The sequence below is a fragment of the Podarcis tiliguerta genome, assembly GCF_965153285.1.
Source record: "Podarcis tiliguerta genome assembly, chromosome: 1".
NCBI classification, from domain to species: domain Eukaryota; kingdom Metazoa; phylum Chordata; class Lepidosauria; order Squamata; family Lacertidae; genus Podarcis; species Podarcis tiliguerta.
The window spans coordinates 31,072,040-31,193,935 of record NC_139534.1 but is presented as its reverse complement, the minus strand read 5'-3'; the positions used below and the strand labels follow the sequence as shown (position 1 = coordinate 31,193,935).

General features: G+C 42.4%; 2 long non-coding RNA genes across 4 annotated transcripts; one reads left to right on the top strand and one right to left on the bottom strand.

Moving 5' to 3' along the window:
* Window positions 1-8,328: 8,328 nt before the first annotated feature.
* On the top strand, window positions 8,329-58,005 carry LOC310664955. 3 transcript variants are annotated; one of them, XR_014505125.1, is made up of 5 exons: window positions 8,329-8,427; window positions 17,564-17,649; window positions 44,330-44,439; window positions 47,823-47,881; window positions 57,747-58,005. It is a non-coding gene; the product is annotated as an uncharacterized lncRNA (long non-coding RNA). The 3 variants fall into 3 exon arrangements; XR_014505126.1 differs by lacking the exon at window positions 57,747-58,005 and adding an exon at window positions 53,095-53,425; XR_014505127.1 differs by lacking the exon at window positions 57,747-58,005 and adding an exon at window positions 50,792-51,512.
* A 44,962-nt stretch (window positions 58,006-102,967) lies between these two features.
* LOC310672130 lies at window positions 102,968-115,989 on the bottom strand. Its single transcript, XR_014508421.1, has 4 exons — window positions 115,931-115,989; window positions 112,116-112,279; window positions 105,392-105,457; window positions 102,968-103,023 (listed from the first exon to the last, which is right to left on the bottom strand). It is a non-coding gene; the product is annotated as an uncharacterized lncRNA (long non-coding RNA).
* Between the last annotated feature and the right edge of the window lie 5,907 nt (window positions 115,990-121,896).

Here is a 121,896-nt window from a genome sequence, read left to right as displayed (position 1 = left end):
TCTAGCAAAAAGCCAAGCTAGACTGCTATGATCACCCTCCCTTTCGTCTATACTCTTATTTCCTAGCTGAAATGTCAGGTGGTCCCTATGTTCTTGGCTTGTTTCTCTTGTCACAGAGCACATAGCTAGATAGAAGTCATCCATATTCCGCAGGGATCCTAATCCAAACTCCCAGGGATGTCCTCACACTCGTTTCCCAACACAAGGTGATGAAACCCAAGTCATATCGGAGCAGGGCAATATTTCTCCCTTATTTTTTATTAAGATTGGGATGCACGTATCATCTGTCTGTTAAAGATGGAAGTGTGGATGATAAATATGCTAGAGTGAGGGGGCAGGGAGAGAGAAAGAAGCTCTGAGTCACTTCGTGAAACAGATGCAATTGCCCCAAATGTTTTCCTTCCTGCATTTCCATGCAACAAATAAACCACACATAGTTCCAGAACATGCAGGCTGCTGAATACATCAGTGCAGTGCTTAGCCATTTCAAGGTGGTGATGGGGTTTGGTCCATACTATGCCACTAGATCATAGTATCATAGTAACTAAAAGCTAAAGCCTGCCTTCAGGGTCATACTGTGAAATGAATGTAAGTAAACCTTATCATTACTTTTAAAAGAAGACTGTTGTGTCATTATTGTTTTTAAGAGGGAACAAAAGGGGATTTACCAGGATTTACTATGCCACCACTAGAACAATCCAATCTGGAGAAGCCAGACTGGATTGCTCAACTCAAATGGTTCTAACGAATCTATCAACTAACTTCCTGCTATGTACAGGGGAATGTGGTCTGCTACAAGCTCACTAGCGTGAGTGAGGAAGGATAATATTTAGTCAATATATCCTCTCCTGCTATCCTCAACATTCCCACAAGACTGAATGTCTACACAAGCCTTCACAAACCTTCCCCACCCCTGAAATCTTGGTCACGGGGAGAGTGGGCATCCCTGCCCCAACCACTGTATGGAATGTGCAGCATGCAAACTGCGGTATGGAAACGTTTCATGCAACCAGCTGGTGAGTAGCTACTTCAAACATAGTTTCAGTTCAGTGGGTCCCCACTCATCCAACAGAATTCAATGAACCGAAAAGCTGTCTTCTGACTGATCTTGTGAACAAACTTATATGCATGTCAGCTGAAGGACTAGAGCTACTAACTACCCGAGAAGAAAGCAGAAATATGTTCTAGTTGCTCATGGATAGAGTTGTGCAAAAATGGGACAAGGAAACAAGGAGGCTATCAGCTCTCACAGAGAAAAACAGATCCTCTGTGTTCCCAGGCAGGTTGACAGGTGCGGGAGACAAACAACAGAGGAAAGCTATTACAATCATTACCTTGCTTTTGATCTTCCAGGGCATCTGATTGGCCACCTTAGGAGTGCTGAATGGCAACTCTAATGCTCCATCATTCTTTGACTATAATGAAACAATTGTCTGTCTGTTTTTTTAAAAGGAAGAATGGTGGCAAGCAACTCACCCTGTTCAACTTCTGAACGCATTGGTGGGCTAAACAGTTACCAGGGCTGGAAACTATCCCAGTTGCAGTTAATATCAATGGATACCTTCCACTGTTAAAGTGAATATGTCCCTGGAAAAAAATGTTACCAAAGGCCACTTGACCATCAAGCGACAGCGATGGGTCCAGAAGTACCCCCGGGCTATATACCTGCTCCATCTTGGTAGGGTACTTTAAAGGTATCGTATGACAGCTACGCTAGCAGAATGTCCCATCTGAAGACATTTTAAATTAGCTATGCCCAAGTCCTTCCTGTGGGTAACTCAAGTTGTTGAATGGCATGATGCAGTAACCATTGTAGAAGCTTAACCCACAGTGCCTGTGTTGAATGAAAGACAACCCTAGGTTATTATTCTATTGCTATATGTTGGCTGGTTCATAGTGCAAATAGGCTACTTTCAGACATTTTAAACAAAATAAAAAATTCTTCCAGTGGCACCTTAGAGACCAACTAAGTTTGTATTGGTATGAGCTTTCGTGTGCATGCACACTTCTGCAGATACACACGAAAGCTCATACCAATAACAAACTTAGTTGGTCTCTAAGGTGCTACTGGAAGGAATTTTGGTTTCGACTACGGCAGACCAACATGGCTACCTACCTGTATTCAGATATTTTGTGATTGTGCTGGCTGAGATTGTTACAATGATAGATTTATTGCATTTTTATTGTATCTTTTGTTGTATTAATACGTTGTTCACAATTCTGGGGCACAGTGACGTTAAACACAGTGTATAAAGTACATGGGGGAACAATCATATAGCCTCCTGCCATGTACACAACTAATCCCAGCACTACCATTCCTCTGTTTCATTAGATTTCTCACTGGTCACAGCAGGACAGTAGTACAATGCTGAACCACATAGCCAGAGACAATGGACAACTTCTTCCTGACTTTGCAGGAGTTTCATGGTAAGCCAGCATGGAAAACCTCCAATAGGGGTTTGAAACAACCACAAGAATCCTGATTCTGGAAAACTGAAGTTTCACATTGCCTCTGCACTCACTGTGATGGGGGAAATTATCTATTTACCATCTATCTATCTTTTTTTTTTTTGGACAGGATTTGATGAAATGTGTAGGCACAGTAGACTACTCCGGAGTGATATAATGCTTGCCTGAGAATACTTCTGAAGGCTGTAGATTTGTCCACAAGGATGTGGGAGTATATCATATCCTAGAAGTATATCCTTTGACAGTTGATTAACTGATATCTATAAAGTCCTGTAATAGTTTTGTATATGTGTGTATTTTTGTTGTTGCTGCAATGAACCGCATTTTAAATTCCCACAGTGTACAATTTGAGAGAGTAAAATATGCACCCATACCTATTAAATGCTGGCAGTTCCACATTTATAGCAATGTCGTGGAATTTATTTACAATAATTGTTCTCATTAGTAGGCTAGGAGCAAAAAATTCTCAGTCTTTTGGGTCCCGAGGGAAATTCAGGTGTCTTAGCTCATCAGACTTGTGTCAGGAGGTGAGACTGATCCTGCGCTGCCAATTTGGAGCAAAGCCTCTCCCTTGTTCAGTAGCGAGCAGTGCAGAGGCTGTGTGTTGTTGGATTGGGAGCCAGGGTCATTTTTAGAAATGTCCTCCTCCTTGACACATCCCTCAGCTACAGGCATGGAGGACAAGACTGTCAGGGGCTAGTAGCCATGATGGCTAGGCTCTAACTCCACTGTCAGAGGCCATAGGCCTCTGAATACCAGTCGCTGGGAATCGCAGGTGGGCAGAGTGCTGTTGCATTCATGTCCTGCTTGCGTGCTTCCCACAAGCATCTGCTTGGCTATTGTGAGAACAGGATACTGCACTACATAGACCACTGGCCTGATCCACCACGGCTCTTCTTATGTGGGTGTATAAGGAAGGTGGAAGTGGGCAACATCAGGCCTCTCTGTCTCTTGGAAGTCTCTCCAGAACACACCTCTCACCGTTCCTGCTCCGCACTCTCCTGGAATGCTTCTGCTTGGCTGTAATGTGTGCTTGAGCTGTAATAATGCCTCTTGCTTGCTTGGTCAGAGGATGGAGTGTTAAGTGTGGGGCTGTCTGTACAGAAACCTATTAGTGTGTGTGGCTAGAATGTAGTCTACTGTACAAAAGTTGGTGTCGCATCCGTTGCTCTGGCCATGTTTGACTCTGGCCCTGCCCACCACTGACATGTGGCCCCCAATAAGTTGCCCACTGCTGAATGCAGCCCTTGGGTTCTCTGATTTGTTAACAAATCACACACATGTGGGTCCCTGCCCCTGGTATAAGACATTCAGCCAATATGTGAAACTAATCTTCAAATGAGACACATTTGCACGTCTGGTATAGTCTTCTCCAACCCGAAGCCCTCCAGACATTATGGACTACATCCATACCCCAGCTGGCACAGCTGCAGTGCAAAATCACCTGGAGTCTAAAACATCTAGAGGACAGTAGGTTGGAGAAGGATATCCTAATACATCATCCAATGTGGTATGAAGTATGGTGGAGAAATAGCTAACAACACCCTTCTTTTAAGTATGGACCGCAGGATATTTTTGTTATCACTTATGGCAATATAAGTGTCCAAGGATGAAGTGCTCTTGACACAGAAGGCTGCAGTCCTACCCACATTTATCTGGGGGAGTTGAAACATGTTGGGACTTAATGCCGAGTAGACACATACAGGATCGTGCTCTAAATTGCTGCCCATCATAATTTACAGTCAGCATCTCCACTGAGACGTGTTAGTACCTCGGTTTACGAACTTAATCCGTTCCAAAAGTCCGTTCTTAAACCAAAATTGTTCTTAAACCGAGGCACACTTTCCCTAATGAGGCCTCCCACCGCCTGTGCCCTTCCACCATTCGGATTCCATTCTTAGACCAAGGTAAAGTTCTCAAACCAAGACACTATTTCTGGTTTTGCAGAGTTTGTAAACCAAATCGTTCTTAAAACGGACTGTTCTTAAACCAAGGTACCACTGTACTAAAATTGCCTTGCATGGCATTGCACTCCTACAACAGTAACCCTGTGAGATTATAAATTGAAGAAAGACACTCACTTTTTTCTAGCCTAAAGAAAGACAATTCCTTCACCTGCCTGCTGAACCAGCTAGCCTAAGTTTCCCAGCTGAAGGAAACACCTGGCAATCAACGGATTCATACTTCTGATTTAGTACAATGCAGAAAACTTTCTTGCTCCAGAACTTTTAATGGAGCTGTGCCTTCAACTCTAAATCAGGTTCTATCAAATGAGTAGGAGAGACAAAGAGACACACACACAGAGAGAATAAGGCTGGAAGGAAATCCAGTCTTTCGCTTCATTATGTCTAAACAGAGTCTCTGCTGTCTTGAGCTGATGGGAATGATAGAATCATAGAATTATAGAGTTGGAAGGGACCCCAAGGGTCATCCAGACCTGCCCCCTGCAAGGCAGTAATCACAGCTGAGCCATCTGTGACAGACGGCCATCTAACCTCTGCTTAACAACCTCCAAGAAAGGAAAGTCCACAACCTCCCAAGGGAAACCATTCCACTGTCTAACACAGGGGTCAGCAAACTTTTTCAGCAGGGGGCCGGTCCACTGTCCCTCAGACCTTGTGGGGGGCCCAGACTATATGGGGGGGGGGAGAATGAACGAATTCCTATGCCCCACAAATAACCCAGAGATGCATCTTAAATAAAAGGACACATTCTACTCATGTAAAAACATGCTGATTCCTGGACCGTCCGTGGGCTGGATTTAGAAGGCGATTGGGCTGGATCCGGCCCCCGGGCCTTAGCTTGCCTACCCATGATCTAACAGCTCTTACTGTCAGAAAGTTCTTCCTGATGCTTTTTCCCTCTTCTATATGACAGTCCTTCAGATTCTGGAAGATCACTATCATATCTCCTCTGTCCCAATGTTGTAGTCCAAAACATCTGGTGGGGGGCACCAGGTTGGCAAATGCTGCACTAAACGATTATCTGTACAGTCAGTTAAGCTGACTTTCAGCCTGGAAGATGGTCTCCGCAAACAAATTCACCTCCCTGCTTTGAGTGTTGTTCTTTAAACATCCAGCCATAAAACCTCTCAGCTATTAGGCTGTCCTGTGCCCTGCTCATCAAGAAGAGAGGCCCTGATTCAGCTAACTTGAAGCATTGTGAGGTTAGGTATTTCTGATCAAGTCCCTCTGTGTTCCATGCGGAAGTCTCAGGGAATTATGCATAGAATTCCAGCCTTGGTCATGACTAATTTGAGTTGGATGGGGGCCAGGGGCGTTACAATAAATCTGTTTGACCCACGGGAACAGGACCCTATTAGTTTAATTAATATGCCCTTGATTTCATTTAATCCAAGTTATCATTAATTATCGCTGAAGGCTTATATAAGCCTACAGGTCATAAATATACCCCGCAGCTCCCAAACCTCATGTTTAGAAGCAGGCAACTTCTGATTAATAGATGCTGGGGCACACGGCAGGCAAGGCTTGTTGATTTCATGCCTTGTTTACATGCATCCTGCACAGAGCCGGTCCTGCCATTAGGTAGAGTGAAGCAGCCACTTCAGCTAATTTTGGGTGTCGTGAAAGGGCAGCAAATTGCTCAGTTATTTATTCTGACTGTATCTTTGCTCCAAGGGAGGAGGAGGAGGAGGAGCGGCTGTGGGATTTCCTGCCTCAAGTGCCAAATAACTTGGAACACAGAACAGAGACATCAAAATATGTTGCATCCACACCTCTATTTGACTCACTGCTTTCCCCCTGGGCAGGGGTGCCAACATGAATAAAATGTTGTGGGGACCCAGGTAAGCCCCGCCCCGCAGAATCGATCACATGATTCAGTGTATGCAGTGTATATCGAGGGTTTCAGGCAGTGGCAGTCCCAGCTCTACCTGTTGAGTCTGGAGACTAAAAGGCCACTGCTTTGCCACTGAGCCACCACCGTTGGCCAATCTTCATCTCTGTGCACCCTGATGTCATTCAGCACCATTTGCTGTTCTGCTTCAAGTGACAGGATGTCTTGTGCTGGCTCTGCTACTGTGGCCTCTACACCAGTGTTTTTCAACCACTGTTCCACGGCACACTAGTGTTGCCTGGTGTGCCGTGGGAAAAATTGAAAAATTCGAAAGATTAAAAAAAAAAATTCAAATTTTCGCCCACTAGGCGGGCGCCGGACTGTGTCCTGGGTATGGGGTGGGGGCGGGGTTTTTGACCCCACCCTCGGACAGCAGGGGCGCCGATTGGAGGGACACCCTCCACTTTTCTGATGTCCGGGCTGTGATTGGTCCAGACTCCAGCCTGGACCTATCACAGTAGGACATCATCTTCCGACTTCCTTCCCGCTCGAGCACAGTGTGCGCAGCAGCGGAGAGAAGAAGACGTCGTGACTCGAGTCACCAGGAGGACCGGAGAAGTTGTCATTTTATTTCTCTTCAGTCTCCACTGAATGCCTTGACTGGGTTAGGGACCCTTATAGCTCAGCATCAGTTGGTGGAAAGGACATGACTTTACAGGAGCAGGAGGAACTAACTGAACTGAGACAAAATCATGGTTTCAAGCTAAGATTTGCTGATCTACCTTTGGACAGTTTTTGGTTGGATACTGCCAAGGAGTTCCCCCTTCTGGCAAACAAAGCTATTTTGACATTGCTCCCATTTTCCACTACATATCTGTGTGAGTTGAGCTTTTCAAGCATGATTGCTATAAAAACTAAATACAGAGAGAGACTGAGAGCTGTTGACGAAGAGCTATGTGTGTGTCTTTCTTCGATTCCAGCCAGAATATCAGCTTTGTGTTCAGCCAAACAGCACTGAATAAAGTATTTTATAATTTTTCATATTTCTGTTTACTTACTATTTCATAATAAAGTAATTATAAAATACTTTCTTTGTGTTTATTTGATTCCTATTCAAGAGAATTACTTTATATATAGTCAATATAGGCACAGAGTTAATTTTTTTAACATTTTCTAATGGTGGTGTGCCTCGTGATTTTTTTCATGAAACAAGTGTGCCTTTGCCCAAAAAAGGTTGAAAAACACTGCTCTACACTAGAGGAATATTGTACAATTGAGGCACCCTCCTTATGAAACTCTTTTGAATACAAAGTGAGGAAAAACTGTCTAAATTAAACTAATTAGATAAAAAAAAAAGAAAAGTGGTGATGGGCCACAGTTTTTTCACTCACAAATGTACCAGGGAAGGGAATATTAAAAAATGCTTTTGTAACAAGTAAAATAATGTATTTTTGAAACCAATGATTCCTCTCAGATTACTTTAGTAGCTATTTGCTAGGGAATATAATCTTACTTTCATGACAGAGATGATACAAAAATCAGACAAAAACATATTTAACTTACTGTAATTTAAGGAGGATAGAAACCAGAAATAAAGATTGCATACTAAAATTCATAAATGTGAGAATCATTAAAGTGCTTTTAAGTGAATGAAAGAATTAAGCATAAGCTTAAATCTTTTCCCCATCCCTTGAAAATGGTGCCATTTGAAAGTGCTTAACTTTGGCAGAATCGTGCCTCATCATTATAAAACACTCTCGCGATTAAAGTAAGTGTATACTAAGAGACATTTAAGGGTGCTTTAAAAAAATTACTCGTGCTTTTATTTGGTTCTTCTTTGTTATTACTATGCAAACCTTCTGCTGAGCATTTAATTAAACAAGTTGTCTTAGTCAGGAGACTGGAAAGCTGGGGCTCTTTCAGAATATATTAGGCAGCTCAAATATGAAATGAAAAGAAAACAGAGTTTTGGCCAACAGAAACAAGTGATTCATTTCCTTGTGAAAACACACAAGGTTTCTGTTACTCTGGCAACAATGTTCACCATTCCAGAATAAAGTCTCCTTCTGCTGCCTTTGGAGCTGTTATGTATTCCACTTACAGTCTGTGTTCCACAATGACCTCACATTGAACCAGGTTCTTTTTAGCTATTCACAAGGGACGGTAAGTTATGCTCTAAATCCGATAACATTTTGGCATGTATTTTGTTCTCATTTCTTCTGTTGTATATCACAGACATCAAAGATACAATGGATTTTCTGATTGTCGGCTTGATTAAAAAAACACAAAAAAACCCCACCCCAAACCTGCACCGAATAACCCTGTTAAATGTTCATGTCACGTTTCAAACAGGTCAGGTTGGCAAACAGCAGTCCTCCATATGCTTACCTCCCTCATTTTAACAAGAGATGTTTACTCGCTTGCGTAGAATACAATTACTTCATAACGATGGATTGCTGCATAGCATCCAGATGTGTTTTGAGATTATCAGTTTACATACCCTCCAACATTTCTCTGATGAAAATAGGGACGTCCCATTCCATAATGATAATGTTACACCACCCATCTGATTGGGTTGCCCCCCCCCCAGCCATTCTGGGCAACTTCCAACACATATAAAAACATTAAACATTAAGATGGGGCACGTCACGTTCAAAGGTTTTTGGCTCTTTACTTGTGACCCCATTTTGAGTATCAATTATTCAGTTTGCGTGGGGGTGGGCACAAAATGTGGGGTTTGCAGCACGAAACAGCACAAATGTAGCATAAAACTTTTACATCGGTTTTTTTTGGGGGGGGGGGAATCTGGAATTTTGGGATCACACATTAATGAAGCTTATTTTGGGTTCCTATAGCTGCACCAAGAAATCCGCACAAGCAAACCACATTAAAAATTGTGTGCTGGGAATTTCCAGTTGCCAGACCATACGCTTTTGTTTTCTAGAGTGGGATTTATTTATTTTTAACCAAGGGGCATATGCAGCTATCTCTGTATTCTGGTCTCATCTGAATGGGGAAAACGTGGGTGGACAACTAAATCGTGCCCAAATGTGGAAGATTCTGGTAGCACTCATTATAAGTACCTGTTAGTGATAAAAATAATTGATCCTAAAACCATATTGTGCGCCTCTGTGTTTTCTATTGCTCCCTAAAGAGCTACATCGTACTTGGACTAAGGCTTCCTGGGCTCTGCAGGAAACATGTCTCCTGGACCATCTCAGTTGTCTCCATCTGGCCCAGGAGTGCCTTCCTTCCTTGCCATTCCCAAGCTCCAGAAGCATATGGATCTAGGGGTCAGGCAAATCTCTTGGACCTGCTGGTACAGCAGCAAAAGTATCACCCTACAATTGTCAAGGGTCTTCGGGCATTTGCTCAAGCGAGCAAGAGATCATCAGAACTAATTGAGACAGAGCCAGCACAAAGTAGCTGGGGAATGTGCTTGTTGGGGGAGAGGCAGAATTGATGACATATTTTGCTAACGAGAGGAGCGGCTGCACTTTGTACTAGCTGGAAGCTTTTCATGGCATGTGGCTTTTTGTCAGATAAAATGAGTTGTAATAATCAAGCCAGAAGGTCAAGAATGCATGGATTGTGAATGTCTTGCTTCTGTGACTTTTTTAATATTTTCTAAGCATTTGCTTTTTGTATAAGCTACCAAAATGGGGAAAAACAACGTCATACATAACTGCAGATTTGCTTCCATTTTTAAAACAACAACAACAACCATTTCCTAGTCATTAAAGCCATTTTTATTTACTTTTAAGTTTGTTAAACAGCAGAACCTTGCTTTATTTTGCTGCTCAGGAAAGCATAGTATTCTTTTCTGTCTTGAGTTCCTTGCAAAGTTCAGTTGTCAAAAGATTTTTTTTTAAAAAAGAAACAATAACCCCCACACAAGGAAAATGTGACCTGCTCTGGGCTGTGTCATAGGTTGAAAATTTCCCCTCCCTTTCAAGAGAGAGAACATGTCTCCAAGGCCCTGGGTATATATGAAGCACCAAGAGAGATTGTATTCCAAGATGAAAACCAGAGTTGTTAGTGAAGCCTATATTTCAGCACTTGCCCCTTATATTCCTTTCAGGCCCAACCCAAAAGGTTTTGCAGCCTAAAGCAAAGGACAAGATTGCAACTCCCTCTGTTTCATGTACAAAAGCCAACAAGACCGGGACTTTTTTCCAGCTGGAACTTGCCGGAACTCAGTTCCAGCACCTCTCAGGTGGGCGCCATTGTAAGAGAACAAGGGAGGAATTCATGGTGAGTTCCGGCACCTCTTTTTCTAGAAAAATAGCAGTGAAGAAGACTGGTACTTCCATCTTACTTCCACATCCTCCATTTTACTCAAGGCTAGGGTCACACCCACTCCATCCATTTAAAGCACATGAGGGCTGTAAGGGCTACTAGGCACTGTAGTTCTCTGAGGGTCAAACTAGTTCCCACGATACTTTGGGGAAAGACATTTGCTTTAAACCATGTGAGGTGGATTAGGCTGAAATACATTGACTGATTCACTGGATTCATGGCTGATTGGGGTTTGAACCTGGCCTCAAAGGTCCTAGTCCATCTCTCTAACCACTAAACCATAATATTGGGAGAGTTCCAAAGCAATATATTTACAGTGCATTTTCATAGCATTTACTATCCATTTCTTGGGGTTTCAGATCACATACCTCCACATTTGGGTGTATACATGTAGATGTAAAACTAGGGTTGTCATAAATCCAAAATTTCCTGGACTTAGCCAGAATACTGCAGTTGGAAGTGTCTAGGCAGATATTGCTAAAAATTTCTGGGGAAACCCAGAAGTATGGCAACCCATGTTGGCAGTGACTTTTCTGGCGATTTACCTTAAAAATATCTCAAAAACATCCTCTTCTTTTGCCAAAAAAAGCTCAAGAATGTGCAGGAATTGGTAGGCAGACCAGTGGGCATGACCCTAATCACCCCCTCCTTGTGTTCATTTGTATCCAAACCCCTAAGTGAATAGGGGTGCTGTAGGTAGGTCTTCAACATGCGTTATGCACATTTCCTTGCAACAGGGTGCCTGGGGCTGACCTCTGAAGCTGGTGTCTTGGGAAACTGACCATAACAACTCACTATGAATGTTTAATAGAGTGTTTAATCTTGCAGTGGATCTGGAATAGCTGCAATGAGCACATTCAGCCACATTTATCTGGATAAGATGTTTTGGAGGGAAGCTCAGGCTAGCCTTACTCTAGTTTACATCTGCACACATTTCTAAAAGGGAACCCAAACAACAACAACAACAACACACCTCTACCAAATGCAAAATAGGGACAGTAGTTTACCCGGGAGAGACCACCAGTAGGGACTGTCCCTCCCTAGTAAATAGAAAGCATTAGAGTGTGTATGCTTCCTACATCATTTAAAAAAACTTTCACTAAAAGAAAATGAAAGAAATTGAAAATAAATCGTAGGGAAGGGCGGGGACTTTGACCTGCATGGATAGTGCTAATTCCAAGGCAGAATCAACAGACTTTTGCTTTGGCTTCTCTAGAATTAACAGAGCCCATATAGAATCACTTTTTTCACCCAGGCTGCAGAAATTCTAGGAAGATGGATAGCTGAACATGAAGAAACTGGCTGTGCAGTTGTCATTTATTCAACAGAAATTGCTCCCCTTATCAGCAATTGCCATTCTGAATGCCTAGAGTTTCATAGGGTGGAAATGGGAGCACATGTGCTAGTTATGCATTCCTAGCTTAAGCACTGAGCTCTTTATTCTCCTGTCATTTGCTAAGACTAAGTTTCTGATAGACAGGAAAGCTTTTGGGGATTCCACATCTTGCTTCCACTCCTTGCCCCCTTCTCTCTCCCTGGTATTTTGGACACCCCATGCTGACTTTATAACAGTAAATTTGTTATAGGCCAATAACAACCTAATTCCGATGCCCCATCCCTTTCTCATGCCATTGGGCCTTCTCATCAGCTTCCGACCTCCAACTTGTGTCACACATACAACTTGTGACCTCGTGTCACACAGCTATAGTTAAACACAGGGCTGGTGTCAGGAATTGGCATTGACGGTGGCAGATGAAGTTGATGGACTATATGGAATTGGCGGAAATGACTGGCAGAATCCGAGATCAGGGAGAAGAGTCGATGGAAGAAGATTGGAAAAAATTTAAAGTATATTTACAGAAACACTGTAAAATTAATGACTGTTAGAAGAACGCTGGAATGAAGCTATATGGTTTTAGCAGAAATGTTGTAAAGAATTAAGTAAAAACTGATTGTTAATGGGCTAAAGTGGAAAATTTAAAGTTAGATTGAGTTAAGATAATTTATAGAACAAAAATTGAGAAAGAGGGAAAGGATTTGCTGAACTAGCATTTGAACTAGAATACAAAAAGGGAGGTGTGAGGAAGTCGAGGAAACAAGTAAATGAAAGATAATGATATGGAATCTGGATGTGTTTATCCCCCCCCTTTTTACTATGTATTGTTCTTTTCCCCCCCTTTTTTTGATGTATTGTTTGTTAAATTTTTTATTGTTTCTTTTTTCTGTTACACTTTTTTCTGTAATTATAAAACCTTTAATAAATATCTTATATATATAAAAAAGGAATTGGCATTGACGGGAACCTGCCAAGGCCACCCGTCACCAAGCATGCACTGCCAATCCCTGGATCCTTCTGACCCCGCTGCTTATCCTTCTTTCTGTTGCACTTGTGGAGCAAACAAGAAAGTCACTTGCCCTATCAGAGGGAACCAATAGTAGATGGAGGAGGAGGAGTAACCTCCATATGTTGTGTCCTGTTGCCATGGAAGGTGGGCCTAGTGGATGGGGCAAAAACATGAACAGTGGCAAGGAGGATGAGGATGGTGCCTATTAGTCCTACCTGCACTGTCGAGGCACAATGTCTCTGTGTGCCAGTTATTGGGGAACACGAGGAGGAAGAGTGCTGTTGTGACCAGGTCCTGGTTGGTCATTGTGAGAACAGGATTCTGGACTAAATAGATGTACAGAGGACTTTTTGTGTTTGATTTCTTATCTGCATTTCACCATTGCATTCAGTGAGCCATACAACACTTCCCTATTTCTTAGGTTGCTTTTAAAAAAATAAAGAATAAAAAAAAATAGTTTACTTTTGTAGACACGAATAAGATTCTTTGTGCTATATCACATTTTACCTAAGTACAAATGCATACTTTGTCAACAGTTCATATATGGGGCTATTTTATATTCCACACTTTTGAGTACACACCTAAAATGTTCTAAGTGCACATTTCTAATGAGAAATATGAATGTTTCCACACAGGTGTATCCTACAGGTAAAGACCAAAAAGCTGTAACTGACATCATGTACCTGCTTAGATAACATCTTCTGGCAAACCTAAATTTACTACTTCATGCACAATTTTCCTGCATGGAGACCGGTTCTATATGCACCATTGTATTTGGTGAGTTCATGCATGTCTGCATGTAGAGCCACTTAGAGCTGTCACACGTCCAAGTTTTCCATTCAGGAATCGGACTGTCAAAATGGTGTCTGGGCAGATTTTCACCATATCAGCGAAACCCAAAGACTTGGCCCTCCCCCAAAAAGCTCAACAACTTCACCCTCCACCCTCCATTGGTACTGGGAGCCAATGTAGGTCTTTCAAGACCGGTGTTATGTGGTCTTGACAGCCGCCCCCAGTCACCAGTCTAGCTGCCACATTCTGGATTAGTTGTAGTTTCCGAGTCACCTTCAAAGGTAGCCGCACATAGATCGCATAGCAGTAGTTCAAGCGGGAGATAACCAGAGCATGCACCACTCTGGCGAGACAGTCCGCGGGCAGGTAAGGTCTCAGCCTGCGTACCAGATGGAGTTGGTAGACAGCTGCCCTGGATACAGAATTGACCTGCGCCTCCATGGACAGCTGTGAGTCCAAAATGACTCCCAAATACCAAAATGGTATTGCAGGGGTTTTTTTTGGGGGGGGGCATGTAGTGTGCCAAGTGGCAAACCTTTCTGCCACATAAAGTGTGGGACTGGACCTGAATACACAGATGGGGAGGGAGAGAGCTCTTATGCATCAGCCTATGCATCATCTCTATACCTGCTATATTACTCAGCTTAGAGAAGCAGACAGGAGCCCTCCATGAATACTTGCCTCTGTGTTCTATGCAGAAGCCTGCCTGCATAAATATTTTATTTAGTTTAAATAGAAAATCCTTAAAATAACCTTTTCCCCTACTGTTCTTTTCAAATGATATTTAATCCATAAAAATGCTGACTGTAAATTCACCTTCAGCTAAAGTAAACATTTCTCTCTGGATACTTAAAACGTGTGCGCACAGACACACACACACACATATGCCCTGGGTACTGCCATGCTGATATTTCGAGACATATTTGGCCTTTTAAATCTCTTTCTTAATATCAGCATAGAATTAAACTTTAAACATTGGCTCTCTTTCCTACCTTATATATTCTGGGTTTGTGATAGAAAGTCCAGCGTGCCATTTAACTAGAGATATTGCAAGGTTGTTGTTTCTACCTTGATGACAAGCATTCATTCATTCAAAAACAAATGAATAAATGTTGGGATCAGAAGGCAGTAGTTTGAAGGAAAGAAAACAATGGCAGGAAAGAAAATAGGAAAGAATTAAAGATGCCCCCGCAAAGCAGTATTTTGGCCTGATGAGTTTCGAATTCAAGCCTGTTCCTGGTGGGTGGTGGGTGGAGTGGTTGTAACTCAAATCACTTCCAAGAAGGGTACTGTAGAGCTGGAAAAGGTGCTAAAAAGGACAACTAAAGAAAGTGATACTTCTCTCATAATACTAGGACTTGGGGTCACCCAATGAAGCTGAATATTGGAAGATTCAGGAATGATTAAAGTGCTGCATTTTTCGCTCTATAAGATGCACCAGACCACAAGACGCACCTAGTTTTTGGAGGAGGAAAACAAGAAAAAAAAAAATCTGAATCTCAGAAGCCAGAACAGCAAGAGGGATCGCTGCACAGTGAAAGCAGCAATCCCTCTTGCTGTTCTCGATTCTGGGATAGCGGCGCAGCCTGCATTCGCTCCATAAGACGCACACACATTTCCCCTTACTTTTTAGGAGGGAAAAGTGAGTCTTATAGAGCAAAAAATACAGTACTTCTCCGTGTAGTGCATACTTAAATTACTGAATTCACAACGGTAAGATGTAGTGATGGTGATCAATTTGGGGCAACTTAAAAAATAGGCTAGACAAATTCATGAAGAATAAGGCTATCAATGGCTGCTAGTCATGACTGGCTCCATCACCTCTAGTATCAAACACACTTTGTCTCTGAATTCCAGTGACTGGGGAACCAGAGTGGGAAAGGGTTATGTTCTTAGAATCATAGAATTGCAGAGCTGGAATGGACCACGAGGGTCATATGGTCCAACCCCCTGCAATGCAGGAGTCTTTTTGAACCCACAACCTTGAGATTGAGAGTCTCATGCTCTGCTGACTGAGCTGTTCCATAGGCTTCCTTGTGGACTTCCAAAAGATATCTGGCTAGCCACTGTAAGAACAGAATGCTGGACTAGATAGGTCTTTAGTCTGATCCAGCAGAGCTCTTCTGACATTTCCATAACCCCTTGAAATGGTCATAGAACATATTCATTGCCCTCAGTGAAAGACAAGCTTCTTTAGGTTTCTCTTCTCCTTTGAGAGTTCTTCTGGACTTGTGTTCCTCTGCTCCATGTTGGGTTTTAGTCTAGAAAAATGTCCACAAACGTTACATTGCTTGCCTGAACAAGTTAATGATGGTTTGGGGATCCATTTAGGGGATCAATATACTTTGAAACGAACAGCACGGGGAAAGATTATCTGAAGGATTTGCTATGCCTACGCAACAGTAACTTTCTGATCCAATAAAACCAAAATATGGAACACTCATTAGAATGCTAAAATATTGTATTGATTTAAGATTAGCTTATACATGCCGAGCAACCTCACCATGAAAAGCAATCTCAAAGAATAAAGCCTTAAGGTGCGGTTCAAAAATGTCCAGGCAGGCTTAGACTTTTGGTGAGGTCTTGAGGGAAGGGCATTCCATGATTGCTAAGAACATTTATTTGCCTACAGACCCTTAAGGCATGGAATTGGTGTATAGATGGTATATTTAAGGAAGGGCAAGTGGCTGGTCATAAAGACTGTGAGAGAACATAAAACAGGAAGGCATTTCCAAGGGTCCATCTACACAGTGCTATTTTTCTGGAAAAAGAGGTGCCAGAACTCACCATGAACATCTCCATTGTTCTCTTACAATGGGAATGGTGCCCACCTGAAAGGTGCCAGAACTGAGTTCCGATGAGTTCTGGCTGAAATAAAGTCCTGCATCTACAGATCATGAGGGGCACGAGACAGTCTCCAACACTCTAGTGGAGAAGAACTCTTCTCTCCTCTGCATGCCCTCAAAATCAGCTCTGGAAGTTTGGGAGACCCTACAGAGAAGAGGAGGAGGAGGAGAGAGAAAGCAGCAGTGCACTGTTCTCTGCTGACTTTATTTCTTGACTAGAGAAATAAGCCCCCAAATACTATTCACAGAGGCTTGTTCACATGTCACACTGAAAAAAGGTACAAGCTGTCTCTACACATGTGCATGCACTTGTGTGAAAGCAGGTATGCTTGTTTATTTGTGCAGCTCAGTTACCGTGTACACCCACTGAATGTTACATGTGAAGATCAATCACTAAAGGGTGACAGATTTCTGAGGGTAGGAGATGTTTTTTATTTAAACTATTCTGGGCCAAGATTGTTTTAAAATATGCCTTCAAAAAGTCTACCTGCTAGTTTGTTTTCTTCACATTCTGGATTATCTCTGTGAAAACTTGAAGTTTTGCTTTAATTATAGGAAGCTGTGTGGAATTCAAAAGGCTGTCATCTTCTGAGTCTTTCCAGAAGGTTGGAGTTTCTAGTTCAGAGGAGGGGGTGGAAACTCTTCTTTCCTTCCCCCCACCCCGGTAATAATATGGTCCAGTGATTATTTAAAGCATTTTCTAATTTAACTCCATGCAGCAAGAATAAAGTTAAAGGAGAGACAAGTAATTACCTACAGCTGAGTATGAGCTATTGGACAGTCACAGAACTTGGCCAATGGTCATTTTGTATCTCAGGCTACTATGGCTGAAATAGTTTTGATGTGGGAAAGCTTCAGTTAAAAAAACAACAAAGAACTAAGGAATAAGACACAATAGTTTGAAAGAAAATATTGGGTGTTGTTTCAAGAATCTGTCACTTTTATCATGCATGGCATGTCCTATGTCCTTCTGACTGAACTGTGTTCCACAATAGTTTCTCATTTTTTTGTTTTCAGATGGAAATAAGAAAGAAAAACCAGGAAGTAAATACTTAAAAAGAAACTATGAGGAAGATAAGAGAGTACTTCAGAGCCACAGCAAAGTATGTATACTTAAAGCTGCCTTTCTGAAATGTACTAATTGTATGCACACTCACCAAATTTCACATTGTTCCAGACAACTCATTACTGAGAAAAGTTGGAAATTATTCTTCCTGGGACCTTTTAATTAATGGTGTTTTACCTAAGAGGACATTGGTGAAGAGTCCTCTTCCATCTTCCCTCCCTAACACTGAATTTTTAAAAAACAAGTATGGAACAATCTGACCAAATGTCCTGGGACAGAAATAACTGCTTTCGGTGAAATGCTGCAAAAGCTTAATTAGACTGGTAATTGGGCTCCACAGCATTGACTTTTTGCTCCGTGTCTCTGGGAAAGCAGACACAGGCAGGCTGGTGTAACAGCTACTAGCAGAAGAGAGAAAGGGACTGATGGAAGAGACATGATTAATCTGCTCTGAGGAACATGAATGGGACTCCTTGTCAACACAATCAGTTTGCAAACCTTTAGAAAATATTGCCTAATTATAAAAAAAAAAAAAATGGAAGCAAGTTCAATTTTCTTGAAGACCAAGTGAATGACATACCATCAGTGGGCTGACACATCGGCAGGCTGGAGCTCATGTGATGCTAAACTGTGGTTTTCCATACAGTTTTGAAGAGCCTCAGTTTAGCATTATGTGCAAATCTCAATTCAGCATTAGGTATAAACTAGAAATTCTGCTTTAAAACAAGCAGTAGTTAAACAAACCAGTCTCATCATAACCTAAGGTTTAAAATGCACTTGTTTAGCATTGGTTCATTGGTTGCACTTGTTTAGCATTGGTTCATTGATTGGTTCATACCAGGATTCTTGGTTGCATATGATTCTTTGAAACCAAACATATAGTTGACTGAAACCCACTCCTAGCCACATTGGAACTGGTTGAGAGAGCGCATGTGGCCAGGGCCGGATTTATATGAAGAGAGGCCCTAGGCTACTCCACTTGTGAGGCCCCTCCCCATCCCCCACCCACATGACTAGAAGAAAATGGAAGCGTGTTATATTTAAAATTCTGCAATTCACAATTTCTCCTCTAAAGGACATAATATGTTATTGTTAAATACCATGGTGATTTTAAAAAATGCATAAAATTAACACTGAAAAACTTTTGCAATAGCTGAACTTTGTAAACATTTTGTGGAATAAGCATTATTTCTTAGGAAAATGAAGTTGTAATGTTATTCTTAAAATAACATTATTTTAAGGCTTGGGCAGGCCAGGTCTTCCTGTTATATGTTATATACCTGCTGGGATTGACAAGGCATCTGACCCTACCTGAATCTCATAGCTCTCCTGACAGGTGATTTGGTCTAGAGCCACAGTGTAGAAATAAAGGAGCAGATTGCCCACCAGATACCAGGCACTCTATTATTCAAATTAGGCCCCATTGTTTTTCCTACAATCCCCTTCTCAATGAATTAATCAGTTTTAATCTTGCATGCAAATTCTCAAAACTTTCTTATTTGTTAATTCAAGCAACTACTGCTCTCAGTTCATTACAGACAGTATTTCTACCTGCAACACACTTGAGCAAACCTGCTCTTCTTCCTTTCATAGATATTTTGTTTCCATTTGCAACTCTAGCTGCCTCTGATGAGTTATCATTTAACTCTTGGGGGGGGGGGTTAGCATCATAGGTCATGTTCATGGAAGTTGCCAAATCAATTAACAAACTAGAAGGGTTACTGTTAATAGCACCAGTTTTCCTATAACTTGATATTGCTGGATAGTTCTGATGAACTCCAAGAGCATTTTTAGTTTGCTTTCTGTTGGCACCCTGGAATTTTTCTTTATTAGTGCCACTTTATTTTGTACGATTCCTTGCAAATGAAGGAAAACAACCTTTCTGCTTGTATATGTTGATAATATAATTTTGGTTGCTGAAGACAAACAAGATTGTACAAAAACAAGATTGGGTGCAGGCCTGGCCAGGTGACGTGTGTGCTTGCTTCCTTGATTAAAAGCTGTTGGGAACTTCAAAGTCCCTGCTCCCCCTTCTTATTGTCTTTATATTAGACCTGGAGACTCCAATAGAGGGCATTCCATGTCAAGAAGGAGGGCAAGTGGGCACCCTATCAAATGACAGGGCAGGAGCTACACGGAGCAGGGCCTTTTCACTGGTGGTGCCCATTGTATGCCTCACTCTTCCCAGACCTGCTCTCTTTTGGCCTGTATTTTGGAGCTTTATAATTTAAGAAGATTTTGGAAGAACTGGTTGACAAGTCTTATCAGTCACTGATGTATGACCAGATTTTATTTGCAGCTATTCTGGGCTCCTGGTGCACCAGGGTTTACAGCAGCATAATAGAGTTGGCCAGGATTCCAGAAGTGATACAATTTATGAGTTTTCTCCATTATCTGAACAGCAGGGGGTGTTCGGTCAACAGTGCAAAGGCTGAGCTGAAGCGTTTCCTGCTGGTTACCTGCTTTCAGCAATAGGGGTCACTGTTTGGTAGTACCCAATTGGTTAGCTGTCAGATTCTAGAGCTCCCTATTGGTGGCTCTTAGGTAATTCACAAAATGCAGAGTCCATTCATAAAACACAGTGTTCATTCATAAAGCAATAACATAAATCTCCATTGCTGCATATTGGGTGTATATGTCAGCGGTTGAACGTACAAGTTTATGGCCATGCTGTAGTGCAGTGCTTATGCGACTGTGAATAAAAGGTGGCTGGGCTCATTGTCTCAGGGTTTGGGAGGTGGGAAAGAGGTGAGAAAACTGATTTCCTTTATTTCCATAACAAGTTATTGAGTCTGTACTCTAAATGGTGACACCAGGGACCTAGAAGGTGCAGGGCTTGTCAGTCCAATCCCTGCACAGTCTCATCAGGGCTGACCTTTAGGCAATTGGAGCAATTGGGCCAAACTGGGCCCTGTGGGCCCCTAAGGGGGGCCCTGCACCAGGGCAATCTACATGGATTTTATTTATATCTATAAGATTTTGCAGACTTTGGCTGTCAACTAGGGCCCTACAAAAAAAAAAAAAAAAAATCAAGTTGCACCCCACTGCTTCAAATAGGGCCCCATTGGCTAGCCCTGAGTCTCATAGTTGCTGGGCCTGAGTTGCCCTGCCCTTGCGTGAAGTCTTGGGTTTGCAATTTTGGGAGAGGGGAGAATGTGGAACTGAGGAGTGAGCAAGCTGGCAAGGCCCCCTAGATTTTAGAAGTAGCCCTACCCTCGCATGAAGTCTTGGTTTGCAATTTTGGGAGAGGGGAGGTTGCCTACTGGGGAGTGGGCAGGCTAGCAAGGCCCCATAGATTTAGAGGCCCTAGGCTTCAGCCTACTTAGCCTATACATAAATCCAGCACTGCATGAGGCTCATCCTACATGCTAAGCACCTCACTGTTGTGAGGGGCACACCCAGAACATCTGTTGCAGCCAACTACTTTGCCACACATTTTACCAACCATCTGTATCAGATATTTTGGTAAGATTCTCCGTGCAACTTGGCAGCATAAGGATGACCAAGCTACCTCAGGGCAAGAGAACTCATTTTATGGTAGCTGAGTCATCTGCATGTGTCGCTGTTATTCAGATCAGAGCACTAGATATTTTTCCTCTGTTCTTTTTATTCCCTCATGCGGCAGCTCAGAGTTAAGCAAGATTTGCTTGATTTCATAGTCCCCCTCCATGTGGTATTTAAAACCTAATAATCTTATGCCTTTGCTTTCAACACAATGGAGGGCTTTTTGGTTTTGTTCTGGAATAGTTTGCAATGCTTCCCTCACACTTCTTCAAAATACTAAAGGTTTTATTGTGGCATAAGTTGTTTGTGGACTTCACTGAATTTTATCGGATGCATGAAGCCTTATCCATTAAGTCTCTATAATGTATAATATGAAGGGTAGGGTACAAATTTTACATATAAGAATGAAGGAACAAATGTCATAAGCAAAGTGACCTGACCATTCGCCACCGCCATAAATGACAATCCACATTAATGGGACAGGAAATCGTTGTCCCTATTCAAATGAAATTGGACAAACTGAAGTGAAAGTCAGTCAAGATGGAGGTACCATGCGTTGGGAGATTCCTGGCTTTGGTATGAGGTTTACAGCTGGTACTGGATGAGGTAACATTTCCCCTGAAAGACACAGTCTGGCAATGCTCCTGAATTTGCCACTGTCAGGGGAAGACTGGTAGCCTGGCAGGCAGGAGTGCAGCCCTATCTGGAGAAGCCAATTCAGCCTGCACCTTTAGGCACCTGCAATCTCCTGGATTCTGTGACTACTCAGCCTCCAGTGTCTTAGGGAGGAGGTTGGGGCACTCTGGTGGCCATATTCCAAACCAGCTGAAGTTTCCAAGCTGTCTTTAAAGGCAGTGGGGGCTGCAAGGAAGAGGAGAGGACGGGAGTTTAGTTCTGCTAGCGTATATCCCTTGCACTAGTAGAATGGGAGCACTGGATGCTGCTCCAGGCTCTTAGAAAGGTCTTCCTCTTTCATGTGCTATCCCAATCTTTACAAAGGTCAGCAGCACCTGGAGGGCCACCCCTGCTCTCAGTGGTTTGGAACCAAGCTATTTATTGAATTACCTGCACCTATATCATCTCCCCTGCACACTGAGATCTGCAGCAGCGGTTTTCTTGGTGTGTCCACCCACTAGATCAGAGGGGTTGGTGGCCACAAGGGAGAGGGCCTTTTCCATGGTGGCTCCACAGCTTTGGAACCCATTCCCAGGGATTTGATCTTCTGGGACTAATGTTTGTGGATGGAATCAGGCTCATTTTTATTATCTTTTACTGGTGTGTGTTCTCCCCCTCCCCCCCAAAAGTCAGGTTTTTAGTTGGCTTTTGCTGTGTTTTATGTAGTTGTATAATGCTTTGGATGAGTATTGCCTGGAAAAGTGGCTTAGGAATACTTAAAATAAATAAAAATAATTCTTTCTTAGTTTAACAGTTTCATGCTGGAGCATCCCTTTGAGATTGCTTTATTGGAGAATAGCAGTTTTCAGGTCAGTACAGTAGTACTTTCCAGAGAAACTGGGTTACAGTCTACTATGTGCTGTATTTCTATTTGAATTATAGTAAATATTTCTAAATTGGCATATATACATGCAAATCAGAATATGCAAATGATTTGAAAATCTGCACCCTCCTTTTTGTGATGATGCATTTCATCTCTCTCTCTCTGCATGATGAATAAATGAGCATCTTAGTGACTTATGTTGCTGCCGCCTGCTGAACCTCTCAATGAGAATATAGTGTATTGCTAAGGCATTACTACAGAGCACTGCAGGGTTTTCATTTTTCTTTCTTGCAGTTAATAAATTTTAGGCAAAACGTTTGACCTTGGAAGTTTACAGACAAAACATTAAAAGAAAAAAAGAAAAAACAGACATACACACACGAGGTACAAGGTTCTGTATGCATGACACTATGTCTTAGACGTCAGAGTTGTCTCCTAAACAGTATTTGGAGCGAAAGTAACAGTGTTGCTAAACTTCTCTATTTTCCATTACCGCAAGCCCACGTGGTTTTCCTCAATACAATTTAGTTAGCTTCTCGCACTCAGCATACACACTCCAGAAGTTATTGAAGATGCATTTCCATTTGTCTTAAAATCCCTTTCTTGGCTAGTCTTTAAAATATAAGGTCAAGCTTTCCTTAAAGTAAGGAAACATATTTAAGTAGAAGAGTCCTGATTATCACTAGAGTAGTGAAAAGAAAGAAAGGACTGCATAACATTTTGCCTGCAGCTGAAGATAGGCTAAATTTACTACTTGTTTATTTAGCCAGTTCATTCCTGTTTCTCGGGTCACAGTAAAATGATACGGAGAGCTTTAGAAGCGCTTTCCAAGGGGGTTCCCATTCAGCATTCAGGAGAGTGTCATCTGACTGCTCCTTCATCAGAAAAGACCTACAGCAGTCTGTTTACGTTACCAACACCCAGAGCCTAACAAAGGCTCATGAGAAAGCCAAGGGTTCGCTGGCATGTGCAATGAGGCTTTGTACTTTCTCCAACACAATCAGAATTAAAAATCATTTTGTTTAAATCACTGAAAGAGGGGGGGGGGGAGAACTGACAGCCACCAGCCCACCATTGTTTTTAAATTCCAAATAATTGTTCCTGCAGATGCAAATGCCGTATGCAAAACCAGCTCTTTGAAATAAGAGCCCGATGTTAAACCAAACAGCTTTGTTCTGAAGCTTGCCTTTCTTAAAATGGTGTTGATTTGGCAGGAAATTCCACAGCCGCAGCCACTAGAAGCCTGCAGCACTCTTTTGCCAATTTTTTTTTTAAGGAGAGAAGCTAAGCTGGGATAACTTTAGTGTATGTACATGCAGGCATACCTTAAACATCTGCAGTCCCAGACAAAAATGACATCAGTGCGAGATAACCTCCACTTATCGGAAAGCCTACTTGGGGCCAGGAGGAAGGTTTACTGGGCCAGCAATTAAAAAAAGAGTTAAAGTTACCTTATTCCGAAAGAAAGAAAGAAAGAAAGAAAGAAAGAAAGAAAGAAAGAAAGAAAGAAAGAAAGAAGAAAAATATGATACAAAGTATTCTAGTGATTCCACACATGCATTGGATGATTGTGGGTGACAGAGAACAGATAGGAAGAAATGCATGATCTCCAAGATTGAAATTCCGTTTACAGTAGTACCTCTGGATACGAACGGGATCCATTCTGGAGCCCTGTTCGCATCCTGAAGTAAATGCAACCCGTGTCTGTGCGTGCGCGGGTTGTGATTCGCCGCTTCTGCGCATGCGCATGATGTCATTTTGAGTGTCTGCACATGCGCGAGCAGCGAAACCCAAAAGTAATGCATTCCGTTACTTCCGGGTCGCTGCGGAGCACAACCTGAAAGCGCTCAACCTGAAGCAACTTCAACCCATGGTATGACTGTACTAGGGCTAGCCAGATACATTTTGCTGCCTGGGAGGAAAGAATGCCCCTGCCATTCCATTCCAGGATGGGCTGGCCACTGAATTGTAATCTAATACTCACAATGGGATATGGTGACTTACTGAGGGGAGCAGGCTAGTTGTGGGGAAGCAGGACTTGCCACATAGCGCACACACACTATGTCCTCCAATAGAAGAGTCAGCCCTTGGACTGCTGCCCCGCAGCTTCTACCACCTGAGGCAGTCATCTCACTCTGCCTAACGATAGGGCCAGCCCTACTGTGCACATGACAGCTTTGATCCTGATAAAGAGGTAAGTTTGCAGAAGCAGGAGCCTTCCTGGAACAGGAATGAGGGGCATTCAAGTGTAGGACGAGCTCCTGACAATGCTCATACATGGAAGTGAACATCCCACTTGTAACAGAAGGCAAGCTCACACTATTCCAGCCATTGCAGGTCTCACAGTTGTGCTGATTGTGTTCCTTGCACTGCTATATCTCAGTGTAATGGCTGCTACTGGCACATGACAGTTGATGGAGGAAGGAGCCTGGCTTCTCAGCCAGGTGTGACCCTGCATATAAAAGCATCTGTGCCAAATTCTCCCCTTTAGTTCAGGACCTCTGGGCTTCTGAATATTGCTGGACTCCAACGTCCATCATCCCTGTCTGGGATTGATGGGAATCCCAACAACATCTGGAAGGTCATAAGCTCCCATCTTTGTTTTAGTCGAAGCATCAATGGCATGCCTGCAGCTGACCCAGCCTTGCAGGTGCTGTCAAAAAGATCTACAAAACCTTCTTCCTCTTCTCTCTCTCTCTCTCTCTCTCTCTCTCTCTGTCATATTACAAAGAGGCAGCAGTCAAAACAGAAGCCACACAAAAAGTAGGTTATGAGCTCCCCATTTAACTTCAAATCAACATTTTCAGAGAATGAGTACAGGTGTGTAGGAAATGTACACAAAAAAGTTCCAGCTGAAGAAGCTACAGTGCCTTTAATTGAAAAAGGAAGACAAACGTAATTTATTGTTTTCACCAGAAAACTTGGAAGCTGTCGAAAGTCGTCTGGGAAAATTCTCAGAAAGAAACAAAAAGACCTGCATTGTTACTTCCTAAAATGTAGCTACTGTACTCGAAGGATGAGACACTTTCAAGAAAGCAGCCACTGGGATGACAAGCACTCCTTGACTTTAATAAGCTTTGTGCATACTAATAGGTAAAATGTTTAGCCATAAGGCTAGACTCTTTACAGTCACACAGTGTCTCTTTTATCTGGGACTGGTTGCCATTACAGATCTGTGGTGGAAGAACCACAATATATTAAGGGGTCTAAAAGAAATCACATGTTTCATACAGAAAACATAATTGTGGAAAAATTGGCTATGGGCAACGTTTCCTTTATTCAAAATTTTATCAAAATGAGGCATTGACTTATTTTGATAGTGTTTTTTGTGTTTTTGTTAAGGAAAAGGACAGATTTGATTCAAAAGATTTTGGTGTTTGGCAAGGGAGGGGGAAGAGATTTAGGTGTTGGGCTTCAAGAGAAGCTTTGCAGCCTGTTTTTGGCTCTATTCAAGAATAAATTGTATTGATATGCGCACCCCAACCTCAGAGTAGCGAGAGATTTTAGGAGTCCCAGCACATACCTTGGATTTAGTTTCCTTGGAATGAAGGTCACCAGAGAGTGGTGCAGTTCCTGTGCTATATAGTTTTGTTTACAGTTGTAGACATGCTGAGCATAAGATGGACGGTTCACAGCATCAACACGCCAACAGATTCTGTTCCCCCATTAGTTTCCTATAAAGCTCCCGACACCATGGTTTGGGTTTCTTCCAGAGAGTGCTTGGGTGCTCTTCTGCCAGTCCATTCTGCTTCCTCAGGCAAAAAACAGGGAGATGTCAGGGGATAAGTCTCTCTCGTGTAGTTCTCCTTACTGTTATCCCTGTTATTCCTTCCCCAAGCTAAGACTTTTGGTTGTTTGAGGAAAGTGGAGAATGGGTAGATGATGGGTAAGAGGGGAGACACCCTTCTTCCATTTCCCAGACATTCCTATAAAACACTCCTTCCTTGAAGTTCTTTGAGCATTTGACAGAAACCCCTGAAAACTCCATGTGAGGTGAGCACCAATTATGAGGCAATCCTGTGACTTATTTTAGTGAAACCTCGCAAACGAGGTTTATGTTTAGAAGTGGTTACAAGAGCCTATATTTTCCTCTTCGGGGTAATTCACAAAGCTACAGATCACCTCAGCATTAAAATTCAAAAGCAAGTTCTGTCACAGAGATGGCAATTTCCTTTCTGCTGACCCATAATTATGACATGAAATCCTCTCAAAGAACTAAAATACAAAGACATAATACACCAGCGGTTTTCTCATTAGCCTCTACTTAGCATTAACTGCCTTTTCCAAATGCTGAATTCTTGTCTCCCAAAATTAAGTAACGTGACCTTGTCGCCAGACAATATTTCACCAATTTCAGACCATTATGAGGAGACATGCTTTTTGATTTAATGACTGGCTGGATAGAGTTCATCACAGCTTGGATACTACAACAAAATAAATAGCAGGAGGACCATAATTACTGACATTAATATGAGTGCAGATTTCCAGAAGATAAAGAACTTTGAACAAATGAAAAACAGAATCCAGTTCCTGAATGGGGTTGGGCCAGGACCTAATTTCAATGGCGTTTCACGCCAAACTCTCTCAGTGTGACTGTGCTTGTCTAAATCTCTACACGCAAGCAATGACATAGAAGTAGATTCTGAACCAGAGGCACTCTTCGTGGCAGCCCCAAATCCATACTCCTTCTAAGAGTGTATAGTAAAATGAAACTTATCAATTCAAAGCAAAGCCAGCTATTTTCATGCACTCCACCCCTCAACATTTTATTCATTTATTTAATTCTTAGACCCCCCCACCCCTTGACTTCACACTTTGTTTAATATCTGATCTTGTGACCTTGTGGACCCCAAAGCTTGCTCACTGTTTTATGGCATTTTGGTTGGTTATACTAAAAGGTTTTAGAGTTTATTTCCCCCAAATTGAAGTGGCAGTTTAATCCTTGGCCATGCATCTTCGTGTAACCTATGCTTTCCTCTGCTTAGCATATTTGGTGCAGTTTCTGATAAAATCCTATTTATGGGGTGTGACAAGGACTGGCAAATGTGGCCCCAGGAGATGACAATGACATCACCACCACCATCATCATCAATGCTGTGAAATAAGTAGTAGTACTTTGCCTCACTGATTGTTGCACTACTATACCCTTTCACACAATCCTCCACTCACCACTGTTGTAGACATGGCTGCTTTGTCAGCTAAACATTTTTATTTGTGTTAATTCCCATGCTACTTCCATTTTATTTATATATTTATTTTAGAACCATCTGGTGACCAAGAATGAGTCACCAAGAATGAGTGATTTTTTTTAAAGGCAGAATATCAGGCAGAATTCAACTTTGAACAGTGGCAGCCAGAAACTCCTGAATTCACATTGTTCTTCATGGTTTTCTTCACATATGCAAGAAACATTTTGATTCTACTCTAAGGGAGCTTCTAGACAACCTCTTTATTGAACATTCGTCCCAATGTGTTTGCATGGAGATTAGATGACATTGGCTGTTTAATAACCGTTCATTCTGATTTGTTTCTGGAAAGGCTACATGACATTGCATCAAACCAGGAGTTATCCCATACTTTCCAGTGCATTTCCTCATCATTTTACCTACCACAAATAGCCCAGACTTTTGGAAAAGGGGGCCTGTCGCACAATATTTCCCAATCAAACGTAATTGCGCAACCTGAATTTGCCTGTACATGATTGAATCCTACCCCAAAATAGCAACTGCTCTAACTCACCCCCTAATAACCCCTGAGATATTAGTGATTTTCTTCCTGTTTGAAAGATTGTATACTAGAACTGAAATACTGATGCAAGATCCACACAATCAGAGGGATTTTATATACTTTACAAGATGTATGGAAGGTGATGTCTGACCACTTTCCCAACATTTCTTCAGTGTGATATAAAAAGCTGAGTAAGTTAAATTGCATGTTCTATGCAACCCTTCCAGGAGCCAACTCAGAATCATGGTCTGAGGGTGCATGATGTAGCCACCTTGTGGAAGCTAAGCAGGTCTGGGATTGGTTATTGCCTGGATGGGAAACTGCCCAGGAGCTTCATCTACAGTCTCTTGAGTTCTGTGATGGAAAACAGATGGAAATAGAAATATATTTAACAATCATGATAAATACACAAGTAATTCTGACTTGCCCAGTAAGTAGGTTTCCTGATATTAGCTGATGCTTTACCCAACACCTTTTTTTTCTATTCCAGGACTGACAAAGTATTTTCCAGGCATAAAGTTAAAAGCATCAAGTTGCAACGTTAGAAGAGGAGGGCCAGCAAGATGATCAAGGGTCTGGAAACTAAGCCTTATGAGGAACGGTTGAGGGAATTGGGTATGTTTAAACTGGGAAAGATGAGACTGAGAGGAGATGTGATAACCATCTTCAGATATCTAAAGGGCTGTCACAATGGAGGATCGAGCACATTTGTTTCTCCTGCTCTGGAGGATAGGATCTGAACCAAGGGATTCAATTACAAGAAAGGAGACTCTGACTTAACAACAGGAAGAACTTTCTGACAGTAAGAGCTGTTCAACAGTGGAATGGACTCCCTAGGGAGGTTGGGGACTCTCCTTCCTTGGAGGTTTTCAAGCAGAGGTTGGATGGTCATCTGTCATGTATGATCTAGTTGAGATTGCTGCATTGCAGAGCTTGGACTAGTTGATTCTCTATGATTTTATGGCTCTGGCACCGGGCAACCGTAACGTATCTTGATTTCTTATTAGGGACCCAAGCCTCTGCAGCCATGATATTCCTTCTTAGGCACTTCCAGACTGCCACTTTTTTTTTGGATGGGATTCAATCACATTCTGGCAAATTCAAGTTGTGCAATTAAACTGATCCCACCCTCCTGCAAACAGGACATTTTTGTGATAAGGAAAGTGGCAGGGAAAGGCACTCAAAAGTTTGAAATAACAATTGCTTGATGCAATAACATATAATGTCCTTGCAAACAATTGAGAATAAATGTTCAGTAAGTAGCCCATGTTGAATGGAATGAATTTGGATGGATTGACTGTTCAATGTAATAATCAGTAAGGCTTGTTTTGCTTCCACTGGTTTTGGGGTTTTTTTTTAAGCAATCCTTTCTAAGCTAATGGGTTTCTCCAAAGAAAGTGACTATAAACAATAGGGGTAACAGAGTTAGAGTCAGGTTGTGATCGTGTTTCATGAATGTCACTAGGCCAAGTGATTTGATGTATATAAATTACTAAAAAAAGGGGGGGGGAGAGTATGTTCCTGGGTATCACATTACTTTTAAAGATTGCATGGGTTGTCAGGAATCTTGGAGAACAATTGCAACTTACAAGACTTAAGCAGAGGGCGATGAATGTCCTATAAGTGCAGTGCTGTAGACTAACCGTCTCCATCCTAGTCCCCTTTAGATGTTTTGAGTACCAATTCTATCACCCCATGCTGGTTTGGCCTGATGGGAGTTGGAATCCAACAATGATACCCTATTACAGGAGTAGCCACTGTGGCACCCTCCAGATGTTGGACTACAACTCCCATCAGCCCCTGCCAGCATGGCCAATGGGCAAGTGTGATGGGAGTCCAACACTTCTGAAGGGTGACACACTGCCTACTCCTATTACACAGAAAGATAGTCACCCAATTAGGCTTAAACATCTGCTCCCCCATTGCCAAAGAATTAGCTTCCAGTCGACTGCTAGATCTCCTCCGATTCCCTTGAGCAACTGAGTTATGGTGAACCTTAAGCTATTTACCAATGTGCTGATCTGTACCTTGTTTCAATACATTATGATGGGAGCTTAAGGGCTTTGGTTATTTATTTGTTAATGGAAGATTATGGTCCTTAGTTATTTGTTGCTTATTCATCTCTGTGCTTACAATTGCCCTTGTAGGCACTGCCGAGGAACAGTAATAGGATAATCTTCCAAATACATCCAGACATTTCTTAGTTCAGCTTCAGTGAAGAAACAACTTGCAACACCATCGGCTGAAGCATAGTGTGTCAGCAAGATGGAAGATGACTTTCTCTTGCATGCTGGAGTATGCATTATAACTGGAATCACTGTTTGACGACTACACAGAGGCAGTGTTTAGTGCTCAGGCATGAAACAAGTGTCTTGAGTGTCTTCTGTGGCTGAAAATACCTAGCCACTTGGACCTTCTCATATAGCTATTTTACAGGCAGTATTTCAGCTGTTCACTGGAAATACGTGAGAAACCTGCTTTGTTAACCAAGATGTGCCTGAAGAACATTGGGGGGGGGGACCTGACATTTTGTATTTAAGAAGCTCCAGAACGTAGCACTTTGGCTGTGATCCACAGTTCCTCTAAGCTGCAGAGTTCCATCAGCCTCAAGGGCAGTAAGCTGTCAGATGCAATTAGAGAAGCTGATGCAGTTTGTGGGTTTCCCTAGCCATTGTTCTTTATAGTAAGCATTGCTTTGGATTGGCCTGAGAAATTCTCCATTAAGACTATGACCCCCCAAAATTCAATGTAGTGAAGAGTTAAGGTGGAGCTGACAGTGTAATAACTGCATGGGGCGAGGGAGAGACTGGAGAGATCTGAAATGTTCCTAGGATTTTATAACACCTAATATTTCATTGTAGCTTTATATGGGAAGTGTGTCTTATTAATAATGATGGTGGTGGTGGTGATTACAGCTATTACTACTTTTACTATTAGTGTGTCATGACTTACACAGCACATTTGAAGTGTTGACACCATAGCAATAGCAATAGCAATAGCAATAGCAATAGCAATAAAGAGACCATGTTTTACAAAACAAGTATAAGATGGCAGTCTATCTCACAGTGCAGAAAGGCATTTGGCAAAATGATTTTTTCCCCATTTAGGATTCAGAACCATCAAAAACAGATGAATGCATGTTTAAAATATTACTCCCAAAACTCCCAATCATTTGCCAGGCAGTGGCGCTGTGGGTTAAACCACAGAGCCTAGGACTTGCCGATCAGAAGGACAGCGGTTCGAATCCCCACAACTGGGTGAACTCCCAATCCTCGGTCCCTGCTCCTGCCAACCTAGCAGTTCTAAAGCATGTCAAAGTGCAAGTAGATAAATAGGTACCGCTCCGGTGGGAAGGTAAACGGCATTTCTGTACACTGCTCTGGTTCACCAGAAGCGGCTTAGTCATGCTGGCCACATGACCCGGAAGCTGTACGCCAGCTCCCTCGGCCAATAAAGCGATATGAGTGCTGCAACCCCAGAGTCGGTCACGTCTGGACCTAATGGTCAGGGGTCCCTTTACCTTACTTTACCTTATAAGTCCTATATAACTCAAGAGGACTTACTTCTGAGTAGACAAAGATAGGATTGCACAGTTAGTTGTACAAGAAAAAAGATAAAAGATTTAAAAAGAAGAGTGGTATGAAAAGAAACTCTAAGATTGAGAAATACAAAAGATAGGTGAATGAGACATCATCAACAGAGAGAAACAGGCAGTTGGGACAATGACAGACAGAATTACCAGAAATCTGTCTTGGCCATATTGAGATTAATATGGTGAAAAATAAATATCAGATAATCAGGAAGAAACATTAGTGAGAACAGAAGAATATCAGCAGGTCTACAGCCTTCCCTTCCCTATGGTAGAAGAACAAGACAGATCCTCCAACAGAAACATGAAAGAAATGGTGGGGCCATATTTCAAAACTGAATATTGATGGTTGGCAAGGTGAAGCACACTGGGAAGTTTGAGGAGGACAGCAACATTAGCCTGTTGCAATGAAAATAATAAAGGGTCTTGTAGCTCCTTGAAGATGAAGAGTGGCATCCAATTTTGCCCATCCAATAGCAGTTGTTCTTGTAAGGGCTTGCACCCAATGTTGCACTAAGGATGTTAATGTTGCGTTAACACAAACTCTTATGCTTGCACAACAGAACTATCGTCCTTCCTTGCCTTTGGCACCTTTTAACTTCCACTGAGCAAGAACTAAGGGAACAAGTGCATTTGAGAGCCAGTGTGGTGTAATGGTTAAGAGCGATAGACTCATAATCTGGTGAACCGGGTTCGTGTCTCCGCTCCTCCACATGCAGCTGCTGGGTGACCTTGGGCCAGTCACACTTCTTTGAAGTCTCTCAGCCCCACTCATCTCACAGAGTGTTTGTTGTGAGGGAGGAAGGGAAAGGAGATTGTTAGCCGCTTTGAGACTCCCTAGGGTTGTGATAAAGCGGGATATCAAATCCAAACTCTTCTTCTTCTTCTTCTTGATACCACCCGCTGTTTTTAAAACTAATTTTAGTTGTTTCACCTTAGTGAATTACCTTGAGACACATGTGAAAGGTTGTTGATAGAGAAATAAATAAATAACACCGCCTCATGCTACCCAAAGATCTGGGCAAAGAGTTGCAACTTCACCTGATGTTCGAAGGACAATAGTTGATAGCAACTGTAGCAAGTGAAATAGTCAAGAGTCCCACCCGCCCCCAACGATAGTGAGATAGCAGCATTCTTAAATTAGGAAGACAATGCGCCAGATGACACAGAGGTTGATGATAACTAAAATAGATGGAAGAATTAAGGGGGAAAAGAGCATTAACAACAACATCAAAAACGAGGAGCGAAGGGATCAAAGGGGTTTTGTATGGGAAAGAATGGTATAATCTTCCTGAAGACAAAACAAAAAGATGGAAAGGAGCAGAAACAAGGCGGGGAGACTAGAAGAAGAGACAGGATAGTGCTAACTGTTCAAACAGGGAAACAGGAAGGTTTTGCAAGAGGAGAGCATACATGAATATATTGGGGTGGGGGAAATCAAAATAAAGCCATGATCATTCAGGGCTGAAATCACAAGAAGCATTTTAGACCTCCTGCAGGCTTCCATTCTGCATGTATTGTCTGCATCCTGTTCAAAAGGTCATGAATGGAAGCATGAAAGTTTTTTCAACCCAGAAAACTTGCTATTGAAACACATTGGTTCAAGTCCCCTTCTTATAAGTACAGCTCATTTTCCAGTTGTTCCAGTGGGTAACTCCTTTTAGGGGAACAAGAAAAAGTCTGCATTCCTTGTTCAATGAACCTACAAAGAATCTTATCAAGCAATAGAATTAAAAGATTAAGCCACAAGTCACTTGACCTAAGTCTTTAAATGGTTTCTAAAAGACAGAAACTTTACATAGGCTTTAGTCCACAAACCACTCACTCAGGAATAATCCCAACGAGAAAGTGATTTGTGGACTGCAACCATAGTAACTGGAGCTGAAGTTTCTGCTGCTTGTGGGGGATTCTGAAGACCAATCACCTTGTGCTTTGCTTACTTTTTGTTGTCGCATGACTTGTATAGCCAATGGGGGTCTTCATTTCAGATGAAAAGTTTTTAAGGGATGACTTTCCCCCCAACATCCTTTCTGTAATTAGGGCAGTGAACCTCTTTCATCTCAAATCCATGAAATGAAATCATTAGCTGCAATTTATAATCACGTGAAGGCTTGGTAGAGGACCAATTTCCCTTTTGAATGCTAATAAGAACAAAGGAAGAATTGGGCCACATTAGATTGACAGAGCTGTCTAGTCCAGAATCCTGTTTCCAATGAAGACAACAGGCCCTGCTGTTAAAAGGCGTTTGAACATAGAGGTTCCATCTTGCCATGGCCAATGGTCACTGGTAGATCCATCATTCAGGAATTTTTTGGATAGACCTCTAGTCTTTCACGAACCTAAGAAAAAGAAAGAAAGCAGATGATGGTTAATTCTGAATGGAAACAAAATGACCACCCCATTCCTGAGTTCAAGCATTTATATTAAGGCTTGCATATCTTATCAGAATTTGAGAGGACAAACGGGGATATAAAAGCTTTATTATTATTATTATTATTATTATTAGTCTATTTGTGTTATGTTTTTGAACTCATAAGGTCAAGGATGAGGCCTAACCTTAAAAGCTACTCAGAACTATGTGAAATAACTTAGAAGCACAGCATTGTGAAATACATCAAGACTGTATACTGAAATAAGTGCAATGTTAGGCTTATAATTTGAAGAAACAGAATCATTATAATTTAAAGCAACACAGTTTAAGTTAGTAACCAGTCACTACATGTCGTGGTAGTGGACCCCATAAGTTAACCTGGCACTATTTAAAAAGGATTGTGATATTTTATGTAGAAATGCAGTCTATAAATATTTAAGTAAAATAAATAAATTTGCTTCCAATTTACTGCCAGTCAGTTTCACTCGCTAACCCCCTGCAAGCTCTGATATTACAATAAAGGGAGAATATTATACATCTTCCAAACCTTTCATAACTTATAAATAACCGTCATTTCCACCTCCTCACATTTAAAGATGCTCAGTGGCAGAGCACATGCTATGAATGCAGAAGTTCCAGTTTTAGAGGATAATTTTTACTCTGCCTAGCAGTTTCCTTATTACACTTAGGTGAAATGACTTGGATTTAGATATTTGAAAAGCTGGTATCTTTAGACCAGTGGAAGTTCCAAAATGCCTAGATTTGTCTTTATGATATTTTCTGACTGATGTCCGCCTGAAAAGCTCCCTTGAAAAGGCTTTTGTTGCTGTGGGTTTCAAAACAGAAATAGACAATAGAAGATCCTTTTGAAGGTGAAAGAAAACTTTTCATGCTGGGGGAAACTATTTCAAGAACTGTTTTTTATGAGATGATATCGTACTATACATTTGTGGAGGCTAAACATAAGAAATGTAGTTTATATATTGCTATTTATATGGGAGTGGGTGGGTCTGAATGCTCATCAGTCTCCAGGACATGTCTTAGTCTTCTTCATGATCCTGGGCAACTTGGTTGCTTAGAAACCAGAGCAGTGCCATTGTTTCATCTTTCTGCAATTCTTAGTGGAAATGTACTTGGAGGAGGAGGAGGAAATATATTGATCATGTTAAGATTCGATATGGGAAACCGTGTGTGTGTTTGTGTGTACTGAAAAAGGTATTGGTAACTTGAGAATAAGATATGTGTTTTTTAAAAGAAAGGATTCTAATTGGTGCAACTCACACACACACAAAAATATCGGTTGGATCCTCTGTGCCTAGAATCAAATGTCACTGCATTGCCTCAAGCACTCCTAGAAGTATAGCTGGGGATCACACGAGTGTGTCCTTACAATAGGCTTTATTGATAGGAGATTGGTGGATTTACACAGCACAGGTAAATCCTATTAGCACTAATTGGAATGGAGGTAGTGACTTACCTAAATCCTGGCATTCCATTGTGGAAAAATAAGATGACAAAAGGAGTTGGGATCCAGGTTCATCACAGTAAGGATGAGAAATATGTGCTCAACTAAGCCTTTAATAGTGTCCCCTATTTTAGGTTTAAAAACATCTATATTCATTTGTATTTTTGTGGATGTTATTACCCTTCACAGGTGTGCTTCAAAAAGAATTATCCTTGGGTACGTAAGTAAGGGCAATACCTTTATTAGAACCAGCCAAAATGGCAAAAAGGTATTTTGGTTGGTCATAATAAAGGTATTAGCCAGGCTGTGATTTTTGATATCTTCAAATGTGTAACTTTTCCTCAGCCTGGCGCCCTCCAGATGTTTTGGGCTACAACTTCCATCACTGATTGATGCAAATTAGGGAAACGCTGGCTAGGCTGAATTGGAAGATATATTTCTTCCAATCTTCTGTAAATCTTTGGTCCCGCAGGTTTTGAATCTTTCCTGTCATTTTATCCAGTTCTGCGTGGTCCATTAATTTTATCTGCCATTCTTCTTTCGTCGGAATTCCTTCTTGCTTCCATTTCTGGGCTAACAATACTCTTGCCGCTGTTGTTGCATAAAAAAACAATTTAACATTTTGTCTATTGATGACCTCACCTATAATACCAAGTAAAAATGCTTCTGGTTTTTTAAAAAAATGTATATTTCAACATCTTTTTCATCTCATTATATATCATTTCCTAGAAGTTTTTTACTTTCTTACATTCCCACCACATATGATAAAATGTTCCTTCTTTTTCTTTACATTTCCAACATTTATTATTTGTCTTATACATTTTAGCTAATTTCACAGGTGTAATGTACCATCTATACATCATTTTCAGGCTAGCCCTGAGTCTCATAGTTGCTGGGCCTGCATTGCCTTGCCCTTGCATGAAGTCTTGGGTTTGCAATTTTGGGAGAGGGGAGACTGCAGCACTAGGGAGCGGGCAGGCTAGCGAGGCCCCCTAGATTTAGAGGCCCAAGGCTACAGCCTACTTAGTCTATACATAAATCCAGCACTGCGTACAGGCCAGCATTTCCAGCTTTACAAGTTGAACAGTTTTCTATGTATTTTAGCTGTTGAGTGGATTGTTGAGTCACCCATGCTCAGCCTGCTGCCAAGCCTGCTGCCAAGCCCATCATCTCAAGCAGTCAGCTGTGTCACCTGTCTCCAGCCCTAGCCCCATGCACTGAAACCCAGGATGCATTGGCCATAAATGTATGGTCTGTGTCCTGGAGGGGAAGAAAAATCTAGATTGCAGCATTCAGAGCATGCATGCATTGGGGCACACAGGTAGGTTGATCAGCACTGGAGGCCAGGGGTAGGGCTATCAAGTGCAGTTTCCTTTCCTCTCTCCAGATGTTCATTTCTACAAGACTCGAGGGCAGTCAGGGAGTGGCCATCTGGTTCCTGAACTTGTGGTTAATGAATGCACCAGACTGCAGGCTGTTGGAAGACTTCCTGAATATTCAATACATGCCAGTGTGGAATGCAAAGTACACAAAATCTGGCACCAACCATTTAAAACCAAGGCCCTGAGTCATCTAGAGAGTGAAATATAATTCAAAAGAGATTTCTGCAACCACATCTTAGGGGAAAGAAACAGCATAGGAAATGATGGGCTGGTTTTCCATCCACCCACTTGCCATTCATTTATTGCAAGTTCTTTCGATTTAAAAACACACAGATAAAGCCAGCCTGGTTGTCTGTTCACATCCAAATAAAAGAGGAGTCATAGGGCATCCAAGAAATACCGTAAATGTTTCATTACTCTAGTCACAAATACATCCCTTTTTCCTCCTTGAAAAAATTGTATCACTGTGCTGCGTGTTTTGATCTTTATTAGCTAATGGTGCTCAGTCACCATAGAGTGATTTTTCTACACAGTATGATAATTCAGGTTTGGGGGATTTAAAGACTTTTCATTTACGTTGAATTATTGGCTTTTGCAGCAAATATGCTGTGATTACTGTACCCACCTGCCACCACATTTCTCATGCTTATTTTCATGACTATTAATGGCTATTCACTGCTTTCCTTAAGCTGATAACACAGAGCAAATTGGACTGCAGTTTGCATCATCACTGGCCCCTGGGGCTGGTGGGAATTGGAGCTTCCTGTGACCAACAGTGACCAACCCAGAGGCAATAGTGCAGCTATTGCAATATGTAGCAGCTAAAGTGCTGAGTGAAGAATCCTGCCATGCTCATTATACACATCCCAAAATGAGTAGCACTAACTGTCACTATACTATTGAGCTAGGTTTAAGGTTTGGGATTTGGCACATGCAATTCTAAACAGCATGAAATTGGCTTACAGAGAGGATAGTCTTTCTGCATACAAACCTGATCAGTCATAAGTTAAGGTAATTTGATGAGACCTTCCTGATTATGTCTCAACCTGCAGAGGTTTGGTTACAGCCTTTTCAGTAGTGGCCCCCTTTCTGTATTACCACTTCCCCACTGAAGTAAGCCAAGCATCTATGCTAGTGCAATGTTGGTGTTAATGCAATTTTGTTGTATGCTAAAAGCACATTTTGTTTTTCAAGGACTTCGTTTGCCATTAATGCCAGCTGGTTTCTACTACTGTGGTACCTTGGTTTTCGGACATAATCTGTTCCAGAAGTCCATTTGAGTTCCAAAACGTTCCAAAACTGAAAATTGAAAGCGGAAGCCTTAAAACGGAAGCCTCAATATGGAAAATTCAAAATGGAAGCTGTGTTTCCTGTTCAGCTTCTGAGGCATGTTTGAAAACCAAGGCATTTACTTCTGGGTTTTCAACATTCAGGTTCCGAAAAGTTTGACTATGGAGGCGTTTGAAAACCGAGGTACCACTGTATCCATCTGAAGTCAACCTAGCATCGACCAAGGTATATGGTTTATGGACATGAAGGTTTCATTCAGTTATCACAACCACTAGTCATCAGTCATCAGTCATGAATCCTGTTTAAAAGCCATCTAAGTTAGTTGTAAAAATAATGTATGTCATTAGATTATGGCCCCACCTCAGGCCCACACTACACCTCAGGCCCACACAACATCAACCCATCAAGCTCAATGAAGCCCAGCAGGTATGAACCGTGGTTTGTCAGATGTATAATACACATCCACCCTGGGTTGTATCCAACTAAGTCACCAAGCAAGTGGGACTTCTGTCTGCACCTTGAACCTACCTTTCAAATCTGCTCTGGGTTTTCCCCAACCTCCTTGAGCAAATTTTGAGGTAGCATGGGGTGGTGGTGGTGAAGGGAGGGGAGGGGAGGGAGGAAAGTTCTGACTTAGTGGGATACAGCTCACATGCATTGTGTTCCAGAGCAAGACCAGGAAATGTCCCACCTGGTGAGCAAGCCTAGCAAGCTGCATTCAGTTTGGCAGACCACAAATTATGCAGGCTTGCCTTAGTTTATGAATCATTTTTCTATCATAATAGTGATGAGTTTTTATGTGCCTCACCCCACTCATCTTCTTACTATTCCCTGCTCTTTTGTAAGCACCTGTATTGAACATTATGATGGGCTCTTTAGATGGAGAAAGGAGGCATTGATGAAATGCAAGTTAATATATTTTACATGCACCCACATTTGAAATTGCTGGTATACATTGAGCTTTATTTTGTTTGCTTTGTTTATTTGGAACATTTGTAATCAGCCCTTCATACAGCCTTCCTTTCACAACATCCCTTGATTTGGTTGATTGCATAGGACTTAATACAATTCTCTGTGTGTGCACAACTAAACCACTAAACGTGCATTCCATAAATGTCTCCCTTTGCCTTGCAAAAGGTAACTCCTTATTTTCATTCTGATTGATTGTTTACAGTGCGCACAGACCTAGTGTTGAGACCAAGAGCTTATCCACATATCCTCTTGTCCTGCTGCTTCCCCCCAGGAAGACTGCTCTTTAGTGCTCAATCTGAGCAAAGGGCAATTCAGGTATTCTCCTGATTGACATTTGCTCTGATTTAGCACTAAAGAGTAAATTTTCCCTGGGAAAGGAGCAGGGCAAGGGGGAAACCGCTTGGATCCATGCCCAGAGGGTCAAGCAGAAAACCACTTTGACCCGTGCTTTCTAGGTGAAAGACAAACGAAAGTGCGGATTAGCCCTAAAGGTTTGTGAGGTATCTCTTTATTTAAGAAGAATGGTTTCACATGATATTTGGTTTCTTGTACAGACTTGCCCCAATTATCTCACTGTGAAGATTCATGTGGAACTTGGTCCTGTGAATGAGGTTGAAATACACATGCCCAGTTGCTCAGTGTCTTGAGTTTTGCAGAGCACATGATAGGCTAATATTACAATCACACGGATTTTATCATGAATTCTAACTGGAAAATCAGTTCTCCAAATACCAGTCCTAATGTAGCTGAAATGTCTCCACTCATGCACAAGAGGGAAGCATCAGCAAGGTTGAGGGAGCCCCAAGCACTGTAGAAGCACCTCCCCCAAAAAGGAAAAGATGGAAGACTGAATTGTGGAGGGGAACTCCAAAACAATCAAATGAAAAACCATGTATGCCCACTGGGCTGGAAAGATGGTCAGCTTCCTGACATGGGGAACAGAACAAAGAGGGGAATTGAGTAATTGGAACCCCCAGCAGTAGAACCCCACATGGCGACATTCTGTTGCAAGTCCTGCTTGTTGTTATCTTTAACATCACCAGTATGTGTGGGGCACTTGCAGAGTATAAGAGAACAGGCCTCTGCCCTGAGGGATTACAGTGTAAAATATATTTAGATTATTGTATTTCAACTGGATCTCCAATTAGGACACTGCCAAAAGTCACCTTGCAGGAAGTCATACACATACAAAGTATAACCATTGTTTTGTATCTGAAGGAACGTCTTCACCCCCATCATTCTACCTGGACACTGAGGTCCAGCGCCGAGGGCCTTCTGGCAGTTCCCATACTGCGGGAAGCCAAGTTACAGGGAACCAGGCAGAGGGCCTTCTCAGTAGTGGCACCCGCCCTGTGGAACGCCCTCCCATCAGATGTCAAAGAGAACAACAACTACCAGACTTTTAGAAGACATCTGAAGGCTGCCCTGTTTAGGGAAGCTTTTAATGTTTGATGCATTACTGTATTTTAATATTTTGTTGGAAGCCGCCCAGAGTGGCTGGGGAACCCCAACCAGATGGGCGGGGTATAAATAATAAATTATTATTATTATTTGTATACAGAGATATGTTGAACATGAATTCACTGTACAAGTGGAATTGTCGCTGTGTTCTGTGTAAGTGACTAGGAAGATGGATTATGAAGAGTAAATTAAAGGATTAATTCCACCCAGAGATATTTTTTAAAAAACAATGTTCTCACAAACAAGAAATTAAGAAGCATTATGCAGCTAAAAAAATGTGGAATGCTCTATCATGTTTTCCCACAACCATTTGTAAACCACACTGGAATCATGACTGCAGAGGTGAATATAATATTTCTGAATTCTGAGAGAAAACCAATGCATCAATATTATCTTTTCTTGCGACATCTGATTTCCCACCCTCCTCCTCCTACAAATCAATCACCACCCTCAACTTTCTTCAGGCTTTCCTCATATCAAAAATATGTATGGTTGCCCTTGACAACCCTGGGAGGCCCAGCATTCTGGTTCTCCACATTAAACTTTAGCCGAATTAGCTACTAAATGCTTCAGTCTGTAAATTACTTTTATGGAAACCCCCATTTATTCCACATGCACTTTGAAGAGCTGGGTGTTAAAACCATGAGCGTAAACCTGTGTCCTTTAATGGAAAATATGCTTTTCACACGCACACACACAAAAATCCACAATACGCTGAGTCCCCTCACATCACAAATCCTGCTTCTTGAACAGGCGTGCACTGTCCTAGGAGATTACGTCCAACGTTTCCCTAAAGTTTTCTTCTCAGTTATTTGTGTGACAGTCTTGAGACACTGGCAAGTTCCAGAGTAGCCAAGAGCGGCAAGAAATAGACTTGCTAGTACAGAAGGTCACTCAGCAGTACAAGCTCTTGAGGCATTCGAATGAGATCCTGCCAAGATGACAAGTGATGACAGAATCTGGGGTCGCTGGGGTCTCTGAGACTATTTGGGAAACAGGCTAAAAGAAAGATGGGCACAGCCTTAACATTTTAATGGGGCATGCACATTCATCATATCCTATCCTAACTCCATCATATCCTATGCAGAACTGCCCAGTAGGGCAGCCTTCACAAACTGGGTGCCTTCTGGATGTCTTGGACTACAACTCCCATCAGCCAGCACAACAGGAGGTATAGTCTGAAACATCTGGAGGGCACCAGGTTGGTGAAGGCTGTGGTAGAGTATGGATCTGAGTTTCTTAGCTGGGCAAATCTCCTACCATTAAACTATTATGTTCTATATGGAATTTGGCCCTAAGACACTGGCTGATCACTTCAGAGAGCTGTATCTAACGTTAGTGTGATGGCCTGGGAATCAGAGGCTGAACCTGAGGAATCCCAGCCTGTACAGGAGTCCCTGCCTCCAGGACCAGCTGAGCCGGGGCTGGGGCTTGAACTTGAAGGGCCCTCACGTGTGCCGGATCCTCAGGAGCAGACACCAGCTGAGTCTGCTCTGGCTCCAGAGGTGATCAAGGACCCATTGCCTGCAGGTGCTCCTCTCCCAGCCCCGTCAGGGGAAGGTGAGGTTGCCTCTGGGTCCGGTAACCCTCCAGGCACTCCTGAGCTGCAGAGGCTCAGGGCAGAGAGGCGGAGGGAACTAAGTTCTCGTAGGAGGAGCGCTCGCCTCCAGGCCGGGAGAGGTGAGTCACCTGTAGACCGGGACTGCCCTATGCTTAGGGGCAGAAAAAAGCCAGCCAGCCCAGTCCCAGGTTGCAGGAGCAACATTGTTGGTATCCTGTTCCTGCTGGCACCCAGTCCTGCTCTTCTTCCAGAGTTCCTGACCACCCGACTCCTTGCCTTCAGCCTTGACGGACAGCATCCATACCACACCCTCTACCTCAGACTGGAGTCGGACCACGCCACATGGTAACCCCCTGGGACCAGCACATTTAGATGCACTGAAAATTGTGGACCTGACTAACTTAGGTTCATTAATTTCCACTGCTGTCACCTTGGGCCAGTCAAGTTTGTTATGTGGATAAACGAGGAGAAGGAGAACCACACACATCACCTTATGCTCCTTGGAGGAAAAAGTAGAAAAGAAATGTAGTAGAATGAATGAATGAATGAATGAATGAATGTTGCTCCCCAAGGTTTTCAGAAAAGAAGCGTGTATGAGTGGGTGGGGGGAATTCTAGAGCACTAGACTTCATGGTCTTATGGGGGTGTTTTGTGGATGGCAATATGCATGCCCTCACTTACTTCCAAGATACAAAGCTAGCCCTGCTGTGTTTTGGGAGCTCTCCTGCTCATTCTGCTAAGTGGGGTCCTGGACATCTTCCCCCAAGCCCTGTCCTGGTGTCACCACTCAAGATCACCAATGGTCAATGGTGGTCCTGCTGAGTAAAAAGCATAGAGAGGTAGAGGCAAGGGTTGCACTCCAGTCTGTAGCTCATTTAAAGGAAAGTCAAACTGCTCATCAGGCAACTGGGACCCTCTTTCTCTGCTAACATCTCTAAAGACTGTCCAGCCTATGCTGTTGGCTTCAACATGACTGGGGAGAGACTCACTTGGAAATCTAAGAAGGTGCTCACCCTTGTGTTCCAAAGGTGATCTCCAAATTCCTTGATATAGAAGAGTATAGGACATCCAAAGTGTTGCTAGTGGGAACCACTACAGCCTGCCAGTTATGGCACCCCTCCACTTCCTCTAAACCTCTCCCTCATACAAGACATGCTACAAACTTTTGCATGCTTCAACTCCTTAGATGCTATTCTGAGTCAGAATTTTAGGCTCAATGAGTGTCCCACTAACCTCATTTGCTGTTATTCACTCTACTGCATACAGCAGGTGGCTTCTTATTAACCTGCACATACAAATTCATTAGACTCGTGTGGTTAGAAGTGTGTGCATATCCTGAAGTGAGCAATTTCTACATATAATAAATACAATTGCTCCTTTCAAATGGCATATTCGTGAGCCTCTGTGCACAATTGTCAGCTCCTCTCCCTTACAAATTTCAACCATGAAAGTGTAATGATTAAATGTTTCCACCTTGCTTCGTATCATTGGACCAATCTTTTTCTTGAATTGTAACTCATTCTTTCCAAATTGCACTGACTGTCTTCTTCTTCTTCCCCAAATTGTTACAGTGGCTTGCTTGCTTGCTTGCTTGCTTGCTTGCTTGCTTGCTTGCTTATTTATTTATTTATTTATTTATTTATTTATTTATTTATTTATTTGAACTCAGGGCGGTTCACAGAATAAAATACAGGATAAAAACAAGTAAATAAGTAAAATAAAACAGCAAAACAATAACCTCCCCCTTAGGGGACTAAGCATGAATGAAAGGTGTTTATATTCTTTGAATACTGCCATAGGCAAACATTTTTTAAAGCTTTAGAGTGGGAAGTGTCTTCACCCAACAATATCCTTGCTCACACACTAATATTTTTTTGTCATTCTCCTTCTGATTCAGAATACAGGATTTAATGAAAGCCTCTTAATTTAGAATGCTGACATCCATCATAGCTATCTGAATAATTCACCTGGATCACGTCCCACTGGACCATCATTTGAGAACTTTTGGCAAGTTCCATTTATCATACTAAAAATACAGTTCATCTGTTTAAGATTAACTGTGAACATCCGTGTTTTGACCTGAAGGAAAGGAAGGAGATGGATCGATGCAGCAATGAGAAATCAGTGGCACTCCAGATGTTGCTGGACTCAGCTCCCTTCATCCCTGATCATTGACCATGTGGGCTAGAACTGATGGGAATTGGAATTTAACACCAATTTCAATTTCAATTCAATTTACTGTATATAGCCAAAGGACTTAACAATGAACAGCAGAGGGGAAAACCAAGGCATTCCTCTAAAATCACACAGCATTAGTCTATAAAGTTCTACAGCATAAAAGTCTACAACATAAAAATTTACAGCATAACAATTTAAAGTTGCAATGCATTAACCTAACTGCAGCAAACTTTCTTAGCTGCCAGAGCAAATTTGGCTACCAGATGTTTAATTTTATTGGGTATGAGTTCAACTATCACTTCCTGGGGGGAATTGATCTGAGAAGGCCAATAAAAGATAGGAGATATATTTTTTTTCTGGACATGGTATATAAAGGGCAAATCAACAAATACTGCATGATGTTCTCAACCTGATGACATCCATAAATACATTTTTGTGCCATATGAACTGTTCCAAGGCATCTCTCCTATAAGTATGCTGAGGGCATCTATGTAATTGTGGAAAACTTAGTGTCTCAAGGTAAAGGTAAAGGTACCCCTGCCCATACGGGCCAGTCATGTCCGACTCTAGGGTTGTGCGCCCATCTCACTTAAGAGGCCGGGGGCCAGCGCTGTCCGGAGACCCTTCCGGGTCACGTGGCCAGCGTGACGAAGCTGCTCTGGCGAGCCGGCACCAGCGCAGAACACGGAAACGCCGTTTACCTTCCCGCTATAAAGCGGTACCTATTTATCTACTTGCACTTAGGGGTGCTTTCGAACTGCTAGGTGGGCAGGAGCTGGGACCGAGAGACGGGAGCTCACCCCGCCACGGGGATTCGAACCGCCGACCATGCGATCGGCAAGCCCTAGGCGCTGAGGTTTTACCCACAGCGCCACCCGCGTCCCGTGTCTCAAGGTAGTGAGGCCTTAAATGGTGTCCTTAATTTGAGGGTACCAAATAGAATAATGGGCAGTGATAATGGATGCTCTGTCTTGGTTGACCTCATAGTTGAAGATCCAGTTTCTAAATTCATGTGAACTAAGGGATAAATATTTCTCCATTTGGAGATTATAAAATCTAAATTTGACACTTTTGTGCTCGACTTCCTGTCCTTAGTTTCTCTATCCAGCATTGCTTGGAGAGAATATGGTCCTCAAAGACATTTAGTCTACATCAATATCTGAGATATCAATTCTGGCTGCAATCAATGGGAAATCTAACACCATCTGGAGGACCACAGCTGTTAATCCCTGTTCCTGGATTAATGGAAAAGAGCACTGACCAGAATTCAAGGAACACTTAGCATTAGACTAAGATTTTTCAAGCTGTTTTGCTTTCAGTTCACCTCCAAACTAAACTATGTGAATGCCGAGTCATCAGTAAGCACTGAGTAATCAATCCTAAGCACATTTATTTGGAAGATAGCTCCATTGATTTAAATGGAAGCTCTGTCACAATAAACCTGCCTAGTTTTGCATGTTGTCTAATGGCTGATTTTTAGAAATTCTGGCTCTAATTGCGGTAGCTAAGTAATCTGTAAACATTAATTTGTACTGGTAAACATTTGTACTTCCAGCATTCAGAAGTACAATTCAAGGAGTATGCAGATACTGTTGGGTTTTTCAGGAAGAACACTAATGCTGCTTTGCTTTAGGTTTGCACTAGAATATAGCAAAAATTCTCCCTCTCCCAATCTATATCATAATAATTTTGATATCTGCATTTTTGTACACATTGCTTAGCTGGATGACGGTCTTTCAAAATTCAGAAAAGTGCAAATTTTGAAGGATGGATATGTTTTGATTTGTATATTGTTTTGGAAAGTACAAATTTGGCAAGCTCAGCTGTAAATGCAAATTGAATCACATTTCTCTCTCATCCCTATCCCTGACCATTACTGTAGTCATGCTGGTTGGGGCTGATGGGAGTTGTGGATGAAGGAAATGGATGAAGGAATTGAGGGGTAGCTCATCAAATTTGCAGGTGACAGCAAACCTGCTGCGAATGCTGCAGAAGACAGAATCAGGATTCAAAATGACCTTAACAGCTTGGAGAACTGGGCCCAAACTAATAAAATGAATTTCATTGGGGACAAATGTAAGGTTCTGCACTTAGGCAGGAAGAACCAGCTGCACAAATATAAATTGGGGGACACCTGACTTGCCAATAGTACATGTGAAAAGTTCTTGGGGCTTAGTAGAACAGAAGCTTAACATGAGTCAACATGTGATGCTGCAGCATACAAATGCTGCATCAACAGAAGTATAGTGTCACGGTCAAGGGAAGTAATAATACCACACTCTTTTGCCTTGGTCAGATCGCACCTGGAATACTGTGTCCAGTTCAGAGCACCATAATTTAAGAAGGATGTTGACAAGCTGAAATGTGTGCAAAGGAGGGCAACTAAGATGATCAAGTGTCTGGAAACTAAGCTTTATGAGGAACGGTTGAAGGAGCTGGGTATGTTGAGCCTGGAGACTGAGAGGATATGATAGCCATCTTCAAATATATTAAAGGCTGTCACATGGAAGAGGGAACACGTTGTTTTTTTCCTGCTCTGGACGGTAGGACTCAAAATGATGGTTTCAAGTTACAGGAAAGGAAATTCTGACTAAACATCAGAAAGAACTTTCTGACAGTAAGAGCTGTTTGACTGTGGAATGGTCTCCCTTGGGAAGCTGTGGATTCTCATTCACTGGAAGTTTTTAAGCAGAGGTTGGATGCCCATCTGCCATCTTTAGTTGAGATTCCTGCCTTGCAGAGGGTTGGACTAGATGGCACTTGGTGTCCCTTTATGATTCTATGAGCCCAACATCATCTGTGGGGCAGCACACTGGGTACCCCTGGACTAGCATATAATAAGAATTTATGACTGTAAAAGTGAATAGTGCCTTTAAAAAGAAGTAAAAACAAAACAAAACCTTCTCTCAAATATAACAAACATTTATTTCCCTACAAATATAAAAGTTGAGAGACCAAGGTTCATTTGTTTGTTTTGCTTTGTTTTTGTATTGATGGGTTTAATATTGCTTCTTGTTAGACACTACTCCCACCCCCCCTTTAGTGTGCATTTTTTAAAGAAAGGAAAAAGGAAACAACTTTACCTCACGACTTTGTTTCCAGCCTTCCCCCCGCACCTCCCTTTCAATCAGAATTTTGTTTCTGCTACCCAAAAGCCTTTTTAATTATCTGCATTTTGCAGTGTGGTTATATTTCCCTCCCTGTCTCTGCAGGTTTGAAGCGTAACATTATGGGTGGATTCAATGAACTAAAGAATGCAGTCGGAGGGGAGGTAAGAAGAGCTGTAAAACTAATTGGTGTCCAACATGTCTTGGGCTGTGTTTAATTTTCTTGAGGGGAAAAGAGGTCAAGAATGGAATGAAGTCAATGAAAACGAGTATAAGACTCACAGGAAAAGTGGAAAGTGGAAATGGCCAGCATTAGAGGGTCAATAAATATCCTAGGGACAGGAAATGAACTTTAAACAAAGTATAAAAAGTAGTATTTCTACCCACATTTGGGAGCTGTTAAAATTAGTATTAGAGGGGGGTAACTTAAATCACCAGATGTTCTTTGTATGAAAGCTTTTAGCATGCTTTCCCTTTATTGGAAAACACGAGTAGCCCTCAGATTTCATGCGCTACACAATTAGGAAATGAATATTTCAATGCAGTGGTCAAATTGATTTAAATATTCGAGATGGCCTAAATCTTCTAGACAAGAGTAACTTGCTTCCTGTTGTACACTAATAATCTTGTTCTTAGAAGAAACCGCTGTGCTGCAAAGGAAATGTTAATTTCCCATAAGCTTTCTTTAGTGGGGGAAATTTGTTCCTATCACCCAACAATCCAATTTATAATTGCAGGCAGACAACACACACTGCACTGGTATTTGTGCTTCCTAAGTTCAAATTCATAGTAAAGGTCTATAAAATATGACTCAGAATGGCCTAGTTTTGAGGCTCTCTTGCTCCCAAAGGCCATTTATCATTAGGAATTTCAATGCAGGGATTTTTTTGGCCAAAGCAGAACAGTAAATTGTGCGGGTGCCATCTGGTGTATGTATCTTCTTCAACAGAAAGGACCGATTTTGTGATATGTTTCAGATTCTATTGACCTCTAAAGACAAAACAAAAGAAAAATAGAGAGTTGATTTCCATGATCCTTGGTGCATTGCAGGAAACTTTGTCCTAGCTGACAGCATATAAGATTCAAGAGAGGGAGGAAATTCTTCCAAACCCAGTTACAGTGGTACCTCGGGTTATATACGCTTCAGGTTACAGACTCCGCTAACCCAGAAATAGTGCTTCAAGTTAAGAAGTTTACTTCAGGATGAGAACAGAAATCGTGCTCCGGCGGCGTGACAGCAGCAGGAGGCCCCGTTAGCCAAAGTGGTTCTTCAGGTTAAGAACAGTTTCAGGTTAAGAACGGACCTCCAGAACAAATTAAGTACATAACCCGAGGTACCACTGTATAGCAATCTGACCACATAGGTGAGCAAAACCAATGTATTGAGGACTTTCCCAAAATGAGAGGCTCTGTCTCCTAAAACATTTGAGCAAAACACTCTTCTTCCTGCCTTATTTGCATTGTCTGTGCCATTGCTATCATCCTCCTGCTCCCCACAACAAGGCAAGTTGGCAGTATCTTTCTGAAATATGCTCCAGAGACCCTTTTCAGTTCAGCAAGACCTGGTGCAATGCACTTGTAAGCCTGTTGGAAGTAAATAGCTCTGAACTCCATTGCAAGTGTGTGCAGAATTGCAGAAATAGACTAACTGGTCAAAGTTGATGTAGTTATGTAGGTCCAGGCCCCCTCCCTACTGCATACTCTTCTACATTATGTGTAATAGGTTTTATTTTTGGTGACTCGTTCTCTTTCACAGGCTCAATAAATGTTGCTGGCTGAGGCCAGTGACAAGATGGTGGTCCTCTTCAGTCCATGTATAAAAGCTGACTGAACTGGCTGCTGAATCATATTTCAGCTGGCAATGGGTTAATATCTCCCATCACACCTGAGGGAATCAAGTGAGCTATGGGTGTTTAGGGTATTCCAGGCAGCACAAAAGAGTGTTGTCACCCAGCATCTCCCTGCCACTCACTCACCCCCCCCATCTGATCATCTGATGCCTCACTCTACCTAATAGTAGGGTCAGCCTGCTCTTCCAACATGTTATTAGAAGAACCCAGATGAATTCATTTTGGACATGTCTTTGAAAATATAAAGCTAAGCATTCCAAGAACAAAGGGCAGCAAACTTCCTGGAAGGCTAAGCATTTGACTTGGTCAGGCTTTTAATGTAGAATGGCTATTCTCACAGTTAGTGCAGTTTAAAGAACAGAAATATTTCAATATGTTCCAGAAAACAGTTATGGGCAGGGCTTTTTGTGTGTGATAGTAATTTACTGGTATGGAGTACCATACTCTCCAAGTGTCCTGATTTTCCAGGGACAGTCCCAAAATTACAAAGTACGTCCCGGCTTCTGATTTCATCCCAAAATATGCTGCTTTCCCCAATAGTGCTGCTTTCTCTATTTTCACTGGAGAAATGTTGGAGGGGATGGAATAGGATGTCCCTATTTTCATCAGAGAAATGTTGAAAGGGGTGAAGTACTGGCACCTCTTGTTTTGTTGCCCATGGCAGCCATTTTTGTTCTGGCACTATTGGGTTATGGGTCTGAGAAACTGGGTTAATGGGATTTTCTCCAGAGCTTGTGCCTCTGGACACCCCTTCTCTCCCATGTGTCTCTGTAGGTCTAGGAATTTCTCTTGTGCTTCCCAGTCTGGGTTTTTGGTTTTTTTGTTTACAGCTGATGGCATGTCTGACAAGTTTGATGCATCATTAGATATCCCAGGCAACAACATCATAGCGCATTCCTCTCTCATGCTGGCAAAGTCAGCAGCGTGACACACTTTTTATAAAGATTAACCAGTCTGCTGGCAGTAAAAACCCAGGAAACTGTTAAAAAGCACCGAGCACCCACAGAACCTAGTGACTCAAATTTCTAGCAGAAATTGAAACTGAAACCCACATTTCTGGCTTTGTCTATGGGAAAGAACATTGTGGAGTGTTGTTGATTTTCCATTGGTTTATGAGTGCTCCCACAGCTGTAGGTCTGAATTAGGATACTAACTTTATCAGAGGTGGGGAAGCTGTGACACTCCACTTGTTAATGGACTATTAAAACCTCTCACATTCCACAGGACTGCAAGATACTTATTCCTAGAGGTGACAGCAAGCCACTTTTTGTCTTCAAAAGCTCTGTGATGTTTCCCTTATACAGAACTCTTTCATTCCACCACAGGGTTCCCCCCCCCCAGCATCAAACATCCAAATGTCATGCAAAGCTACAGATGTCATTCACACAACCCAGTCCTTAAATGGCTAGGTGGGACAGGAGTCTACTTTCATTCTGACATTTCTTTTACTTGTAATTTAAAATTCTGGACGCATTTGATCCCTTTCAATGCGATACATCATAAAATGGACTTTAAAAATAGCTCTGCAGCCCTGCTAATATAGCAGAGAGGGGGTGGGTTGCATTGAAGTACCTGGTCTTCTAAACGTATCCATAAAGGAACAGTCAGAAACCTCAAGAAAATCTCATTAAAACTGGAGTATTCATATAACACCTGCCAAAGCTAAAAATCAGAAACTAGCAACTTGGCAAAGCGTTCCCAGCTTGTCCCTAGGAAAAAACAAAGGAGGAAATACAGAACCATTGGAGAAGTGTGCGTGTGTGTGTGTGTGTTTAAAAACCAGGTTCTCCCATGAAAACATGAAAACTTGAGCTGTAAAAATAAAAAAGCATGCATGTTCTTCTAAACTGTACTTTTCACACATTTTTCTTAAACACATGGAATGTTGATTGAAAGGGCTTATCTCAAAAGTCAGCAGGGTAGCTGGAATGCAGATTTACAGAACCTGGCCATCTTTCAGCCAGAGTGGGTGGATTTTCAGCCCGGCACATGTTTATGTATTATAAAGTATTTGCCATGGTGACAAAGCCTTGGTGAAACATCCCATTAGCCACAGACCGGAAGCCCTTGCAGATTGTTCAGATTATTCATGGCCACAGCTTTGACTGGATGTGTGTGTGTGTGTGTGTGTGTGTGTGTTTCTGTATATTATTTCCAGAATAATTTTGTTCTCACAAATTCCAATTAAACAGGTTGTGACTATGGATGCAATGCCTTTCCGTGGACTGTCCCTGGCCCAGTGCGACACGTGTTTTACATCTGAAGATGTGCTGAGAGCATGCGGTTTTTCAGAGCAAGGGCTTGTTCCTTCATTTCTTCCCTAAGACACCTTCCAAGAGACACAAAAAGATGGTTTGCATAAGCAAATAGTGTGGTCTTAATCTATACAGATTATTACTGCAGGTGACACTTTTTAAAATCACAATGGACTCTAAAATTCAGAACATATACCACTGCATTTGTTTGTAGTAAAAAAAAAAAAGTTTGTAGTAAAAAAAAAAGTGGTCCCAAATGACTACCTATAGACCAAATTCAGTATAGTCGTACCTTTTTCCGAACAGTTTAGCTCTCGAAAGTTTTGGCTCTCGAACGCAGCAAACTCAGAAGTGACTGTTCCGGTTTGCGAACTATTTTTGGAAGCTGAACATCCAGTTTTAATACATATATTAAAAACAGCATTAAAAGAACAATCTAAAAGACAAAAAAACTAGATCAAAACATCCCACCTATGCAAAAAGGGTAGACAATGAAAAGCCAAAGTCCGGATTAAAAAAGAATGTTTTTTCCCTGGTGTTTAAAGATGAGGCCAGGCAAGTCTCCCTGGGGAGAGCATTCCCCAAGGAGGGAAGCCACAACTGCAAAGGACTGTTCTCATTTTGCCATCCTCTGGACTGCCCAGGTAAAACATTTGTTCTCTCTCACCAGCTTTTTGTTCAACATTAAGCCACCTGTGGCTGTTTTGTATTTTAAAAAAACCAAAACACTGTGTGAAACAACCACACATCTTCACCCATAGCATATCTTTGGTCTGAAACTATGAGTAGGATGTTATAATTATAATTAAAGCCCACTTAATTTTAACAACCTGCAGTCATCTGTTTTATAAAAGAGCATCTAAAAACATGATAGCACTTCTGGCATCTCTCTTGCCCAGGAAAAAAGAAAGTTATTATTTTTAAAATAAAACATCTTCATAGGGCTTCATGGCCTTCTGGCTTTATTCCCAGATGCTCAGTTGCAGCTCTGCCCAGGAATGCTTTCAATGCTTTTAATCAGTCACACCTGAGAAACTGAATACACTCTTCTGTCTCTGAGAGGGATCTGGTCATAGTTATTCATGTACGGTAACCTCTTGCATAGACCAGTGTAATATATGCAATGCAAGACTGCCCTTGAAAACAGGAAGCTTCAGCTAGCTTTTGATGGGAGTCTGACACAAACAGAATATTGAGCCAACTCTTGCTCACCTGCACGATTTTGCAGTTTGCTTTTGGTTCAGTACAAGTTGCTAATTGTTACTTTTCAAGCTTTTAGATGCTTGGGCTCGATGTGGATGAGCCTGTTTTCTCCCATGCAAAGCTGCCCAGTACCTAAGATCTGCAGGAGGGAGTCACCTTCAAGAAGAAATAATCTGACTTTTCGGGGGTAGCACTGCAATTAAGGCACATTCTCCTTGGCTCTCCAGCACATCTGCCCTACAGCACTAAGACAATCTATCTATCCGTGTAATTTTTAATATTTTACAACTTTTTGCTTGCAAATATCACATGATACCTCCTCAGCTAGTGCTTTATTATATCATTCTTACTGTGATTTATATAATTATTTTTAAACCCATGCCTATTTTCCGGCTCATTTGTAATATTGTTTAGTGCCTTGGCAGGGCAGTTCGGAGTTTTATTTATTAAAAAGAGACAAACGAGCATTCATTAGCACTTGGTAATTAAACTATTGACATGCAGAGGCTGCAATCAAAACTGACCCGTGAAGAGATCCAGTTGAGCACAGCGAACTGGATCTTCTAAGTAAACTGTTTAGGGTAAGGCAATTCCTTTAGCCGCTCTTTTGAACTTCTAATTGGGGTGATTAAACAATGTCACAAGTAGATTACAGACATCCACACCCCAAGCCTGAGGGTGAAGTTTGATTCTAAATGGCACTAGAGTGTAACCAGAAGTGCTAATTTGTTACCTCAGGGAGAATCGTCCCAGATTAATTATTTGAGCTTTAAAGAATGCAAGCCTGAGGTGGGCCTCAGATCACTTTCTCAGACCTTATTTAAAAGCAAAGCCTTGTTCCTAGCAGTGGAAGAAGATGAAGCTTTTAGCCTTTCCTGCTCAGGACTGCATGTTAGATACTGCTTTAGTTTTAAGCAGTAGATAAGTATATGAAACAACGAGAGGAAATTGTATCTAATGCTGCATGAGCAGTGTTCTGCTTGCACAATCTAACCTCCCTCTCTGCTCTTCTCCTCATGCACCCCTCAAATCTACTCCAGAGGGTCCTCTAATTCTCTGGAGCAGATATTGTGGGTACACAGGAGACTGTAGCAGAGAGAAGACGAGGGAGAAATTTCATTGCATGGGCAGATGTCTGTTACATGAGCAAAAAGAGAAGTGTTGGATACAAATTATCTATATCTATCTATCATCTATCTATCATCTATCTATCTATCTATCTATCTATCTATCTATCATCTATCATCTATTATCTATCTAATTATCTATTTATTATGAAAGCACATCAAAGTGCAAGTAGATAAATAGGTACCACTCCGGCGGGAAGGTAAATAGCGTTTCCGTGCGCTGCTCTGGTTTGCCAGAAGCGGCTTAGTCATGCTGGCCACATGACCCAGAAGCTGTATGCTGGCTCCCTCAGCCAGTAAAGCGAGATGAGCGCCGCAACCCCAGAGTCATTCACAACTGGACCTAACGGTCAGGGGTCCCTTTACCTTTTACCATTGATAAACTGGGTTTAGGGTTTTCATACGTTTATTAGCCTCTTGTAAGCAAGTTGCTGAGTCTACTGTCCTACTGCCAGAATGCATTATTACTGTACACATCTCTCTATGTTTGTTACTTTCCTGCCCCATAGTTGGGCTCCTTGAGGAGTGGCACTGAAGAAGGAAGTCAAATTTGGCGGGAATGGAAAGTAATGAAGGGTGACTAAGTGGGTGTGAATTAGGTGATGCCAAACTAATAAGACAGACCCATTTTAACAGGAGTCAAAAGGGAATCAAAACAGGGCTCTCTTTCGCAGACAGAATATCCTTTTAAGCAAAGGTGTGCTAATAGGAAAGTTCTGTTCTTTCACAGAGAAGTTTAGCAGTGTGGAACAAATTCTTATCAGGTGCTCTGCTATTTGGGCACTGCTGCATCTGTTTGTTTAGATAAGATGGAATAATGAACATGGGGCAGGTGAGGTGGCCAAAGGAACATGGAAAATACATTTCCCCTCATGAAAGGTAGGTACTGTGAGAATGAGAGAGATCTATATATATGTACATGTGAACATATCAAAGACTTGATAAACCGAAAGCAAAACTTAACATACCTTACATCCAGACTTATCCTCTTGGGTTTTGTGAACTGGAGACTAGGGTTGTGTCGCAGAATCAGTCAAAGCCCAGATCCTAGGCCAACATGAGCCTATTAGGAGGGATCTGGGTTTCTTCCAGTCCGGTGGAGATAGCCTCAGATTACTATAGGTCAGGTTAAACAGCCCAGAGCCATCCTGGGCTGTCAGAAGGTGAAGCATCAGGCAGGAAGGAGAGGCAAGCAACAGCAAGAAGGCTGAATAACTGTGAAAATGAGACACCTGGCAGGCCGCAGCATCTTTGCAGGAGAAGGTAGGGGACACCTTTCTTGCCAAGTCTCTTTCTTCCCACCAGTGCCAGGCCTCTCCTCCTTCCTTGTCCTACCCCCTGAATTTGCTTCACACAGGCTCAGATCCTGGGTGTGAGAGTTGCTGCTCCTTTGCTTCAAAGGAGCAGCATTGTGCAGGGACCTCTGGTTTTATTATTATTGATATGCTGTATATGTAATAACAGCATGAGCCCTGGAGAATCCTAGGATCCTGGCCAGAATAGCCAATTGTATTGCACATACCTTATGCAATATGTTTTGCACATCCTTTGAAGCATAATATTGGCTCTCTTTTGAGGGGCAAAGTTTCGTAGGAACCAAAGGCTTGTGTCATAAAATTAAGTATAATGGAGAGCTTTGCTTTGAAATTATTCTTGGCCTCATTGCATGGATGACCAAGAGTGTAAGAGAAGGGGATGGAGAAGCTTAGAGGTCAGATGAAGGTTAAAAACAAATAGGTCACAGCAAATTAATCCTTATCATCTGACCAGTGTGGTCAAAACATAGGCATGGCTAAAGCTGAAGGGAAATAAAACTCTGTAACAATGTAGTGGAAGGTATAAAACAATTCATTAGTTCTTTTATGCCTGTCTTGTCTTCCCTTTCATCTTGTGTGTGCCCTTTGTAACTGAGGGAAATGGGGTGTCTCGTCCTACATACATACACTAAAAGGCGAAGCTTTTTGGTGAGGTTTTCAGCACCTGATCTTTCACAAAATTTGTTCACTTATTTATTGATTTATTTCTATGCTGCCCTTCAGCAGATTTTCCAGGGCAGTTTACCAAAAGAAAGAAAGAAAGAAAGAAAGAAAGAAAGAAAGAAAGAAAGAAAGAACACCTGTATGAGGCTAGCTATGATACCATTCAAGGTACCATGCTGGTTACTGAGGGCAGGATGCAAACAAATTTTGTGACTTTCGTTGTGGTGTGTACATTTTCCGAACCTTAATGCATCAATGCAACCAAACTTTTGTTTTGTCATCAGATTTTTGTCCTGAACTGAAGGGTAGCCCTTTGAAAGGAAGTATAAAATCATTAACAGGAAAAGGTAGTTGTTACTGTTATGACAAAGTTTATAAAAGATACTCATGCCTATGAGTGTCTCTATGACTGAAATCCTAAACATGCTTACTAGGAAGCAAGTCCCAAAGGAACTTACCCATTATCTCCTCCCCCTTGAAATCTCCCCCAAAATGTGTTTTGCTTGTATGCCCTAACCCTCTGGAGCATACCTGGGGTACACATAATAGCTGCAAGCAGAACGGGGAAATCCATTTCACCAATTACGTCTGTTCTGCTAGTAGACTGGTATCATCGGATTTCCCCCAGTGGAACTTGTCACTGAGTAAATATGTATAGAACTGCACTGGAAAACTTAAAACTAGAGGCTGAGAATGGGTGACTGGAAATTGTCTAAAGTTTTGTGTTGATACAATCTTCACACAAACAATGCCCATTCAACACTGCACATTTGAAGCAGTATTTGAAGCACTTCAAACAGCCTTGGCTTCCCTCAAAGTATCCTGGTAACTGCAGTCTGTTAAGTGTGCTGAGGGTTGTTAGGAGACTGCCTATTCTTCTCAAAGAGAAAATTCCTCTTACCAGAGAATTATGGGAATTGTCATTTTGTGAAGGAAATGAGGCCTCCAAACAACTCTCAGCACCCTTAACAAACTGCAGTTGCCAGGATTCTTTGAGGGAAGCCATGGGTGTTTGAAGTGGTATGATACTGCATTAAATGTATAGTGCAGATGGACCACAAATGTAGAGATACCTGTCAGGACAGAAGGTTGTATCAACCCTCAGTTTAGCTCAGTAAGAATTATTCTATTTTTCCTCAATGAATATGGCAGCAAAGTTCTGCCTTTAAACTCTAAACAAATTTATGCAAGGTTTATTATAAGAGGGGTTCACAAGAGCTCAGTTACAGTGCCAGGGCTCAGCTTCATGTATGATTGAATAATGAACACTTTACCTAATAATTCTGCTAACCTATATCTGCTATTGTCATTGAAGACCCTGTTTTATTCCTTTTTCTTTGAAAAAGAATGATAATTCATGCATGTTACAGCATTAATTAACATGACCCCCCTTGTGCAAACAACAAATGCTTTTCATTTTAATGTTTTAATTAGTATAAATAATGTGTGTGGTGAAATGGAGAAAGATTCTGTTGGAATACATTTGGCTTTTTAAAAGAAAAGGAAAAGAATTATGCTTGAATCTGATCATACAGGGCTGATTGTGTATCTGCTCAGGTATCTCCGAGGTGTTTATTTAATGTTCCTTCTCTTTTTTACATGCAAATGAATAAAGAAAATTCAGCATCCGAGAGTGTTGAGTTGCATTTCAGTGCATTCCTGGACCTTGAATCTGATCGTACATGGCTGCAATTGAACCATGCAAATATTTAATCAGTCCCAGAACTGTCAGAGAAAAGAATTTACAGGCGAGGTTCTTATTTTATTGCCTACATTGATTTAATAGCAGTCAGGAAACCAAGAGCAATACAATAATCCAGTGTCCTTTAGACTGGTGCAATTTTGAATTCTCGTTGCATCAATAAAATACTGGTCTGCAGGTGAGGAAATCATCTATGAGTAGCATGTGTTTTTTGTTTTGTTTTGTAACTGGTCGTCTAGTGTGTAATGAAGCATCTATACTAAAGGACAGTGTTTTTCAATCTTCTCTACCAAGCCAAACACGGTTTCAAGGAGGTGAAATACGAGCTATAGCAACAAGCCAGGGCCCATATCCATGACCACATTTCCCAAGCCAATCTCTCTTTTTGCCAGAATTATATTGTGATGTGGGATGTAAAAAGAAAAAAGAAAAGAAAAAGGCTGGCTCTAAACTCTTACAAACCTTTCATAAACCTTTGACTTGAGCATCCATTCTGCATCGCTCAGGGGCATGTGTATAATACAGGGAAAGAATGTACCCTGCCACAATGAAGGCCAAGAGTTCTGGAGCCAGGGCAAGCTGCACTTCCAAGCTGCCATGGCTGAATGATGAGCAGTAGGGAGGAGCCAAGTGGCTGGGAAGTGAGAAACAGGATGAGCAGGTCAGGTGATGCAGTGGTCACCAGGAAGAAATGGTGCTTGATGCTCTCATCAGTTTATAGGTAATAGGTATAGGTAAAGGACCCCTGGATGGTTAAGTCCAGTCAAAGGTGACTATGGGGTTGCGGCGCTCATCTCGCTTCAGGATGAGGAAGCCAGCGTTTGTCCACAGAAAGCTTTCCAGGTCATGTGGCCAGCATGACTAAACTGCTTCTGGTGCAGTGGAACACCATGATGGAAACCAGAGCACATGGAGACGTTGTTTACCTTCCCGCTGCAGTGGTACCTGTTTATCTACTCACACTGGTGTGCTTTCAAACTGCTTGGTTGGCAAGAGCTGGGACAGAGCAACAGGAGCTCATCCTGTCGTGCGGATTCAAACTGCCAACCTTCCAATCGTCAAGCCCAAGAGGCTCAGTTGTTTAGGCCACAGTGCCACCCACGTCCCTTTTATCAGTTTATGGATACACATTTGCCTCAAACTAATTTTCTTAACCCACTGTCTTTTGGGACATCTTTGGGAGAAGAAAAGGCTAAGGAGTAAACCCTATGGCCTACACAAATCCAGAGTGGAGTCCTAAGACATTTAGATGACTAATAACTGAGGACTAGAGATGTATTCATGCTGCGCAAGAGATGTGAGGGAACAAAGCAATTTTAAGTGGAGTGTTGGATTCCTCTTAATGGAATATCATCCTGCAAAAGGATCCTGCATCTGGACAACAACATCAACAACAGGCCTTGCCACTCTAGTCAGTAGTAACAAGGAAAAGAGAAAACAAGGAAAAAACTAGTGGTATAAAACACATGCAAATATGGGTCCCATTAGGGCAGGCATGGCCGAACTTGGCCCTCCAGATGTTTTGGGACTACAATTCCCATCATCCCTGACCACTGGTCCTGTTAGCTAGGGATGATGGGAGTTGTAGTCCCAAAACATCTGGAGGGCCAAGTTTAGCCATGCCTGCATTAGGGGAAGGTTATGACAGTGACATTGGCAGGAGTGACATTAGGTGCGGCAAAATGGGTGGAGAATGGATAAGGAACCACAACTATGAGAGATACCTCTGAAGGGTGAGCCCAGTATTGGCAGAGTAGTTTCATAATATATTATGACTGCGACCATTGTTACATCCATAGGTAACAACATTTTTTTTTTCATGTTGGAGGAAATGACACAAGAAAAAGGGAGCACAGAACAAGGAAGGAGTTTAAATAAACACAGAAGAATGGTCTCAGGAACATTCTTTCAGTCCCCAATAAGAATCATATAAGCTTCATTTGCGAAAGGCAGAAAACAGCAAGGCATGACCCACACCATTAGATAACCAATACTGAGGGGTGGGGACAGCGTCAGGAAAAGAAATAAAATTCCCAGGAGACACTCGGGTGGCAAGTCATTACTATAAAAGATAAACTTCAATTAGCCTTTAATTGTTTCCAGAAATAAATGTCTCTCAATCTTTCTTGAAACTAACCACAACTATTTTTTACATACGATTATAACAGTTCTTTATTGCCTTCTAGTTGGAAACATATTGTCTTGTCAAAGTTAAAGGTTGCCACAATATGGTCCCACTCAGGAATTTTTTTCTGGTTAAAAGATTCATTCTGTGGGAAGACCCATTGCTATCAAAAGGAGCATTAGGTGTATTTGTAAGCTAGATGGCAATTGATTGGAAAATCACATTATATCCCCTGCCTGAGCAAAGACCACCATCCCTTTTGTCCACTTCTCAGGTTTGGGGTCTCAAGTCTGTTCACTTAGCTGGCAGATCCCTTTCTAAGCATAGGTGAAACAATGACTCAGCTGCTAAACAGGATCCACGAAGAACTGGATACTGAAGACAGGAATATTAATGGACATCTAACCTCTCACCGAGAATGTTATCTAAATACAGAGAAGCATTGAAAATGGCCAGTATGTAAGATATCAGCTGCTGCTACACCAGATCTGTGCTATTTAGCCTGACCTTATAAGGTTGTTGTTTCATTTTTCAACTGCTGTCTTCCGGCTAATGCTCCAGAGGAGCAATTCTGAAGTCAATGGAATGATGGTACTGCCCATAAACCGTTGAGGATTACAGTTTAACAATTGTTACTATCATAGAACCAGCTATAGAGAAAATATTTTGTTAAAAAAATCCCACACATAGTTTTTATTTATGCATTTTTATGGTGCTTTGAGGTATCCTGTTCATTTCATGCAGTTGTCGAGAGTGTTCACCCATTACTTTGGTCATACTTTATTTGAAGACATCAAGGGATGGGTGAATTTCCATTTATTCTAGTTTCTCATTTTTGTACTCTTAAGTCCACATTTTCTACATCAGTTTGAAATGTGTGTTTTTTAAATGTCTTCATAAAAATAATCAGCATTTTAGTGTAAATTTATGCTAATATCCACATTTCTATATGCATTTTTTTTCCTAAGCAATTTTCCCATTAAAATATGCAGTTTTATGCTACTTTTGCAAATATATATACTTTTGTACACTTTCACCTAGCATAGGCAATTTTGTACACATTGCTTGGCTTGGCAACTGTATTTCAGCATTAAAAGAAGTGTAAATTTTGAAGGTTGTGTTTCAGTTCTCATATTTGTTTTAGCAAGTGCAAATTAGGTGTTTTCACCTTTAAATGTGAACAGAATTGAATTTCTTCCCTGCCCCTGAAGAGAATATATCAACAGGTAGATAAAAGGCCTCTATCTGTTAGAATAACAGGGCCTACAAAGCCATCTTTTCCACCCACCGATAACAAAGCAAGAGTTTCCACTCCGAGCAGCGAGTTCAGATAACAAAATCATGCCAGAATATAGTTTAAAAAGGACAGGAGTGAACAAGGTTTGTCACACCTTATCACCTGCTAGATAAGGGCTATGTTTTGTACATAACTACCAGGCAGCTCAAGCAAATGAGCCAGTCCTCCAGAGAATCACAGGGAAGTGAACAGATTTGCCAGAATTATGTGGCTTGCTTCTCTCTCTTCCATATGATCCCACAGGAATCTGGCTTGCACTGAAGGAATTTCTGTGTGGGTGTAACATCCTTTGTGGTGAACCACTATAGCATAATATCACCAACAGATTAAAAGAACATTTAAAGACATACCATGAATAAACGCAAGGCGTCAATGGATCGAAATGCGATTTTTTCACAGATGAGTTAATGCACAAGAAATGTGGCATCTGAACGTACCTTTCAGTTAGACCAGCCAGGAGATGGGCTGCTGATTTGTCAAAGGAACTCTATTTGGGTAATATGATTAAATTTTATATATTTTCCCAATCATGCGAGCTGCAGCCTCACTTTTCTTTGGAACTGTCACAAGCTGTGCAACAAGAAGAAACTTGATTTCATTGCACGTAGCCCGTCATGGCTAGTTAAATGGTCAGTGAAAAGCCAACATTTCTAGTAGAACATCGCAAGTTACAGATTTAAGGAATAATCCATTACGGAATGTCCAGAAACTTTAATTATGTATATACATGTAAAAATGAGGCGATTTGTCTTGCCAAGACCCATGACGTACAGTGGTATCTCGGATTACATATGCTTCAGGTTACACACTCCACTAACCCAGAAATAGTGCTTCAGGTTAAGAACTTTGCTTCAGGATAAGAACAGAAATCGGGTTCCGGCGGTGTGGCAGCAGCAGGAGGCCCCATTAGCTAAAGTGGTGCTTCAGGTTAAGAACAGTTTCAGGTTAAGAACGGACCTCCAGAATGAATTAAGTACTTAACCTGAGGTACCACTGTATTGCAACACCCATTTAAAGCAGTCTTGCCAAGATCCACCTGCTGGAAATGGCTGGGCATGTTAGGGTCCCTTGGGCATGGCCAACTTGGAGCTGCTGCCATATGCAGGCTTAAAAAACCCGTAATGTGATGGTGTACACAGTTTGCTCTTGATCCTGGAGGTGGCTGGCTGCCAGAGGCGCCAACTTACAGAGAAGATTGAAGGAGCCAAAAGAGCTGGGCCCCTAGGAGTTGGTGCCTATGCTGGCTGCACACAAATGGCTGCCCATTGACAGGAATCACATATGGCTACCCCAAGGCCAATGGTTTTCTGAATTATCTGGAATTCAAGACAGCCCCAGAAGTTTACACCAACTGAGCATCGTTTTCCTCCCCACCTTTGTCTCTAATGCTGAGAAGCTGCTTTTGTTTTTATATGAAGAGCATAAATTAGCATGCACAGTAGGAGCCGAGATGCAAGCTTCAGAGAACATTGACAGCGGCAGCCTATTAAACTTTATGTCCTGAAAGGTCCCATTTCTCTTCTGGCTCCAAAAATCCCAAACTCTTTCTTCCCCAGACAAAATAACATGGGGCTTCTTGTCTGCAATCTCAGTTCGGGCTGAGTGCACTTCAAAGCTGCATTGGGGCCCAAGTCTGGATGGGATGCTTATTAGTCACAGTCAGTCATGTGAGCTGTCCTGCTAGTTGAACAAGTAGCCTTCGGGTGCAAGAAGACTGGGAAACTTCTCAATGTTACAAGACGCATTTGAAGCAATCTGGACCACAAATCTGTATGCAGTAAATCCGTCAATCTAGATGCTTTCGCACATGTATCTCTCTTTTTTGAAAAAACAAAGACAAAACCGCATTCTACAATGGGGGTTAACCACACAGTTCGAACTATTCCATTTTTTGTTACCTCTCCAACAGAGTTCACTCGTTTTGGGAGAGGAGAGGAATTGTGGTAAAGGTCATTGGCACAAAAAGAAACTCCTAGATCTTAAAGCAAAAATACTCTTTTCAACAGTATTAGTAAAAAAATAATAATAGACGGCTAAAGCACAACTACATGTTTAACATCAACCACACAGGTTTCCTCTGAATCCCCTCCTGAGACACCTTAAATCGTTCACTTTTAGATTAATAGGCCAACCAACCTGCAATGCAATAGCCTCTTCTTCCTACACCACCTTACTTATGCCAATTAAAACAACCAATCAATCCAACCAATCAAAGCCAACCAATCACATCTATAGCCTTTCAACAAGTCATAATTTCCAGGCAAGGAGGTCTTTTTCTCCTTCCTTCTAAGCCAAGAATGATATAGAGACCATGAGCAAACTGCTGCTCTTGTTTATGAATCAAGACATAGACTTCTAGCTCCACGAGACAGAGTATAAGAAAACACAAAAGACATCCCCATGGTTTAGGGAAAGACTGGCAACACCCAGAATTACACTGAGATCTAAGTATTATTCATTCAGATACCACTTAATGCCAAAGCAGGCTTCTAAGCAGTAGAAAACCAGTTAAACACCAGCATCAAAATATAAGCATCCATAATTAAAGTACACAATATAAAATATTCCCATTAGAACAGCACAACAATTAAAACAGGAGACTCGGATTCTCCTTTTCATTTTTCTCTGCAATGTTAGCCAGCAAGTGCAGGCAATCGAGGACAGGGTCTGTTGGCAAGACTAGTCACCACCTTTTGTTGACATGGAGAAGAGAGGGTCGTTACTTACCTAGGGCTAAAGAGCTCTTGGCCATGCAAAAGCCTGAAGTCCCTCCAGATCTGAATACAAACAAGACAGCAACCTACCACTGAGAGACCCACCCACCTGGAGCCAAGAACTCCTCTGTTTAGAAAAGTTCAGTTCCTTTGGAAATATTCCTCTAAATTGTCGCCCTAGTGGTTGGGGTTTTTGTTTTGTTTTTTGTCATTATTACCGTTTCTAACATTGTTTATTTATTTATTATATTAATTTACGAATCTCCTTTCATGAAAGTCTCGATGCGATTTACAATTGTAGGTTGAAAAACAATGCAAAAAAACCCCCAATAAATTTTAAGATAGATTTTAAAACAATACAAATGAAATGCTCAAGGAAGAGGCACACAAACACACACATATCTAAAGTTGGTCTTGGAGCCCCATACTTATTTGTCTTTTTTTAAAAAAAATATTTTTTATTAGTTTTCAATTACAGTCTAATAATAGCTTCGTTATAACAATACCAATTTATAATACAATTATTAATAGCATTCATTCAAATACCGAATTATATAATTTAGATAAAGTGGCCCCCATGTGCTAGATTTGATGGTTTGATGGTTTTCTTTATTTCCGCATTCCAAAATCTTATTAGTTTCAATTACGTTTCGGTCATAATAAAGCAGGTGTGTCTTGGCATGGCAAGTTGCACCTTCTGAAATTCACTTGTCTCTACAACTCTTAAAGGCAGTGGTGAAGGAAGGGGGGTGCAGAGGGTGCGGTCCGCCCTGGGTGTCATCACTGAGGCGGGGGGGACAAAATGAGGTTTTCGGGGGGGAATGGGAGTGACGGCAGCATGGGACTTGCGTCTGCCTACTGCCTCTCCCTTGGCCTCCCTACAGCTGAGGGAGAGGTTTGCCCCGCCCCCATGGGTGGATCACCCCACCCCATGGGCACAGATCGCCCCACCCCGGCTGCAGGACATGACCCTGTACCAGGCACCCAAGCAGCTAGCTATGCAGAAGCCCTTTCCTTGTTTGCATCTGCTGACCTTAGCCAAAGAGTAAAGCTTTTATTGGCAGATTCAAAGAATTAGTTCTAGAAGTAAAATGCCAGTAGAGATTTTGTTGTTGTTTAGTCATTTAGTCGTGTCCGACTCTTCATGACCCCATGGACCAGAGGACACCAGGCACTCCTGTCTTCCACTGCCTCCCGCAGTTTGGTCAAACTCATGCTGGTAGCTTCAAGAACACTGTCCTGCCATCTCATTTTTGACCACATCCAACTTACCAAGGTTCATGGTTCTTACATTCCAGGATTCTATGCAATATTTTTCTTTACAGCATTGGACTTTCCTTTCGCTTCCAGGCATATCTGCAACTGAGCGACCTTTCGGCTTTTGCCCAGCTGCTTCATCAGCTCTGAATCTACTTGTACTTGTCCTCCACTCTTCCTCAGTAGCATGTTGGATGCCTTCCGACCTGAGGGGCTCATATTCCAGCGTCATAACTTTTATATGCCTGTTGTCTTTGTCCATGGCGTTTTCTTGGCAGGGATACTGGAGTGGCTTGCCGGTTCCTGCTCCAGGTGGATCACGTTTGGTCAAAACTCTCCACTATGACCTGTCCAATACTTTGGCCACCTCATGAGAAGAGAAGACTCCCTGGAAAAGACCCTGATGTTGGGAAAGATTGAGGGCACAAGAAGAAGGGGACGACAGAGGACGAGATGGTTGGACAGTGTTCTCAAAGCTACAAACATGAATCTGACCAAACTGCGGGAGGCAGTGGAAGACAGGACTGCCTGGCGTGCTCTGGTCCATGGGGTCACGAAGAGTCGGACACGACTAAACGACTAAACAACATGACCTGTCCATCTTGGGTGGCCCTGCACGGCATAGCTCATAGCTTCTCTGAGTTATTCAAGCCCCTTTGCCACGGAAGGCAGTGATCCATGAAGGGGCCAGTAGAAATAGTTGTGTATTATTATTTGATTCTGCTCTTACAGAACAATTCAAGGTGTGTCTACTTAGTATTTCCTGTTTTCAGTGGAGCTTGCAGCCTTTCACAGGTCAATAGGAATAATAATAATAGTAATAGTAATAGTAATAGTAATAGTAATAATACCCTGCCCATCTGGCTGGGTTCCCCAATCACTCTGGGCAGCTTACAGCATATTTAAATATCATAGTAAAACATCAAGCATTAAAAACTTCCTGATACAGGGCTGCCTTCAGATGTCTTCTAAAAATTGTGTAGTTCTTTATCTCCTTGACATCTGAAGGAAGGGTGTTCCACAGAGCGGGTGCCACTAACGAGAAGGCCCTCTCTGCCTGGTTCCCTGTAACTTTCCCTCCCCCCCAGTGAGAAGCACAGCAGAAGACCCTCAGAGGAGAGGAGGATCTCAGTGTCCAGGCTGAGCGATGAGGGTGGAGGTGCTCCTTCAGGTATACTGGGCTGAGGCCGTTTGGGGTTTTAAAAGCCAGCCACAACACTTTCAATTGTGCTCAGAAACATACTGGGAGCTAGTGAAAATTCTCTAGGACTTTTAGGTATAAGGATTTCGGTTAGATTTGGAAGGCTTCAGGACTGAGCATTTGCGAGCAGGATGCATGCTGAATGGCTTATATTCTTTTTTAGGTTTTAAAAACAAAGTATTTTAACTATCTCTATTTCTGCTGGACCTCCCACACACATTACGGGGTGGTGCCCTCCTCTCCTCCCCCAAGATGGAAACAAGCCATTTGCTAAATGCTGGTAGAAAAATCTAGCAAATAAACAAACAGGATTTCAAGTTTCGGCATGGGAGAAGCAGAAATCACAGCAAGGTTCAAACGAAATGCAAAACTGGATTCGGTGGGGAAGGGTGCGTGAGTAGGAAGCCGAGTATTTAAAGAGCATTTTTACAGTTGCTTTTTCATCAAGGTCCAAAGAAAATAAATAAGAGGCACAAACTGTATAGTTTATTGGCCGGTGTGTGTCAAGCTAAAATACACTCCCCATCTGGGGCCAGTTAGTTTCCCTGTGTGAAAGGCCGGCCTGCGTGTACCCCTTGCCATCAGCACATTCTAGCTTAAAATATGCTGATTTTGTCAATCAGCTCTTTTGCACCTATTATCTTCTTTGGTTACTTGTTTTAGGCAACAGAACTGTTCTCAAAGAACTATCATATATGTGCAAAATGGACCTTTCTGTGCTTCTAGTTGGTACCCTGAACATGTAATGAAAACAGTAATGTCTGCTGGTGCATCCCGGATTGGAGATAAATGTTGAGGGCACTCCAGGATCAGCATCATATACAACAGGGGTGGGGAACTGGATTCAGACACACTCACGGGCTACATTTTACAGGTTGGCTGTACTGCCCACCTGTCAATCAACTGACGTCACAATGACATCATACGAACCTCTTTTTTTGCCTATGTGGTTTGAAGTCAAACTGGGCAAAACAGCTTCCCAAGTGCCCAACAACCAGCTGATGGTTGGTGGTGAGGAAAGCTCTATGTGCAGGCTACCTCTCTCTCTTAATAAAGGGCAGAAAGATGGAACACCCGAAATGTAAAAAAAAAGTAACCTGCAGCTGGTATGGAAAATGGCAGGAAACCAAAGCAAAGAGAAGGAGAGTCAATTCCAGGAAAGCATGAAAAGGGATTTGAACTGATGATTCAGGAAGGAGAGTATATGCTATAGCAGACCCAAATATATTGAAAATTCACACATGAGGAGTGGATCAGGGACAGAAGAGAAGAGTTATGGATGGGGGTGTGAGGAGACATGAAAAGGCAAGTGGTGAAGGCTCCAACCCAGGCATGTCCAAAGTCTGTTTCGGGGGCCTAATCTGGCCTGCTGGTCAATTTAAACTGGCCCCTGTGGCAGTCCATCTCCTGGGGTAAAATCCTAAAAAAAGGTAAACAACCTTGGTCAGCCCTCACGCATGTTCACGTCATCAAATCTGGCCCTCTTTGAAAAAAGTTTGGACACCCCTGATCCAACCTATACAGTCACTTATGCTGTGGTGAAGCTAAGATGTACACATTTGAGACATCCATTGCACACGTGCAGAAGACAGTGGGTGTAGATGATGGCTTTATTGAATAGGTGTTGCTGGGTTGCAGGCATGGGAAAACAAATAAAATAATGCACGGGGAAATAAATTGCATCCCTTCCAACATTCTGCGTGAAAATAGGGACATTCTATCGCTTTAGAATAGGGCAGTCAGGTAAAGGTAAAGGTAAAGGTGTGCATAGCAATGTAAAATGTGTCTTGAAATACAGGGGGCGGGAAACATTTTTGCTGTGTTTGAAGCCACTAATGTGTACTGCACTGAATGTCAGGGGATGCAAGTGATATTCTTTTCTTAGTCAAGACTAGGTTACAAAAGACTGGAGAGCCTGAAGGAGGAGTCAAGAGGCCCTGACTTATCCCTTTTAATGATTCTAACCTACATTATGTTTATCCACTTCAGCTCACCCGGTCATTCCTCTGGCAGGCAGGAGTGGTTGGCTTTCCTTTGCTCAGATGGAGTCAGAGCACTTCTGCCTATCCCTAATTACAACCACATTTCTTTTCTCCGTGAAATATCCCTAAGTATGCAGAGGCCATCTCTTTGCCAAAGCTTTCTGGCGTTGATGTGAAGATTGGAATCCAAATCTAATTTCCCCCCCTCTCTGTGAGAAAAGATGCAAAGGGCATTGTAAACAGGATAATTATGTAGCAATACAATTTTAAATATAAGGTTTGCTGGGCATTGGACTGAATGTGTAATTTCTCCCCCCCCACCCCCTCCGCCCCCGTGAGTCAGGAGGATGAAATGTTACTGTGAGGCATAAATGTGGTTTCACTCAAAACAAAACACACACACACAAAGAAAAACCTGAGTTCTTTCTCCTTCAGACATTTTATGAGTGCAAGGAGAACAGAGGGCAGGCAAAGAAGAGTAAAAGCAAAACAAAACTCCCCAAGGTAATAAATTTACAATTTTGGTGCATACATCATAGATTTAAAGCACAATTTCTCCCTCCAAAGAATGCTGGGAACTGTAGTTCACCCCTCTCAGAGCTATAGCTCTTGGCACTCTTAATACACTGCAATTCCCAAGATTATTTGGTTATGTGCTTTAAATGATGTTGGGGCGACTGAAATTGATGTCTTTCCTCTGTTTCAGGAAGGTGAGATAAATGTTCTCCAATATTTTAGAGCAATTCTGCTGTGCCTCTCCTCAGTGCTTTCCAGAATTTTTTAAGGGCCCTTCCAGATGTTCTTTTAAATGTGCATTCATGAGGATTTGTGCTTATGATTCTATGGGATGGCCACACACGTTTCTGCTTTCAACAAGCTTTGTGCCCGCAAATGTTTTGGGAGTCACCACACTGCTTCGTTTCCAATCCATGCATAACGTGTAACTTCCTGCTGAGATCACCTAACGTTTTATACCACAAATGCCCTGGTTTGTTTTTGGTCCACTTGTGTTGCTCTATATAGCTGCTCCCAACAACAAAAATGTGGCAGCATTGTGAAAGCATCACAGCACAAAACAAAGCAGAATAAATCCACCAGCAATGCGCTATTATTGGGTTAAGGGCATGTTGTGGAATAGACCTGCTTCAAAACATCCATCTGGAGGGGGCCCATGCCACGCCCCCTATTCAATTCCAAATTTCTCATTTTGTGTTGCACTAGCATCTATTTCTAGGGAGAGATTTTGTTCCACATAAGGAAGTTCTTCAGGAGAAAATCAAGCAATCCCTGCACCCCAAAAGGGTGAGTTTATATATATATATATATATATATATATATATATATGCTTTCGTAGATTTTCACCAACCATATATATATATAGTTGGTTTGTTACTGCCAGAAGACTCGAGCATGAACAAGGACTGATCCATCTCACCACTCAATAATATGCAGACGCCAGAAAACACTTCCCCTCTCTCCCAAACAATCCATTTCCTCTGCATTATGATATGATAGAACTGAAGTGCACATGTACACTTAGGAAGTCAACTTTAATTATGCTCTGCAAGAGAAAATACCACTTAATTTAACAGGGTTATCAGGCTATTTCCTGGTATGGAAATGTTGTCAGGGAGAGAGGGGAGACACATAACAGAAAGCACTTCAAAGTGTTGGGATTTTATTATTATAATTGATAATAGCATAATATTATCATCACAGATATCTGTCTCTTGGCTTGATCTTACCCAAACAATGAAAATTAGGGGGCAATTTTCAGAACTCCAAAGCCATTATCTTCTGTTTTATAGAATGGGCTGTTTCTGTGAGAGGTTTTTAGGGGGTGGGTTTTTTTTGTACAACCCAATATTCAGTGGTGAACCACAGGTGTGTGCTTAATGTGCTGGGCAGTTGGCCATTCCAGCTATCAGGAATGTGGGCCACACTGACTTGCTTGAAAAGCGTCTAAAACCAGTTTTGTCTGAGTCTAAGCAGGAGGGCGGGAGGCTGTGGAACAGAAGTAGTTTGGAGTTGGCTTTCAGAGTTCTTAAGAAGGTTCCTAGAGAAAACCAGTTTGTACATTTCCAAGGCTGTGCAGTTAATTTTCATATTGCCTGCCTTGCTTGAGTATGCATGCCTGTAATACCTGCTCAACAATCTGTTCACTTGCAAATGAACTAATGCTTATAAAAACATCTGTAACTCCCCAGTGGTCTTTCTATAAAACAAAATGATCTGTAAAGTCTGCTTGGAACTTCCTGTGCTCAGGGAGAAGCACAAAAACAGTATTTTCCATTTTCAGCGTCACTGACCAGTATCAGCATGTGCCTGGCTTTTGCTTGCTAACAGTGTGTATGTCTTGAGCTTCCAGAGGCAAGGGCTGGGGCCCATTAATGCTGTTTTCTCTGAAGGCCAGTTGGGGTAAGTGGGGATTGTGTGGTTTTTCTTGAGGTCTGAGGCTGCAAAAATCCTATGTACTCTGGGAGCCAAGTCCCACTGAACTCAATAGAATGCACTTCTGAGTAGACATGAATCATATGATTGCCATGTTTCATTCTCTCCTCGTTTTGGTGAATTGAGTAGGAACATATAAAGGTCATTATTGTGCAATCTTAAGAGGATTGCATCAAACAGATCTGCCGCAAAGAGATCTCCCAGTTCCTCTTTCCACAGGTCAATGAAGATGAATTGCACAACTTTTTCCAGGGCAAATGTCTCCAGCAGCCTAACAAAGCATGCCATACTATCCAAATTTATCATCAACATCTAATGAGTTTCAGGTTTTCACTTCTAAAAACAACAACAAGTTAAACAGAAGAGATGCAATAATGTGACCAGATAATGGCATGTCTTATATTTTCCAAAAGAAGCTGTTGATGACTCTGCTTCTAAATCAGGGATAAAGTACCTATGGCCCTCCATTTGTTGTTGGATTCTTTAATTTCCAACAGTTGCCAATGCTGGCCAGGGCTGAAGGGAATTAGAATCCAATAACATCTGGGAGGGACAGAGGTTTCGCATCCCTCTACTAAATATTTGTGCTGAAATCTAGAACTGGATGAACCTATTAATTTCAGGCTTTCTCCATTTCTCATTTCCCCAAGTTTAATTCAGTTCACCCCATTTCCACAGCAGTTTGCAAAAACAACAACAACAAAAAACTGAAAATGTGCAATTTTGGGTGCACATTTCTCTAAATAGTTTTGTATGCAACTTTGCCAAATATATAGTTTTTTAAAAGTGATTCTTCTTAAGATAATGCATTTTATTACATTTTTTCAACGAATATAGGCATTTCTCATTCCCTTCAATGATGCATTTTTTGTTTTTTGATCTGGAAAGGTGCATCAGAAAAGTTGGAGAAGTGCATGGCTTTTAAAAATATATATATAGTTGTGTTCTGCTTTGTGTCCTTCTGCAGCAAGTGCAAATAGGTAGAACTGCATGAAAACATGAACCAAGTAAATTTGCCCTGCATTCCTGTTGACATACCTGTATGAATTATGGCCCATGATGTTTCACTGGCGCAATGGGCAAATAGTATATCCCATCATAAGCACTTATTTGCTGGTGCATTCTTGGGACTGAGAAGGAGGTGCAAATGAAATCAGTTCTTTCGTCTTGGATCAGATGTAGGTATAGGCATGGCAATTGAGTGGAGTGAGCCATAGCTTCATCCTTGCTTCCCAGCTGGCCTCCAATCAAGTCTAGTTGTCAGATTCTGCTCATATACACTCTTTTCTCTTTGGTATTGGAAAATTACAGGGCTGGGTAGGTCAGATGGCAAAGACTGATTTGGGCCAGAGCTTGTGAATTGCTGACCTATACAGGAATGCAGGTGGCGCTGTGGGTAAAACTTCAGCGCCTAGGACTTGCCAATAGCATGGTTGGCGGTTCGAATCCCCGCGGCAGGGTGCGCTCCCGTTGCTCGGTCCCAGTGCCTGCCAACCTAGCAGTTCGAAAGCACCCCCGGGTGCAAGTAGATAAATAGGGACCACTTACTAGCGGGAAGGTAAACGGCGTTTCCGTGTGCGGCTCTGGCTCGCCAGAGCAGCTTCGTCACGTTGGCCACGTGACCCGGAAGTGTCTGCGGACAGCACTGGCTCCTGGCCTCTAGAGTGAGATGAGCGCACAACCCTAGAGTTTGTCAAGACTGGCCCGTACGGGCAGGGGTACCTTTACCTTTTTACCATAGAAGGGTGTGGTTATGAAACCACAGTTCAGGCTTGCTTCGCATATTGGAAAAGAAAAGGCAATTTTTGCCATCATCAGTTACCAGGAGAGCCACAGCTAATCCCCAGGTGCAGCAGCCTAGCTTGCATCTTACAAGTGCATCCAAAAGAAAGTAGCATGAAAAGTGGCCCTCAGTTTGTGCAAAAATAATAGTCTAGCCAGAACATTTTGCTTATGGAGCAGAGCAGCTGGATAACAGCTGGATGCCTGCAAAGGGTGAGCAAATCATTCACAATAATAACCAGAAGGAATCCAACTGAAACAATCCCTGAATTCCTTTCATTTGGGGCTGAAACCTCTGGAAGTTTAACCAAAAAATAAAAACAACCACAAACCCCACCATCTATCAGTGCTAGGGAAAATTAATGGGCTTATCATGGGTCTTAAATATGCTCGTTACTACAGCAGAAGATTAAGAAGGAAAGGGGGGAAACATAAATGATGTTGTTTGAAGCCACTAATATTCTGCGGCAACAGTGATGTGCGGAGTGCTAATAAAAAACATGGACCTTTGGGGTTCAGAAAACTATGCATATCATTATTCTCAAGCCGCCTTTGAGAGACTCCTGCTATTGATGTTAACACCTGATGTCTATGGAGGCAGAAGAGAGGCATTTGTCATGCAAATGGGCATTGCTGCCAAACCAGCTTAAGCAAGAACCACTTTCAGCCTTATGTGTGAAAGAGCTCATATAAACTCTACAGCCAGAAACACATGTCGTCTCATTGAGCCCTCCGGACAGCCTTTTTATTGTGCATTCATTCTGTGAAAACAGAATAAAGCACAGAAGCACAAACCCTAAGAACGATAAAGTCAATTCAATGAATCTTAAAACAATAAAACCACCCATACAAACTCTAAAAACAATGAAACCATTTTATCAGATACAGAATTGGCCTTCAGGGAAAGCCTTCTTAAACACACATGTCTCCAGCAGGCACCTGAACTTGCTGGTGGTGGCAATCAGGCTTCCCACTGCCGATGAACACCATGTTTCTTCAAGGGAAGTTCAGGGACTGCCTGAAACCTTACATTGGAGATCATATGTAGGAACATCATTAGTCGTGCTCTGAGTTGGTGAGACTCAATCGACCAAAGAAGAAACCGAGCCTTTAGTGCCATTGACCCAGTCCCAGGGAATGCTCTGCCAACTCTGCCATTCAGTGAGCACCTTCTGTGCCAACTTTCAAACACCTCCTGAAAACGTTTCTATTCTACCAGGCCACTGCAGGCAATTAAGAGTACATCTTTTCCCAATGGTTAATTGGTGTCTGGTTTTAACTTTTTAATGTGATTTTTATTGTTTGGTTTTTATGTGCACTTGTTGTAGATTGCTCTGTGGTGTGTGTTTTTTTTAAAAAATAGCGACATCTAAAAAAATTTTATATATAAATAATATAAACTTCCTACCCAGAAGACATCCCAGTGAGAGCAGGAAGCATTGTCTCTTGCTCCTGCCTTTGCTTTGCTTTGGCTTTAGGACATTGTTATCTTGGGAAGTCATGAAGACAAAGCAGAGGAAGAACCAGGGCTTTCTTTTCAGTTCTGGCACCTCTCAGGTGAGTGCCATTGTCATTCTAAGAGAACCAGGGAGGCGTTCATGGTGAGCTCCAGCACCTCTTTTTCTAGAAAAATAGTACTGGCAAGAACACAAACAAGTACTGATGTCACTCTGGCATCTTCTGGTGGGGCGATAACTCAGTGGGAACAGGGAGCTTGAACAACACTGTTGCCAGGACCCAGCAGTCTGAGGGAAGCAGGGGTGTAGCTTGGGGTGTGTGGAGCTGCCAGGGTGATGGTCCCAGGCACATTTTTTTCCGGGGGGGGGGCTGCTCTTGCCACCCTGCCACCCATTCATGGGTGTAGCCAGGGGGTGGGGGTGGTAAATAAATAAAAATACTTAACTAACTGACCAATTGCATTGCAGATAACTTGATTCTGTGTCTCCCCCCCCACACACACAACATAAAGCCTGTACCACCACAAAATAAATCCAGGCTATGCCCATGCCTCTTTGTGAGGCTGGCAAAAGTTATGCACCCTTCAATCCCAGCCTCACCCTCACTTTGCAAGGCTGGGACTAAAGGGCGCATAACGGTTGTGTCCATCTCATGCCCTCCACCCTAAGTTGATTTGCGAGGCTGGGATCATCCGGTGTGGGGTTGGTGTTGCTCTGGTGGCAGCAGTGGCAAGGGCTGGGCTGGCGTGGTGGGTGAGCGCCAGCAAAACATGCTCTGCCGCTGGTGGGATCATATGAACAGGTTGCAGCGATAAAGAACAGGCTACCCATATATCTCTTTTTACCAGCTTTCCTCATGTAGTTTAGAGTTTACAGTGGTACCTCGGGTTACAGACGCCTCAGGTTGCAGGCACTTCAGGTTACAGACTCCACTAACCCAGAAATAGTACCTCAGGTTAAGAACTTTGCTTCAGGGTGAGAACAGAAATCGTGCGGCGGCAACTGGAGGCCCCATTAGCTAAAGTGGTAAGAACAGTTTCAGGTTAAGAATGGACCTCCAGAACAAATTAAGTTCTTAACCCGAGGTACCACTGTACTATGTCCTGAAAACAAAAAGTGTGATCCAGTCATAGTAGCCTTGATTTCAAAGGGAGATATTTAAGCATATTTTTAACTTTTCTGATTTAAACCCATAGCCTTAGGTCTAGCTTCCTGGCCCTGCTTTGAACTCTCCTTGGTTGCTTTTGCCTGACTGTCATGTGCCCTTGAACCCTGGCAATGCCTTCTGTTTGCCTGGATGAAGGATAGAGAGTGGTGTGGGAGCATGCCTAGAAACTCGCCTACTGTACCATGGTCAAATTGGCATTGATTGCTCTGCCCACTTCTGCCTTTAGTCCCGCCCACCACGGGCAGGTGTACTCTGGAAGGTTGCCGAAAAGGGAATGTGGCCTGCAAGCTAGGGGAAGAAAAGTTACACACCCCTGCAATAAGATGTAAAGGTGTTTTGTGTTGGTTCATGCACAAAGTTTACACAGTGTTTACTTTTTAAAACAAGAGCAAAAAGCTACATAACTCTGTTGTGTGGGCTTGGCGTACAACAGTATGAAAGCGCTTGGACGGGTGTCATTAATCTTTCCTCCACAAAACATCTCCATTAGAGCTATAACAAGTACATTTCTCAACTGATGTTCTAAGCTTAGACACATTTCCACATAGTCCAAGAAGGGAAAATGTGGGAAAGAGGAAGGAAAGACAGTTTCAGAGTAAACTGACTACACACAGCCGTGAGAACAGAGCAGAAAGTCTGTCCTGATTCTGTCTTGCTTGATAAACTCTTTCGCCAACCCTCCATAAACCCAAGAGCTCACTTATCAGTGAAAATTGGCAGGAAATAGAAAAGAAAAAATAGTAGAAAATAACACACCAAACAGAAATCCAACACTTGAAGTCATATTACACAGCGATTGTGTAAATATTCTATTCTTTTGAATCAGATACAATACCGTACTATGACTTTTATGAAGCGTTTTCAGGATAAATGCAAAATGTGCTTTAAAATTTTCATGCCTAATAGGATTCCCAAGTCATGTGATTAATAATCATTGAATAGGATGCTTAGGACATCCTGGTGGTTATTTTCAGACATATACCGGTAATTTGGATTCTCAGGCAGACTGAAGCCCTATTTGATTGATTGCCCTCACACAGTCAACCATCATGATAAAAGGAGAGGAAAGCCATCCCCACTGGCTCCATCCCATCACCACATCTTCATATGTAATTGGATACTGGTGTGTAATCAAGTCAAATCAGGAGCCCCACCCCAAACAGTCCTATATAAGGAGCTCATCCAGGCTGGGCAAAAAATCCATGTGTTGCAGGACATTGGACTAGATGACCCTCATAGTCCCTTCCAACTCTTCAGTTCTATTATTCTATGAACAATGTATGACTACCAGTATCACAAGAACTATTCCTTTACTGTTGAAGGCTGAGATCTAGACTTAGGCTGTGAGAGCCAGTGTGGTGTAGTGGTTAAGAGCGGTAGTCTCGTAATCTGGGGAACCGGGTTCGCGTCTCCACTCCTCCACATGCATCTGCTGGGTGACCTTGGGCCAGTCACACTTCTTTGAAGTCTCTCAGCCCCACTCACCTCACAGAGTGTTTGTTGTGGGGGAGGAAGGGAAAGGAGAATGTTAGCCGCTTTGAGACTCCTGAAGGGGAGTGAAAGGTGGGATATCAAATCCAAACTCCTCCTCTTCTTCTTCTTCTGCACACACTAACCCATTGGTAGTACGAAAATGTAGTTTTTCTCAGTTCAGAATTATTCACGCTCAACCTGAACATGCTACTTTCAATGTAGATTGATTCTAGATCCTGTTGTCCACAATGTGGTTGCTTGATGCACATTTGAAATGTCTCCCCGTGATTATGTCACTCACCCTTTGTCCTCCCTGCACATGCCCCAGGGAAAGGAAGAAGGAAGCAGTGAGTCAGAGCTTGGTATCTGCCCACCCTCAACAACTCTGAGCTGGTGTGGATAACACACACACACACACACCATTTCCAGGATCACCTACATTTGTTTTCAAATGGACACACAGTGGGGTCATGTAGGATGAGACTACAATGAGGTTTTATTTTCAGGATGAAATGTGTTTCCCAGGAAGTGCTTCTCAGGAGCAAAAAAATATGCAATAGGTCTAGGTTCTCTTTGGACTACATAGAACAAACAGTCCTCACTACCCATTGATTCCACAATAAAATCTGCATACACAGCCTTAGCTAGATCCCAAATTTCCAGCTTGAGCTCAGTATTCTTGATTCCAGACACAGATTGAAACTGATCCAAAGCTTCTGCATCTGATATGAACACACATGATTTTTTAAAAAACCCAAACCCAGTGCCTTTATTACATGTCTTATCATCATCATTATTGTTATTAACAGAGCAGCCACAGCTGTTGGAAGCATACCGTGTTTCTAAAATAGGCAACAAGGTTAAGTCATGTAGAACATGTGAAAGAGAGATTAATTGTACTCTGTCCAAAGAAACTTCAGCAGAAGAAAGGAAGGCAATTTTGGGTGTTGTTGTTGTTTTTAAAAGTAGAATACATCAGGAACTGATAAAATGACATTGTTGATTTATTTTGATTTTTGCTTGTAAAAATAATTAAAGTAGCTTAATATGCTGGGAGTCCTTTCCTCTGTTACATCAAAAGTACTGTTCATACTAAGCCGAAGTTATATTTATTCACTTGGAATTTTCTATCAAGTGACTTCATATTTGCAGACATTTGGACTTGTCCCACTTGCATTCAATTATTCTGGGTTTGTCACTCAGGTGTGGGCTGATTCTGGGGTGTGGATGCTTCAGGTACAGCCAAGTATCTTTGCAGGAATGGTGACTTTCATGTTGGGTCTGATTCTTCCATCGCTCCTCCAAGTGCCTCATGATTGACAGTGGCGAGTGCGTGCACCCTTAAGTTCTTATCCTGCCAAGATACTTGGTTCTGTTTAACGGCATTAATGGGAGGGTGTGTGTGTGTGTGTATGCTTTTCACATCGGTCACAGAAAAATGGAAAAGTCATGTTATGCTGTCATACCTGAAGGGCTTGGTGGTATACGACACACCTTAAAGAATGCCATGAGCATTGGGGAAGTGGGCCAGCTGTCTATGTCACACCCCAGGTTGAGTGACACAAGGGCAGGTACAGGTGAAATATAAAATGTAGCAAAGAGGACTCCCTACCTATTTTTGCTCAGAGAGCCACACTTTTCAGATTGTGATCCCTCCACCTACTCTCAAGCATCCTAGATAGCTAATGTGATGGACCTCAAACACAAGTTTAAGTTCAAATCAACCCCTCCCTACCATGGCTTCTCCTTGTCCTTCATGGCTGTAGATCTTTTCCACTCATCCACCTCATGGGACTTCCTAGTCCCCTTTGTAAGCCACTTCAAGGTTTTCTACAATCAAGTGGTATATAAGTTTTATGGAATAAATAAATATTACCCCGGTCTGGTCACTTTCGGTGGGTGGGAGGCCTACTGTGAGTGGTCTCCCATGACTTGGATGCCCAATTTGTATCCACCAGGACCCATGTGTTCAGTATTGTGGAGATCCATGTCAATGTCCATTATGAGTAGCCAATGTTGTGGGACTCCAACTCCCATCAGACCCAGCCAGTTGGTCAATTAGTCAGGGATGATGAGAGCTGTAGTCCAGGAAGATCTGGAGGATAGCAGGTTGGCTGTCCTTGATGTACATGGGTGCCACTGGTTCCCCAGATGCCTGTCAATCTGGCTTTTTCCTGGACTCTGCTTGGCTCTTGATCTTCATCCTTGGATCTGTAAGAATATTTATTCTCTGTTGATTCTCTCATGTGTTCTTTTGGTGTCTTTTGTCAGAGGTATTCATGAGAAATTAATACAGCTGTGGGACATGACAGATATTCTTGGTGGTTCTGCTTGGTACCAAAGCATCAGGTGTGGATGCTGGCTAGGGCTTATGGGAGTTGAAGCCCATGTGGAGAGCCACTGGCTCCCCATTGCTGCTTAGAGAAGTCTCACAGTGAGGGGGCATCAAAATGCTAATCCTACCCAGTTGTTTCTTCTTTTTTGTCCAGCACAGCACAGCACAGCACAGGAAAATACACACTAGTGCACCATTTGCACACATGGTTATTGACATTTTTTTCATACATCCATGCAGGGCAAATGTCATGGATGAAGCAGTCCTTGGCTACGCTGAGAAGGAGGCTGGATGAGAGAAAGGTGGGTGAAATGGAATCAAGAAAGAATGGAATAATTGCATGATAAAATTTAATTTATTAAAGCATAAATGGTAGGCATGGTGTCCTCCAATCTGGAACAGGACACTCAGGCTAGTTGACAATAGGGCAGGTGTCAGCAGGAATGTCCCTTTCAGGAAGGTAACAGCTGGAAGGTGGTAGAAGGTGGGTTTCCTAGGGTGGGAGGCTGGGTGAAAAAACAGGCTTCCAGGTGGGAGCTGGGAGGGTCTACTTTTCTGTGTATGGATAAAAGATATCCATACTCCGAGGGTCTTCTGACGGTTCCCTCACTGCAAGAAGGGAAGCTATAGGGAACTAGGCAGAGGGCCTTCTCAGTAGTGGCGCCCACCCTGTGGAACGCCCTCCCATCAGATGACAAGGAAATAAACAACTATCTGACTTTTAGAAGACATCTGAAGGCAGCCCTGTTTAGGGAAGTTCTTAATGTTTGATGTTTTATCGCAGCATTATTATTATTAGATATAAATGTGACGAACAGCCTTTGTATACATTCTTTTTCTTTATTCTTTTCTTTATATTTCTGTCTCTCTGTTTCTTGAATTTCATTTCTTCTTATTTTGGTTTTCCATTATTCTTTGTTATTGCATTTTTTTTGTTGAAAGCTTTCAGTAAAAAAATGAAAAAAGGACTGTTCCTTTCAGTGCAAGTCGCAGTTATGTGCAGGGAGGGTTAGCTAGATCAGAACCATGGTGGGTGACGGGCCCCTGCCTCCATTCCACAGTCCTATGCTGGACTGAAGGGACGCGGGTGGCGCTGTGGGTAAAAGCCTCAGCGCCTAGGGCTTGCCGATCGAAAGGTCGGCGGTTCAAATCCCCGCGGTGGGGTGCGCTCCCGCTGTTCGGTCCCAGCGCCTGCCAACCTAGCAGTTCGAAAGCACCCTTGGGTGCAAGTAGATAAATAGGGACTGCTTACTAGCGGGAAGGTAAACGGCGTTTCCGTGTGCTGCGCTGGCTCGCCAGAGCAGTGATGTCAAGCTGGCCACATGACCCGGAAGTGTCTCCGGACAGCGCTGGCCCCCGGCCTCTTAAGTGAGATGGGCGCACAACCCTAGAGTCTGTCAAGACTGGCCTGTACGGACAGGGGTACCTAATGCTGGACTGGAAGTGACATGCCTCCTATTCACTTAAAAGGAACATTCTACAAAGGACCCTACAAACCCTCTAGGTGTCTTCCTGTGAATAAAGATACCATTCTGATATATGATCACTGGAAGCAACCAACAACCTGAGATAACTGTGCAGTGAGCAAGCTGGGAGCAGACCCAGCCTGTGGCTTGTGCAGGACCACCCAGGGAGTTTATCAGTAGTCAGAAATTGGAGCCTGAGTAAGGATTCTCTCAGACCTCGGTTCTCACACACCCCACCCCTCACAGAACATCCAGCCCACATTCTTCTCTTCTTTCAGGGTTTTTTTTCCCTTTTTTTATAATGGGTCAAAGTATGTTTTGGGTCCAAAAAAACCTCTGTAGAATCCGAGGCTATTTATCCAAGCTTATCTAAGTGTACAGCCAACAATAATCCACTTGGATTCTTGGGCGCTTCAAACATGCCTGGGTTTTGGCAGAGCTCCTCTCCTGTTGTGAAGCAACCTCTCTTGCGGTATTTGTGTTGCTGGTTTCAGCTGAAGCAAGGGAGCACCGAGGAATGCAAAGAATAAACACAACAAACAGTATAACCTTTTGGACTCGGAAGAGTGCTTGGCTTGCATTCCAGGATAAGATTTAAAGGCAATTTGTATTAAACGTCAACCTGTTCCAAAAAAAGGGGGTGGGGGTGGAAAAGGGAGAAGAGAGGGAGTTTTCTGTTTTCGTTTATTTCGTTGCAAGTGCACCAAAAGAGCTGGAACTGCAACAGTGTAAATGGAAACAGAATTAGGACTTTACAGTGTAGCTGCTTGCAATTAGTATCCAAACCACCGATAATGCTCCCCTGTCCCGCCCCCCTCTCGCCCAGGCGGCAGATCTGTCTCCTGCCTTGAGCACCACTGCCATCTTCTGTGCGAGACGCAAATCCTTTTGCAGAGGGTCATTTAGAGGAAACATATTGAAAACAACTCATTTCGGCATAATCAGATGGTTGAAATTTGACAGCAGAAAGGAACAGATTTTCCCCACTGTTTGCAGTGATAGAGAAATCAATAGACACAGCTTTTCCATGGTGTACACATATTTTTTAAAAAATATTTGGAGATTGAAAAATAGGAGAATTAAAATATCTTATATTACACTGCCAAATGATGGGGGTAATAGACACAAACATATTGTTCAGAAAAAGCTGCTTAGAAAGGGAGAGGGGGGGAAGTATGAAGTGATTCGTTTAGCGGAGACTCACTAGAGCAGATGGTGTGGTTAACAACTAGCATGTTAGCCATCTCAGGAGCTTACAGAAAAGTAAACAAATGCAAGAAAAACATATCACTTTATTCCCCAAAAGGTATGATTTATAATTTGGTAGGAAAATATAAAAATGTATATGCATTCACTAAAGCTTGTCTGATCTTAGCTGAGTTTTTGAGGCCTAGCACAAGAAAGTCTTCCATGGTTGATTTCTCTTCCTGGTTATTTCTTTCTTCTGCAGCCTGCCCCACCTCAACAGTGCCTGCCTTCACTTCTTCACCCTCTCTTGCCTACTTTTGCAGCTAGCTATTTCCAAGATTTCCTTGTGCCTTCATCTAGATAACATGCTTTTTCACCCAAAAGATTTCTAGGAAAGGAAGGTTAAACCACTCACTCTTAGACAGGAGTGCCAACTTGGAGGAGGAGGAGGAGTTTGGACTTGATATCCCGCCTTTCACTCCCCTTAAGGAGTCTCAAAGCGGCTAACAATCTCCTTTCCCTTCCTCCCCCACAACAAACACTCTGTGAGGTGAGTGAGGCTGAGAGACTTCAGAGAAGGGTGACTAGCCCAAGGTCACCCAGCAGCTGCATGTGGAGGAGCGGGGAAGTGAACCCGGTCCACCAGATTAGGAGTCCACCGCTCTTAATCACTACACCACGCTGGCTCTGTGACTGTGGGTGCCTAGGGCTGTGGGTGCCCTGCAGCGTGCATGGTCCTGTCACCAAGATTTGTGAGTGCCCAGCCCTTTTATGGGAAATTTTGTGCTCAGGCACCCAGGGCCCCAGGGAGTTGGTACCTATGCCCTTAGATGAAGTGTCCTACAGCACAGGTAGATAGGCTTCAGGCTTGTCAGCTCTACTGGAACCCCAAAGACAGGTGCAAAAGATCTATGGTTTCAGTGTTTCTCTGAGCACATTCCCAGCTGGGGGATTTGTTTTTCACTTCAAGAACTGAACTGAGCTTGCAGTCCTTTCACACACAACAGTCCACTCTTGGTTTGCTTTCTTCATTTTAGCATCTTAATTCATGTGTGTCTGTTGAGGGGGAGATTATTATTACTTTGCCTGTTTTAAATCATTGGGAGCTGGATCCAGAGATCTACCAGTGGATTCTGTCAACTCCTGCTTAGAGTATGCAAAGAAACCACAGGAAGACAGACTGCTGTTGTACTCAGGTCCTGTTTGCAGGTTTCCCACAGACACCTGGTTGGTCCTTGTGAGAACAGGATGCTGGAATAGGGAGGCCAGTGGCCTGATACTTCTTATGGTGTTATGCTGCTTATTTTGCTAAGCAGTAAGTTCTTCTTCTTCCTTGGTGATCACTCATAGCTGAGGAAGATTGTCTTCCATAAACACGGTTTTAACAGTGAGTCCGTAAGTGACTGTGGAGGCTGATTCTGGATCCACACGCCCTTCCACAGTGGGGACATAGGTTTCCAGGCGGGAGTGGATCATGATGAGGGTTTGCCAAACGTGCCTTCCTCTGAGCATGTTTCTCCCTTTCAGCCTGAGTTTGAGTGTCTTCAAAGCCATGACACTTTTAGTAAAGGCTGTTCTCCAGTTGGAGCGCTCGCAGGCCAGTGTTTCCCATTTGTTAGTGTTTATACATTTTTTAAGATTTGCCTTGAGAGTCTTTAAACCTCTTTTGTTGACCACCAGCATTACGCTTTCCATTTAGTTGCTTTGGAAGACAATAATCAGGCATCTGAACAACATGACCAGTCCAACAAGTTGATGTTGAAGAATCATTGCTTCAAGACTGGTGACCTTTGCTTCTTCCAGTACACTGGCATTAGTTCGCCTGCCTTTTAAGTGATGTGTAAAATTTTCTGGAGACTGAGCAGTAAGTAAAGGTAAAGGGACCCCTGACTATTAGCTCCAGTCGTGACTGACTTTGGGGTTGTGGCACTCATCTCGCTTTACTGGCCGAGGGAGCTGGCGTACAGCTTCCGGGTCATGTGGCCAGCATGACTAATCCACTTCTGGTGAACCAGAGCAGCGCACAGAAACGCCGTTTACCTTCCCGCCAGAGCGGTACCTATTTATCTACTTGCACTTTGACGTGCTTTCGAACTGCTAGGTTGGCAGGAGCAGGGACTGAGCAACGGGAGCTCACCCCGTCACAGGGATTTGAACCGCCAACCTTCTGATCGGCAAGTCCTAGGCTCTGTGGTTTAACCCACAGTGCCACCCACGTCCCTGAGCAGTAAGTACTCTGTAACAAATCAAAGGCCCATTCTAGACTCCTCATAGACTGCAAGTGTTGTGTGTACTGGTTTGGGAAGTATTTTACATATGATATTAGCCACAATTTATGTCTATCTTGCCATTTCTTGTGGAACATGGTGTTTTGAAATGGTTTCCCCAAAACCAGTTTCAAGAAAAAGAGCGACCTAGCTGCATTTTCAACTGGTAATATGTGTACATCAGGAATGTTAGGCTCTGTACACAACTCTAGATCAGGTGACTCACAACTAGTTCACACAACCCATTTAGTGATAATCCAGCAGCCGCATTGGGCGGGTTGCAAATGATAAATTACTCCTAATTCAACTCACATTTCAGAAGTTTGCTCATGTTGCTGAGTAACATGACTAGATCTAGGCACCTGCACTTTCTTTGCTACTTAACACGGACTTCGAATCTACATATTTCTGGCTGTTTCTGCTCATTTATTTAGAGGCAATTTCATTGTCATCTCCTTACATTGATTGCCTTAGCTTCATACGTTTTCCTTGGTGCTTTGTTAGCCCCCATGCCAAAACCCAGCAACCCTTGGAGGCTGCACCATGGTGTAAAAATGGCAATTGGAAGCTTTTCATAGGGAAACCAAATCAGAGGTCACAGTAATTATTGCTGGTGTGAAACTGCAAGTATGAAGATACACCGAAATTCAAAACTTACTTGCCTCAGTGCCTCGGTCTTGGACTGCAGCCCATGTGTGGGCTACAGTTCTTCAAGTCTATGCAAGGCTCCCAGTTTAATTTAAAACTTTGGAAGAATTCCTCTGGAATTTGAAACTGAATCTTAGACTGTCCCGTCAGTTGCTATGGTGGGAGAAATTACCTGGTGGCTAAATCAATGTCTCACCATGTACAATGGGTGGCTGATTAGTTTAGGAAATGATAAATGAATCAGAACAACCCAGATCACACCAGGTTGAGCTATTGCTCCCCCCCCCCAACAGAAGCAAAGGTGAGAAAATAAATAGACTTCTAGTAGCTTTACCACAAATTCAGTGCTATATTTTCTCCTATGCTCCTTTCATCAAGCACAGGGATGCCTCAAGAGAATTCAACATGTTCATTTTCTAGAGAACCAGGGATATGATGCCTGATGTAGCTGGGCTTCCAATCAATTCAGCCATCAAGAATAAAAGGAAAAGGAAGAGAATTTTAAGCAGGCCTCTCATTTTTATTCATTTCTATTGCTGGGTCTGTTTAGCAGCTAACCTTAAAAAAACCAACAACAAAAAAACCCCAATGAAGACAATTGCCCAGAATTCTTTGGGTCATCCGATAAACCACTGTCTAGTTTATTGACTGGCTGCCACACTGCAAAAAGTAATAAATAAATATATAGCTTCGTTTAGAGATCTAGGATCAGGTCTGGTAAGTTAAAGAAGAATACCAGGATGTGGAGGGGGGGGGGAGAAGAATTAGAAGGAAAGTACCAAGAGCAGAGGTCCACACACTGTTGGAGTCCAGCTTCCATCAGCACCAGCAGGGATTTTTTCCCCCAGGTGGAACACACCAGAACTGAGTTCTGGCACCTCTCAGGTGAGAGCCATTGCCATTTTAAGAGAAGAAGGGAAGTGTTCATGGTGAGTTCTAGCACCTCTTTTTCTAGAAAAGTAGCACTGAGCACCGGCAAATATGGTAAGTGGTTAGGGATGATGTGGAAGTTTGCAAATTGTTTTCACCTATCCACAGCTTCACCTGGCATGATGTGAGACAGATCATGGCTCTACAGATATCTCCAGTGGAAATGTTTGCAACAATCATGGCAAAACCACCGCTTTTAATATGCACAGACTATGTGCAATTTGATTGGAGGGGAAGTTCTTGCAAGGAAGGCTTGTACCAATGAGCTGGTTAGCTTGTTTCAAAGATTTCATAGAATCATAGAATCATAGAGTTGGAAGAGACCACAAGGGCCATCGAGTCCAAACCCCTGCCAAGCAGGAAACACCATCAGAGCACTCCTGACATATGGTTGTCAAGCCTCTGCTTAAAGACCTCCAAAGAAGAAGACTCCACCACACTCCTTGGCAGCAAATTCCACTGTCGAACAGCTCTTACTGTCAGGAAGTTCTTCCTAATGTTTAGGTGGAATCTTCTTTCTTGTAGTTTGGATCCATTGCTCCGTGTCCGCTTCTCTGGAGCAGCAGAAAACAACCTTTCTCCCTCCTCTATGTGACATCCTTTTATATATTTGAACATGGCTATCATATCACCCCTTAACCTCCTCTTCTCCAGGCTAAACATGCCCAGCTCCCTTAGCCGTTCCTCATAAGGCATCGTTTCCAGGCCTTTGACCATTTTGGTTGCCCTCCTTTGGACACGTTCCAGTTTGTCAGTGTCCTTCTTGAACTGTGGTGCCCAGAACTGGACACAGTACTCCAGGTGAGGTCTGACCAGAGCAGAATACAGTGGCACTATTACTTCCCTTGATCTAGATGCTATACTCCTATTGATGCAGCCCAGAATTGCATTGGCTTTTTTAGCTGCTGCGTCACACTGTTGGCTCATGTCAAGTTTGTGGTCAACCAAGACTCCTAGATCCTTTTCACATGTACTGCTCTCAAGCCAGGTGTCACCCATCTTGTATTTGTGCCTCTCTTTTTTTTTTTGCCCAAGTGCAATACTTTACATTTCTCCCTGTTAAAATTCATCTTGTTTGTTTTGGCCCAGTTCTCTAATCTAATTTCGTCCCAGCCTTTTGGTGCAATGATCCTCGAGGCAGCTTGCAACAACACAAACCATATACCTTGTGTTACAGACACTTCAGGTTGAGTTTTTTTCAGGTTGCAGACGCTCTGAAACAGAGAACTACCGGAACGGCTTACTTCTGGGTTTCGGAGGTCGTACATGTGCAGAAATACTAAATCATGCTGTGCGCATGCGCAGAAGCGTCGAATCGCAACCCATGCGTGCACAGACGTGCCACTGCAGGTTGCAAACACTGCAGGTTGTGAACGTGCATCCTGCATGGATCACATTCACAACCCGAGCATCCACTGTACTATAAATAAAGGAAAGCTTCACCTAGGTGCCCTCAGCCCAGTTGCTGATGAATGCATGCTTCCCTGCCATTCTGAAGTCTCAAGGCAGCTAAGAGTCGGAGGAGCAGAGCAAACTCCATACAGCTGCTCCTTCTCCACCTGGTGGATGGAATTAAGCTGGTTTTCCTGCTTGCTGTGATGTTCTTCTTGGGAGGCAAGGGGTACAACTTCCCAGTGGGGCCTTGGGCTGAAGATGGGCCCAACGTTTGCTTCTCTTTCAGTTCTGCAGTCCCATCAGCTCCAGCCAGCACAGGTGGAGTGCACCAGATTGACCAATGCTTCTGTCACTGGAGTTAGCTAGAGAATCACTCCTGGAAGCAGACCAGCTTGCTAATAATATTCCGTACACATGACAATACTGCGGAGTCAGTTGCGAATCCTCAGGGTTCATGGCTTGGGACCAGTTTGATATATTTTTGCCTGCATCTTTATTTGCATTGTTATTCCAACAAAACATTGACATCTGTTTTTAGACATGGAATGACTAGTGGGTGGGCGTCTTTTCCCCCCTGAAAATTGTTTAGCATCTGAACTAGGCCTCATTTTGTGCCGAAAGCTGTGCGTTGGTAGTGCTATTTTGATTTTCGACAGAGAACGTCTTCCTGTTGATCTCTCCCCCGCATTCACACAGAAACACGCACACCTTGACAGGGGGAGAGCAGCGGGTGGGGAGGGGTTGGAATCTGCCTTCATATAATCATGGAAATGTCTGTTGACAACAACACCAACACTGCACCAGATTTGGGAGAACAAGCATTTATGGCATGAAAGAGAAGGCTTCTTTGAGTTAGTTTACTGCTCCAGTTGATGGCTGCTTTTGAAGCATGGCCATGGAGGCAGATATATGGAGCAATCCTGGGGCAGAGAAGACTGGAGTGGAGCAGCAGATCCATCACACCCCCCAAGATTTGCCAGCTCATGCTGCCCAGGTAATAAGGGTGCATGGCCAGTTCTTTATCCTGCCTTCCACTGGGCCACTTCCAGGCTGGCACAGCTGAAGGACCTGAGAGCAAGGTTCTTCATAGAGGCTTGGATGCAGCAAATCCAAATCCCCTGATGTTCTACTCTGTCCTTGGAAAACCCAGTTTCAGGGCTTTCCACCAGCTCCACTTGCAGTAACTTTACACTCACTGGCTACGGTTGGAACCTCCATTGTGGCTGAGTCACCACCACCACCAACAGCAGCAGCAGCAGTGCTCCTATACACTTGGGCAGTGGCTTTCAACCAGTGTGCCATGGCACCCTGGGTTGCCTTGAATGATGGTCAGTGGTGCCATGGGCAACACTGGCCTCTGTCCCTCTTTCCTTCCCTCCCTCCTCTGATGCCCTCTCATATCTTTGCCTCTCAGCATAACTGTTGCAGCTGTCCTGATTACAAGCTCCCCAGGTGAATGGTCCCTCTGGGGCTGGCCAGGGGTTGCTTCTCAGGCCCCTGTGGGGCAGTGTGAAGAGGCACCTCTCTTTGGGGGGGGGGAGCTCAGAGACCATGGGTAGCAGCTGTGGCTGCCCAAAGGACTCCCAAGGAGAGGGAAGAGGAGAGGAGGCTGAGGAGCACTTCACAAGGGAGGGTGTCCAAAAAGGGCTGAGGGGCTGCTGGCTCTGCAGGCAAGGGGCGACATAACTGGGCTCCTGAGCCCCACAGGGGTGTTGCAGAAAGAACACATTTGGTCAAGGGAGCTGTGGACTCCTAGGGGCTGAAAACCTCTGCAGTAGGGGTAGAGAAGCTCTGTCCTGTGAGCCAAATTTGGCCCACAATCCTGTTTCCCCCACACCACATCCACTTATCCAATACAGTGGTACCTCAGGTTACATACGCTTCAGGTTACATACTCTTCAGGTTACAGACTCCTTTAACCCAGAAATATTACCTTGGGTTAAGAACTTTGCTTCAGGATGAGAACAGAAATTGTGCTCTGGTGGCGCGGCGGCAGCAGGAGGCCCCATTAGCTAAAGTGGTGCTTCGGGTTAAGAACAGTTTCAGGTTAAGAACGGACCTCCAGAAGGAAATAAGTACTTAACCTGAGGCACCACTGTACTTGATCCTATGTTTTGTCAGGTGTGAGACAGATAGACCCACCCAGTCAGATGGGCAGGGAATAATAATAATAATAATAATAATAATAATAATAATAATAGCAGCAGCAGCAGCTGGATTGACTGTATGACCAAGTTCCCCATGGAGAACTCAGTCATGCAGCTGATTCTTGCAGAAAACAGCATTGCCGGCCCTGTGTTTGGCACTTCCTAAGCAATGATCAAAGACCTTTTGCACAATGGTTTCCATGCCTGACAACCAGCTGGCTGCTGCATGCTTGGGAAGCGCTGTGCAAAGGACTTTGACAAGTGGGTGGCCCAACTCCCCTGTCAATCACCTGGTGCCATTGTGATTGATAGGTGGGTTGTCCCGCCTAGCCATCAAAGGTAGTTGCCCACCCCAGCTCGATAGCCATCTACATCAGGCAGATTAGCCTTGTGCTCTTACCCTCATGCTGAATTAACTGTGCCCCCACCCTCCAAGTCTGACAATTGTCAGATCTGATTGGCTATGGGATAACATCACTGTTGGTGTTGGGAGAACACAAACTAGATATTGAAGTAGCAGCTGATCTGGGCTAAGAGGCTCACTCTTGCAGGGAAGAGTGCATTGAATTTGTCTGACGAGATGAGACACATTTTACATGCACAGCTCAGCAGTTACTAATTTTCATCTATGATTTATATAGCAATTTTAGGTTATTGAAGTCCCCCACTCTCTCATTAGCAACACCAAAACCATGTTCACCATTTCCCCTCCCCCTGCAGTTCAGTTGAAAGGAAACCTGAAACCTTTTTCTGTTCCTTGGAAATGTCTGTGTTATGTTTTTACAGCATAGAAGCATGCTATGGCGAGTGATATATTCCTTTCTCCTTTGTGTGTGTACATGCTAAGATTCTAATGTTATGCAAGACCTTTTCCTTCCTGTACTTACAACTGTGAGAGTGTGCTGATTCAACAGTTTCTACAAGCATAAATTTTTCCCTAGAAACCTTGCAAGGAGTATAATTGCCTTCTGGGCCAATTTTTAATTGAAATCAGATGATACAGGCTTTACACTAATTAGCAGATCAGTTAAAGGCTGCCCCCTAGTGCCAATTCTTATCCTACAAAACCAGGCCACTAGATTTCTTATTATTAGTTTTGAATTTACCGGTACCTCAGGTGTTTTAAAAGAAATCAGGATTGGAGCACACTTATTGTACTCTTCAGCTTTTCAGTACAAATTTCTTCCTGTTTTACACACACACGCACATACACACACACTTTTGCAATTTATACTGCAGAATATTTTAAGGGGGGGGGGTACCATTAAGTGAGTGGAGTGTTAGTGTTGTTCTGTAACCTTATTTCCATTTTGCAGATAGCACCTTTTTAATCGGGCTTTTGGGAGAGTGGATTGCAGACTGAGACTGTGGGCTTGTGTCTTGCTACCTAATGAATTTTATTGAGGGTGTTGACTGTGAGGGAGAAATGACAGTTCTTTTGATTCTTTGTATGGAAGGTGCTTTAAGTGTGTGATATGTAGTTCATTAACATCTAGAAGGCTGCACAGGTTTGCAGATCCTTCAAGTGTCCCTATTATCCAGGGACAGCCCCAAATTTACAGAAGCCATCCCAGTTCCTGATTTGATTCCAGCATGTCCCACTTTTCCTTAAAAAGGTAAAGGGACCCCTGACCATTAGGTCCAGTCGTGACCAACTCTGGGGTTGCAGCGCTCATCTCGCTTTATAGGCCGAGGGAGCCGGTGTACAGCTTCCGGGTCATGTGGCCAGCATGACTAAGCCGCTTCTGGCGAACCAGAGCAGTGCATGGAAACGCTGTTTACCTTCCTGCTGGAGCAGTCCCTGTTTATCTACTTGCACTTTGACGTGCTTTCGAACTGCTAGGTTGGCAGGAACAGGGACTGAGCAACGGGAGCTCACCCCATCGCGGGGATTCGAACCGCCGACCTTCTGATCGGCAAGTCCTAGTCTCTGTGGTTTAATCCACAGCGCCACCCGCGTCCCCCACTTTTCCTTAGGATGTCCCTATTTTCATTGGAGAAATGCTGGAGAGTATGGAGTTATGCTACCCCCGAGCCACAGAAATAAGTAACTATTCAACAAGACATCTGAAGGCAGTGCTGTATAGGGAGGTTTTTTAAGATTTAATGTTTTATTATGCTTTTATATATGTTGGAAGTCACCCAGAGTGGCTGGGGCAACCCAGTCAGATGGGCATCGAATAATAATAATAATAATAATAATAATAATAATAATAATAATAGAATAGGACATCCCTATTTTCATTGGAGAAATGTTGGAGGGTATGGGTTTGTCACCCTTGATTTACACTGGGCCTGTCTATCACTGCCTCCATCATCTAACCATCTCCAGGTAGTCATTTGAGGGAGAGTGTAGGCTGTGAGGTCCCAGACTTTGGCCCTGAGGTCCAGCTCAGGTATACCATCGAGAAAACCTGTGAAGGAGTGGAAAGATGGGCAAACTACATCTCCCTTCTGCATTTAACTCATGTTATTTATACCCTTACACAGAGTTCTACAGCTTCCCTGTTCTATCCTCACAACAACCCTGTTATGCTGAGAAAGCATGACTGACTGAAAGTCACCCAGTGAGCTTCCATGGCTGAGTGGAGATTTGAACCTGGGTCTCCCCAGGTCTAGTCCAACACTAGCCAAATATTAGATTGTACAAAATTAAATTAGGGGTGAGGAATCTCAGGCCAAGGTGCTGGATGTAGCCCTCCAGCCATCTCTATACAGTGGTACCTCGGGTTAAGAACTTAATTCGTTCTGGAGGTCCATTCTTAACCTGAAACTGTTCTTAACCTGAGGTACCACTTTAGCTAATGGGGCCTCCCACTGCCACCACAGGGTTTCTGTTCTCATCCTGAAGCAAAGTTCTTAACCCAAGGTACTATTTCTGGGTTAGTGGAGTCTGTAACCTGAATCGTCTGTAACCTGAGGTATCACTGTATTTCATGACCTCAGAAATCTCCATAAGCCACATGCCCTTCTCAGGCTGTTCCCCATGGCCAGGCCTACTTTGTGGTCTCCTTGAGTGCTTGTGCATGTGGAATGTGTCGTTGAGTTTGATAATGACTCTTCTTTACCTGGATAGAGGATGGAGAGAAGTTGTCGGGGGTGTCAAAACCTCTGACATTTGCCTAGCTCAGATGTAGACTGCTGAAGAAAGGTAAGAGTTGCATCTGTTTCTCCACTCGCTTTTGCCTCTAGTCACATCCACTAACATCCTCTGTCCTTACCCATCATTGTAGTGCAGGTTGCTCCTAAGGAACTGTGGTGTTTGGACCAAAAAGAGTTCCCCACCCCTGCCTTAAATAATACAGCTGTGGTATAAAATCAACCCTGTGTGAAACCGAAGGTAGCAAAAGCTGAACCAGACTCCTGGTTGTTATCTGAAAAATAAAAATAAACATATATGCTGAAAGTGATGCATACAAGTGAAATGCAAGAACAGGATGATCCCAATTAATATCTTTGCTATTTCAGCTGTAAACTCCAACCACGGAGGGTCCTTTTAATGAGCATATTAGCATTTCACTTTGTTACTGAAATTGCCATCGTTTTGAGATTGTGAGATTTATTGCATTATAACAGGAGCAGGTTATGTCTACCCATGATCTTGGGAGAGGGACCTCGACTAATTTATTCCTATTAAGGGCACCTTCTCGATATTCTTCTCCTTTGGTGGAAATTAATACAATGAGATCTGTTGTTACAGAAAGACCTCTGAGAGCTAGCCCAACATTTCCTTTCAATAATGATTCGCATGATTGAGACTTAATGAGTTTCACAAAACCTCTTTGCTTTGCACCAAACAGGCAGCAACTACACTCTTGCGCGTTTGACTCAGTGTGAATCAGCTCATTAGGAAACGCTTCAGGCGCACCATTTGAAATGCAGCAATGTAGGCAGTGAGGACAAACAGAACAGTGCATGCAACCTAGAAAATGAAAAACGGGCAACAGTAGACCTTTTTTTAAAAAGTTCAGTTAAACAACGTAGAATTCAGCTCTTCTGATACTGTAAGAAATGTGAATGCCAAGTGTCACAGACATTAAAAATCCAAAACTAATGGCCCCAATCCATTGGTTGCGCACGATAAGGCGTCCCCCACCACCACCCAAACGAGTGGCTTTAGACAGGAAACAAGAGTCTGCAGTCTGAACTCTATTGCAAATTTACCTCTGTAGAACTCTTCCCCATGGGAGGTGCATAAATCTCAATATGCCATTAATGGGGAACCTATTTCATGGGAAAATTAAAATGCAAAAATTATGGGCCCACACAAGATGGAGGTGGAGTGGGAGAGAAGATAGGAGAAGGCTAAAAACAGGTTGCTGTGGCGGTGGTGTTTGTTTGTTTTTTAAAGCTGAAGGTAAACCATGGAACACTCTGCCACACATGGAACATTATTAGATTAGTTCATCCCAACATGGGAGAGGGAGGGGCAAGGGGAGGAGCTGGTTCTGCAAAGGATTATGAAGGTTGCTTCACAATCTGATTTCTTCCCTCTCCAGGAACTCTCATACAGGACTTGGAAAAGGGAAGAATTCCCGACAAAAACAGAAGGATAGATGAGGATAAGTACAAGTAAACAATTAACGATGACATAATGCTTCCAATATAAAATGGCTTTCTCCCCTCTTTCAGAAACCTGCACTGTCAAGGCCTAACCGAAGTCCACAAATGAGAGGCAGAGTGGTAGCATGTAGATGTGACTCAAAACAGAGTATTTTATTCGAATCCCCACTCAATCACAAAATACTAGGAGACCTTGAGACCATGTCTATCTCTTCACCCAGGGATGGGGAACATCTGGCCTTCTAGATGTTGCTGGACTACAACTTCGTCACCCCTGACCAGTGATATGGGCCCCTCCAGACTGGTGCTTATTGTGGGTGTATTCTACAACGTGTTATTGACACAATTAGAATGCATTACGGGTGGACTGAGTCTGCTTTAGCTTGTTCCGCAATGCTACCCCAATGTTGCCGTTGGGAGGGGCTACAGCACAACAAAAGTGGAGCAAAAATAAACAAGAACATTTGTGGTACAAAGAGTTACCAGATTTCAGCAGGAAGGTGTGGGATATGCACTGACTGAAAATGAGGCAGTGTGACTGCTTTAAATCTTTTTGCTGCAACAAACAGAATCAAATGCAAGATGGCCATGATAGCACCATAAGCACACATCATCATGAATGCACCATAAAAACGATGTCCAGAGGGGCTGGGCCTCATGAGAATTGGAGCCCAACAATATCTGGAGGGCCACAGGCTCCATATCTCTGTCTTAGCCTAACATATCCCATAAAGTTGTTGTGTGGATAAAATGTGGACCTCCTCTGCACACTTCCCTGTGTTTCTCCAAGGAAGAACAGAATATGGACAGGAATAATAAATCAAATCCAGCAAACAGTTTGACACCCTTAAGCCACTTACTCTGCAGTTGTCACATCACCCATGAAAAATAATCCGAAGTATGTCTATTGTTGCAGAAATGAGTTCTTCACTTTCACAACCGTCTTTCTGAAGTTGGCCATTTCTTCAAAGGGACTCTTTCTTTTATCGATGATCATAGTGTCTTCTTCCAGGTTCATATGAGAGTCTAGGGCATCAATGGGAATCTGACCTCTCTTGGCGCAAATGCATCTGAATTTATTAATGCAGGGTTGTCAAAAGTCAATACCTTCAAGAAACAGATTCCAAGAGTTTTGACACTGAAGCTGAAAAAACTAGTAACTGGCTGCAAAGATACAACAATACATTCTTGGGATTTCCCTCTATCTCCCAAACTGTGGCTGTGGAAAACTGATCAGATTTGTCATTGTCCACCAGATTCATGCAGCTCTTGTTAATAGTTTCAGTGATCTAAAAATATTTTTGCGGCAGCTGTTATATCTTACATTTTTTTGTCAGAAAAGAGAAAAGAATCTAGTGTGTAAGTAGCATAGTCAAATGAAAAACATATGCCCATAGTTAATAGTATACAAAAAGAGCACTATGTATATCACTGAAAAAAAGAATAACATAAGCTTTCACTATTGGCTTAAATTAATACTTTGCAACCATTTCCCCTTAAAAGGTGTGAACTCTGAGGGAGGGGGAATACTGCTGGGAAAGATGCCCTCTCTAATCTTAAAACGTGCGAGAATCTAAACAGTTTATTTATATGCAGCATCTTGTATTGATTACATTACGCTACATACTGTGTGAATCAGTAGCATTTAGATATTATTCCAAGGATTCTGGAGCTTGTAGTGAGCGAACCACCCAGAGATTTGGCTCTCACACTGAGTGTATCTCATACTTATATAATTCCTTACATATCTTGGAAGCCCCACTGAAATATTCTTCAAAGTGGGTCACAGGGGTTCTGAAAGTGATATGTCAAGTTGCCAGAACCGGCTGTTGGAGACAATGACCACATTCACATCATACATTCAAAGCACTTTAAGCAAACGTGGTTTCCCCTAAGGAATTCTGGGAGCTGTAGTTTGCTAAGTGTGCTGAAAATTGTTTGGAGACCCCTACATTCCCCTCAGAGTTACAGTTTACAGAGCGATTTAACAATCAGTTCTACAACACAAGGAACTGTAGCTCTGTGTGGTGCATGTGTTCTTTCCTCGTAGCGACTTCTCATGCATTTATGTTTCATTTATTTGATATTTGATCTAACTTGTCATTACAGATGTGGGATGCATTGGGCATGATCCATGAGAGAGATAAATAGGATAACCTACTTCCCAGGGTATCAGGGACTGGCTGGATGACGAAGAGTGTCAGGAGACGCCAGTCCAAGACCTCCCCAGGGATGACACAGAGGAAGAAGACTTAGACCCAGGACAGTGGTGGTGGAACACTGAGGACAGATCTGAGGAGGGGACCAGCTGGGAGGTGGAAGAAGCAGGAGGCTTGAGTGAACACGGGGAGGTAGAAGAAGGAAGCTGTTCAAGCACTCAGCTAAGGGCCAAGGGTCTCAGTTTGGGCGCAGACTCTGACAGAGAAGAGCCAGACGATGCCTCACTTTCACAGCAGCTGCCAGCCCTTCTACAGTGAGCTCTCCTCTTCCACCGACACCCAAATGATGAGGAGCCTTGCACACTGCTGAGCAGTGAATGGGGTCCCTCTTCCTCACCATAGTTTACATCTGCTTGGGAGGAGTCCAGAGGCAGAGGGCTAGAGAGGGAAGCAGGGGCTAGACGCCAGTCCCAGCAACGTCTTCCAACTAGGGCCAGCTAGCCCAATTTCAGCATATGCATGTAGTTACTCTCACAAACTCCATACTATGCTTTGAACGGCATTTACAACATAAGGTTTTAGAACTGTCAAGGACCTTGAGTGTCATGGAGTCAACCTGCCCTCCCTGCTGAGTGATGATCCACAATGCAGCGTGCAACTACAGTATTCATGACAGATGATGTGCAGCTTCTGCTTAAGTATCACCAGCTCACTGTAATGTATGCATCACCTATTAAATATCTGGCACGTGTGACCTTTCAGAGAAATGGCAATGATGCAGGGGGAGTTTGGCTCCAAGAGAGCTGTCTCAGAGTAGTGGCCTGGCTAAAGAAGTGAATTATTACTCCGTGCAGTTCCCAAGCCTCTTCAGAAATACCCTTAACTCAGCTTTTCACGAGTTTCTAAATAAGCAGCAGAAGACAACACACTCGCTGCCTCCCACGGCAGCCTGTTCCACTGTCAACGACACTCCTACTGTTAGGAAGTGTCCTGTAATGTTATCCAAAATCTGCTTCCTTGTAATTTCCACTCATTAGTTCTAGTCCTGCCCTCTGAACAGGATCAGATTAAGACATGCTGAGGCCCTAAACTATGTCAAAGCTTATGAGGTCCCATAGCATTGCACCCCCACCTCGCCCCCTCCCCTTACCAAAAGTGTATTGTTCCAACAGAACAGGCAATGAAAATAGAAAAAACTGAAGTGTTATATTTACATGTGTACTGGTACATAGGCAACAGGAAACTATTAAAATGTATACCTTGCAATAAGCTTATTTGCACATGAAACATTTAAATAAAAATATACTGACTTCTCACTTAGCATATATGAAAGTTATGTTATCAATTTTCCTGCACAGATTTATAAACACAATGCAATAAATAATTGTGCAACCATTAAGTGCATTTTTGCCATATCATAATAATGTCTGTTTTCGAATAAGCTTCACCCCATTTCCTTAATTTGCCAATTGTGTAAACACTGGAAACTTAATAAGCTCTTTTATGTGGAGACTCCTCAAAATCTGAGGCCCTAAACTTACCGGGCACTGCCTCCAAAGCAAAACAGAACAAGTCTTCTCTATCTTCTGTATTACAGTTCTTCAGATATTTGAAGGCAGCTGCCATGTCTCCTGTTAACCTTCTCTTTTCCAAGTTAAATATACACCCATACCTTTCAACTGTTCCTTCTAGGACTTGGTTTCCACCCTCACCACCCCAGTTACCTTCCTCTGGATAACTTTCCAGTTTGCCAATATTCCTCTTAAACTCACTTTAAGAATGTTCTTGTTTCACCACAAACACTACAGCCATTGTAGGCCACAGCACAGCTACCCAGTGGTTACCGACGAAGGGGAGAGAGAAGAAGTAGAGGAGGAGGAGGAGAAGGAGGAATATTTTTTGTACCCTGTCTATCTGACTGGGCTGCTACTCTGGACATCTTCCAACATAATATACAGAAACACAACAACAACAACCACACAACACAACACATTAAAAGTGTCCTGATCAACAGTGTGCATTCAGTAAGAAATATATGACACCCAGCATGGGAACGAAATGGTCACAATTTTATTGATTACAGATGTAAGCCAGATATGGCATAGGCATTCGGTATGTATCCTGAATCAGTCAACCCAATTGCTGGCTAATATTTCCATCAGGGTCAATTCTGGCGAAAGGGCACACTCGCCCCCATTGACACAGAACTAATGGGGAAATCCCACCAGGACATTTTTCAGGGGTGTTCTATGGCCCATCATGCCCCTCTAGGCTTTCAGACAGAACTCTATCTTGGGCCCCTTTACCAGGGTACCCTGAGTTTTATCCACCCACTCCCAGCTTTAGACAATGGATTCAACCCAATGCTTTTTTCCATCAGAGTTGTGACAATTTCTATGAGGAAGGCAAACAACTTGAAACAGCCCTTACGCTGAATTATATGAGGTTGGTGACACTGTAAGGCCTGTGCCACATGATGGTGAATTCGTTTTCTTTCCTGTCCTTCACCATAAGGTCTGAGAGCAGGTTACAAGCATTTTAAAGTCTATATTAAACTGCTTTTAATAAAACAAATAACAGTCATGGGAATAGGATGGGGCCTGCAAACATATATCTTAGGTGTCAAAGGCAGGTTTTCTCTACCCTTGATTATACAGCTGATTATCTAAAATCTAAAACTAACAGCAGAGCTTGTGTGGATGTAATGAGCAAACAACAGAGAGCGCTAAAGAGCAATTGAAGAGGCATTTATCCAAGAAGATGATTAGTAAGTTCCAGTTCCATTGGAAAGAATTGTGTTCGAGGAGATGTGAGTTACTAAAGTGCCCTCTGGGGTGCTATTTCTGAAAGGAGATGTTTGCGCATATAAGTCATTACTTGATGTGACAGTCATCAAGTGATGAGCATGCATTTATCAACCAAACCCAACTCCAACGGAAAACTATCCTGCACTACTATCTGTCCTGATAAATGTTGTCACCTTGGACTGTGGCTATGTGTCTCTTGTCATCCTTCTTCCTGTTGATTTTTCCTACCCATTCGTCATCAAAGTCAATCCCCCCCAACTCCTCTCTGTCTCCCGCTCTGTCTCCCGCTCTCTCTATAATTGACAATTCATAACCTGTTACAGTTCTGTTTTTACCCACCTGCTATTTTCCCATTCCTTAGTCTACTGTAAACTTCCTGAATATTGCTTTAGAAAATTATTTTACCATCTGCTCTGCACTGCCTGGTATTTGATATCCTGTTAGGGTTTCCTGAACCATCTTTTGCAGCCCAGTCCTATTTGCATGCACCAAATTGAGCCAAAATACAATTAGACAGCAGACGGTGTGTGAGTCCCAGTGCCTTCCCACTGAGTTGGGAATGCCACTATGAAGTCTTCCAGGTAACAAATGGGCCCGTGTGTGGTCCCTCTCCGTTTTCACCAGATGCAACTCTCCCATCTCGCAAATTAGCAATTAAAACAAAAGATTTCTTTGGGGGTTCAGTCAAATATGGTTACGTTCTGGAGGCTGCATCCTTCCAAGATCAAAAGATTCTTTGACAATGTGATAATACTTCTCTCTGCTTCACTGCTGAGAAGGGCCTGTTTTTCTTTCCCCCACCCTCTTCTTCTCCTCCTACTTTAAGTTGGGCCAAAATATGCTCTTCCTTCATGGCATCCTTCACTGTTCCCCCGATTTCTTTAATTGTCAAGATTCTGTTCTTTTCACAACATGCATATACTTTGTCTACATAATTCTTAATGTTAACTGTTACGGTATAGGTGTTGAGGCAGCAACACCCCAAATCTAGACCAATCTGAAGGGTCCTTGCCTTCCCATGGAGACTGGCATCAGGCAGCTATGGCTAATGTCATGATCCCAAGTCGTTCCGAATGTTCCCTCCAAGCTGTTCCTCATTGGCCAAGCATGTTCTCCGACTGAGCTCTTATTGGTTTGTTTATCTTTTGGGGGGAAGGGGGAGCTAAGCATTTCAGGTTCTGCGTTCTACTTATCTCAGCATATCTGAAATGGGAGTGTGAGATTTATTCTCTGTCATGTAGCAAGAGTGGGATGACCTGCCCTGTGCACCTTCTGGAAAGAGACACAAATGGGCATCAGAGATCATGAAAGACAAGATGAGTTATTCAAATAACACCAACAACACAAACCTATGCATGTCAACTCAGAAGTAGGGGTGGAGGAGAAATTTGAGTCAGTATGCGTTTAAAGCTGAAACTGTCCAATTCATGCTTTCCTTTGAAAGCTATCCTTTGAAATTCACACATCTCTGAATTTTGCAATGTGGTTTTCCAATCAAACACTGTTTAAAAACATGCATATATTATAGGGATGTGTGCGTAAAAATAAAGACATTACTGAAAACAGCACACAAAATGCATTCTATATGGGGAAATTGATTGAAAAATATCTGCACATTAGTTAAAACCCCATATAAAATGTGTTTATTAGAAGAAATTCACACAATAAAATGCTGGTGAATTTTCAGGTATTTTTTTAAAAAATGTAAATTGCTGCAAAATGTGGAGAACTGGATTTATGGTGGCAAAAGGGAGAAACTGGGAGAACTGAAATAGACAATTCCTTCTATCCTTACTCTGAAGTAAGTCCCATTGTAGTCCGTGGGACTTACTTCCAGGTCAGTGTGTAAAGGACTGAAGTCTTAATTACACACTGCCTTTTGTGTTGGGAATGTGAAGGTTTATCAAAATGCCAAGTGAAAAACCAGACATCAGTGTTCCCACTTTTGGTGAGGACTAAAGGTCAGGTACCATTGCATTGCCTCAGTTTCTCATTGGTCTAAAACAGTGCAGCACAAATATTGTTGGTGGGCAAAGCGGAAATGGCATTGGACAGCAGCCACCGGTAGGTTTTCTGCACAACAAAGTATGAGCAGAATAGACTAAGTAGTATCAGAAGAGGAAGAAGAGTTTGGATTTGGTATCCTGATTTATCACTACCCAAAGAGGCTAACAATCTCCTTTCCCCCTCTCCCCCACAACAAACACACTGTGAGATGAGTGGGGCTGAGAGACTTCAGAGAAGTGTGACTAGCCCAAGGTCACCCAGCAGCTGCATGTGGAGGAGCGGAGACACGAACCCGGTTCACCAGATTACATCAGGATATAGAATTTCAGTAGCAGAGTTCTTAAAGGTGCACCACCATTCCAAATCCATCCAAGTACCAGTTTTTGAGAGAAGGGGCTAGGAATGAAACCTGTTCTTATTGTAGAGCATGGGAGCTGCCTTATACCAGATTATTGGTCCCTTTGGTTCAGGATTGTCTTCTTTGACTGGCAGTGCCTCTCCAGGGACTCTGGAAGAGATCTTCCCCACCACCAGCTACTTGATCCTCTGTGCTGGAGATGCCAAAGTTTGAACCCGGGGCGTTCAGCATTCCATGCCTGTGCTCTACCACTAAGCTATGGCTCCAACTTAGAAAAGGCTAGTTACTGTTTATCACAGTGGCTAGAGAGCAATGGGTTATACTATTTTGCTCCACACTTAATCCTGGTGAAAACAATAGGCTGCATTCTACTCCTGATCTGAGATCAGTTTTCTGATTTCCATTTCTCATTTTTCAAGCCTTAAGTTCATTTTACCCCACTTCAACAACAATTTACAATTTTGTTTAAAAGCCTGCATGAAAATATGTGCATATTTTTGTGCTAACTTCCAATATATGTTTCTCTGCATGTTTACTTGCAAGCAATTTCCCCTAATATAATGAATTTCTGTACATTATGTTCACTAACATACAATATATTGCACCAACTTCCCCCAATATGTGCACTTTTGGTTGGATGACTACATCAAAAAGTGCCGTTTTTGAAGGACAGCTGCATTTTGCTTCACATCTTGGTTTGGGAAATGCAGATTAGATAGGTTCACCTTACAGTGCTAACTGAACAAATTTATCTTCTGTCCCTTTTCAGTGTGCAACCTGCCTCAGTACTCTAAACAAAGAGTTATTTAAACTGGATTTATATTTGTTTATTCGTCTTCTCAAAACCTATTTTGCAAAACTATTTTGGAGCTTGACAGTGCTTATTTCTGAGATAGTTAATATGGCAAAGTAACAACTCTATATAATTCTTTGTGTGATTCCTGCATGTCAGCAGTGAATCAAGCATCATATTCTGATCAGTAACCTGAATGCAGGGGAAGTTATCTTGTGATTGTGGGATATATCTAGCCTCATATTACCAACATGCTTAACTCTAATTAATGCACGATGAGTTAAAACAATAGAGTAAGCTGTCCTGCCAGACCTAGCTAGGTCACACACCCATACCTTGGGAGGAAGGGTTACCAAACTCTCCATTCTCTTTTTCTACCTAGTGAATTCTACCAGTAAGGAGGTGTAAACTAGATGCTTTAAGCTTAGAATGCGTGGCTTAAGCAATCCATCTTTGTGTTTCTATACAAATAATTTAGAAACTATTACCACTTTGAAACTCAGTTAAACTGCCTGTCTTTTCTTGCCACTGTATGGAAAAACATATGAATCTGACCTTTGAAAAGGTTGTAAGTAAACTATTTTTAGCTTACCAAACATGTGGTCTCTTTCTATGCTGAGGGAAGTGGGGAACATTGGAAGCAACCTAGAAGCAGATATTTTGAAAGCCTAACCGTCTGTATTTCCACCCTCTACTTTGCTGCATGTTTTGTGATTTTAAAACATTGGTGTGGCTCGTCCACCTGAGGGCATTTGCTCCAAATTTGGATCTAGGCAGGCAGGGAAATCTCCATTTATTTTACCTAACGTTTATTTCCTTTTAATCAAAATATAAAAATACTAAAACCAACAATGATCATGCTGAAAACTGCACAAAAACTGCAAAATATCTTAGAGATGCTTCAGGGAGTACACATGGGGAAATATTCTTAAGCAGAGGAAATTACAAAATCTTGAATGTGCATTATCTTTTATAGTTTCTAGCCAGTCAATTACAACTTAACTATGAAGTAGGTAAGGTGGATAGAACCTTTCCAAATACTACCCAGGGAGTTTCATGGCTGAGCAGGCTTTTGACCTTCATCTCCTTCACACTGCACAATATTCTATTCATTGCACTACAAAGAATACCCAAATAAGACACACGCAAAAACAATTTGTCCTGCCTTTCATGTAATTACAAAGCAAACCGGTTTGGGTGCATCACCTCCTAAACAAGTCCTTTTAAGAAAAATGTATGTTTGTATCATAATGAAGTCTTTGAAAAAAATATATCCAAATTTGTTTAACATATAGAGTCTGTAATACAGTGAGTAAAACTCTGGGAGCCAGTCCTGGAGGATCTCACAGCGGTAACAGAAATGAAAATATTTTGACAAGATACTCACATGCAGACATCACCAGTAACTGTTTCAAAGCAAACTTAAAGTCCACTAATCCTTCCATTAGCATTTATCGGCAGCTGAATTTTTTTTCCAGCAGCCTTGCTTCTCCTGCAGCAAGAAGGAATTCCGAAACTGGGATCAGATCCTAGTGCTCAAATTCCATGACAATTTAATGCAGGATAAGCCTACATTTTCCATTTCTTAGTTTTGAAATATATAGGGTTCCTGCCCCCCTCAGAGCATGCTTTATTATGCCATATGTCCCTAGCCTACAAAGCTATCTTAAGTGTCTTTGAACTGACGTTCACATCTTCCTTCTCTGGGTGCTCTCAGATTATAATCATACAGTGGTACCTCGGGTTAAGTACTTAATTCGTTCCGGAGGTCTGTTCTTAACCTGAAACTGTTCTTAACCTGCAGCAACGCTTTAGCTAATGGGGCCTCCTGCTGCCACTGCGCCGCCAGAACACGATTTTTGTTTTTATCCTGAAGCAAAGTTCTTAACCCGAGGTAATATTTCTGGGTTAGCGGAGTCTGTAACCTGAAGTGTATGTAACCTGAGGTACCACTGTACCTAGGTCCCAGCCACACTATGCATTTAAAACACACAGCTTCACCAAAGTATCCTGGGAACTGCAGTTTGTTAAAGGGTGCTTTGAATCGGATCTCTGTGAGGAGTAAACTACAGTTCCCAAGCTTCTTTGAGGAAAGTCGTGTGCTTAAATAGTTTGGTGTGGCTGTGAATTCAGAGTCAACCCATTGAAACGAATGGAGAAGTAACTGAAATCCACGGATTTCAATGGATCAAAGCATGACTAATGTTGGGCTATCACTCACTATTCTTAGGACACATTAGATACGCAGGTGGCACTGTGGGTTAAACCACAGAGCCTAGGACTTGCCGATCAGAAGGTCGGCAGTTCGAATCCCCACAACAGGGTGAGCTCCTGTTGCTCGGTCCCGGCTCCTGCCAACCTAGCAGTTCGAAAACACGTCAAAGTGCAAGTAGATAAATAGGTACCGCTCCGGTGGGAAGGTAAACAGCATTTCCGTGTGTTGCTCTGGTTCGCCAGAAGCGGCTTAGTCATGCTGGCCACATGACCTGGAAGCTGTACACCGGCTCCCTCAGGCAATAAAGCGAGATGAGTGCCGCAACCCCAGAGTCGGCCATGACTGGATCTAATGGTCAGGGGTCCCTTTACCTTTTTATACCCTATATATATATATGAGACACATGAGACCCACACAAATGCACAGTGAGAAACTGCTGTAGCCACCACAAAGCCCTCGGCAGAACGGCAGCGCCATTTATTCTCAGTCTACGTTTTCCACTCTCTTCCTTTAATCCCGAAATGTCTGTATTTCCTCTAACTCTCTTTCCGCAAAAAAACACACCAAAAACCCTGAATAATAAACCACGCTGGAAAGCAGTGATGTTGCTAAGGCTTAGCATTTGGGGTGGCAGATGGGGTGATAAGCACAACGTTTGTGGGGGTGGAGGGTAATGGTCCCTATCACTCTGTACCCACTAAGTGTATTTTTAGCATTAAAATAATCATGCAGCAATTGGGTGGAAATGAGAGCCGTGTTTTATTATCTGGAAATTACACCCTTCGTGGAAATAACAATATTGAGAAACCGATCATATGCAAAATTAAGACTAGAGCTCATTTATGATGGCGGCGTTCTATTTTCAATGGGAGTAGCCCTCCTGCTATACAGTGTGCATTTGTTTGGCAAAGGTTGAAAGTTAAGTATGGGGTATTAGGTGTGGAGGCAGTGAAAATAATGCCTATGGGGATATGGCAGAGGAAGAGCAAAATGGGAGGTGGTTGTGCTTTTGGATCACTCTGTCATCATACTGTGTGTCCAAAGTCTCTCTATGTGAGCTCCATTTGCTTCATACGACAGCTGAACCCAGTTGATAAACCAGTATGAAGCACAACTGGACGTTGCCCCTTCATAAATACAGCTTCTATACTCCGTAACATTTTGAATCAAGTCAGATACCTAGAACATAAGAAAATTCCAGACAGAGCCCAGTACAAGTCACAGAGCAACAGAACACACAAGGTGAATCCTTTCTTTGCTAAATGGTCAACTATTTGCTAAAATAGTTTGCTAAAATATATAAAATAATTTGCTAAAATATCAACTATTCCTCCCCCCCCAACTCTTTTGCTGTGTGTACTTTTTGTACCTACCTGTGATTACATTGCCTCTTCATTATATCTGACCTATGATAGCTGAACATTCCTGCAGAGCTTGTTCTAAAATATTTTCAACAGAGAGAGAGAGAGAGAGAGAGAGAATAGGATTCAGCGTTTGGTATTATACTGCTGTCCAGTGTGATTGCTTTGCCGTTCAGAACACAATAAATTTAAGTAATTAAACGTGGTAGACCTTTGAATCAAAAAGGCAAAGCATACACGAAGAATATTAATTAAAATAAAATAAAAGAATAGCCAAGTCCCTCTCGACTCCTCAGTAACATATTCTCCTTGATCTGGGATTAGAGTCTCTTCAATTCATTCCTACGCAGAATTAGGCGTGCAAAATCAATTGATTTCAAAGGGTTAGGCACACTTAAACCGGCATTGGATTGGGCTGCTTTTTAAAGTTCTTTATTTGAGAGCTCTTTTCATAGGGTGCCAAGAAGCTAACATATTTATATTGTTTGTACCTTACTCCTCTTTTAATTCAGCATAATATGGTGTGTGCTTCTGTAGGGAGGTCGGAAAGCTCTTCCCCCTTCTTAACATGATTATATCGTGCCTAACATTTCAAGAAGAAAATATTTCTTTGTGCCTTACACCACACATTATGCGCAGAGCACAATGTGCAAAACTACTAACAATCACATATAATCATTACTTCTGAATCTTGATTCCCAATCTTTTTCTTTTACATCGGTGACTATTGTCCACATTAAAACCGACACACCCTTATAGGTAAAAATAAAATCCTTGTTTTAATAAGGGATGGACAAAAATCTGGACGAAAGGGACGAAAGGGATGGACGAAAATGCAAGCACACACATACACACACAAATATAGAAGCAGATTTGTTTTGACAGCCTATTATGCCACAAAAATCATTATGAGCGTAAGCTACAGCTCAGCGCATCAGCTTAGAGACTGTAAATCCCCGGACCATAGTTAAATACATTTGCAGTAAGCCGTGAAAAGCTGAACAAAACCCAGTTGGTTCTTAGCAGCTCAACACAGCAATTTACTTTTGAAAGAAAAAAAAGGGGGGGGGGAGAAAACCACCCCTAAAACAACATTTTAAACTTTTTGCAAAACAGAAATTTTCTTTGCATATACTGTTAAGTGACCACACTTTTATTTTGCAATGAGAGACCAGATCTGGCACTACATATTTTGGCAGCTCCTCATACGAAACTGAACAAACAGTTTCTTAAGTGATGCTTGGAAGACAAATCTGGAAAAGATTCAGATCTATTTAAATGGATGCATACTTGCTGTCATTTTGGGAATTGTTAAATATGATATTTTATTTCGGTGATCATTCTGAGGGTGGAAAACGTAGAGAAATCAATGAAAAATGCATACAGTAGATCAAGAGATAGCCAAGGCTGTTATAGTTCATTTATTGTTTTATTTAAATAATACATGATTTTTCCATTTTAAATGCTCAAGGTGGCTTGTATATGCCATGAAACAAATAAGTAGGTTCCTGTGTTCCTCACTGAGTTCACCTGAGCAACTGTGCTATGTAGCAGTTAGTCACCAAGCCTGATGCAATTCCCTTGCGTACATACTAAGACTTTTCATCCCAAAGTCTCACCCATACAACTTCTCTTTAGATGACACCTTGACCCAAGGCTGGTTTCTGGACAGCTTCATTTGGACAAATACCATAGTAGAGTGTTTTCTGGAAGTGGCAATGAATGTCCACATCCATGTCAACATGGATGTTGTGAACAAATGCATGAGCACATTGGCTCCCATCATTGATGGGATCCGGCTTAAGGATAGCTCTGGATGTGCAATGCTGTTTCCATACATTAAAAGGATCACCGGATCCAGATGGCAACGTTATAATGGAAATACCCTAGGAGACAGCTTGTGTGGCCCTCCCATCCTGCGTGGACTCCCATCAGTCCCAGCCACGTCAGGGATGATGGGCATTGCAGTCCCACAACATCTAGAGGGCTGAAAGTCCCCTGTCCCAGCCTTTAGCACGTTTAAACAGGGGGAAGTCCCACTGAATTCAGTCCTATTAATTTGCTGCTAAGTGCACTTGAGATTGCAGCTGTAATGTTACGGCGGGTCCTGCAGCCTCATTTGTTTTGTTGCTGTCACTGATGGAGTTGCCCAGTGGTTGCCTACAGCAGCCTTCCTGAAACTGGTTGCCCTCCATATGTTTTAGACTACATCTAATTTGCTGACCAGCCTGGCCAATGGCCAGCAAAAATGGGAACTGTAGTCCCAAACATCTGGAAGGTGGCAGGTTGAGAAATGCTGGCCTGAAGCTCCCACGCTCACCGAAAGGTTGCATTCACTTTCAGAAATGCTTTCTTAGAAACTCTTGCTGGAGCATCATCCATCACAATATGCGGATGACAACCCCATCACCACTTTCTGCTGAGCAAATACCTTTGAGTGATATAAAACACCATCAGGCCGAGGGATCATTCTACGTTCCTTTTGTTCTTCGTAGCCTTCATTTCGTACCAGCGTCATGTATAAAATGTCTCCACAATGGCACCTTTCTTGACCATTCCGTCCACTTCAGGTGAGAAGCTTCTTCATCAGAAAGTGGGAACGAAGGAAAGATGGAAAATTTCCATTGTCTCCTAAAATGTGTTGTCTATTGGCAAAGCCAACACAAAAGAAAGACAAATTCGCTCTGTAATGCAGCAACAGCTTCTAATTCAGCATGAGGTCTTCCTAGACAAGGAGGTTTCATTGTGCTGGCATTTGGTCATGCTAGCCAAAGCAGCCAACTGGCTCTGGCTTCAGTATTTTGACACATCGTATGAAATTTATCTTTACAATAGATTCCGCATTTTCAGTGGTGTAAAAAAAAAAAAAAAAAAAAAAGCGGGGGGGGGGAGGAAGGAGCCTTTGGCATTTCAAAAAAAGAAGAAGTTTTTTAAAAATAATAATAATAAAAATCTTGTTCTCCTGGCTGTAAAGAAAATCTTGGCATCATGGCTACAGTTTGTGTCCCAAAGGCCCAGCAACAAGCCGGCAAATTAAAGCATCTCCAAAATCGTGGGTTTTTTAATAAAAAAACAAACCCCTCAGTATTTTAAACCAGTGTTATGCATTCGGAGATGTGATTTTTCAGTATCTGGGACCTAGGAAGCTGCCTTGCATTTTGAGACCATTCATCCTCCCATCTCAGTATCATCTATCCTGACCGGCAAAAATCTTTTCTGGCCCTACCTAGAGACTAAACCTGAGATCTTTTGTATGCACGATAGATGCTCTCCCATCCATAAGCTGTGGTTCTTTGTCCAAACGACCTCGTAAGACAAAAGCTTAGGATGAACAGCAGGTTGAAAGCTATGCAGGTTTGTGGCCATCACCACATCTTAATGGCAACAAATTTCATAGTTAAACTATGATGGCCAATGTGATACCTGCAGGTGCATATGAACCTACAGAGACCTTCTCTAGTACCCACTGGCCCCTCTCCCTGCTGAAATTAGGGTTGAAGCGTGTGGTACCCATGACAAATTCTCAAGATTGCCAATGTGTTCACAGGCCCAAAAAGTTTGGCAGTCCCTGAACAACGTATGCACTATTGTAAGGATGTGTCCCGTCTTGTCTCTGTGTTGCTGCAGCTGTGCACGTTGTATTTACAATGGGTCTATTGTAAAGTAGTATACTTGTGATGTTTGAGACCAGACCAGAAGAGAAGACAGGGCCACAATCATTTATAAACCTACGTATTTTTAAAATGTCCCGCAGTGCAGGTGAAAGCGGGAAGGGCAGATTGTGCTGCTAAGCATGTCTCAGAAGGCATTATTTCATCTCCTTCTGTGGGGCCTGCAAGACAGAGCTATTTCGACTGGCCTTCACTTTGAATTAGCCTGATCCTCTATTCCCTTTTCCCTTTCCTCTTCTATGAAGAAACCCTTTCTGGGACCCCACATTTAAATTCTTCCCTGGTCTCCTTGCTGGCCCTAGTAGGACCAACTTGGCCAGTTAGCCCTGGTGATCATTTGATGTCTACTGACTGGGTTTTTGTCTGTTTGTTTATCCCCCCCCCCATTGACCCCTGAATTTTTGAATTTTATTGATATTGATGCTGTATTTTATGTTGTATTTTATGCTGTTTTATGCTGTTTTTAAGTCGCATTTTAATCAATGTTTTATATTTGCTGTTAGCCGCCCGGAGCCCGGTTTTTAAACCAGGAAGGGCAGGGTATAAATAAAAATTTATTATTTATTATAGAGCACCGCTCTGAACTGAAAGTCCCTGGGCACCCAGAGACAATTTCTAGGGAAGCCACTGTTCACCTTAATATTGGCAAGTCCACTGCAGTCTCTGTCCCAAGTTACAGCTAACTTTCCAGCACTGACCTGGAGTAGACCTGTTCCCATAAATAGGGACCGTGTTGTTTCCTTTATGTGAGTTCCCACACTGTGCTAGGGGAGGGAGTCAGAGAAATGAATGCCTTGCTCTTCTCCCCTTTTCCCTGTTCACTGCTGGTTTCTTCTGCTCTTTCAAAATATTGTTGTTGTTTTTTTCTGATTCCACTCCTTTTATGGATATTGGTGTATGTGTAAATCCTCTTGTGCTCAGGTCCTACCTGCCAGCTTTCCATAGGCTTCTGGTTGGAGAGGATTGAGTGAAGGCTTTTAATGGATAGTTAAGCAACTATTTAAGGTTCGGCAGGGTGTTCTCTGGCATTTTAACTTTACAAAATCATAACGTCGCAAACTGAACTAACCAAACCAAGGTCATTAAGATTTGCACACAAAAATGGAAAAATAATAATAATTGGCCAACATTCTCTGATTTGTAAATCAGAATGCAGATATCTGGATATGAATTCACATGGTGAGAGTGAACTGTTTAGCTCAAAAATTATCATGCGCTTTAGACGTGTTTTGATTGTGACAGGTGTAGAATCTCTCAGCTGTTTATCATCATCATCATCATCATCATTGTTACCATTATTACCATTATACAAAATGGATATGCCATTGATCATAAAAATGAAGAATCTCAAAGTGGCTTACAAATACTAAATGCCCTTATTATCTTTTTATCTTTTTAATTCATAAAAGTGTTTCTATATCACCGTATACAGACTATAAAATGTTGTTTAAAAATAAAATAAATAAATAAATAAATAAATAAATAATATAGATAGGCAGGTGAATGACAAATTAAACAACTACATAGGTTTGCACCAAAAAGTCTTCAAGAGATGTCTGAAAGTAAATAATAGCAACAACAACAACAACAATATTGTATACCACCCTGTACCTGCAGGTCTCAGGGCAGTTCCCAAGATAAAATCACAATATAAAAATACAAAATATATAATAAAACAAGAACAACTCAATAAACGAGGGTGCCTGCCAAATCTCTGCTGGAAGAGTGTTCCGTGGCATGGACCAATGTGTGACACTCAATGCTCGACTTGAGGCCAGACAGCCAGAATTCTGTAGCATGGGGGCCCTACTAATAGTGTTCCTCCAGGTCAAGCTGTCCTTAAGGCATCCTCTGCATGCTCTCCATCAAAAACTTGTTACACTGCAATCTTTTATATGTCTCCTTAGAAGAAAACCCGATTGAATTCAATGTGATTGAATCCCAGGTAGGGATAGATGCATCTAGCCATATCCATTTTGTTTTTTATTTTTCCAATATTAACTTCCACCCTCCAGATTTCAACATCAGTTTGTGATTTATTTATTTTTCATTTTTAAGTCCTTGTGAAAATTCACCAGTATTTCAGTGCTAATTTCTCCTAATATTCACACCTTTGCATGCAATTTTTCCAAATGCACTGGCCCAAGTAGGACTAATTCAACCAGTTAGCCCTGGCGACTATCTAATGCTTATTAGATTTTTGCAAAGATATTTCCCGGTCTGCATCTGTATTGTGTTTTGGGGTATTTAATTGTTCTATCTTCTGTGTTTTGGCTGCCCCTGGGCCCCTTCAGAAGGAAGGGCAGGATATAAATTTAAAAGATGGTGATGATGATACATTTCACTAATATGCATCTTACGCACACTTTGCTCCTATATATGCATTTTTATGCACATTGCTGTACTTGTCTAGAGAATTGCACAGTAAAATTCAGAGACATGCACATTTTGAAGGGAGGCTGTCTTTCATGTGTGTATTGTTTCAGAAGTGCAAATTAGGTGGGTTCGCCTTTAAATGCAAATTGAATTGACTTTCTCCTCCTTCCCTACTCCCAAGCAACTATGTATAGGAGGGACAGCTAACCAACAGCCCATGGACCAGATCTGCTCCCTGCCCAAAGGTTTTTGCACCCCCAACCCCATTTTTTATTTAAAAATAATTATTTTACCGAGTGGGGGGAGACTGTTCTTCTGATGTGTCCCAGGCCACAGTGAGACTCTAATTCTCCGCTGGCCCAAGTAGGACTAATTCAACCAGTTAGCCCTGGCGACTATCTAATGCTTATTAGATGGATTTTCCCCAAATTGATTTCTGAACTTTGAATTTTATTGTTATTCATGTTTTTATACTGTATTTTATGCTGCTTCTACAATTAAGTATTTTAAATTTGTTGTTAGCTGCCCTGAGCCCGGTTTTCTGAACCGGGAAGGGCGGGTTATAAATAAAAATTTATTATTATTATTATTATTATTATTATTATTATTATTACTACTACTACTACTATCATTCTGTGAAGGTCCCACAAGCCTTCCAAAAATTGGTCGCCCCCCCCCCCTTGACTCACCTTGCCACAGCATCTCTTCTCTCCCTGGTGCAGCAACACTGCAAGAAGATCTTGGGGCTCAGGAGATAGGAAGGAGAGCCCCACGGAGGATTGCAGCCTTGGACGCCAAACAAAATCCTGCTGCACGCTAGTTTTCAAATGCAGTCGAACCTTAACTTTCAAGCCTGTACAAAAGTAACATGAGATGTTGCTGATCAAATACCAGATATCTTTCTTCATGCAAGCTCTCTCAACATTGCAGAGACAGGCACTCTCTCCCCACCAAGCCTCCCCCATTGGTTTTTGATTTTAGGATGTTAAAAGATTTCCTTTTTTAGGCAATTCAGTGGAAACAGCAACAAGGCAGTACAAAAAAGAAGCAGGCTGTCTTCAAAAGGCAGGTGTCTATCGGTTATTGAAACTTGGATACTGAGCACACAAAATGGGCAACATGTTGAATATGCAGAGAATATCTGGGGAACATTTCTCATCCGAATTCGCATAGGAGAATTCTGAGGAGAATCTTCCAGAAGCAAATTCTGCTCTCATACACAAGGCAAGTTCTGGTTTATTTAGGCAAACTGGGGTCGGGGGAACCCAGTCCTTATTGTTTCAGAAACAAACACAGGAGTACTTTTAAAAGGGGACAGATCCACACCCTATATTTAAAGCACATCCAATGCACATTTAGATAGAGCACATAGCTTCACCTAAAGGATCCTGGGAACTGTAGTTTCCCCTTGCAGCGCTACAATTTCCAGTGTCCTGAACAAAGCACAGTTCCCAGAATTCTTTGGGAGACATCATGTGCTTTAAATGTATGGTGCAGGCACTCTAAATTTACAGTGTGGCTCCTCCCTAAAAGTATCTCTACCTAAGTCTTGGTGGCCAAAAGCCTTGTGTAGATGACCGATCTCAATTGTCAACTATGAGGAATGGTGGGATTTCCCCCCCCCCCCTTTTTAATAAGAACTGTTACTTTTTATGAAGGATGGAGACATCCATAAAAAAGACAACAGCACTTTGCAAAACAGTTCATTTAGGAAACAATCACATGACCTTTTTCCTTGACTTTAAGCTAGCAATAAAACTGGCTGAGCCAACCAGCCCTAATGAGGGAGAGAAAGAGAAAACATCGGCTCCTTCACTTTCCCTCCATCTAATTATAAATATCATTGTCAACTGACTCCAGGATCAGCTGAATCCTAATTGACCTCCAACACTGTACAGTGAAAAGATAGTCAGAACTGCCAAACTCAATATAAGGAAGATAAATAAACTGTAATTAGTGACTTAACTCCTAGCTCCCCAATTTGTGTTTCTCAAGTGTGGCTTGCAATTGCAACATCTTGCTTAAAAGTTTATTTTTCGGGCAGATCTTATAAATTAGTCCCTTCTGACTTTATAAAGTGAGCAGCTAACCACACATCATCATCATCTAAGATATGAAATAATGACAAATATTAGGCAGGCAATTCCAAGAGAGGAGATCCTAAAAGAAACAGTTTGGTGGTGGTGGTGGTGATTACATTATATTGCCACACAGAAAAAGATATCCAAGTGACTTACGAAATGTATAAGATCATAAAGCATAAATAAGAGCATGCGTAAAGTAGCATCACTTTACATATTCTGATTCTGATTATTTTGAGGGATTTTTTGGTCAGATATGGCATCTAGACATATGCAGATAAGGTTTTATTTACAATTTGATTTTGATTGTTTTGATTTTGATTTTAAAATGTTTTGATTTTGTTTTGATTTTAAAATGTGGAAAGAAATATATCTCTGTGTGTAAATTGGAAAGTTATTGCGGAGCCCAGTCCTTGGCATGTTTACTGAAAAGTAAGCCAAACTGAGCTCAATTGGGATCATTGTGTTATTCTTTTCAAAATATTCTCAACCCAAAATACTAACCCCTTGCAGTTACAAGGGCATCTGGCCTGGTTAGACCTCTAAGCTCTTTCCCCTTTACACTTTTTAAAAGACACTTGAGTTCTGGTGGAGAGCAGAATTACTCCATCAAAATATTTCAGGGAGGAATCAAGTAGTTACACAATGACAGAGGTGGCCAATGTGGTACCCTCCCAGACGCTGATGGACTATAATGCCTGACCACTGGCCACGTTGGCTGAGGCTAATGAAAGTTGCACTCCAGCAACACCAGCAGAGTACCCAGTGTTGGCTGACCACTGCACTAGGTCTTGTTATTTCATAAATGCAAATAGGGGAATCTGAAGACTGAATCCTTCCCCTGGTAAAAAAACTCCCAGGTCCAGCACTTCTCAAGTGAACAGCATTGTCAATCTAAGAGAACAAGGGAGAAGTTCATGATGAGCTCCAGCGCCTCTCTTTCTAGAAGAATAGAACTGACTATATGTCCCTTATTACTGTCTTCATACCATGCCTTTCGCTGCTGCACATTATTGGCTGGCTGGCTGCCATTGGCAGGGATGCGTAGCACAGGGGAAACAAAGGAAGGTCACTGTCAAACTGTCAATATTTTGTAGGACAGAGTCAAGTGTGTACAGGAAATGTAGGTTTGTGCAGTTAATGTGTAGGAAAGCAGTCCATTTCCCTAGCTCAATGAATCCATTTTGGGGCAGGTGGGGGGAGCGGGACACACCAGATTTTTTGCAGCCTGGAACGTGTCAAGGAACTGCACTGAAAAGTGTGGGATGAGCAAAGGATTGAAGGGAAGGCATATAATTACTGCAGAATGCCTCCTCATTGTCGTACAACAGCCTCACAAACAAATCAGAACAAATGCTCAATAAAGACTGGTTGTAGTCTAACCTATGCATAAGCTTTGAGCAAACAACTCAGGGTAAATGCTTAATAGACCAGTCGTACAGAGGAGCCATAAGAATGCCTAAATATTACAGGAAGAGGAGGCAGATGGGGGTGTTATTTTTATTATTATTATTATTTTGCAGAAGCTCTATGTCCACCATGTCTAATCCTGGCCTCCAGAAGAAGGGATCTAAACCTAGTCTCTTCATGAAATGCTCTTATCCTACCTGCAAATAATTCCTGTCAAAGGAACTTTGCATCGTCACATTTGCATTTGTATGAAACAGTTTGGTTCCAAGATGCCATTCCACTTTATTTTTCTGAACACATAATTTGGCTGTTAGGCACAAGTAGTAAGACTTAGGAAAGCTTGAGAGGCACTCTTATATTGTAATCGTATAACGTCTGCCCAGATGTAAGTCCAGTGGAGTTCAGTGGGGCCAGGTAATTTGGTATGTAGTCACCTGGAAGTAAATCCTGTTTGAACATAACTGTGTAAACACATACAGGATTGTGCCGAACAAGCCTTGCTTCTCAATGCTGCTCGTAACGTGAAAATGCATATCTGAAGTGTGCGTTTCTGGTATTTGCTGTTAGTACATTTAGAGGTGTCATACAACCCAAAAGTGAAAATGGAAATTGCATGGAAGAATGCCCTATAGGGCAGGATTCACTTAACAGCCACACCAGCAGAAGTCCTACACAAGGACTTCCACTTGCACAACAGGGCTTCCTCCCTTGTCTTTGACCCCTGCGCCCCAATACTGGCTCTGGGGGAGTTGGGAGAACCCCCAGAACAGTGCACAGGAGAGAAGGGGAAGGGGAGTATTCCATCTGGCAAGCTAGAATCCTTGTGCAGACGGAATGATTGGAAGAACGCAACGTTGAGCTCTACCCGTTGATTTTGGTATGGTGTGTGCATGTTGCAAGCCACTTTCAACAGCCTGAGCTACTATGCAAGTATTTATATAGAACCCATAAGCGCTGATCTGACAGATTAACAGACGTCTACTTATAAAAGTATTTATATACTGCCTTCTCACCAAATATCAGGGTGGTGTGCAGCAACACGAAAACAGGCACATTATATAGATATATATCTAAAAGAAAGTCAAAAAGCGAAAAATCATTAATCACTGGTACTATAGGGTTGAAAGAGGAAATCACTTTGGTGACAGGCTAAATGACATTAGACTCTATGTGACATGGTTGTAACATATCTGTGAACACTAGTAAACACACCAAGGCAAAATCTGAAAATTAGAGAGAGGGAAATAACATGTCTCTAGAATATAATCAGTTCAGAAGATCACAGCTTTCTCATAGAAACAAAGTCACACATTTTAACCATACTGCCTTTTTTAACAGAAAAGGAAAGACAGGCAGGCAGGCGGAAATAAAAGGGCTGGCTTGCTTTGTTCTGCAAAAACACTTTTCTGATATTAATTTTTATTTGCGCCGCAGGGAATTTGCTCCCAGTTTTTATACACTTTGCAAAAGCACCCCTCTTCCCCTTTGCTGGACCATTAATTCCAAAGGGAAAAGCCACCATCTCCTTTTCTTTCTAGCTCAAAATCTTTCTCAGCCCTTCCTTGCCTTGCATTGTGACAATCTCTTCTTGGGATATGCGCAAACGGAACGTAGCACCCGAATGCTCGAAAAATACGGCTGAAACAGAATTTGCTATTGTTTGCCGTGCCATTGTTCTGTTGGGTGTGTAAATCCACTGGTGGAGTCAAGTCCATATCCAAATGTGTTTACACACACACACACACACACACACACACACTTTTAATCTCTAAGCAAGATGTTTCTTTTTACTAAGGTTACTTTGTATAGAGGTGATTTGGTTCCTCACAATCAGGAAAAGAAAGCAGAATAGAAGTCTCGACAGCTCAAAAGAAAATCATTCCGGGCATGTGAGGTTTCTCCTTCCTTCTCTCTCTCTCCCCCCCCCCCCCAACTCCTTTCTTTTTCTTTATTTCTTTTTTTCCTTTTTTTTTTTTTTTTTGCTGTAAGACACTGTGATGTTTTAAGCGTATACCTAGTGCTTTCTTACACATGCTGAGTAACCAGGCTAATTAAAAAGCCCATACAGCTCTCGTTAAAATCTGTTCAAATTTTTGGAGCACCTGTTATAACAGAATGCCCACAGACATGATAGTTTGGAGCCAAGGCACCTGCTACCTTATGTCTCGCAGTATGTTCGGTTTTAGACTGATAGCTGGGAGGGGGGGACCCACTTTTTGACATTTAACAATCTCTTAAGACGATAAGAAATTAATCAGAAAAACTTGGGGGATTTAACCCTTCCGTGATCACTTCTTTTTATTGCACCTTTCTTCCCTGATTTGTGTCCCCACCCTGAGAGCAGGAAACATAGGCAGTGGATAGTGCAGGAGGTAGTTACATTTCCACTGAAACATCCATGCCTGTGCTACTTGTTTTACATTTAGTCATCGGTAAGAATAACCCTCCATGCTGTTTTGATACTGATATGCTGATCTATTTAATATACGCAGCGTGTACAGCTTGCTTTATCTAAAGTATAAATTCTTCGACTGAAGTTTTCATACGTTGCCAACTTTTCAGCACTCCAGTAATTGACTGAGTTTGATGCGCTCATACAATTGAGGCTCATACAACAAAAAATAATATTTAGAATATACTGGACCTCCATTATGTTTGTTTTAAAAAGGGCTTTCTAAGGTATCTAATGGCTGGAGAAGCAGTAGGGATAATGCTTCTCTAAAACATGTGTTTTTTTCATTGTCCTACATTGAAAGATTTTTGGCAGAAGGCAACTGAAACTATCAACAGAAGTGTACGGAACAACCTTGCATTTACAGAGCAAAATATCCTTTTGAATTATATACCCAGCACATGGAACCTTACAAAAGGACAATATGAGTGAACTCTCCACAGCAAAAAGACTGATACTGATGAATTAGAAAAATAAAAATGCGGCTCCCTTCTACGATTGGATTGAAGACTTATACAAACTCACAACATATGAACAACTTGCATATAAACACAGACTTGCCATGGACAAATTCAATGATATTTGGAATCCAGTCTTATAAATACTGTAATAGGTTAAGATCTGGTGAAGTACAATAGGAACTTTGTAAAGTAAAAAAAGAAGAAGTTTGATTCGCTCAAATATTTCAGGCTATATATTTATATGCCGATATATAGATCTATACAGACTACACCCAAGATATACTCCCATTTTCAAACACTGAGTTAATTGGAACAAAATGGGGATTATGTTGTGCAGCCCAATCTTCAGACATCTCTTTCTCCATGCTGATTAGGGATTACTCCCAAAGAAAGCCTGCATAAGACTTCAGCCTTAGGCTGATTAATTCCATTAACAGCAGTGAGCATTCAAAAGAAACACAGTATGAACCAGGGCCAGCACAACAATGAGGCATGGGGAGGCAGTCACCTCAGGCAGCATAAGCCCCCGAGGCCTGCCACATTGCCTCTGCCATCACTGGAGAAGCAATGCTGGAATCAGCACTGATTTTCACCACAATCTCATGAGATCTCACGGAGCACAAGTGATCTCATGAAATTTCAGAGCGTTCTCGAGAGATCCTACCAGAAATTGTCACCAGGGTGCCAGAGGAGGTAGGTGACATGAAAAAAGGCAGGATGGGCAGCACGGCAGAGTGGAGAAGCCTCTGCCAAATCTCCATCCACTACCATCTGATAAGGGGGCAAGGCTTTGCAAGGGCTTCTCCTTGAGGGGAACCCCTTGCAAAGCCTCACATGCCCTCCCCAGGTGCCAAAACACCTCAGACTGCCCCTGGTAGGAGGGGAGTACTTACCCCAACAGTCAAAACCAAGTGTTTGGCCCTCCACATACTTCTGAACTACAACTCCCATCATCCCCAACCACTGGGAGTTGTAGTTCAGAAACATTTGGAGGGCAAAATGTTCCTTAAGGTAAAGGTACCCCTGCCCGTACGGGCCAGTCTTGCCAGACTCTAGGGTTGTGCGCCCATCTCACTCAAAGAGGCCGGGGGCCAGCGCTGTCCGAAGACACTTCCGGGTCACGTGGCCAGCGTGACAACGCTGCTCTGGCGAGCCAGAGCCGCACACAGAAACGCCGTTTACCTTCCCGCTAGTAAGCGGTCCCTATTTATCTACTTGCACCCGGGGGTGCTTTCGAACTGCTAGGTTGGCAGGTGCTGGGACTGAACAATGGGAGCGCACCCCGCCGCGGGGATTCGAACCGCCGACCTTTCGATCGGCAAGCCCTAGGTGCTGAGGCTTTAACCCACAGCGCCACCCGCGACCCGTGTTCCTTACACGTGGTCTAAACCACAGTCGAAAAGCCTGTTAGAGCATCAATAAACATATTACAAAGCTCAGATAACATACCTTAAAATGTTTGAGCAAAGATACAGCACATTACAAATAGCCCCAGATTAAAATCAGATTCTGTGTCACAGGTGGAAAAAAAACCTCTTCCATGACTATGAAGGAAGCTGGAGTAGTCATGTTGGCCTTCAGGGTAGTGAGCTAAGGTGTATTTATGAAATATGTTTGTTCATTATTTAAAACATTTATATGCCACCTTTCCAAATGTTCAAGGCGGTTAACAAAGAAAAAGAAATGCCATATGCATAGTGAGATTAAAACCATAATGAAAATGATGTGGAGAATTCTTTTTTCTCTCTTTTCTTTTTTTCTTTTTCTTCTTTTCTGTGCTTAACTTTGTTGTACTTACCTTTATTGTAAGATTGTATTTTAAACCAATAAAGATGTGTGTGTGTGTGTATATATATATATATATATATATATATATATATATATATAAAACCACAATGAAAATGCAATCAAGATGTACGGTAATTAAATACTCAGGCTGGACCTCTGTGCCGACTTACCTGGGAGTAAGTCCTACTGAACTCAACAAGACTTACACTTGACATGAACAGGGTTGCACTGAAAAGCATCATTGTTTAAAAGGAGAAGGAAAGACAGAGCTGTAAAATACAGAAAGGGAAGAACAGCAATAAAACCAACAACAAAGACACGCGGCATCAAGCAAAATTCAGGAAAATTTCTGAATGAAAATGTCCTGAAATGGTAGAAGTAGCAGTGCAGTGGCAAAAGAAGGGTGAATGAGGGAGAGAGAACTGACCGACAGACAGACAGACAGAGGGATGGCAAAAGAGGCATAGAACTAAAGGAAAGAGGGCAGAGGAAAGGTTCACAAAGGCCACTGGCTGAAGGTGTGTGGAAAAGGAGACCTGGAAATGGTTGGCTTAAGAGTGCCAAAGGGCCCAGGATGCTAAAGTGATGCCGGTAGGGCTAAGTTGCACTTGTTCAAGTGAACAAGCCACCCACATCTGCAGGTGTGCAAGTCATAATTAATCAGTTTCTTCGCAATATAAAATGTCTGTCATAGGATGCAACTGAAAACAGGAAATGTTGATGTTTTCAGCATATCTCACCATCACCCAGAAGTGTCTAAAATTTCAGCTAGAACGGCTAATTGTTTTCAGATACTAAAAGTTCTTGCAAGTTCTAAGAAGTGTTAGTTGTGGGAATTTAGACACACACACATATATGATTTAGAGACAAATCTCGACAAGAATGCAGGTGATAAGCCTTTGTTAATGCCGCTGGGACAAAATGCTGCAGCTACGGATTTCTGTTGATAAACAGATTTCTGAATCAGTTAGTGGTGCATAATTATCCATATCTCTCAAAGTGAATACCATTGTTTCTCATACGTTTTTTGTATAACACTTTTCCAATGACAGAAACGGTTACAAGCGACAACCATTTTAGGCACGGCTAATTTGTATGCGACTGCCGATGTGCAGGTCCTTTCAGACCCAGAAGAGGGAGAAGTGGGGGTGGAATGAGGCTGAGTGAGGCTGAGCGAGGCTGAGCGAGGCTGAGCGGGCTTATGCACATTCTGCCAATGTGGGGGGTGGGGCAGAAATGGAACCCTTGTGCAAAATGGCCTCCGCCTATGCTTTATGCTGGCTGTGGTGAGATTTGAACTAGGGACTTTCCAGTTCGTACACTTAAGAATCTTTGCTTGCATACCCACATGGGAAGGGTATGAGCTCATGCTTTGGATCTAGAAGGTTCTAGATTCAATCCCTGACATCTCCAGGTAACACTAGGAAAGACTCCTATTGTAGACCTGGGTTTTTAGACTGATGAAGAATGAAAGACATTGATTATATAAATCCCTGCAATTATGTATTTATAATCTATGCAGCAATTTATATCATCAACACATTACATTTTATGTTAGGATATTAGCATAAAACTCTGCTTTATAGTTCGACAGACGATGAAAGTTAGTTCCTCCAAGGGCCTGTGAGAAAAAAAAAAGTCTTTACAGACAGTGGAAGCCCAACAGTGACGTTATCATCCAGATGTCTAAGGGGAGGGAAGTCAGAGCAAGGGCACAATCTCACTTCCCAAGATGACAAGCAAGACTTGCCTTGTGAGACAGCAAACAGGACCCCTCCAGTCAAATCTCAGAATCCGGGCTGGCAGCGTAACTTTCCCAGACCCTCCAAGTGTCTCTCTTTTCCAGGGACAGTCCAAGATTTACACATGTAATCCCAGTTTCAAATTTGATCCCGGAATGTCCTTAGGATGTCCCTATTTTCATCTGAGAAATGCTGGAGAGTATGGAGCTATGTGACCCCCGAGGCAAAGAGAGAACTATACGACCTTTAGAAGACATCTGAAGGCAGCCCTGTATAGGGAAGTTTTTTTAATGTTGGAGGGTATGATAGGACTTCCCTATTTTCACTGGAGAAATGTTGGAGGTATGGAGTTATGGAGTTATCCAGCCCCTGAGCTATCTGAAGGCAGCCTTGTATAAGGAAGTATTTCTAAAGTTTAAGGTTTGATTATGTTTTTATATATGTTGGAAGCTGCCCAGAGTGGCTGGAGCAACCCAGTCAGACAGGCAGGGTATAAATAGTAAAATATTATTATTATTATTATTATTATTATTATT